The sequence below is a fragment of the Labrus mixtus genome, chromosome 4 (genome assembly GCF_963584025.1).
Source record: "Labrus mixtus chromosome 4, fLabMix1.1, whole genome shotgun sequence".
Taxonomy (NCBI): Eukaryota; Metazoa; Chordata; class Actinopteri; order Labriformes; family Labridae; genus Labrus; species Labrus mixtus.
Window position 1 is genome coordinate 9,152,104 of NC_083615.1, and position 121,896 is coordinate 9,273,999.

Here is a 121,896-nt window from a genome sequence, read left to right on the forward strand (position 1 = left end):
GTCAGACTGATTTGGGTCAAACAGATTGTTCTTAGTCAGGAATTCATAGACCTGATTTAAAGACCTCAAGCATTTTTGACAGGGAAGTTAGAAGTAAAAACGGTCTGAAGTTTTCAACCTGAGTTGGATTGTATGTAACATTTGGTTACATACTTGCCATAGCCAGTCGACAATCGACTAACATGTAATCACAACTGTCAGAGTAATATTTTAGCATCACATTATATAAATGCAAATCAGGCAGCATAAAAAAAAGATGACACAGGCTTTCTAGTGTGTCATGTGGTTAATATTTACAATAAACTGAACACTGATGGTGAGTAATGTTTGATGATGGACCAAGCTTGTCCAATTCCCAAAATGTGATATGCTTCAGTGGCTCTGGTCATTATACTCAGATGGAGCATGCTTTAGAAAACACTTTCAATGATAGTGGTTCTATTATAATCCACTATCAGTTGACATTTTATTACTGTCATGTGGAGTTGTGTTCTCACTGGAAATAGCATTCAGTCGTCAGGGTCACCACTGTAAATCTTTGATTTATACAATAAAGGCAAACTTCTTGTATTCAAGATATTAGTAATATATTAGCTACACCTCTTATTTCTGAGGAGAAAATGGGAAATTATATTATTGTTGTTTTAATGTGAGAAGCAGGAATCAGAGATACACCTTTGATCCAGAAATAATCACACCTCAAAATAACTTTTGACCCTGAAACACTTTTTAATGAAGATACTTGACTCCGTACTATTTCTGGATCCTCTCCTTCCTGTTAATATTGACAGCAGGCATCCACCTCACACATTGATCACAATATACAAAAATGTGTTTTTTCTGCTTTGCATCTCTCTTTTTTTTTTTTACCTTTAACACCTTGCCCCCCCCCCCCTTTTTATTTCACCACCTCCCCTTTGGCAATGAGTACTGGGATGGAAGAAAAGATGGATGATGTTTTTTTGAACTGTGACATATCTCCATGCAAGTTGTTTAATTATTATTCATAAATAATTGGCCGGGACGTCTGGGGGAGCTATTTAAAGAGCTGATTGCTGTTTTGCCAAGGCACACCAACTCTGAAAGCTTTATTTTTTTTTCCATTTTTTTCACTATATACCGCTGAGAACTGAACATGAGGTGTGTTTTTTCTTCACGCTTCTACTAAAGCACTTGACCTCTGATCGGTTTTGTTTGCACCCCCAACACTGAGTCTTTGCTAGTGTGGTAAATAAAGATACATGTGTAAGATAGTGATTCCAACTCTTTGATCTCACCTCTTCCAGTTGAAGTCTCTCCAACAGTTAAGAGCCAGAGTTTAAATAGATCTAATTCTCGCTAACTGGCAGCCAGAGATATTAACTCAATCTCTCTTCTGAGGATCTATCTCCCACTTAAGTTGAAAATCAATAGGGACCAGTGAGGCTGGTCCATTATACTGGATTAGACAGGAGTACTGATCCTGCTCACACAAATAGCTTGCAAACGCACGGAACACTGTTCATTTTTTCTGCACTGACCACAACATTACATACTCCATTAGCTATGTTTGTGCATGTGTGTCTGGAGGTACCTGTACTGCTTAGCACGGTCCGTTAAATCCTTGTGTCCTTGAAGGTTCAAAAAGTGTGGATGACAAAAAAGAGAGTGCAGGAAGTGCAAGGGGGGAGAGGGGAAAAAGAGGGAATAATCAGATTGGGAACAAAAGAGTGGATTATTTAGCCCTTGTGGTTCATCAGGATAAGCCCACAGCCTTCTGGTGAATATTGCATGAGAGTGTAAGATTGGAAGAGATGAAACGAAACCAGCAAAGTTGTTCATAAACATGAAGTTTTTAGTGCACTGTTTTGACTAGTGCAGTATTAATTGGAACAATATGGTTTAGGAAATAGAGGAAGGTGATTTGTAGTGTTTTGTAAAGCACATCCCATGTTAATGTACCTTGCACATGCATGTGGCATTAGGTAGGTGAAAGTGCAGCCAGCGTCCCTGTGCTTTCACAATCATCAGCCTCTGTCAGGTCATGCTTTCTGCTGATTCAGGATATTGGGGCGTGGTAGGATGAGCTTGTAGGTGGGGGAAAAGACAACGTGACGGGGGCGAGGCCCAAATCCATCTGCATGACAATACGGAAATCAATTTCCAACACAAGTCCCAGATTTACACGTGCTGCATTAGAGCACCGCTTCATAAAGCGCTCCATCTCCACTGCAGTATGACAGCAGGAGAACATGGCTGGAATGCGGGATGACGAGGCGGTGTGGTGGAAACAGTTGGCTGTCATTAGTATGCAGCACAGAGTCGTCTTGTCTAGCTGGACCTTTGCAGAAATTCCCTCCTCCTGAACAGCAGATAAATTGTCTGTGGTGAAACAAGCAGCTGAGGCAAATCTGTGCCCTTTTTTTCTGCACAAGGAGATTTCTCTCGTGTGTTGTTGGATTTGCTCCACGCACAGCAGACACAACTTTAAAGGAGATGAATGAAAATATAAAGGGTCAAAGTTGAACTCCCCTGTGATGTCACCATGTAAAAGAAACAAAAAGATGGAGAGAGGACCTTATTAAGACCTGTGCTCTTGCGGATTAGCTCTCAACTCCTGGGTGAGTTTTATCAGAGAGCGCTCTTCAAGCATGACCACAGTAATGAATCCATTAGCCATGAAATTGACTTTTCTGATAAATAAGGAACAGAGGAGAATTTAGGGGACCAATTTTACATTTCGAGCCTTTTGTTTGAAATTCGTAATTACATTTTAAGCATCAGCACTTTTTTCTCCTCACAAAGTTTCTACTTAGCTTCTTCTCATTTGTATGTTGCAGAAAATGAACTGGACACATTTTCTGGGCATAAAAAGCATCAACCACACACATTGTAAATAATGGGAGGCTCATATTCAGTGCTGTGTGACTCAATCAGACAATGCAGACTTCCCTTTGTCCTCAAATAACACTTTAATCAACCACCGTAAAACTTTTAGACCTCATGGTGCAAATGTCTTTAATTACTGCTTAAAGATGAATGTGATTTGTCTTCCTGCTGAGACACATGACTAACTCAGGCAGCCAACTTAAAAGTCAGACTAGAAACAACACTCGGCCTCCTGCCATTTGTTATTAAGTAGCACAGACAAATTACCACATCCTTGAATTTTCAGGTTACTTTTTTTTTCCATCAAATCACCTTTAAATCAGGTTTTCTGAGAGGTTCAACAATGACTCTTGCCTCAGGGTTTTTATGCAATCAAAGGGGAACAACATTTTGCTTTACCCAGTAGTGTAACATACTGTAACATGGTGCACAATGTTTTTCTGTTTGTTTGTCATGACCGGCTCAAAAGTCATGGAAAACAAAGAGATAGACACCAAGATTACACTTGATTTCATTAATTTATGAACAGAACGATAGATCAAATTGCAAAGAAAAGATAAGATGTGAAGTGGCGTGAGTGGGTGTGTGAAAAGTGTAGTGTGCTTGTGTTGGATGCAAAAGGAAGCTAAAGTAACCCGAACACAGCGAACGCTAAGAAGTCTCTTTGAGCAGACAATAAAGTGGCAGCTTTCCTTGTGATGGGAGCATTGGGCCCAGGTGCTCAGTCAGGCTGATTGGACAAGCCATGCCTACCAATTACATGAACCTGCAACACAAGAGGAAAGAAGGTGAGAACCAAACAGGCCAGAGGGCCGTCACATATCCCACTTTTCTCCGCCCATACTGTCACTGCAGTGAGCCTGGTTCTGCTTGACGTTTCTGTCAGTGAAAAGAAAGTTGTTCCTTTCCACTGTTACCAAGTGCTTGCTGATTGCTGGATTAATGTTCTGCCTCTGTCAATAATAATTCAAAGAATACCGTTAGGACCTATATAGTAATTGTCATGAATTCATTTTTGCTGTGGGATGGTGCCATATAGAGAAATGGTAGATGAATTCAAAGCACTGGTTCAGAAATTAGGATTTTTCTATATGCAGTACCTTTCTTTTTTTTTTGAGCTTAAGAAAAGTTTGCACGTTTCAGGATGCTAGTACAAAACCTATACTCGTCCATTCCAAGTGAAGAAACATCTTAGTATCACAAATGTGTTAATATGTTTGGTCTGCTCATGGTTTGACGTTACAAGATGCAATGCAAAATGCTGTTGCTAGCTTGCTGTTATGACATTGCTGATGTGTTGTAGCACATCAGTTTTTTTTTTTTTTACCCCTAACTTTGCACAGAATTGTCTTCCTATTTACTCTGTAATAGCGCAGTGCTGCTCTGATGTGATCATTGAAAGCTGACTCTATATTTTCGAGAAGAAATCAGGGAGGCATAAACCATGCTCATGATTTCATCGCACATAAGTATGTGTTTGCTCATCAAGATACTGAGTTCATTAAGATTAAATGAGCACCCAATGACTTTTTTCATTCCAATTGAAACACCAATACATAAGTGAGCATCAAAGAAGTTAAGTATGACATCAGGAAACCTTGCATTACACCTATTGACTGTATCCTATCTGTCAGCATGATCAGTACTGTTAGTTAAAAACTATAGGCACAAGAGACTGCTACACAGTGCCTCACATGTGGACAGTATTTTGATTGCCATCACTATTGAGAGTGTCAAGTCTTTCCTGAAACAGGTGGTTTCGGTATGTCATTAAGGAGTTGAATACCAATGAACACAAACCTGTGTGGAAAAGGCTCCAGACAATCTCCGTGTTTACAAAGTAGCCCACAACACTTTCCTATTTGCATGAATATTTTGTGACATCCAATAAACATATCCCATTGTGGTGGGTGTCAGACCCTGGGTGATTGATTGTAGTTCTGGTTTGCACCCCTCTGCTCAGAGCTCAGCTCTGCAATGACAGAAAGGACACACAGATGAATAATGCATGTCTCTATCAACCCATCTCACAGGCACAATGCTGGAAGACAAAGAGATGGATAGATAGAGAGCGGTACAGATGGACAGGGAAAGTGAGAGAGATCTTACAGAGATTATAAGAGATGGGCACTGTACGGAATATTTAACCTCATGATGACACAATCTTAAATGAGATGTCCGAGACACGTGCAATAAAGCCATACCAACCACTGACAGTCATTAAGTTAGCCTTACAATAAAATGAGGGCTCTTTTTAAAAATTCACCCTGGCACTTTGGAGTTAAAAAAGGCTTACACAGCAGAAGTCCCCACACTCAGTATTCTAATTAAAGGTTTCTTTTATTCTTCAGAAGTCTACTTATTGCTCTCCGAATGAACAGACTGTAGGCTTAAACCTTTACCTTCCATTTACTCATTCAGAAAGGAAACTAAATCACACGACACCTGCTACAATGAAGAATTAACACTTTGACAGAACTCATGGAAGGGGTTATACTCTACAAAGGGTATCACATAGATACCGCAGAATAACATCTTATTATATATTAACCTGGCGAAAAAGCCGCCGATAGCCAAAGGTCTTGAGTCAACGTAATGAATTCAGTAGCTCTTTTTTTAGGAAGGAGCTTAATCATACTGCAGCACACTGTCAAACTCACGTAAAGACTAGAAAAACAAGAATATGTTTCTGTCTGCTACACTCAATGAGACAACTTTGTTATTTATGACCATTCATTATTTTTAATTGAATTCACTCTGATGTTAAACATGAGCTTTTTTACATGAGCTGGATGAGAGGGGGAAAAGAATAATAAGAGTAGAGGTGAGACTATCCTGTGATCTGTCTTGTGTGAAGGTTCTTAATAATTGTCCAAAAAAAACAATGTTAGAATATGAATGTATATACACAAGTTAATTTGCGATAAATCTCTTGATTTATCCGTGTAATATTGGCTTATCACCGTTCAGGATGCTGTGGTGACAGTCTGTGCAGAGAGCAAAAGTAGGCGGAGAGGAATCCACCTCAATAACAACCCGGCTCCCATCTTAAGTTATCTGATGATGGTCTGTATATTTCTATAAACAGATATCTGCATTCAGGTACAGCTAACAATCAGTCTGAGATCCAAAGTTCCACGTGAGCTCACAATCTGCTTGATGCTGTGTCGTGATGAAAACCAATCGTGGTTTGATGTCCTGACTCCCCGAGATGCATCAGAAATGAAAAACTAACTTCCATTAAACACACATCATTTTAAAAGTTGTTTCCTTGTCCTCTTGAGAACATACTTTACTGAACTTTTTCATTTTGACATTGTAATAATTTACATCGTGATTCGGGGTAGGAAACTGCAGGCTTGCTAATGATATGATACATGACACATGGCCTACAATAAGGATAATATCACAATACAGCGATTAATCATGATACTGTGATTTTGGCTGAAGACATGTTAGTGTTAAGCAAATGGCAAAAAAATATATTTTTTTGGGTTCTCCTGTTGAAGTAATCCGTAGTGAGTATACCGAGACCTCGTAGAAACAGATGCATGGGCGCTACTCTTAGGGATGTTATAAACCAAGAAATGATTTAGCGATTTTATCTGAAAACACAATTCACTCTGAAGTTGTGAACTGGAAGGAAAGCAATCAGAAATGGAAGACTTGGCTGTCAGTTGTTTAGGCTCTGGCTAACTGCTGGCTACACAGGGATGCCCCAAAAGTTCACCACCACTCCCAGAAACTATTTTATTGTTGGATTATAGGCAATGGGTTCAGAGATTGAGAAGTTATTTACATTTGCACAGTTATGGGGTTCTGGTTTAGCTCAGTTGGTAGAGAAGGCATCCCATAAAGCCATTGGTTTGACTCCCAAAGTGCATATCAACCTCACCCTCTCCTTCCCACAGCACTCTTTAGCTGTCCTGTGATTCATGTGATTTGTCTTCCTGCTGAGACACATGACTAACTCAGGCAGCCAACTTGAAAGTCAGACTAGAAACAACACTCGGCCTCCTGCCATTTTGTTATTAAGTAGCACAGACAAATTACCACATCCTTGAATTTTCAGGTTACTTTTCTTTCCATCAAATCACCTTTAAATCAGGTTTTCTGAGAGGTTCAACAATGACTCTTGCCTCAGGGTTTTTATGCAATCAAAGGGGAACAACATTTTGCTTTACCCAGTAGTGTAACATACTGTAACATGGTGAATGAGTTTAATCAGATTGCTTAGTAAGAGTCTGAGGTTTTTTCTTGTTGTGCTAACAGTATGAAAATAAACCATTTATAGTGCCCAACTGCAAAGAGAATCAATCTCTTATTTAGCTGAAACAGATCGACCACAATGTGAAAAGCCCAGGCGTTAATTACTCTTACCAGCTATTATGGGCCAGTTGCAGAGGAAGATTTGAATATGACCCAGTTTTTGGAGATTACTTGCGTTCTTCTGACGTCACTGTCTAAAACGCTCGAGGCCTGACAGCTTCTGCAGACAGGGAAGACGTCTGTGAACATTTTGGGAGCGCGCTGCAGAATGCTGAGTGTTGGAACATGCAGTTTGAAGGCTAAATCTTTCCCAACCTCAACAGCATATTGCATTTAAAGTCACATATTTAAATGGCATGTTCCAGTGAAGAACCTGTTTCAGTAGGTGTGAAACAGTCACGCAAGAAAACATGTAGTCAGTCATGATTAACCAAACCCAAAAAAGAAAAAAGGTTTTAAAAAAGATCATACAGTTATCAACAGAACCCAATAACTGACTCAGCAGTGCAGTTACAAACCCTATTAGATGTTATTTTCTAATTAATACTCACCAAACGTTTACTTCATTACAATGACATGATTGTTTAAACTAGTTTAATGACCTTTTCCTGTAATAACTGTGGCCATCAATGTCTAAATTATCGCTGCTTTTCTAGATTGTTCATATGATTTATTGGACAAACTCTGCCTAATAGGACTCCTGGGAAATCAGAACCCTCCTTACTTCAGTTTTAAAAACAGGACTGAGTTCTGTTGACTTTGGCTCAAGGCAGGGTTATTAATATATTTTTATTTTAGCCACAGTTATGGCTCCTGCATCATTATTAAAACCAGATAAGAGATAAAAGATTATTGTGCTGCGTTATTACGTCCTGTTCCTTGTCCTTGTCCACTCAAATTAAATCGCCTACAGTTTCCTATTGTGTCAACAATCGACTATTATTGCCACAATAGAAAATGTGCCTTGGACTTCACAGTGCTATTATACAATAAAAAAAAAAAAACACACAAGTGTAAATTCATACATCAATGATAGAGTGATAAATCTCACTTGTCATTGTTATAAAAACAACAAAAGTCATAGAAATAGTCAAAGTTATTACTATGGTTGTTATTCATCAGTTTAATCAAGATACAATAACAATTCTTAGGACAGCAATACGATATTTACAGATATTAGAAAGTCTGCCACGATACGATTTCAGATTGATTCAATTCAGGGGCCTGCAATTGATTCTTGTTCCCGTTTAAATAAAGTTACATTTCGCTTGAAGAAAAAAAGCATTTTCGATGTTTCAACAGAGTTACTGCTGAATTTTCCTGAAATTAGGAAAAAATAAACTTTTTTATTTAATAGAAAAGAACACAGACCTGCATTTCACTTTAAAGCGCTTTGATTTTCATATTTAAATGCAGATGTTTTTCTTTGTCATTGATATGAGCCCCTTAGTACCTGTACATTATGAACATTATTATTACATTACAGTGCTGGGACGATATGCTTTTCTTTTTTAAGCACAAATTAAGTGGAATCATAAAAAAGTAAAGTACAATGGAGGATGGTGGTGGAGGTTTAGTGTTGTCACACCTCTATACCATACCATACACTTTATTGTCCCCTTGGGTAACTATGTCTTGGACTCCAGTGCTGTATACATTTATATGCCTCTACAGTAGAATAAATAAATAAAAACAATACAAACAAACAAAAAAAGAACACGTAATCAGTGAAACAAAACATCCAAACCAAAAACATTTTAACCCTAACCCTAACCCAACAGCAGTGATTGTGTTGAATTCACAACCATAAAATGATCCAACATTGAGATGTTTTTCTTTAGACTCGACTAAAACTTTAACTATGATTGAGGCGATTTTCATCTCTCAATTAAAGGTGATTACCTTCGTTCAAAAACACAGGTCAAATTTGCCTCCATGCTCTTCAGTCTGCCAGAAAAAGAAATCAAACATGTCAGCTACAGTAATGGAAATCTATTGTGTGAAATAGAAGTCCGCTTCCTGCCCTTGTAAATGTACGCTGCTGGTTGATGGATTTGAGAGTGTTGTCCTTGTACAGTGAATCCTCCCTTTTCTGAATTCTCCTGAGGCAGCAATTAGCCCTCACTCAGTCAGCAGCTAATGGCTTTCTAATTGAGTCTCCACAGGTAGTGTACCTGTTTGTAGAGGTTAGATTGGAACGAAATGGGCACGACACAGTACTTAGCCATACTGTTGCTTTTTTCCAATTTGTCATCTCGGAGTGAGCAGCAGGAACCAATGTCCTCCGTCAATAAGTGTCTCCCTTGGTCTGTATCTGGTTTTCACCCAGCTGCTTCACGTCCAGTACGCTGTTCTGTCATGCTGTTCTGCTTGGGCCTCCGTTTGACTGGAATTGGCTGCCAAGAGCGTGAAAATGTTATCATCTCCGCGCATACACACACCTACTTTTGTCTGCTTTTGATTCAAAGCGACACAATACAGTATGAAGGGCTTTTTGAGCACGTTTTTGGGCTTCAAGATTTTCCTCTAGAACCTGTTCACTTTGGTTTAAGTTTTCTAGGACACAGTCTAGAAATAATCTATCACAACCAGCCATGCTAAATTCACCCTAAAAGAGTCTTGTGTGGGTTACGTTTAGCATGGCCACACAAGACTCTTTTAGGGTGAAAAATGATGAACATTAACATAGAATTAACATAGAAAAAAAGGAAATACAACAGGATCAAGTGTAAATAGTTACATTCTATTTTGCACAGTGCATTTAAACTGTCTTTGTAATTTTGCACCAACACACTTCAAGCTTTAACTTTTCTCAATTTGTCTTATTTCTCCATTCAACACATTTCTCTGCACCCTGCTTTTTGCAGAGCCTCTTACCAGCTCCAATCTTCTTTCCAATATCCCACTCTAAGGTCCATTTTCCACTTTCCATTATCATTCCCTCACAGGACTCTCTTTTTAGAGCGTCCTCGTCATCTCCATCAATTCGTGGCCTTTTAAAAGCCTTTTTCTCTCTTCAGATCAGACTGAAGGACACCGGTAACATCACCTATATCACCTGTGAGATTTTCCCATTGATTGTTATATATTTGTTGTGGAATTATCCAGCCAAAACATTTATAGCCATCATATCTCATTTCCCTGCTTCGTCATGCACCTGTAGTCAAATCTGCAACTCTGTATTGATCAGAGTATGAGTGCATCAGTGTCTAAATATGGACTCTCAGTCTGGTACAGCAATAAAGCCTATTGATCTTGCTGCTCAGCTGACAGTTGACTAATTTAGATGTTTGCGTGTAGCCTACAGTTTCCTAGTATAGGTTGACATGCTTCAAAAATGTCATTGATGGCTGTTGCAAATGCACGAAATAGCTTTTTGTGCTATGATCTCACAGTCATTGAATTGATTAATGTTTATCCTGTAGCCATGCTCTGCTATAAGACTGTGACAGAAAGCTTAGATATGCTGAAGAGTCCCAGCCACAGTAATGTAGTAATGCTAGTGATTGTAGTGATTATGTCCTTTGACTTTTCTGAAAACAGGAGAATCATAATAATGGGACAGAAAGAGGTCCAAAAACAACCCTGATGTGTATTTGTTAAGCATGCAGCCATTTAAAATCATATCAGAGCTATTTTATGTGTAACAACAATGGGTCAAGATTTTTAAATATATTTAAAGTCATCAATTTATCAAAATCAAATAGTTCATGCAACCATTATTTCATCTTAAAAATGTGTTTGTTTTGTTTTTACTGGTGACTGGTTGTATTGCGTTACTATCACCACAGTGGCTGTAGCGGATATAAAAGCTGTTTGCTATCCCACTTTAATTAACAAAAGAAGAAGAAAGCATTAGGCATTTTTTCTTAAATGTAGAAACTTGAGAAGCTGTCTGAGTTCTGCGTGGAACTCCTTTGTAAACGTGCAAAAACGAAAATGAGGTAAAGTACAAACTTGACCTGGGTAAACTAGCAAACTTGAAGCAAGTCTACAACAACTATGCATTTATTTGAGAGCAAGGAACCAGCAGAAGGTCAATCCACAGAACGAAAGAAGGTGTGCTTTGCCACCATACAAAGCAAATTCATTCAAAGTTCACATATACCTAATACATATTTATATCCCTCTGTCTGTGTTTGTTTTCATACACGGGGTGGGTGTTAGGCGTATCTCTTAAAAATAGTTGAATTGTTCCCAGTGATCATCAAATAGTATTTTTGATGAAAAACAACCAACCGTTAGAAGCAATACTCTGGCTGAGTACAGACACAGGCTACAGAACAGAAGAGACAGCAGACGAGTTTCATTTTTGCCGTCAAATTAGTGGTGGAGTCAACTTCAATTAGCAGCAGCTGATATGATCTGCTGAGAGCAGCTCTTGTCATTTTAAACAATGAAAGCAACAGTAAGTGCTAACTTCTGTACACTTGAATAGAGTCCAAGCTCTGTCTTAGAGAATCCTTTTTGCTTTGCCAGCCTGGATAACAGAATTCAGAGTCCCCTGCAGCACCCTGCCCCCATCATTTTTCACATTAACACTTACACACACACCTGTGAGGAAACTGCTTATGGTGTCGACTGCTGTAGACGAGGGTGGTGCTGCAAACACAGAACAACATATTTAAGAAGCTTTTTTTATTATCTCTGTTTTGGCCGATTGTATCTTATAAAATAAGACTGGCTGTGCGTTGATGATTCTTTGGATTGACTCCAAACGTCTCATTGTTTATGGGGCACCCAACTCCTCATAGACTATTATTAGAATTGATCGTGTATACGTTTCCAGGGGCTAGGACAACTTATTTATCCTTTTCTTTTCTTCATTGTTGTACACACTGTCCTCATGGTGACATTTCATGTCTGGGTTAACGCAGCTAATTGCCCACTCTCTTGTCTGGCACAGGGCTATTTGTCTCCTTCTGTAACATCTATTAATAATGAATAAAATGCGATCTTGTAGTGTCACTGCTCATATTTCACCTCCTACTCACACCCCTCTGTCCGCTTGGCTGCTGCCTCCTTTTTCTTTATTTTTTCATTGCATTGTGTGAAACTTCTAAGCAGTACCTGCTCCCCTCTTTGCAGAACCTGCTTCCCTCTTTAAAGAAAACACTTTGAATATCTGTAACACAGTTTGAAAACACTGAATTTCTTTGCCCAGGTCTTTGGCCATTACATTTGATAATTCTGTATCTTCCTGAAGAGGTTTTTTGAAATGGAATTCACACATACAAACGCCTGCTTCTGTATCTCTTTCCCACTCATTTTGCTCTGAGCATTGAAGCATAAAATAGGAGAGCACTGTACTGTCCTGTGTGTGTGTGTGTGTGTGTGCGCGCGCGCGGGGGTGTATGTACTTGTGCATGCTCATGGTGGGTGTTGTTACAAAGAAATGTGAGATTATATGAATATAAATTATGCAGTGTTTTCAGTTCTGCTTCAGAGACATGGAGTTTATTTATTAGTAGTGGATGATCTAATTAAATTTATCACAAAATAAGAGTCCAAAATTTCCATTTTTGTGTTTCTTTGATGATGTTGCATGTGATGGAAAGGCGGGCGTGAAAGTGTGTGAACAGGCAGAAAGGTGCCTGAGTGTGTTTGTTTGGAGGGAGGTGAGAGTGAGAGTGAAGGAGGAAGGCTGTGAATCTATGATTAATGCAGCGTTGCCCTTGTATCTTTCAGAGAGGAGAGGACCGAGGTGAAGCTAAAAGCATTAGCATTCTGCCCGTGCTCCTGCAGGCATCTGCTTTGCCCCTTTACAGATGCTTCGCTGCTTTTCACAGGACTGAATAGACTCTTCACCGACTCTTCAGTCTGGATGCACACCAAACAGCTGTTTTTGGGTCGACTGCGTACCCGTCAATTCACTTTAATTCGTTAATATACTTTTCATGGTCTAAGACGTGTCGTTTGACAGCTCTCATTTCAATGCTGTCATAGAATAAATGGTCCGCTCTCTTTTTTTCATTCACATCTCTAATGTAGGAGTTTAGTTTCGTGGTACCTGGGAAGTAAAACAACCTTTCCTTCAAGAGAGGCAAGGTTGTTCAAGGGCCTGATTTTGAGCTGACTCCAAACTCATCATGTATTTAAATCCTTTACATCATGCTGCGCTGCCAAAAGCGTTTGGGGTGTTATTTGGAGTGGTGACAGAAGGCGCTGTAGGGTAACTAAAGCTGCTGCATGGTCTGACGGTGCAACTTCTGACATTTCTGGTTCTGTGCTGCATTACAGTTTAAAATATGAGCACAGCCACGCTTCAAAAACAAACTCCATAACAAACTTAACTTTTTTTTCTAGGACCAACTATATGTATATTCATGCTGCAAACTAAGATGCCCCAATTTTCTTTTCTTTTTTTCTGTCTTCAAAAGTGACCCAGATCTCATTGTGAGCAAGAGTCGCTTTTTTTTACCGTGTGAATCAGAATGTAAAGGTTGTTTTTATTCACCTTTAATACAGAGACATTTGATCTACTGAATCATAAACATTTTAATATATTAAAGAATAAAGTAACTACATTCATATAAATGTGTCTGACCTACTAGGAAACGTAATTAAAATCAGCTATACTGTGCTGTCTACGTTGTTTTTTCTTAGAGATTTACAGATTGAACTTCTTCCTTCCCTGTATTTCACACTACTTTAGTATCAACCCGATAAAGAGTACCTGTCCGTTACAAGGGAAAAAACCCTAATTAAACAAAAACAAAATGTTACATTAAAATGTAAAATAATAAGTTATCTTATACCTGTTTGTGTTTAGGATTATTAATTATGGTATCGGATAGAAGAATTTGCTGATGTACCTGATACCACATTTGAAGAGCTGAATGCAGAAACTGATCTCATTACTTCATCATTCAAGCAATTAGCAATCTAGTAGTATGCGGGATATTAAGTGCTTTTTCTTTTTTACATGTTTATTTCATTTTTTGGCCCAAAGAGATTTACTTCAAGTTTATTCTGAAATGTACAAACACAGTAACACTTTAAATAATGGTATTATATTTCTGCCTTTCAAGGGCCATGTTATGGTCCTTAAAAGGTAGAAGTCAGCAAAAGCATATTAAGATCATAAATCATGTTCAACAACTTCCTAACTTACTAACAAAAAGCAGTCATTGGGAGGCTTTTGGGGGCAAACTCTAAGTTAATGTCCTACTAGCTACAGATTATAGTCATGTGGGGCAGCTGTGGCTCAGTCAGTCGTCTCTCGACCGGAAGCTTTGGGGGTTCGATCCCCAGCTCCTGCAGCCACATGTCTGATGTGACATTGGGCAAGACACACTTAACCCCAAATTGCTCCTGCTGCTTCGGTGGCGGCTGCGTATGCATGTGCATGAATGTGATTAGTTAATACTGATGAACTCTGCCATCGGTGTGAGAATGGGCAGGTGTGTGACGTGGTTTAAAATTGTTTTGGGTAGTCAGAAGACTAGAAAAGCTCTATACAAGCTCAAGTCCATGTAGAGCAAGGTACTAATAAGTCCTAAATAATCACTAATAAGTAGGCAGTATGCTACTAATCAGCATGCTAATGGTGAATATTGTGATTTAATTTATTCATCCCAGAAAATGAACAATGCTACCTCATAACTGACTGATGAACTACGACTGAACACATAAATCGAGATGGTTAGAGGCTGATTATCAAATCTGAATATGATTTCCTGTTGATTAGCATCCTTTTCACAAATTATGTGTTGGACCAAAAAGACACAAAGGCAAATACAGACATTGTGACATTTTGAAGAAATAATTTAACAGATTCTTCAATTAATTTGGTACTAATTTAATAAATAACACTCAAAGCATATTCAGAGCACTGTTATTGATATGTTTGACAGACTTTCATTTACACTGACTAATAACAAAGAAAAGTGTAGCTATAAGTATGAAAATGGATTTTATGTCCCATGGTATTGTGTCTTCTAATGGCTCAGTGCCGTCTCACAGTGTGTGAATCTCCCAGAAGCAACATTTCTGTCAAAAGAAGTGATTGTTTCTCGTGCCGGCTGTTTCTGAGCTGTTTAAGCACGTCTTTTTGATCCATGGAGCTCGGTTGATCAGAGCGGCCATTGTAACAATCGATTGCTGCGTTTGTGTTCCTGTGCTCGTTGTGGTCCTCCTCCTGCTCTTCCTCCTTCACTGGGCTGAGGAAATGTTTGCGCGCACAGCTTGTTTGGGTAGTTATTTCTGCTCTGCCTCAGGTCACATATTGAACTGAACCTACAGTAATAACTTTTTCGACTGTGTCTCAGACAGGAGCTGCTGATTGTCTCTTACTTTCAGTCTCAGGTTGATGTTTTTTTGCACTTTAAAAAACCATCGCTAATAAATTAGAATGAATCAATATGAGAACTTTTTATATGACTTTATTATACGGCTCAAATAAACAAGTTACTGTACCTGAGATGACCTCACTGTGTAAATGGTAAAATGGTAAATAGGCTGTACTTTTATTTTTTAATTTTTGTCTTTAAGTCTACCAACCACTCAAAGATGTCTTTTACACTACATGTTACATCCACCCTTTAGCACACATATGTCTCCTGATTTGAAAATATAAAATAAATACAATGTAATTATAAGACTAATGTGTATGTGTGTGTGTGGTCACGTAAGTTTAAGCGTCACAGGAGGTCGATCCATCGGTTGTTATTGAACAGCAGGTGTAGCGTGTAGGTGTAGCCAGGTGACTGGTTTATGTGCTCACCGGATGAACCACTGGAACAAGGCTTGGGCAATTTTCATGCACACTTGAAGCCAGCTCTTCTACCACTGCATATGCACACGTAGCCTTGGAGGCCAGCTTATAGGCTTCACAATAGCATGTTGCGCTTGTTTCCAATGACACACCACACTGCAGGCAGGTCTTCCAGCTCCACTCTGTCATCTAGTTAAACTGTCCACCGACTAGGAACAGGGGACTGGCTGGCTGCAGCAACTAATGCTTTTGTCTCCATGGTGTGCGGATACACATTTCACAATCACCAAGCCTCGCCTCCATCGAGGCAAATAAGACTTGATTAATAACGTGTATGTATCACTATCGGTGAGGGAGGCAGAGGAATAAACACCTGACAGATGTGACAGGTGACAGCAGCAAAGACAGAGGCTCTCGTAACACTTAGAGCCACTTAGAAAACAGAGTAGCTTGTAATGACAGTCAGATAAGTGAGGAGGGAGAGAGAGTGCTTGTTCAGGTCTTCTGCATGTTTTATTTAGCAGCAGATCAATGAGCCACTGAAAAGTTTGTTTTTAGCAGTGGGGGGAAAAGTACTCAGACATTTTATTAAAGTCAAATCAAACTGTTGAAATACTCGAGCCAGAATGATCAAACTTAACGCTAAAATGACTAGTCTAAATATTCTTAGTTACTAAGAATACCTAAGGTAGCCCACTCATTGTGGAAAGAGGGATATTTCCTAATTATACTTGAAATATGACTGTAATCGTTGATGCTTAACTGTGTACATGACTTGTAAATTCTAAATGCTCAGCTGATTTTAACTAATTGACTGCTGGGGGCTGCAATCTAGAAATAAAAGCAATATCCTCAAAATCACACTGTTCCTTTAAATTCAGTACTAAACATAATCCCTCTCTACCTCTCTTTTAATGACCCTGTTTTTAAGTCTAAGTGGTGAGTGAAAAATATTTTTGGCCGGCAGATTGACCAGAAAGTTAGTTTAAAGGCAGGGTCTGTTGGTCATTTTTGAAAACTAGCATGATTTTTTTAAAGTAGAATTCCCTCAGTGCTCCGTCTACACCCATACCCTCCTCTCTGTGCTCCCTCCAAAGCCACGCCCCTCACTTACATGCGCAAGTGCCGTTGCTCCAGAAGTGGACCTCAGCTCATCGCTTGCATTGTGTAGAAACTACGTCGTCTCATCCAGCGGTAAGTAAATACTAAACTCCGTCATCGGTGACGGGTTTTGAGTGTTTGCACGCAAGGGGTAGAGAACGAGCAGGGAGAGAGGGAGGCCTGATTGGTTCATCAGATTGGTACCTCGTGGCAGACGTTGGTCGAAGTTTTTACAGGCTTACAACTGCTACAGATGACGTATGTTCTTCGTTCCTTTTTCAGAGCACATTAATTATTAAGTTCTGGACCTGAAGACGATTTCAACCAAAATCTTTAAAGGTGGATCTGGAGAAAAATGAACAACCCTGCCTTTAAGACCCTGATAATTATTAATGCAGGAATGTCGTGTAAATCCACATGTAAAGCAGTGTGTGCGCACACTTATCAACCCACACTCATTTGTTTACATCTTCTACCTCTGACACCTTCATCCATATTTATCTAGCAGGTTTTATATCTGCATAATTCCGGGGATGGTTGTGGCTCTATGTTGGGATTTATAAACATTGTTAGTCAAAACAATGTGACAGCCTGCTTTAAAAATAACCATATGTTAAGCTAGGTCATTTTTATGCGTTACCATATATTACCATATTTTCATTTGAAGCCTAGAAGCAGAGCTAGCTGAATTAATTTTTGACTATGTTGGGACATTTAAAAAAGAAACAAGAGACAATAGATGTCATCAATATGCACACATGCTTAAGGCTGACAACATTAAAACTTGAGAATCAACTTACTGAAAGGAATTGCGCAGTCATTAAAAAGTGCCGTTGTTGTGCATTTAGTTGAAAGTAAAATGACTTCACTGAAATGTATCTTCCAGTCTTTCATTGATAAGAAAAGTGTGATATTCAGTTTCTTCCTCTTTCTGTGTTGGACTGTCTGTCTGAGCAGAATCCGTGTTGGTCCCTTCTGCATGCAGGACAAGTTTTTTTCTATTGCCCTCTGCTTCGTTGCTCTGTGGATTTGGATGACAGTGTCTATATAAACAACACTGTGGAGTTATGCACCACAGACTCTAGTCTAGAAAAAATCTTTTTTTTTCCTTTGACCGGTGCTTAAAATATCCCTGAGCAGGAATTCAAATTCCAATTGCACAGATCAGATAGAAACAATGATGCATATATTTTCACTCACAAATAAAGTCTCAGTAAAGTATTTTTGAGTGGGCAGCAGATTATTTATTTTCTATCACCGTAACTAAAAAGGACTTTGAATAGACGCAAGTGTGTGTATTATTATTGTGGGTGAATAGCAGGCATCGGTTGTATGTTGAATAAAATAAGCAGGAGTATGTCATGGTAGTTTGAGTGAAGTGGCAGTAGAGGTAAATATAAAAGCAGACACACAGGTCGACCATTAGTGAATGAGATTCTCTGAGCTGCTATTGGTCCTTGCCATGACTCTCATGACGCTCAGCCTTTTTTCCAGCACCTGCACGCAAAAGGGGGGTTTGTGTTTGATGCAGAAATGTGACGCTTTCGTGTTTTCTGCAGCTTTGATTGTGTTACCTGCCATGTAGAAGTCAGGTCCTCCACCTGTCTTTGCTGCATGACATGTTGCTCTTAGATAATGATTCCATACGATTACTTCCCTGGAATGCTTGAGCGATGGTTTGTCTTTGTTTGTCCCTGTCACCTTCAAACACAGTACTAATGCATGCTTCACACACACATTTACTCCTTTATTAAGTTAGTGTTAATCCGATGTACTTATTGTAGATATTCTCTGTAGAGACATTAGACAGGGATGTTTGTTAAGTCTGTGCACAATGTGTAGATGATTTGATTCCTTTTTATGTCATTATTCTTATTGAGAGCTGGAGATGACCAAATGAAAGATGACTTTCCGGATGTGTTTTTTTGTGTAGACTGATTCCAGTCACTTTGTGCTGTTAAACCAAATTTACAATATCCTGTTTAGAAGAAGTAAAGCTGAGTCATCAGTTGCAAGTCCAGAAGCCAAACGTGATGTGAGTGTATGAAGTATTTCATTCTTAGCTCTTCTACTTTGTGTACAGCACAAGACCATTTCACTTCGAAGACAAATGTTAATGACCAGCTGCCTGGGATTTCCTTCTACCTATTCTATTTCACAATCCCCCCCAATCTTAAGGCATGTTCAGACCAAAGTCACTAATTGATAAGACTTTTATTGTTTAATAGTTTTATTTGTTTTTAAACAGTACAGTACAGTAGTTTACTGTAGGCAAAGGGTTAAAGTGGAGGTGATTCTGGTGATGCTTTGTTCAGCACAAGGCGCTGTCCGCTGCAGCACTGTTTGCCCAAGGTTCCTTGGTGGGATTTTTTTTTGTCTGTCACTGATTGTGATGAGGTTGTTGTTAAGAAGATAAAAAAATAAAAAAAAGAGGCCAGATATTATTGCTGGCCAGCTTTGGCCCGGGCCTGCTAGTTGCAGACCGCGCATACTGGGCTGAATCAAAGCAGGGTGAATTCCAGCGAGTGATATGGTACTTCCTGGTTACCTGATTTACCTTGGTCATTCATACATATGAAAGTTGTCTGAGCTCTAATAGTGCTATGGGGCTTCCTAATGATATCCATATTTCTTCAGGTTCAGTGCTATAAACTGCCGTCTACTCTAATGTAAATACATTACAGTCCCCAATCTTCCCAATGCGATTCCATTTCTCAAGGATGCACAGTATGTAAGTCCTGTAGGACCCAGATCTACTGGAAGGCAACATCCGCATGCCTTATTTTTCATGGAGCAAACAGTTTATTATGGTCCTGCTACTGTGCCCCAGGTCTGAGGCGGCTGTTGTCATTAATTCTGAGCCGAGCGTAGTGTCGCTGCAACCCATTACAAACACACACCTCCATCTTGGCCCTGTGGTGATGCACTACTCCACATGTCTCATTAATAACCCACTGCATATAGCTTGGTGGAGAAAGAGGCGGTGAAAGTGGGCCACAGCAGAGGATGAAGCCTACAAAGGCTGGTCCATATAGGCACAAAGAAACAAAAGCAATGAGCCTTTTAGACCGCTTGCATTGACAAATCACTGAGTTTATCCATCAGATGGGTAAAAAACCCATCCATTTTACAGTTGCACTTCCACTCATGCTGCAGAGAAATAGTTTTCTAGTAATTAATGGAGTGTAAAAAGGTTCAACAGTAAGCTGTTAGGAGAATCAGTGGTGCAAGACAGGTTGATAGTTGAAATAATAATAATAGTATAATAATAATAATGGTATAATCTGACTCTGATTAGCATGCGGGATAAGCACATTAAACATATTATACTAGCAAAACTGTTAATGTGAGCAAAGGAAAACTCCCATGCACTTTGAAATAAACAAACCTTAACCCGTTATGCACATTTAATATCAACAATGACATACAGTACCACACATGTCAACATTGTAACAGCAATGTACTTTTCAGAAAAATAAATGTACTTTATACCGATTTGATAAACTCAGTCCAATCTGTACCAATCGTTGGCGCACTCCTTTGGATCCTATTGTTATTGTTTGTTAACAATTTAACACTAAAACCCACAAAACCCCACACATGCTATTGTTAATTCATTAGTATGCAAGAACTGAATGCCTTAAAACTCCTCTCGGTATTGTGCATAGCACCACTCTGCCTAGTGTGCAACCCATTCTTGCAACGTGCAGCAAGTTCCAAGGCTTCACAAAGCCAACAGCGCTCTGAAACTATAAAGTTATATATATACGTCAGACTGATATGCATGTTTTAAAATTGCAAAGAGGCTGTTGTACCGTTCAACTTTATAATTGTTCTCTTTGCCTAACATCTGTGATGATTTCTCACGGACGCTCTACATGCACAGTGGCGAGGGGTGTGTGTCTAAAGATTATGTGGAGGTTCATCCCCCCCACTGTTCTCTCCATAACAAGGAAGGCTAAAAACACCCTCAATTTGTACAGGGACAACAGAGCTTGGTCCAATAAGACTTTCTGGAAGGCTAGCCTTCTTCTCATTTAGCGCGTCACATTTGGTGGAACACACCCTCTCTGTGGCATCAAGTTTTAAGTCTTCACCAGACTTATAACCAAAGACATCAGCCCTAGTGGTGAAACAAAATGTGTATTGATAGGGTACTACGCATGATTTCTGAGTGATGGACTCAGACAAGACTAAATAATAAATGGCTACTACAAGAATTTAAAACAGTCAGTTGTGCTTTTGAAAGAAAAATGTTGGATGATTTAAGCATATTACCCAAATCTTATTATTTGGAAAAACTGGATTCTGACTTTAGTTGTATTCACCAATACCTTGTCTTGAAATTTGGGGCAATTGCCTTTTTTCTTTGGCTGGCCTTTTATAAAGCTATAACACAGGGGCAGCTTTTTATGACCCCAATAGCTGCCAGTAGCTCTACATTTTGTTCATAAAGGCAGAGTTATGATGTGTGCATGAGTCATTCATTCCAGCAGATCAGAGGATTTAAACATCAGAGGTCACTCTATTATTTTCACAATGTTTTTATAAGTACCTACCTGCTGTTTCTCAGGAGTTCAGTCAAAATGTTTTGGGAGGGAGCACATTATGGAATAACTTACCATTCTCAGTCAGGGAACGTTCCAGCTTTCAAGGGTCATCTGACGCTGTGTCTCAGAACAAACCAGATCAGTAACCATGTCTTAAAATACATCTTTCAATTATGCCTACTTGCATACATTTACTGTATGTAGCTAACCCCAGTGCAATAGTATGTGCATACGCATTTCTGTATATTCAAACTTGGTGCAATAGGGCTATGTACAATAACACCCGCACTTTAAAGTTACTGGATCCAGGCAAATGTGCAATTTACACCAGTACCTCACAATCAAGCGCAATACTCCAGCACTTTTGCACTTTAATACTCCGGCACTTTACCTCCTGTAGCAGCACTTTTAGCACTTAAACTCTGAAGGCCACTCTATCCTGGTTTGTTTTGAACAACAACGCAAAGCCATTCTTATGCTTGTATAGATAGATGGATGGATGGATGGATGGTTTGACTTTATTCATCCCAAACTCAGAAATTGTATGGTTTATGTTGTTGTCAGGTCATTACTTGTTTTTGTCATTGTGGTTTTATTTAAATGTGTCTACATGTGAATCAACAACCTGCCAAGGGACTACAGATAGAAATTTGCCTATGGCTACAATCTGGCGTATTTACATATTTATGTTCATCAATGTGCACGGTCCCCATTTTAAATCGATAAAATAAACAGGGAGAATGGCGTCTGTTCCATTTCCACAGAGCGCCCCAGGCACCTGTTATTAGCACTATGTAACTTTGGAAGCAACATGAGTGAGTTTAACCTCAACTTCAAGACTTGACTATTTCCAAAGTACTGTTTCTCTTGACTCTGGTGTTTCTCAGCATTACAGGCTCAATCACATGGTCACATGGTTGTGTTGGCTGGCTGCTATTTTTAGGCTGCTGCACAGATCTTCAAAGCTTTCTTTGCATGTGCAGTTATTCACATTTGTATTGTGATTAATTCATGTAATGGCTGAGCTGTTTTTGCTTTTTGGTTGCTGGTGGCACAAACACAAAGCTGTTAATGCTACAAATATAATTATGAAATATACTCTTCATATCGTAATTAGATCTTAACAGCTGAGCTGGGTCATTTCCAAGATACAGAGCCAACACCAAATACCTAAAACTGAACCAACTCTGTAGTGTCATTATTCATGTCGCAATGCTCTACTCACACATAATATGTTCCCTGTCCTGTCATATCTGCTGCAGTCAGAAAGTAGGACAGTAATATGATTTCTGTTGGTTTGGCTGCACTCCAGCATATTGGATTTCCAACTACTGTTAATAAAGATGAAACCTTTTTATATTTCACCATTTGGCTCTTTTACATTATACACCCACCTCTCCCCCTTACTTAATTATTTTTCAAAATACAAAAATAAGATGTTTTTTTTTTCACATGACTTCTTGTGTTGGAATCTACCATATATATATATATATAAAGTTTATTTATTCTATAAAATGACTCACATAACAGTAGTGAATTCATATTGAAGAATTTATATGAACTTTTTGGTTGATAAAGGAAGTCTGTGATCACCGTTATCTATCATTTCTTCCCAGAGAAAAAGTACGAGGCTCTGTGTCCTGTCAGTTAAATATCAAAAGGTAACAGAACGACCTGAATGGTGAGTAAAGCTGCTTGTAGGAAAAATAAAAGCATTAACATTCCCTTCACATTGTATTTGTTTTGGCTGTCAACCTTTGCACAATACTTGGTTCCATTCTTTTTCCCATTACCTCTATCTCTGCCTGCATCATTTGGGAATGCTTACCTTTTTTTTTTTTTATTCTAAAAGTAGTTCTGTAAGTTGTTGACATGAGGCCGAGAGTTTTCTCTGTGCTAATCATGAGCATGTGTCACTTTCTGCCACAGTGACTGGGAACCTCCATAGCAAAGCAATTTGGCAAACCACGGCCCCCAGAATGAATAGTGTGTTGAGTGACAGCCAGGAGTCCTCAATGGCTTCATCACTCTGTCACTCGCTCTGATACACAGACACTTCCTCATTATTACAAATTATTGTGGCAGGGTCCTCTTGTGTCATCTTATTTTCATACTCAGAACATAATTGATATTCAGTAGATTAAGATTTTATTCAAAAACTGAAGGTGTTTTTCTTTTGTTGTTTTGTTTTTTTGTTTTACAATTGTTTGTTGTTTTTAGATAGCACCAAGACGGCAAGCTTCTCACTTTTAGCCAACTAGCTTGTGTAGTCACTGTCACTGTTTGGTTATAATCTACTGCTAGCAAACTAAAAAAGCTAATGTTAGCTCTATAAATTGCTAGCTTCACGCTACTAGCCAGCTAGCTTCAAGAGTTGTAAATGTCAGAGGTAATTAGCGACTGCTCATGAAAAAATATAACTAACATTAGCTAGATGATAAGGTTAATAATTATCCTGGTGAGGAACATGTAGCTACAGCTCCTGAAAACAGGGAATTTTTTTTTGCTTCGGAGATTTTAATTGTGTGGATTTAAACTTGTGACTTGCAGACATGGAAGTATATATTTGCCCTTCTCTTTACCTAACGTTTTCCACAAAAAACTCTGAGGAGTTTTCACCGGGAGTCTCTGTTGTTTGAGTTTAACTTCTGAAGCACTGACATCTGGGGAGACTTCCTCTGCAATTCTGGAGTGAGCTGCTGCCTCTGCCCAATCTGTGAAGTGCCACCACTTATAGCTGATAGCTAGATCATCACCTATTGTAAGTGTGAAAGTCCAGACATGTTGCTCCATCTGTTGGGAGGGAACGGTGGTTATTAGCTTGAGTAAAGGTTCTTTTGCTGCTTAAGCCAGCCAAATATCCATGTGCTGGAAGAAGAACCGCCAGACTGTAAGGGCTAATGTCCCTGCATGAAATAAGTTTTGTATTTGCCTTAAAAAAAAAAACAGACTATAATCACCATCCCCTCTGAAATAAAGCCACAACTGACCAATTTAAATCCAATTTCTTCGGCCAAACCCAGTTGGCCCTGTTTGCTTCATGTTGACGCATCATTGGAAAGAATCGGATTACAAGCGAAGGCGCCCACAGTCTTCTTGTTTGCCACTGATCCCTCTTACTATTTCTGTCTTTCTCATCCCCAGAGTGTAACTGTCATCTGTAGCCCAAGCTTAGTATCTTTACTGAGAAAGTCTTATTTTACCCAAGAGCAGGATGGGCAGGTGTTTCATCTTTCAAGCTCTGTCTGCACAGCTCTGAACTCCACAACCTTAAGTAGAATTGGTAGCAGGGGTGAGGTTGTCAGTTTCCACTTCTTTGTTAGTACGAATGTGTGTACTTTTCTCTATGGACAGCCTTAAGTAATAGTGGCAATTTTATTTCTCTCGTCCTCTTTTTATCATTGAGGCCTTGGAAAATACTAAAGGAGCAATGTTTTCGCTATTGAGAAAATAACAAATCAGTCCAAAAATGAAAACGGCTGGTGACCGGAATCAGATGCTTTTCAGGTAGTGGTATATGATTGCTCTCTCTCCCTCTCCCTCTCTCTCTCTTTGGTTGTCGATCACCCAGAATGATGCTCTTGGATGTTCCAAGATCCAGGCTTAAAACCAGAGGTGTTTTTTGTAGCAGCTCCCAATCTACGGGACAGCCTACTTTTTGAAATAGCAGAACTTCACAGAAACTTGAACGTGTTTTGCTTAAGACTCACCCCTTTGCAATGACTTTTGATTCAAGTTGAGCTTGACATCCAGATATTTTATTGTGTTTTAATTATTTGATTTCTTTGAATTATAATGTGTTTGAACCTGGCACAGCACTTTGGTAAACTGTGCTTTTAAATGTGCCATATAAAATAAACTGACTTGACTTTACTCATTCCTCTCTCTCTCTCTCTCTCTCTCTCAATTTTTTTAAGTCTTGCTGGGACACTTAAAGAGGTCATATTATGCCCGTTTTGGGGTTCGTATATTTAATCTATGTACCTACTAAAGTATGTTCACAATAGCTAAAGTTCGAAAAAAAAGTGTCTGTTTTCATGTACTGCCGCTCCATGCACCGGCTCGCTTCTGACTCTCTCTCTAAGGCTCTGAAGTGCCCACGTTCTAGAGTCCCCACGTGTGCCAAGTCTGATCTGATTGGTCAGCCTGTCAGCTCTGCCGTAATTGGTCAGTCGCTCAGCACGGTTCTCGGAAATGTCACGCCCCTTTTACCATATTTGGAATGCAGCCACTTTGGCCCCGAGGAGAGCAAAAACATTAGCACCTTAGCACTACTGTGCTACCGCAGGCTACGGCATATCGTGGCCGTGCTACAGAAGTTAATGGGCGTGCAACATGAGCTGCTGGGCTTGCCACAACGAGCCAATGGGCTTAGACCAGCGATCTCACACTGACAAGATGTCACACTGGCAAAAAAAAATTCGAGGGGGGCTAGAACCGAGCGTTACATGCAGCTAATGCTACAGCTAACAGGAGGACGTAGGAGAAGCTCCGTTTCTGCGGATTTTGAATTTTTGCACATAGATGTGCCTAAACATGCACAGGATACATGGAAAACACACTAAAAAGCATATAAAAGCAGAAAAAGCAGAATATGGGCCCTTTAAATGATCAGTGTGTGAAAACTTGACTTTGCAGAAATCTAATAGATCAATGCATAGGCCTATTGAAAATTAACAAACTCTTTGTTGTTGTGACGGACAACAGCCTCAAGAAATAGTCACCAATCGTAATTCTTTGATTGGTAATTCAGAAATCCTCAGTCAGGTGAGTCAGAGAGAATGCAGCTGAAAAGAGTGAAGCAGGTTTGACTTTACATGACAATGATCACGTAACCTTGTGATGTTTTTCCGATTTTTCATTAACAGTTTGCCTAATTAACAGTTGGTGTTTTATCATGCACATACAATTGTATTTCCACTAAACAAAAGTTGACAGAATGATAGTTCTGTCCGGCAGGAGTGAACTACAAAGGGCACCAGAGTGCAAAACAACTTGTAAAGTGTAGGTAAGGAACTGTATTGTGTTTTCTACACTGGAATGGCAGCTGATAGGCTTATGCTTCTCCATCAGAAGGGCATCTTATAGAACACTTTTCTCTAGAGGGTCAATCTGAAAACATTTCATCAAGTTTTCTTCTATACAAGGTCACCCTAGAGGACACTTTATTATGTTTTCTTCACTGTAAGAGCCCCATGGAGAGCCTTCTCTCAACTTTTTTTCCATTAGAAGGGCAGCCAAGAGGATACTCAAAGAAAGAGAATTGAAACTGGCCACAACTGGAATCTGCAGGTCAGACCTTGTTAATCGAAAAGTGGAATTGACCAAGAAATGACAATCAGTTCAGCTCTACATGTAAATATATCCCTGGAATCTAATCGATTATAAAAGCGTGTATCTTATCCATATTTAAAGCAGGAATTTACAAGTCAAAATCTTTACAAAAAGTTGACACATTACAAGAGATTCACAGATTGATCAAATCATACATGCCTTCTGGACAGCCATCAGTCTGTAAGCAAATAACTGCTGAAGCAAAGGCCTCCAAATTATCCATCAAATAGACACCTTTTAGAGCATTATCCCGTCACTTATTCAGCAGTTTCCCATGAATAAAACAATGGAGACCATCTTCTCTTGTGGAAAATAGGCCATGTTTTAAACCACAGATTCTGGCCTAACACTCTCCCACAACTTGTGACGCTCCAAATGTTGTTAGTATTGCTTTGTAACCAGAGTTATATAACGTGTGGCCTGCAGTATGTTACTGTCCAATCTACAGTCTGGAGTTTCCTGACCCTTGACCGAAGAAGTAACTCATTCATACCTACGTGTGCAAGGAAGTGTGGAAAATCTCTCTGAATGGAAAATGCAGCTTTCAGCAATCAGTCCAGTCATGCAAAACCAAACAACAAATAATAATTAAGTCATAGGTCTTTTTTTGGTAGATTTTTACCTCCCTGTGATGATTTTAAATGTGAAATATTTAATGCTCAGTGGAAAATAACGCATCTTGAAATGATAAAACAAGAGAAAAGTTATTTAATCCACAAGCCTGAGGGTGTGTGTGTGTATATATATATAGTAGTATATAGTAAACACCTTGTCAATGGGTGATGATTACATACATGTATGGATAGATAGTGCTACAGTTCAAACTTTGTATAAAATTAACAGGGAAGTTGTCTGTCCTGCTTAATTAGGGCTGTACAGGTCTGTAGGGGAAAGGTGAAATATCCTGTGTGTGGAACTCCATGACACAGAAAAGCCATGATGTTACAACCAGCAGCCTCTAAATGGTCTCTGACAAAATCCTGCAGGGACCACACATCAAGCTGCGTCTGTGACGGATCCAGCAGCACATCTCTTGGTATTTCCCTCACACTTTCACATTTTCACATACCGTTTTAAAAATAAGAAAAAAATAAAAAACTAGGCTAGTCTCCCCGGCACACGGTGCTCCAGAAATACCTGCAGGTGATAACTAGATGAGATTCTGGAGCAGGTGTCCTGTCACCCTCATCATTATGTATGCATCATACCTGTGGGTGGAGGTGGTAATTAACTGTTGCCTTGCCATTTTTAGATCGTTGCCATGACAGCTTACTCTAAGTCTCTTTCTTCTCACCTTTTTTTCCCCTGTCACCTACTTCCAGTACTCTTTTCCCTCCAGCTATGTGTGATGGCACTCTCTATTGTGTTTATTTATTCTATTTAGTGTCGTGTTTCCTCAACATGTAGTAGGAAAGCAGTTGACATATCATCCCTTCACCTCACAAACCTGCTGCACATGTGTGCGGGGATTTGTGTGTGTTTATGAGTTGGGGGCTGGTCCTTGCAGTCTGATAGGGCCATCCATCATAGTCAGATTAGGGCACACACTCGGCCCATTGGGCTGTGGCCTGCAGGTAAGAGCAGCTGCAGCACAGCATCTCAGCTGTCATCTATCTACAGAATGTCAGGGTGCCGTCCACTTCAGTCTGCTGCTGTTTGCACAACATTTGTGCAAATAAAAGGACAGGTCTGTTTGTGCAGCAAGACTGCAAGTAAATTCAATATTGTAGCTTTATTGACGCTAATTTCCACTTCTAGGGCGGATGATTTACAGCCCTGTCAGTCAGCATTTTTTCTCCAGTTTGTGCCACAATGTGTGTTCACCATTTTCTGTTACAGTTTACTGTGTACTTTAAAACCAGTAGTTGGGCCTTGAAATACTTTGCATAGTGAGGATCATCTCATGGTCCTGTCTCTCGTGTGTTCCAAATAGCAGAAATGATCAAAAAATATGAATCCCTCAGTTGATTAACAGAAAATAAAAAATCATAGAAATATAATATTAGTGCTGCAAATAACAATGATCTTTTATCATCAATCAATTGGCTGATTATGTCTTATGTATTACTGATTTACTTTTGTCCATGTTTTGTCCAATACTTGAACTATAAAACATACTTTATAGTTCAAACATAGAAAAAAAGGACATTTGATAGTTCTGTAAAATAACTTACTTTTATAGAATTATATTTAATAACTATCACTGACATAGGTTTGGTCATGACTGACAAAAGTGGAGCTTGAGAAAAAAACATGTAAAAATCTGTACATGTGCAGCTCCTACAAACATTACTCTTTTAAAACATCCATGAGTGACCAGCAGCTGCATTGTAAGAAATACATTCTGTATAGTCTTTCTTTTGTATCACTGATGAGAGAAAACAAAGGGGAGATTAATATGTAATACTCAAAACAGGAGGTAGAAAAGAGTTCACAGGAAATCAATCAGACAAAAACAGATGCTGACAGGTAATAAGAAGAGTAAAGTCAGAACCACAACTTAGGTTTAAAAAACAGAAATAACTCCTGAAACGTTTGTCATGAGAAGGAAAAGAGGACTGGCACTGAATCAGGGGAAGGTATAGATTATACAGTAGGACAGGCAGCAATTAGAAACACATGGAATCAATCATTGGAGTTGATGATCAAAACTGTCAGGGAAATCACAAAATGGCATGAAGGGAGAAAATATCTCTAATTTTTACCTCCTTGTCTTTTCTCTGCTCCAATCTCCTTCCTGTGACCCAGAAAGCTTAGATGTGTCGTGAGGAGAGAGGAGGCGTGCACGAGGGAGCTGTGAGTGAGGATGCACAGCTTATTTCTTTGCAAAAACCTTTTTCAGCAACTGTTTCATACAGAAGAGGACCGAAACACAGTTTGAATTTACAAACTCTTCATCTGTAAGAGATCGTAAAATGTTGTTAGTTTTACAGGCGATTTGGTGAATGCAGCTGCGCCACTCGTAGTACTGCAATGAGGTGGGTTTAAAATGTCTCCTCTCTTCCTTTGTCTCCACTTTGCCTCCTTTTTTTCTCATGTGATAGGTATTAAAGTATAGACAGTAATTCAACAATGGTCATATGAGGCTATGTCTAAAGTTTAGTGCCTTGCAAGACTCATTTCTCCCACAATGCACCAAATAAGGCCACAGGAAGTAATTCCTACCCGTGGGAATTCAACTCTTTAACTCCTCCCTGTGAGAGTCAGACAGGTGGACTTCTTTCACTGCTGTATAAACCGCTCTTATTATTTATTCTTTTTATTTTCAACGACTGTTGCACATATCCGTACATGATGAACGTACAAACTCATATTTGCAGATAAACACATAGTACCTTTATTCATTCATAGTTTTGGTACATATACATGTTCATTTTGTAAATACTTTCTAATAGTCTAATCTTCTAGTTCTAATTGCTTCTTTTTTTTTTACTATATTCCTGTTTATTTCTGAATTGTGTTACATTAACCACTCCACCAAATATAAATCTCAAAGATGGTAGGCCAACCACTCCAGAGACTCTTGTAAATCAGCCTACAATAAAAACATGTTAAGGCTGACTAACAGCATCGTCTCTGACTCTGACCACATTGTGAACAGTGAGTATGAACTATCACCACCAAACCTGAGACACAGGCTCCCACGTTTTAATAACATTAGACTGAGACACTCTTTTATACACAAGTCAATCTGTAAATTGAATATGGAGCTAAATCTCAGATCAAAGTCTATTGAAGGCCCCTGAATATTTGTTTGGTGGTTGAATGTTGTGTCAATTGTATCTTTTTATCTGGTCTTTAATTTTGATGTCGCAAATGGAGCCACTGTCTGACAATAAAGTTCATCAATCATTAACATGCATCTAATGCTACTATTCCATAAATAATGTTACCACAGTCTATTAAAAAAACAACACAATGGTTAAAAATACTTTTACTTAGAGTTTATTTCAGGGGTTTCATATTTGATTGTCTTATAAAATCAGGTATTATACCTAATCTAATTTCTTTCCTCTGTATGTACCAAGTACATTTTCTATCACATAAAAAGATGATTCCACTTCCACTGCCACCTTTCCCTGACAAATGGAGTAATAATATGAGACGTCAGCCCGTGGTGAAATATTTAATAACCAGGACAGGAAATATTAATGGTTGAAAGTGGAATTGTGTTATCATCAGAAGTTGAGCATTAGTTCAAGAGGGAGACGACGTGTGACTGATGATATCAGAGGTCTGCGAAAGCTCTTCTCTGGGTCCGTTACCGGGCTGGAAATGGAGAACAGAGCTGATATTGAGCAGAGATGCTATCAATCACGTGCTACTGTAAGTCAGTCATGATTCTCCTCTTCATGAGGCCCAGTCTGATGATGGCCTTATCAACATTTTCAACACCTTACAATCTCTCATGTTTTTTTTTTCTGTATTGAGTCTTAAAATACAGCTCAGACACGACTGATGATGACGTCGTATAGTTTTTGAATGCTGAATAAATCAACACAAGTCCAGCTCAGATGTCAGTGAATAATCTACTGGTAGACATGTTGTTGGCTGCACTGTAAATCAGCCTGTGGTGGGATAAATCTATAGGACCTTTGCACTATTAGAACTACAGACTTTATAAATGTCAAAGCGTTTGAGGGCATGAACGTCTCTAAAGTGATCGAATCGTTTGATTTCCTGTCCATAATACCTGTAGAACTACACAGCATGTCACTAACCTTACAACAGGACGCTCTCAAAGCCTGCTGCTTTGAAAATGTATTATGTTTAGAATTAAAAAAATACAATACTTGTAGACAAACTAATCTAAATGTATTTACAAGATGTAAACAAAAAATACTTCTACTATGGCAAATATGCCAAACTTTCCCTTCTGTTGCTCCTGCTTCTAAATCGTGAAGATATCCCTCTTTCATTATAATTATAATAATAAAAATAATAAAAGTCTGTGAGAATAAGACCATAAAATCATGTTTTGTCTTCTCCAATTTGGCCTCACAACCAGCAGTGCTCAGAGCAGCTGCCTACTAGGTTTTAATTGATGTCTCTAAAAACCAAACAGCAGGAAGCAGTGCTCACTTTACTTCTTCTGTGTCCTTGGTGAGGGCTAATTTTTTAACATACTCATAGTGTGAAGCACATATTGACTGCCAGGTTAAAGAACTCACCTGTCATTTGAAAATTATGTTTGATGTAGAGAAAGTCAATTCTGTGGAGTGATAGTAAATCAGTCATCAGAGTGACTATATTGGATATGTAACCCATCTGCTGTGCATGGCACTGAACTTTCTTTGGTTTAGACTAAAATATCTCAAAAACAAATTTTTTTTTTAAAGATGTATTTTGGGGCTTTTAATGGAGAGATAGGACAGTGGATAGGGTTGGAAATCAGGAAGAGAGAGTAGGGAATGACATGCGGGAAAGGAGCCACCGCTTGGAGGACTACAGCCTCCATACATGGGGCGCGCGCACTAACCACTGCGCCACCAGCGCCCCATGATTTCTTAGATTGCGATAATGTTTGGCGAGGATTTGCATGCTTCAAAGGAAACTTCCTACAACTTTGGTGATATCTTATTTTTCTTACTTATTCTACAAGTGCTACAAGATGGTCAAAGATTCAGTCTGATTCAGAAAAACCTCAGTGTCCAAATGATGGTTTGGGAGAGAAACTATCATACATGTGATTTTGGATGAATGGTCAAGACATTTCTCTTCCAAATCATTATAAAGTCCAAATTTAAATTTGGCCTTTACTTTGGTTTACAACCAAATACCTGTAGTTCTATCATCATCCCCATCAGCCCCAGCTGGTCGTGATGCTAACTGGCTAATTTTAGTTGCTAACATGTTAAACTAAGATAGACCACATAGTAAACATTGTACCTCCTAAATGTCAGCATGCAAATGTCTATGAGGTCAAGTTTAGACTAAAACCTCTTCAGGCATGGCTGCAGACTCCTAATGATATGTATGAAACTTTTTATTAATTAGTGATTTTAAAAAGTTAAAAAGCATACAGGTTGGCTGTCGCTCAGTGGTAGAGTAAGTCGTCTCCTGATCGGCAGGTTGAGGGATCAGATCACCTGCTTGTGCAGCCACATGTCCGATGTGTCATTGAGCAAGACACTTAACCCCAAATTGCTCCTGCTGCTTCGATGGCGGTGTATGAATGTGTTTGAATGGGATTAGCTAATACTGATGGACACTTTACATAGAAGCTTCTGCCATCAGTGTAAGTATGGGGTGTGAATGAGTAGATGTGACCTGCAGAGTAAAAGTCAGAAGACTAGAAGAGCGCTTCACAAGCTCAAGTCCATTTTTACAATTCCATTTACAGTCGTCCAGCATCTAACAAAAACATAAATACACTCACAGTCAGATCCACTGACATGTAGGGAGTGATTAAGCCTGGTTACTCAGACGGATGTTTGATTACACAGCTTCATCCTAAGTAATGCTTATATGTTTCTGGAGGAATATATAAGACACCAGAGGGAGTTAGTTTTCTCCATAGTTAGTGTCTGTCAAAGTTAATGTGCTGTAACTGTATACAGAAGCCTATCTTGACTAAAAATACATACCACTATACACTCATGTCCTTATTACAAGCTCTCTCCCTGCCTCTATGGAGATCTGCAGTACAGTCAGTCAGTAGCATGTCCATGAGCCTTTATCATCTCTGTACTGTGTAATGATTTTAAAAGCATGCCAAGCCCCAACCAGCTGTTCTGTCGCTTTGGACGTCCTGCTCAAACCGATGAGTCCCCTGTTTTGGTCAATTATTCTGCTGCATAATCTCCATTGTTGTTGTCGGTCTTCTTATGTCACCGCTGCTGACTGCAATAGTTTGGACTCTTCACATTCACAGGCTCCTCGGCAGACAGGAAGGCAATGACAATAGATAAAAGGAACAGTTGATAATAACAAGCTAATTATCTTTTGAATGTAATTCAAGTATGTCAACAATCAATGAATAATTTCCTGTTAAGATAGTACGCATTTTATGGAGCTTTATTGAACAAATATTTATTTATAAAGCTGCCATTCAGTCATCAGTAGATCTCTGGAGCATAACACGAGTGGAGTCAGGTGTCCTTCTCCGCCCCCTCTCTCTATCTCTCTCTCTCTCTCTCTCTCTCTCTCTCTCTCTCTCTCTCTCTTTCTGTCTCTCTCTCTGTCCTCTCTCTCTCTCCCTCTCTCTCTCTCTCTCTGTCTCTCTCTCTTTCTGTCTCTCTCTCTGTCCTCTCTCTCTTTCCCTCTCTCTCTCTCGCTCTGTCTCTCTCTGTCCTTCTCTCTCTCTCTCTCTCTCTCTCTCTCTCTCTGTGTCCTTCTCTCCGTCTCTCTCTCTTTCATGTCTTGATGTCTCTTTAGCGGTACACTCCTTGCTTATTGATTTCTGTGAGATGTTAATTATATATGTGGATCTGAGGCTGTTTACTGTTTGCAGTCGCACACTGACTCGGGCCTCGGTCTGAACCCTGACTTTAATCTAGGAAAATATGAACCGATCAATAAACCGGCTGCACTACAAAGTCATTACATCTCATTTCATGACCAGTTTGACAGAAGGGAAAGATTTTGCTTTGTGAACATCCTCTCTTTCTCAATACATTCAAAGATTTATTTATTTTTGACATTTACTATATTTTTTTACGATTATTAAGAACATAACTTTTAGTTGGAAGTTTGCACCAATACAACTTTTTCTTTTCCCAAACCAATTATCACAGACAAGCTCTGGGTATCCTGATACTGCAGTGTATGTCATTATGCCTAAAACATTATTTCAATTAAACTATGTAACCTCAAAGTATTCTACCTGTACATACAGAAACATAACGCTGTGATTTCACTCCCATCTTTGATTACAATCAGGCCTCCAACCATCTTTACTTTAGCATTATATTCAATACTATGAGAGTGTTTGCATTGTTACAATATCTTGCCCTTTATGAAGATTTCACATTTAACCTAAATAACCAAACCAAAGAATTTTGAAACAAGATACAAAGAAACTCTTTTTTTTTATCTTGATTAGCGACTCTTGGCTTATACCCATCTGTTAAAAAGAGTCAGTGCATAACTAACAGTTTTATGAGCCTGTATACAAACTGTTTTTATCTGACCACTAGTCCAAAACCAATCTTCAATTCAAAACATTAAAAACAGAGAGAAGAAAACAATCTGATTTTTAAAAAGTTTGAAACAATAGGTGTTTGGATTTTTCTGGGATTATTGATCAGAATCAAACTTTTGAATGGATTGTTTTAAAAGTAGACATTTATCATCCCCTGTGGATAAAACTTAATGACTTCAGTGATCCTCAAGATTGTCTTCTCCTGACTCCATTAGACAAATGTTTCCAGTCATTATGTGAAATAGCTCAACATCTCAGCCCATTTTCTACCCACATGAATTGTTATCTGATCATTCTCCTCATGAACTGTCTCAACAAATGTTTGCTGGATATTCAACAAAATGACCAATGTTCAACTGGACGCACTGGAATCCTCCGACTTTAAATCTGTTACTGTTACACATATAGAAACATATGTTCTGCTGACATGCTCACTGTGAGGAGATTTCTACTAGTAGATGTTTTTATTGTAAATAATACTCATACATGCACACTGCACAGGCCCTCCATTCATTGTACATTTTGTGTTTTCATATTTTTACATTCTATTATATATTTTTTCTTTTTTTCTTGACAGTACGAGCACTGCTCATAGTTTCTTACTATTTTTGCTTTAGTCCTTTGCTTTCCTTGTTTTACACAAAAACTCCACGTCAATCCCTTGTTTGTGTAAATGTTCTTGGCAGTATAAAAACAGTTCTGATTCTGATTTACTGTTTGTTTCAATACTTCTATGTTTGTTAATATTGTAACATTAAACTGAACTGAAGTAGTATTTTAGGATGTCATTGTTTATAGAAAATATAAACATATTGGTTATGAAAACGCTTGCCGATTATTTGATTTTTTTATTGATCAAATGATTGATCATATAACGGATCCTTTCAGAACCACACTAAACGATATTAAAAAAGTTACATCACATAGTTGCGACTCAGCTTCCTGTGTTGGAGATCAGTCACCTGGAAGTGACTCGGCCTGGGTTTATCTGCGTGTCTACATTAACAACTGTGTAATCCAGCTCAGCAGCTTCAGTCTGAGCACTCGTGTGGATTGGTTTAACCATGCAGTGGCTGTGTCACCGGCTACTCTCAAGCTTAGAGCTTTGACTGTCCTGTGGTATCTGTTGTTCAGCTGTCAGGCCAAAGAGAAAAGTCTATCAACGGGGACATTTATTCAACTCACTTCTCTATGGCCTGAAACCTGTGAAACAAGAAAATGTAATGATTTCCCCCCCTTTCACCGTGTTCACACACCATCCAATTAGTCCTCAAATCACAAGGGAGAGAGAAACAGAAAGGCAGAGATGTTGGTGGTACAAATGTACAAAGATGTTGTTAGTGTGAGAGGAAAAGAAAGAAGATGGAGGAGGAAACAGACACAAGCAAAGAGAAACATGGTGCCTTTGAATTATGGCGGCTACAGTTATTTTTAGTATTAATTTATCTGCCAGATTTATTCTGGACTAATCAAGTAAACATTTGGTTTTAAAAAAAGTTTGAAAATGATTTTGTTTGTTGTTGATGTTTTAAAATGTCATACAAAGTCCAACTCCCAGACAACATCTCATTTGATTTCTTTTTTTATTTCTGATGGGTAACCAGTGGGTTAGACTCTCATCTATCATCCTTAAAGGTCACATATTATTCTCCTTTTCAACCAGTTTAAATAAGTTTCAGAACTCCCCAAAACATGTCTGTGAAGTTTATTGTTATAGATCCACTCTGATCCTGTATTTTATCATGCCTATAAACCCCTCGATTTCAGCCCTGCTCAGAGCAGGCTGTTTCTGTGTCTGTACCTTTAAATGTAAATGAGCTGTCTCTGACCACGCCCCCTCTCTGGAAGGGATTGGGTGGCTCTGGCTTCCTTGCACTATTCCCAGTTGTTTACAGTGATAAGGTGGACTCAGAGGGCAGAACAAACACCTAGCTGTGGGAGTGTCAACCACATGAGGGAGGGGTTACTGCCCTTTGTGATGTCATAAAGGGAAAATCTCCTACCGGCTTGTTTGCGCACACATTTTCTGAAAAGAGGAGCAGCAAAAGATGGAGAGGATGGACTTTTCTCATAATTGGGGGTTTGTAAACAGACTAAGGACACATATTGATGTTAAAAAAATATGTAGGCTATTTATATATATATATAAATATATATATATATATATATATATATATATTAATATGTTAAGAAATGTAATATCGGTCAGGCCACAATGTAAACAGGTAGTTTATTTTATTGTCTGTTGGATTTCAGATCATCATGCTATAACTTAAACTGTAAATCAGCAGCAGATTTTCCAGTAAGTCCATTCATTCATCTGTATGCACAATGAGGTGATTAAAGTTCACTGTACATATGTTACATTTCAAGTCTTTGACATTACTAAAAATGACTTTTGGAAAGGAAATTTAAAAAAAAATGTATTCAGCTACAACAAATGGCAGTGTTGGAGAAAGTTGGTTTCTGCACCATTCTGTCACTTTGGGGATGCACTCTGCAGCCACAGCCCACTCCTGACTGAAGGTTACATTCAGTGAGCAGTGATTGTCTTTTCAGCATTGCCCCTTTTGCAGCTGTGAGGTGCAGACAACAACACTGCACTTCAGCACTCCTGGAGCATCTTCTAAATCCAAGATTGAATGTGTCTCTACCTTACTGAGGTGACAGAATAACACTCACAGCATGGCGCTGCTCTCCTGACGGGCTGAGCAAAAGTGAAAAATTGCCTAAAGTTTCTCAGGTTAAGTGTTGAGCTGTCCATCACACGCGACACAAATCTCTGTGTCCATCTGCAGGATTAGGTCTCAATTTTTTGAGTGAGGTTTAAAAAGAACAAATCCCTGACGCTAACATGCCACTAAAAGCAATGATGCACTTCATTGTCAAACAAAATGACTGACTTTGCATATGCAGGAGTTTTGAATTTCCCCCGGGATCAATAAAGTATCCAGCTATCTATCTTTCTATATTGCAAAAGACTAAAGGTCAAGGGAAGAGAGTAAGACAAGAATTGATCTTGGTTTATACTAAAATGGAAATTTGAACCCTTCTGTCACTCACTGCTTTGCCACATTATTACCCTCTGTGACTGTTGACAGTCCAGTGAACCTGAAGAACTCTTTAGCTCTTTTAAAATGTCACCGCAGCAGTGAGCTGCCCCTGATGGCAAAAGGAGACCTCCTCTAATCTCCACTCCTTTTCTTTGAGACAAGTGACAAATGACCATGAAGATATATACCAAAGTACTTAGCACTACAATTTATCAAAATGAATGATAATGTTATAAAGGTACTGTAAGTACCAAACCTCAAGCTCCCTTTTTTCTGAAAAAGATCATGCTGTTATGTTAACCAGTTTTAGAAATGTACCCATAGATAACCAACATTTAGAGCTGACAGCCAGACACAAACACAAACACATAGCTCTCTCAGACAGCGAGAGTCTGCTATCTCTCTGTGCATTATTGAAGCTAATTGCCCCTGATTAAAAAGCCTTGATTAAGGTGCAGCTTGTGATCTAAGAAGGAAGCCAGCAGATATGATCCCTGCCTCACTATTCCTCTGTTCTAATTGTTCATTTTAGTATTCATTTCATTCACTAATTGTTCCCGTCAAAAGACCTTATGCATAAATGCATTTGTGCAAAATACCTTACTCTGCACATTGTAGCCCAGTAACCTAAAATGAATTTGGTGATTGTTTTTTTTTTTTTTTGCTGCACAGAAGTTGACAATTTGTAATTCAATTAAAATTTACAAAACAAACTTGCCACAGTTAACATTAATCTGTCCTTTTGATATTCCTAATAAGCTCTTTTAAATTGTCATCCTCACTCAAACGTCAGTACATGAGTCAGTAGAATCAAACGTGAGTTGACAGAGTATGTGCATGTGTGTGTGTGTGTGTGTGTGTGTGTGTGTGTGTGTGTGTGTGTGTGTTTTTACAGCAGCACATGTTTCTGTATTGTCCACACAGTGAAGTTAATAAATGAACAACTCTGCTTCCACATTATAGAAGCTGCCCCTCGACAGTGACATATTGTTTTAATTTACAAAACTGTGACAAGATTTGAAAAATGCTTTTCATTTCTACCCGTAATATCACTGCTGTAGTTCTTTGGTTCTTCATCTGAACTTCAAATAGGACTCAGCCAGAAGCACATCGGAGGACACAACTTTCCATTTCCTCAAATACTCCATGAAGTATTAAACTCGGACCATCGTGGAGTGGCTCGTTGCAGATCGGCTATAATTAGATTCCCAATGTGTGAGAGGTTTGCAGGATGCTGATCATTTTTATTTCATGAGGAACGCACTGCTGGCCATTATGACTAACCGTTTTCTACTTTCAGAAAAGCGAGGCCCTGGAAATATTAATACTCATGAAATAGTAAGTACTCAGGGTTTGTGTTGGGGGGGGATGTTTTTTCAACAGATCTTCATCACTTACAGCTTAATTACCATCCGACTGCAGCACGTTGAAGGTTTGAATATTATCAATGATGTTGTCTTTGATAAAGACAGGATTTAGACGGATGTGTTTATCAATGAGGGAAAGTATGAGCTCTTCTGCTGACCAAAAATGGAGTGACAGCGCCCCCTGGCTCTAACCATAAAAATGTCACATTTCTTAATCCTCTAGTGTTTATAGTGACGTATGCTGCTGCCCTCATGGCCAGGTCACCCTTGTGAAAGAGAGCTTGATCATAATGGGTTTATTACTTTGTTAAATAAAGGTTTAAAATAATAATAATAATATTTCCTTGCGACAGTCTTTCTAAATGTTAGTACTGACAGTTATTTTGTGTCAAGTCTGTACAAGTGAGCAAGACAATTGGTTAATGTTTAATTAAGCAAATCTTGTACCTGAAACTACATCACTAGATGTTTTGTCTTCCTCTGACACATCGTCACCATTTAAAAAGCTTATGATAATGTGTTCCTTCATTTTCATTTATTTTCAGATCCTTGCTTCATCTCCGGGGGAAAGAGGCCAGGATCCCAGTGAGTAAAAGATTCAATTAAAAAACCTTCACCGTTCTCCTCATTCAGCCCAAGAGCGACTAATCCTACTTCAGAACAATTGCTCCTTGGGAGGCTTTGATAGCGTCTGTTCAAGGCGGTTTTTGATGCTGCGGACGGCAGAGAAACAGAAGCGTACTTTTAACTGTGTTGTTGTCTGGAGACTTCAGGCTTTACCAGTTGGACGTTTTAGATCAGTGGACATCCGAGAGCTCTTGAAAGCTTGAGAGTAAAATGTGCCTGGTTCAGCACGTCGTTCATGGACATGCACTCGTTCACAGGAGGAAGATGAGATGTGTTCAAAACAAAGGAGCTTAGTGTTCAAACACAAAGCCGAGCACCCCCACGGGTTGTAATTACAGTTTATGCAACAAAAAAAAAACAATTGGAAAAGAAGCAGGTTTAAAAAATTATTTATAATATGATACAAGGATATTTTGTGCAAGAGGTTGTTGGGGCTGTGAAACCTGTACATTATGAACAAAGCACTACAAATTCAGTGGCAACCTGAAAGCAGAACATGGCTACTGGGCCATGATTGTGTTCAACAGATAACTATCAAGCTACTAGCAGTATTATACAAATGGTTTCCACCAGTATACAATGGCTGTATAGGATTAGATTACATATTTATATAAAGTGCATAAGAAACAAACACTTACAGTGAAGGCCTGAAGTGATTTGTGACTGAGTGTAAACCCACCACCACATGCTTGAGCCCTATCATCATATGGCCTGGTGGTTGGTGGACATCGCTGTAAAGACTTGGCAGGATCTTAAACCTTTAGCCATAGTTCATCTGCAGAATATATACTGTATTAAAAATGTATGAAAAGGGTACCAATCTGTGCAATATATTGAATGTTACAAATAGACTATATATATAAGCTGATGTGATAAGGTTCTTAAATTCCCCTTTGTACAATTATAAATACACACTCGCTGTTAACTGCTCCATCTGCACTAGAGCATAGCACCACAGGCTCTCATTCTCCAGCCATGAATAGGAAATCACCTGAAATAACTGACAAGGTTCTTTCTTATTTCAGGGGAATAAGACATCTTTGACATAAAAGATATAAGAAAATATATGCATTGTTAGTGACTAGATTACATTGTTTGTTTATAGGTCATAAATCTGTTTGTTTTCCCTCTAATATCGTTTCAAGGTTACAAAAAAAAAAAAAACCGAGTGAATTCAGCATCACAGTCGAGTCTTGAAAATACAGAAGAGCAAAGAGGCATCAAGCGGTCCATCAGACTCTGTCCGGCACCTCACCATGCCAAAACACCAACAGCTGGGGATGTGGGGGATTATCTAGGTCTGCTGTGAACCCTGTTAAAAGACAACACAAGCTGTTGGGATACAAGTTTGAAACTAAAGACTGGGTGGACACACTGTGTGTTCCATATGTACGTATAATGGATGTGAGGTACGTACTGAGTTGGTTCTTTTACGTTTCCAGCAGTCCGGGTTGAGTCTCTTCTGCTCCTCAGCCAGAGCCTTGGCCTCCATGGTGTACATCCTCCTCTCCTCACTCTTCATCTTCTTCCACTTGTCACCAAGGATGACGCTGATGGCTCTGCAGTGTAAAGATACAGACAGAAGATCAAGGACCTGACCTGTTCAGCATTAATGTCTTTATTATGTCGGCCTAGCTGTTTGTTTCTACTACTTCCTTTCCTTGCCACAGAAAACGAAATGCTTATCTTTTAAATTATTGTTAATTAAATGTTGCCATAAAGGCAGGGCAGCAACCTTGGAGGAAAAGATGGGACCTGTGGCTTTAAATAAAGAATTAAGGTCAGTACTAATAAATTTAAGTGTAATGGTCCAAGATAATACAACTGCACTGACTGTTCTTTATACAGCAGAGCTTGATAAAACATCTACACTACATTTACTCACATGGTAAGCCAACTGAAAGGAAAATAGGACAATAAAAACCACTATCTTGTTTGTCTACTATCGATAAGTAGGTCAAAATCTGGCTTGAAGATCTATTACAATTCAACTTTTAACAATGGGTCTTAAAGGTGGAATCATCATTACTCATTTTATTGTGTTACCATGTGTTCACAGCTGATCCAGATATTAGAACTGGTATTATTTACCAGTATATAACCTATGTAAACATCATTCTTTTGACTGATTTAGTTTTGGATGACTTTTAGGGGCTCAGAGGTTCATGAGGCATTCTTTCTGTGTTGACTTAATAGGTTCAGGTATAATGTCATGTTTTTAATCTGTAGATTTATGTACCAACATGATATGAGTAAGAAAGATCACTGTGCTGTAGAGGTTCAGTAAAGAACACTTCCCACTCTCTCTTCTTTACTTCAAATAAAGCTAAGCTCATGGACTAAGTCAGGCCTATGTTTCTGGTTTATTGTGATCCTACCGGTCCAAAGTTGCCTTTGGTCAAACAAAAATGCAAAGAACTATGCTGAGTGTTTGGAATTACTCATCTAGAGTACAAACTGTAACATCCTTCTCACTGTATATGATCTCTGAGCTCACTATAACAACTACCCACACTCTTTCAGGGAGGAGTGTGGCGTCATTTGATTGAACAAAGTGGTTAAAAAATTAATTCCTAAAAAAGGAACTACAAACATGCTAGTTTGAATGAGAGAACCAGATCTCACAGACTTTTTCATACCTGTTGTCCTTCCCAGGATACATCTGTGTGTACTCCACTCTGTACTTCTTGGCAAAGAGCATAAAGGCATTCATTGGCCGCTTGCATTTTGTGGGTGTGGCAGCAATTGCTGTCCCTGAGGTGTTGCTCCTGTGTGATTTGTTTGTGGAGGATTGTGGAGAGCAGGAGCGCTCGAGTTTATCACAGTCCGGACTGACAGCCCCCCCACTAGAAAGGGACGTCCTGCGCTGACGAGCCATGCTGCTGAGAACATACACGGCTGAGGAATCTAGTGGGGTGAAGTCGTAACTACAGGAGAAACAAAGGACGAGACGACGTCAATGGTAAGATCAACTTTTCTGTTTCATGTTTACATGGTGTGTGTGCTATGGTTGGTATATTGGTCACACTCGCTTTTAAATCAAGAAATAGGTATTCTTATATACCAAATTTCACTGTGTTTCACAAGTCCAAAATTAACTCTCCTCAAAGCTTCTCTTTTCTCAGATTTGGCTGCTTCTCATCCTGAGGGAAATATCTGGTATTCTTTGCTAAGCAGGTAGTGTACAGAGGGTTTAGTGATTTGTTTGTTCATATCTAAGAATAGCTAGCTGCTGTAGCTGAAAAAACTCTATGAAAGTGGTGATAGTAAAACACATCAGATTAGTTTTGGGTCAGACGGTTAAACAGAGAGCTTGTATTTGAAAGCTGCAGATTCAGTTGATAATTCTATTCATGTTCATTAATACGACGATCCCTTACATATTGACACCTCATCAAGTTATCATTTGATCCGTTATTTCAAAAGTACTGGTCACCTTATTACCTAAAGCAATATCCAACAAATGTGTACCTTCTGAAGGTGTCAAAGACAACAGAGTCATCGCAGTTAATGGCATCGGGGTGGTTTGGTGGCAGACACACATCGCCCAATTGCATCTCATAGCATGGGATCCCATGATGCACCACAGTAAGGCTCGGATAAAAGGAAGACCACCCTGAGAAACACAGATGGTGAGTTACTGATTATTATGATCATAAACCTGTCTATTAAAATAAAATAAAAAAACATTGTTTAGCTTCTGTTGGCAAAGGCTAATGTCACATATTGCCTTTAAATCTGTTTTTTTTTTGCGTCTCTTAAAGAAAGCTGATATTCATCTTTTTGTGACAGAACAAAACATATGGTAAATATTACCTTTATTTTTTACAAAAAACGGGTGATCCAGTCGGCATTCGGCTGATAAAAGGCCTTCATCAGGTGAGCCTGGGTCAAAGGTCAGTTTAAGAACTACCTGGCCAAAAGATACAGTCTCCTCATGGTTCACCAACTTCAGCCCCTCTGAGCCGTATCTCTGTAAGGGAAGCAAGAGACAATTACAGGAGTAGTCAGGAAAATTCACTGCGAGCATGCGGGAGGGAGTGGTGACGTTCACACCAAAGACTGTATGAATGAGACTGGTGCAATCGCCATACACGTAACAAAAGTGCCTCATTATATTTATGTTGGCCAGTATGTTCTTCTCAGCTCTTTGGATGATATTGTGAATGTGTCGAAATAAAACATAGCGTTGAGAAAAAGTCAAAAAATCTGATGACAGCCTCAGACTTTCTTGCCTTCCATCTTGTTCTTTGTGGGTAATGTCTTGCCTCATGACACAACCCCCCCTCTCGCCCAACAGGGATATTCACCGGCTGTGAGGTGCATGTGTGAACAAGCAACTCAGAAAGATTGGAGGGGCAGTCTGCCTGAAATTGTTTAACTTTTCAGGAGTGCATATGTGGAAATGGCTATTGACAGGTTTCTGTACTCAACGGTGGGAAGAAAAATAGAAAAAAGAGAAATTGATGTAAAAACAACTTGGTCTCTCGTTGTCTGAACAATTGATATCTGCGATGCTAAATGAGACCACCTCTTCAAAGTTTAAAGGATGCAAGGTTTGCAAAATCCGGTCATGAACTTAGCAGCAACACTAAACACAAGTTGTATTCACCTGGTGAGCATTTCAAAGTATAACTATTAAAAAACATTCTAAGCTCAGTATATGTAGCATACCTTCAGAGAGGAGGAGGACGGCATCATGGTTTCATCATCTGAGTCTTCATCAGAGTCTCTGAGTTCATCTGCATCTTGCCACTCCACGTTAGGTCCTCTGTGGAAGCGCAGGCGGGTTCCTGAATATAAACACAACAGTGAGACACAATGGATGAATTAGCAGTTGGTATGAATTCAAAAATAAAATGGCTGCAGTTCAGCTGTTTGGACACATGAGGTCAGAATTTCTACAAATGTGAATTATGCTCATCCTGGCAAAGGGAGATTTTTTTTTGTCCTGATGAGACTGCTACACTGCTATGATCAATGACACATTCTCATATTGTGCAGAGGGAGGTGTTGCTCTTTTATGGAAGGGAGCTCAAAACTAGTTTGTTTGCATCTCTACATTGTCACAGGAGATCCTGGTATTAGACCTGGTACTAGTGAGGCTCTGAATGCTTGTCAACTCAGCTTAATTTGAGTGATATTATAAATATTTATTTACAGTTTATAAAGTAAAATAAATATTTCTAATTTTAACATAACTGGTTTGAATAACATATTTTTTTTTAAATGTTTTTTTAAAGGGGAGTTTAGATTGACACAAACTGCTTAACAGTAGATCTTGATTTTTCAAACTATGGGATGAAAATCTCAAGACCATTTTCTTATTTGAAGAAGTTCTAAGAAAAGCTCAGGGTTAGCTGTCGTGTGTGCGTTCACTGGTGGTTTTAAACATTATGTAGGCACCTTTGAGGAAGCCATGCCAGGCTGTGGATGGCCAAGAGTGAGACCAGGCCATATCTTCATCATCAGAAAAAGATGAGGACATCGAGAAAACTCCAGACTCGGATTCACTGCTGGCCTGCATTCATAATAAGAAAATAAATTAAAATCAGTATATTAAAATCACTTAACACACTGCTATTCATACAGAAATTACAAGTGAATAATGAAGGATTGTTAGGTTTTCAGAGACAGATACTGTAAGAGAAAGGGTTACCCTGACACGCCTGCGCTCCCTGAGGTAGCCCCGGGACGGGTTGGGTGCACTACTGGCTAATGGGGGCCGAGCATAGGAATGTAAACTGTTACTGTTGCCAAAGATGTGGACTGGAGAAGATCTGGGGAAAAAATTATATTCTAATGAACGTGTGTCACAATAACACATTCAATTATATTAGCCCATATGTTATCAGTGTGGTCAGAACGAGCAGGGTGTTAAGTAGACTAGACTAACCCCAACTGGTGAGCAGGGATTTCAGAATAAATGCACATGTTAGAGATGAGGACATAGTTTTATTTTGATGTGATGTTATTAAGTCATGGATCATTGTAGGGATGTATTTTTTTTACATGTGTCAAATGTATATGCATACTTAATACTAAGACGACTTTCATTCTGGCTTATTTTGGTACAAACCTTTTGTGTGGGGCGTTCTTCAGCAGAGGGCTCTGAGGACTGGTGGCAATGTTGGCCAGCTCAGTGAGCCAGTTGGTGCGGGGGGAGCAGCTGAGCTCCTGGTGAGACACCCCGGCTGCCACCTGAAATAACCCTGGAGACCTCTGGTCTTCTTCCACCTCCTGCAACTCTGGCAGGTCATCTTGGGAGAGGTAGAAAATTATTTTCATAAACATATATATGGTAAATCTTTATTTGCTTTCATGCAGAATGTGCTTTCTTTAAGATTTAGGATTTTACCATAATCCATGTTGCACCCAGGGGACGAAGGCAGGTCCTCATTACACTTAAGTGGATCAAAGGATTCATCCATTCTGACAATGTTCTGCTGTTTCTTCCTTTCTTTTTCTTTTTTGACTGACTGCAGGTCAACTCACTCAGATTCCATCTTCTTATCCTGCATCACCATCTGGTTTGTGCCAAAAAAAAATTCTATATAAAGAGATTTCACAAACAAAAAGGAATTGTTGCATAATTCTTTCTACAAATGATCTATCAGTTTAACACAGTAACTACTCATTCTTCATGGAAATTTACTCTTGTTTACTCTAAATTTAAGACTGGGTGGCTGAGGATGCAGTTTTGTTTCATTAAGACAATGAATGATCCATGCAGTTAAAGGCATTAACATAATACACAGTCTGACTTCAGATGACAGTAAATCAACACTTCCCCAAGAGGTAAGATGTCATTGACGTGACATTCCATGTTAAGCATAAATATAAAGGAAAAGGATGGCAGTCTGTCGGGAATCCTTTGTCTCTGAATCGACACAGTACACCCCAGAGACAAGTCATGTGACCAGCTGCGTGGAGGCCTTGTTTATAAACTTAAAAGGATTTGGCGCATGCGTACCAGTGCTCATTCATTCATAACTGCGTAGCAAAAGTGTCAAATAAAAGAAATTCGTGAAGAAAAGTGACGTATGACGGTTCGTACAATGAACTGGGAAAAAAAGGATGAAAGATGTGGACAGGGTGAAATGTGTTTGGCTCGTTTGAAAGTAACCTAGTGACACGCAAAGTAAAAAAAAAAAAAATGTAGAACCTGCATAACAATGCTCTAAAAACCGTATGAATTAAATACACAACAAAGAAGGAATAAAGGTAGGCTAAGTGTTCTGGCAGTGTTCCTCAAGTTCAACAACACGACCCCGCTGCTTTGACTCCGCAAACACGGAAATTAACAAACTGTTATAAAACGTTACAAAAGTAAAAAAAAAAAAAAAAAAAAGACAACTCAGACAGCAGGCCTGCTATTCTCCCACGACTCAAAAGCAGCAGCAGTGTCTTCAGTTCAACCCAGCGGCTGTCGGGTCTAACACTGTAAACAAAAGAATGTCAACAAGTTGAGGCATGACGCAACCTCTCTGCTCCGTTTAAAATGAATGACACGAAAACAACCAGAACACACTAGACGATATCTTTACGCTAAAAGGTGCAGATTTTACGACATGAATGACTAGTTTTGATACGAGGAAAAACTCAAGTTGGATGGATTGGATATCATCAAAACAACAAGCCTCGCAGTGGAAAAAAAACACTGTCGAGCAAAATGTCGTTTGACGTCGATTTAACGGATGACAACCCCTTTAAAACAACAGGTTTGACGCGCGAAGTCGCGGCACACAAAATGCTCAAATTTAAATCTAGTTGTAAGTAATTATTAATTCGAAAAAAAGTAGTTCACTTCCCACTTACCAAACCCTGTCGCCATCAAGAAACTCTCTGGCATTCACTCGAGGGGTGGGAATGAATCGTTCGCGAGAAAGCCTCCCATTGGCTGGAAATAACGTCAAAAACAAGAATCCTGGCATTGCATTGGTTCATACTGCTGAGAAAAACAACGAAGGCGGGACATGTTTTGTTGATTATCGTATCATTGGATGAAAGTACATGCCTGTTACTACCCAGTAACAGCTGATTGGCAATAACAGGAACAATACATGGGTATTTTTCATCCGCAATGTTGCAACTACAGCGAGAACAATTTACCCATATTACTTTCGAGATGATTTCCCTCCCCCTTGTTATTTAATCTTTGCTTTCACTTCAAATTAAAACGTAATTAGCAATTGCATGACAATACACAAGAAAAGAATGAATGAGTGACTAAATGTTGAATGGAAATCTCTTAAAGTTTGCCGACCCTGTGTTGTAAGTAATAATAATGTAACACGAAAATACAAAAAGGCTCTTTATTGACATGAAAAATGAAACATACAGTTCTTCCAGCCAGCTTTATGTGTTGCCTTCAAAAGTTACCGGTGATATTTGCAGGAAGGGGGGGGGGGGGTAAATTCAGAATATTAATTTTCAAACAACAGCTCTATCCAGCTTACAGAAATACAGAATACTTCATTATTAATTTTAAACAGAGAGAGAAGAAGGGAGCAGAGAAGGCCCACTTTTGACCACTGTTGCGAGGGAACAACAGAATACGTGTTTCCAAACAGTAAATGTTGTTGGCAGAGGTAGGCAGCAATAATGGATGTCATAATCATCATTTATGTTTCACTGACACAAAAACAGAATGACTGAAATTTTACATTCAAACACAGGGAAAGCAAATGTCTCAAGACATTGCCAATAAAGACAACAATCTATGGGGCAACTTATGAAATTATAAGTGGGCCTATATAATAACAGTTAATACTCATATTGTACAGCAATATGTTGTATAGTCTTACAAAACTATCAGCTATCTTTCTGAAGTCTGTTCTGAGTTTTTTCTTCTTTTTTTTTCTTTTTTTTTCTTTTTTGCAAAGGCATAGTATACGGCTAACAGCCACAAACACTGACCAACAATGATATACAGTGTATGAACATGTGTCCATCAGTTCAAATCTTATGACAGACAAAAAAGTATTCAGCAAAAGTGCTCGAGTACTGCCAAGTCTACATTCCGATGAGATCAAAATGTAAAAGATGCTTTTTTTCAAAAACAGAATCCAGAGGCCTTTCTTTGCAAATTGTCTACACTTTCTCACATTGGGGCTTTGTATCAATGTGCCAGTGCTTCTTTTTCTGCAGGAGTTGGTGATCATGCCAGAAACTGAGAAGAGAAGGTGACATCTTTGCTCACAACTATCCTGTAGGAAATTAGCTTTGGCATCTGATTTTGGCAGACAATGTTTAGAAATGTACAAATGATATAATACTGTAGGTATAACTATAACACAGCAGAGAAAAACGTGAGAGTAAAAAAGTGTTCAACTGACAAATATTATATATGACGATGAAGAGTGAATGTACAGTTACATTTTTAAGGTTTTAGTTGTGATAACTCTAATTTAAACAAGCTTTAAGCAACTCTTGGCTTCCTCACTCAGTGGCAAACTCTCCTATAATAAACCTTTGTCTCATAATGGTGGATCGGACTTATTTATCTGACACACAAATGTTGTGGTGAATATTCACATTTCTTGTAAGAAAATGATATTGATAAAATTTGTTTTCATCCATTCAATTCATGGTCCATTGGAGTCTTCTCATGCACTTTGTTGCTCGATCTCAGTGCTACTTCCAAACAAGGTGACCAGCTGCTCCTCATAGTTAGCTATGTTTCTCTTCATGATGTCCATGCAGGGGCCCAGCAACCTCTCGAAGGCTTTAACGTCCAAGACTGACATGAGAACAAAAAGAGTCAGACATACTAAAGAAGACTTTAAGAGAGTTATATGAAAATAATGTGTTTTTAGAGCAAATATATGAAAGATGAATCATTTCACAAAATGTACCGAGGCATTTGACGCTCCCCACAGCATAGGCAGATGCAGCTCTTGGTTTGTTCGTGACGAGCGCCAACTCCCCAAAATACTGGCCCCTAGAGCATGTGGCGATGTCCACCTCCTCCTCCTCCTCCTGGTCTTTTTTCGTCTGGTAAAAAAAAAAAAAAAACACTTTAAGACATACAAGATGCTAGAGTAACACATTATAAACAACAAGTTGGAAGTTGTTTTTTTTAACACATGACAATGAACATACCCTGCTTCTTCTCATGGTGATTCTAACCTGGCCGGACTCGACAATGTAGAAGCAATCTGCTAAATCACCCTGTAATATAAAGCAATCATTTAATGTGAGTGTTTGAAATGGCCTCACTGTTGTTGAAAATCAAAGAGACCAATTCAAAAAGAGGTCAAATAAAAAAAGATGAATCACCTGAGCAATGATTTGCTGTGCATCACAATACGCCTTGGTAGATAATACGTCTACTACCTTCATTCTCTCTGACAGCTGTGAATGAAAGGACATTTGTTTTACAATGTTTTATTGTAAATGCAGACTTTATAGGGCTGGAGGACAAATCTAATATTCACCTCTAATGACATAAGCAGTGGTAGTGTTTCAATGAACGCCTCATACAGCCTCCTCTTCTTGGCATTGTTCTTCACAATGATCCTCCTGAATGTCAGACGATCCTGTAACACAAAGTTAAAGAGTCTGTTTAGAGGCCTCTCCACAGTGGCTTACACTTCTTGCTCCGTCCACTAGTAAGTTTAGAACTGAAGAAGCCTTTCAGAGGAGAGGTGAAACATCTGCAAGATCTTCAACCAAGTCCAGTTGCCTTTGGATCAAGCTTCGAATGTACCATCACCTGGATGACTGAGAACCTACACAGACATAGAAGTCTATCTGTTCACTTATATTTTTGGGTTGATATGGGCCAATCAAAGATATGTCAGTATGCATGTTTGTGCTAGCACATTTTGCCAATGCAAACAGGTTTTTTTTTTCTTCAGAAAATGCAATACAGAAATCAGTGTTACAGTTGATTTAGAAATGTTGTCATCATTAAGTTTCTCCTGCAAAGTTTGCTCCGGTGTCTGCAGCACATTGCGGGCAGTGCTCATTCACATTTTACATACACAAAGTTCTTCTTGGGCCCACCATATAACACCGTATAACTAATCTAATGTAAAACCACATTTAGTAGCAGGGTTCAATGTAAACAGCATCTTAACTTAGCCGACAGGGTTCTTCAAAATGTAACATTTACAAATACTTCAGTACAAGCGGCAGCGCCCATGTGCTCATGTCATCCTGCTGCTTAAACCTTTAGAAGTCTCTTAGCTGTTTGTCATTCCAGCAGAATGATATACATTTAAGACTCGGATAATAACCCGCAACATATTAGATGACAACATGCAGTGGTATATGCGTAGTTACTGTAATGTAAACAGAAGCTGAAGGAACCGTCCAGCTGAGAAAAAACATGTTTTCCTACCAAAGAAGTAACAAGCAATGAATCAAAAAGCAAGCACATCTTTGGTCTTGTTATGAAGTAGTTAGTACAGCCCTTGTCCTAAACCTGCCTCCAATTAAAGCTCACACTACAGACTAGAGTTTGCCCAGAGGCCCTTAAACAGGAGTCTGTTGGTTAGACAAGACAGGCTGCTTGTTCACAAACTCAAACACACACTACAAGTTCCCAGGTCAACAGGGGATACAGCCGAAACCTGCCCGGTCTGCACACAGATGACATAACAAAGCTGTTACCTACAGTTAAGGACCTCTCTGGGTTATCAATAACTGCCTCACAGACAGAGGAGCAACTGGAGATTCACTACATCGTTTTTCAGCCATGATTTATGAATTTACTGGATTTTCAAAAAACAAAAAAAGCATTCACGTAAAATTTCAGGTATGCAATTGTTTTCACCTGGACTTCTATGTCAGTAGCAGTCGTCACATTTTGATTATTTATAACATCTATAGTACTCGGAGTCCTCAGATCATCAGAAGTACAAGCAAAAACTGTCTGTCTGAACTGATCTGACAGCTGAATGCTGAGTCAGCAACAAAAGATTTTTCAAACAGGCTTGTAAGTTGTCTGTGATATGATGAATGATATATGATTTTACAAAATCACATTGCACATTCTTGGATTTAATATGCAGTTTTTTTGTTGTTGCATTCAATCGGTTTGACAGAATGCTATCACTGTCAGAGGACATTATCTCACCTGTGCCACCAGGTATTAACACTTCTGCAGACACCCTGGATATATTTACAGTAAATCATGACCACTGGCAGCACAGTGTGTTTTAGAAACCTGAGCATGGAGCCAACTGTGCTCCAACACGCGGATTTAATGGTTTACTCACCATGCACCAAAGGGCTCCAGGCGAGGTGGCGATTATCGTGGCAGCCCTGGGGGTGTTGTACATCAGTGCCAGCTCTCCGAAGCTGCCTTTGTTGTCATAGCAACCTACCAGCTTTTCCATGCCATCAACCATTACGAAAATATTAAATGTCCCGCTGAAGGAAAAACCATAGAACATTTTAGTCAGCAGGAAACATTCATTGAAGGGATTCTTTTTTTTTTTATCTGTGTAATAATCTATAACCTGCACATTCACAAATTAGTTGGAATTCTTAGGAAAGTGACAGAAAAGATCACCTCTCTATAACATAAAAGTTGTCCCCATCGTCATCTTGATCAATGATGTGCTCCCCTTCAGTGCAGAACTTCTCAAACATGGCATCCAGCACCTGAGACATCTGTTCCTGTGGTGTTGTGAAATATTAGTCAAATATTTGAATTGTTAATGTGTGAACAACCATGCAGAAATCAGCATGAAGTTCCAAATACTTCAAAATAACTGTATGAAAAATCATGCAAAGTGCACTGAGCTATGGCAAACAGCTGCTGGCCTAAAACCAAGCTCCTTTGAGTGATTCAGAGATGGCCGAGCACAAAGAAGACTAGAAAAGAGCGCTTAAAGAATAATTCACTCACTGGATCCAAATTCTTGAACAGAAGAATGTCCCTACACGCTTCCTGTAGTCTCTGTCTCTGCTCATCGGTTTTTGGGTGGGTGATCTGCGAAATTGAATCACAGCTTTAATATACACAACAGCAGTGTTAATAATGTTGACCTTAGATTCATATTGAGAGCTACAATTCAAACAGTTTCAACATTCATATATCATCATTCGTGGTATAAAACACGGTTTACCCATGGCTCTTTTTCCTCCTCATCTTCATCTGGGTTGAACGCTTCAGCGCACACTGCATGATGGAGATCCGAAACTTAATGAACTGGACACTCACAATAGCAAATACATCCAAAACCATTTTGTAAAGACTGAGCCTTTCAAACCTTTTTTTTTTTTTAACGCAAAATAATAATGTTTCATTTTGAAGACAGAGTAGCACACACTCATCCACAACGAAAGCTAAATCCCAGGGACGGCCTGGCAACATTTCATCTAATAAATCTTTCAATAAACAATCTTTTTTGTCTGAAGTTTGGGGCTTTAGGGAGATGCAGCGATGGGCACAACACTTTGTCCTTCCTGTTTCTTCAAGACAAGATACATAGCCTTGTTATGTAACACTTTTATTAATTTTACTTTTATTTGGATTGGGTTTAGAATTTTACTTTAATTTTACAAAAACACAATGATTGAACTGACAAAAACCCTGTTGATGAAACATAAAGTGTACACCCTGATATAAATAAGTGATCTCATCTCGACTTAAAGAAAGCACACTTTTCTTTTATCTACTGCCACTGTCCTATTTAGCAGATGTAGGCCTACTTTTCCCATCAGAGGTGATAAAAGGTCTGAAATAGTGTCACTGAATATTTATCCACATTTTCCACTCGGACTGCCAGACATTCAGATATCAGTCCTAAAACAGCTGTTATTCATATGAAGCTACAGTCTGATTTATTAGCAGTACTTGTCTGATCTCTCCACCCACGTCTGTCACTGACATTATTAACCAGGCTCCAGACGAAGTGGTTTTACGCCAAAAAAAATCAACACCATTCAAATAAGCTGCAGACAGTGAAGAAAGAAAGATGGGAAAGAATCTGGCGTAGACTCACAACACTGTCAACACTGAGTGTTCACCTTTTGACATGACAGGATTTGAACTCACCTGATGCTCTTCTGATGAATCTGTTTATAACCGGGGCTGCAAAAGAACAAAATACTCGGTGTTAACATGTTAAATGTCTTCATCTAGGCTACATATTGAATGATAACAGCCTTCTCCATCCACAGAACATGTGTAGCAGCACCATGCCCCTGTGCTCATTAAGGATCCATATTCATTTAGCTGAAGCCTGAATAAGGACAGCTGCTTTGAAGTGAGTTAGCTCTCTTTGAATGAAATTTAAATGAGAGGGGGAAAAAAAGATAGTGCCAAAGTGCCAAGCTCCAACATAATAGCTGGCTATGAAATAAACATAAGATGGGAGGTCTCATCCATTTAAAAGGCTACCAGCTAGTGTTAGCAGACGACATCCATTGGAAAATACTACAATAGTAAGCGTATAGGCGAGCAGCTTTCTCCTCCTTTCGTAAGCATTGCAGACTGGCACTCATTGGGATGCTGTGTCAGAGCTCTGGGTTGCTGTGCCTTTTGATGCACATGGTGGCAATACTGCACCGGCCATTGTGTAAATCCTGACCACCGTTAAGAAAGCACAGTGCAGTAAATGGACTCTCCTCCTTCAACTGGTTTGTGATATTTTTCATGGATAATGAGGTTAGGCCCGTCAGGCCTGTAGCCTATACCTGAAACCGAAAATATTCAAATGACCTAGAGCTCCGGGGTCTTTATGAAAAAACACACAGACCCTTGTCCCTGCAGCTGCTGTTCTTTAACTCTATCCTCTCCACAGAATGAATGCGCACAGATGGAGGCTGTAGGACGCGTTCATGGACCATCATTCAGCCACGGTGACCATATTTGGAAAATGACAGATCCATGGTGGATGCAAGGTGGCGCGCCGGAGCATCACTGCGCCCAATGTGCTCCTTATTCCTATATAGTGCTCACACAGCGATACATGCTCATATATCAAAATACATTTAGAGATACAGTGAATCTATAAGCCTACCTATGAATTCCTCGTCGTCGTCGTCGTCCTCCTCTCCGTTTTCCGAATCGATCTGCATGGCTTCGTCAATGAAATTGACAGCTTTTCCCAGTCTCGGGGCCGAATTTTGGTCATTGCCAAACGAGGCCTCTTTGGTCTCTTTTTCCTTCAGCTGGGTGAAGTACTGCAACGCAAACTCGAGCAAATCCCTTGGCTGATTCCTCAACACTTCCACGGTAAAGCTCTGTAACAGCTCCGTCAGTCCTTCAGGAATTTCTATACTCATTCCTGTTATCAGTCTATGAATGTGGACTAAACCGGTTAGCGACGAGTTTAAAGATGAGACTGAAAAGAAAGAAATTCTAGCCGAAATGAACAGACCGGTGTGTGAAACTGGACACGCAGTCAGTGAGCGGGTCCTCTCTCTTTTTTCTTCAATGAAAATGGCTCTGGGTTTTTGGTCCGAGCATCTTCTGCTGCTTCTGGCTACAGGAAACCCACGCATGTGACCCAGGAAACCATGGCAACCACCTATCCAGGGATTGCGTATGAGCAGCAGCAACGCAGAATCTGCAGTCACAAAATAAGCGATGGGAAAGAGAAACCCTCCGGTGGTTCAGTCAGACATCGTTGAGAGACATGAGATGAACTATCTGATGTTCATGTTATGTCTGTTGTTCAATAGTAGGCCGAAATGTTAACAATCTTATTCTAGTGTCAGATACAGTCTATTTTTATAGACGGTTATTTTTTTATTTTTTTAAAGCCCACAAAATTACTTGGAAAAACGTGCATATGCCATTGGATATAATAATAATAATACTAATAATAATGATAATGATAATGATAATAATAATAATAATAATAATAATAATATTAATATTAATATTAATAATGATAATAATGTATTAAAATTTTAAGTCAAATGATCTAAGTAGATACTGATAAGGATAAACAATATAGGCTGCTTCATTAAAAGGTTAAATGTGATGTCAAATGTAAAGCTCCAAGTTCAAGGAGAAACATAAAAAACAGTCTTGATTAATTCCAATTATTAATTAGGCTACATCACAATGACATTAATAGCTTTAGAACATAGGCTCAATACAGAATGACTGTCCCTTTGATAGCATCAGCAGTACAGATCTTTCTTTCTTTTTCAGCGGGGCAAAATATTAAATAAAGTAAACTAATAGAATACATCTTAAGTATATTTTAGTGACATGGGACCTTCCAGAACATTTCACTTGATGAGATACAATATGCTGCCAAACTTTATGAAGAATGAAACAATAAGGACCTGGTAAAAGTAAAAGAAAAAGTAATTTCTGGGTAGCACACGTGCACTTTAACCGTCCAAAATACAAGCTTTCACTTTCACTTTGCAGCTTTCAAATAAAGACTGATTAAAAACACTCCTTGATTACAAAACAGCAACAGCCTGAGCATAAGTCCTGGGGCTGATTCAGTGAGCCAATACGGCAAAATGTGCAATACCTCTCCTCTTTGTTAGAATTTGCAGAGCAAAAACAAGAGGAGAATGATAGAATAATACTACGCTGAGAAGCATAAGGTTAATAAAAAATGTCTACCTCAAGAGCACAGCCATTATCTGCTTTGTTTGTTCCTAGACCCCTCCCCCTGCTGTGGCCCACATCTGTCAGTGTTTGTTAAGAGGGAACAACTTTTTTTTTTTCTCACTCATATGAACACAGGCCAACACTGCCTCACTCTTCAAGTCTCAAGGCAGCGAGCTGACCACAGAGGGGGGTTTCATTTGGATGTGTGCTATACACTCCACATCATGGTGTCTTACTGAAAGAGAAACAACAGACAGTGGTTAGTAGAGATCAAGATTCAGATTTGCTCTCTGAACCGTAGATCCTGAACATTGTTCCTGCTGAATGCTTCTTAACAGACTATAGGAGCTCACAGCTTTATGAGACTACAAGGTTCTTAAACTCCTCAAGGTTGTTATACGTCTTTGGATCCTCGTTACCAAATCCAATAAGGAACAAATGAATGTTTGTGGTTTAAGCTAATTGCAAGCAGGAATTGGCAGAGGTTGAAATTGGGAACGAGGCTACACAGTGCTTAAAAAATATTTGAAGAGTCAATGACGGGTGGGGTGAAGGATAGTTTGTGGTGCTGCTGAATAACGATAACAAACCATACCTCACCATACTATACCATACATCACCATACCAAATTCATTATACCTCACCATACCATTACATACCTCAACAGACCATATACCAAACCTAAATGTTTTTGCCATTAAGCACAATTGTAATGGACTCCAGTGCTGCACACATTTAGCTGCCTCTACTGTAGTATTAATGAAAAGAAAAACAATCACAATCCAAAAAAAAAAAATCACATGTAAACAAAAAAAGTTGTAGACAAATACAAGAAAACTAATTCAAAAAAGGATACCGAGGGTTGTTTCAGGCAGCCTGCCTTCACACTTCTGACTGTTCAAGACATGTACCATTCATATTTTAGGGTGTGGATGACTTTGCCATCTAGTGGCCATGGCATTTATTGCATTGCTGAAACAAAAAAAACATCCCATCATGATACTTCCTTTTTACCAGTGGAATATGAATTCATGTAAATCATTCATGTGACTCATAAAATGTTCAATTAAACAATGGATACTCCTTCCTTATCAACTTCCTGCTAACTAATAGCAGTGTATTGGGTGGAACATGTATGAGTTTAACAGAGTATGGCTTTGAACAGTTATACAAGTGGTCAACACTGTAACTCTTCAAGAGACGCTTAGAAAGGTTAACGTGAATATTGATTGATTGAAGTCTTTATTTCGAACATGTTAATCAAGCCCCCCCCCCCCCCCCCACCCCCCACACACACACACACACACACACAAAAGAACAGTGGTTTACTGTATGAGATAATACATGCTGAATGTACTATTAGGAGTACTTTCAGATGTGTCACTTTGACTGTGATTAATAGGATAATTCTGAGTATATTTAGCAAGTTGAAGTTATCTGATTGTCTTCTATAATTAAGATTCTTTACAAATCATGAACAACATGGGCCCTGCTTACAGGTTTAGGATGATTAAATCCATTCAAGTTTCCACAACAGACAGAGAGAGAGATCAGCCCTTTAAAACCTTATCAGATGTCACAGTTGCCACCAAGTGAGACAGAAAAGATAAGAATACATTTTTAAGGCTTCCTGCGTGAAATTCACATTTGTGTATTTAAATAATCTTTTCCTATATCTAAAACTGTTATTGATTTAATAAATACCTCCAAGTCGAAGTAATAACTTTCTGTTTATGCAGCAATGACATGGCCGTTGTGTTTGTAATATAGATGCAGATTTCCTGTTCAGTTTCTGTTCCTCCTGTAAGAGAGAGCTGCTTACAGATGTCTGAGTTCTTTATAAAGACCACCGTGCTGCCCTAAAAGAAAATAACATGTTGACTGACTCTCCTGTATTCCACTTGTGCTTGTACTTCTTTTCTTTTCTGTGTCGGACAAATAACAGCAATGACAATAAATCACAACATCGAAAAATTCTGCCAATAGTGGAGTGACTCAACAGGATGAACTGCCTCTCTTTTGAGCACAGTATTGATTTTCTTCTCTTCTTACAAATAAAATAAGGAGTACTGTTGAAGTGCAACAAGCTAGGTAACACAGTTATGAAGACATCCTCTCTACTTTTAATGTCATATCTCCATTTGGAGGTGCTGTAAAAAAATTAAAATAAAAAAAGTAAAGTACACACTCAATCCCTCAGAATTTCTATTTGCAAGTGTCTCTGTGTGTGATTCCTGAATGTAATGCAGTATACAATCAACTGACATCAAGGCAACTATGCTTTACAATTAGATTAAAATCTTATATCAACAAACAAACAGCACAAGTTGTTTCCTCTCATCTAAGGTTGGCATCAGGTGCGGATCGATTTTGACAGTTCACGCTGTTCACACGCTGAGGAAGAGCCTTGGCAATGCCGTTCTCTAGGAACAAACAAAGCAGATAATGGCTGTGCTCTTGAGGTAGACATTTTTTATTAACCTTATGCTTCTCAGCGTAGTATTATTCTATTATTCTCCTCTTGTCTTTGCTCTGCAAATTCCAATATGATTAACCCAGCAATATGGCAACGAAGAGGAGAGGTATCGCACATTTTGCAGTATTGGCTCACTGAATCAGCCCCCAGGACTTCTTCTCAATGCCATTCATGTAGCAATTAAAATATAAAATGCTGTCCTTATCGTTTTTCTTGTTCAAATATTTTTTTGGGATTCAGCACCCAGTCGTTTTTGTTGTAAGTGAGTTGAGTGTGTCTATAATTAACAGATTGAATACACACTGAATGGGTCTACCTTTGGAGTTATACACAGTAAATGTGTATGAGTGATAAGAGAGCTTTAAATATTGCTTTATCGTAGTTTGAGGAAGTAATGTTTGACTTTGGTAGTCTAGAAATTTGAAGGCAGTGATTAAAAGTTTTAACCTCGATGAAGCGTGAAACATCTGTTTGTACTGTGCAGGATATTGAATAAGCTAAAACCACTTCACCTTGAGACTAAACTTTAGGGGAAGGCTAAAATGCTCAAACCGCCCCTTTCTTTTCATAGTCATCTGCACTATTTTACCTCTTTGACATCTTGATTAAGCCTGTAAACTTTTTTTGCACATTTTCTGTCCATCAGCATCTCTCCCTCACGCAACAGTGCCAGATGTTCTCATCCAACACATTTTTATGCTCCCCCGCTTCCCCTTGTTCCTACTTCCGACTCAAAGCAACTTCCTCTTGGTAGGTTGTGTATTTTCATACCCAAACAGACACCATATATCCTTTCTCCAGGAAACATTTATTCGATCAAGAGACAGGATCGCATCTTTCCATGAACAGGTCAGTTAAATATTAACAAATTTACAGTCATGAGGAATGTGATAAAAAAAACAAAAACAAAAAACAAACAATGCGCGCCTTAAAAAACCCCACCCAGGGACCCCACCCAGGATAACGTCTACCACGGTGGAGCTGGAATGAGACTCGAATCCACTTCCAGCTCCGTTGTTACACGCTCTTCATTCAGTGCTTCACAGTTCGTCTTTGTCTGTTTTCGTCTGTGAGGGGAAAATAAAAAAAGTTATTAAAATAAAAAAAGAGTTCCAGCATGTGAATGTTTTACTCTGTGATTATTCACATCATTAACATATCAAAGAGTATTCACCGATTCGTCATCGTCATCCTCATCCATAACTTCCTCTTTATCTTCAGCATCATCATCCTCCTCCTCTGCTGGCTCCTCCGGCTCCTCCTCCGGCTCTTCTTCAATCTGTTAAACAATCACATCGTTTTTAAAATAACACCCTTAAAAGTCTTTGAAGGCTGTAGAGTTGCTTTAAATGTTTACAAAAAACATTGCAACAACAACAAAAATGTAACTATTTCCAATGCATTAAACTGTATAAATCTGTGAAACTAAAAAAAAAAAAAAACTCCCTGAAAATGTTTCCTAAGTAATAGGAGTGTGTGTGGCAGCTGACATCGACTTGCCTGTTCTTCCAGATCTACGTTCAAGCTGAGTCGGAGCATGCGCTCTATCCTGTCTCCATAAGCCTTGGTGTCAACGAGCTGGTATCCTGAACGCAGCGTGGCCGTCTCAAACAGAACCACAGCCAAATCGGACGCAGTCTGGTCCTCAGCGTCTCCCTGAAAGACGAGAAGGAAAAGAAACTGAAGCTGTTTTCTGCACCAACTGGTTTATTTTATTGTAAAAGTGCTGCACTGAAAACAATCAACTGGATAAATCATCATACATATCATCAATTGCATAACCGAGTTTTAATTGTTAGATATACTGCCATGTTGGACATTGAAAACATACAGTAAAAATATATAGGAGTGGGTGTGGTCAGACTTACATTGACTCTGTTCAGCATCTGCTTGATGAGAGGATGTTTGGGGTTGATTTCTAATGTTTTCTTCTGACTTGCATAATAACTAAAGAGGGGGAGAGATTGAAATTAACATATGTGCACAATGTTAACAAACAGGATACTGGTTCTGCATTTGCATTTTAGAACTGTGATAATGAGGTGGAATATAGCTTTAAGGACACAATCAAGACTCACTTAGTGGAAATGTCTTTTCCTGTCTGGTAGGCCTGGGCCTTCATGATCCTCTCCATGTTTCCTGACCAGCCGTACTGACTGGCAACCAAAGCGCAGGGGGAGTTTGTGAGCCTCTGAGAGAGGATGGCCTTCTCAATCTATGGGAGAGACAGAAGCACGTCCAAAAACATGACTTTGTAGATCAGACGTAACCTAGCAGCTGCAGGCGAACTGTACCTCTGTCTAGCTCTAGTTTACCTTAAAGTGTATATTTAAAAATAATAATCAGCCCCCTACCTTGTCCTTCAGTGCCTTATCCTTCAGCCAAGTGGTGAGAGGTTCATACTCCTTCTCCAGAGCCTCCCTCTTCTCCTTTGCCTTGTCAGTCTCGTCAAATTTGATGCCCTCCTTGGCCACGTTCTGGAAGCGTTTTCCATCAAACTCGGGGAGGGCCTGGATGCAGTACTCGTCCACAGGCTCTGTCAGGTAGATCACCTCATAGCCCTTCTTCAGCAGCTTCTCAACGAAGGGGGAAGACTCAGCCTGCAGGGGGCAACAGGACAGATGATCAACACCAGGCTTTAAATGACATACTAGTCCAAAATCTCTGATTGTTTGGGGTCAATTCCTGCACACCTTTTGGGTTTTTTTTTTTTGGAAAAGAAAACTTCCACTCACCTCCTTCCTGCTGGTTCCAGCCATGAAGTAGATCTTGTCCTGCTTCTCCTTCATGCGCTCCACATACTCCTCCAGGCTGGCCAGGACGGTTTCGCTGTTGGAGGTCTGGAAGCGGAGCAGCTTGGCCAGACGGGTCCTGTTGGAGTGATCCTCGATGACGCCCAGCTTGATGTTGGTTCCGAATTCCTTCCAGAACTTGTCGTTGTACTGTTCCTCTGCGATCTTCTTGATCATGTCCAAAGTCTTACGCACCAGCTTCTTGCGGATAACCTGAACAGAGAGAGAAGAATCACATATAGTCACTCTGTCTTTTTACATCAAGCTAAAGACTCCTTATTCCTAGCCCCCCCTTCCTTTATTATATAGCTTTTAATTTGTTCTCTCCTTTACTTTCAGAGCACCCTTTCCTGTTTTTCCTGAAAAAAAACTAATACTGAAATAATGAATTAACAGATTATATGTCAAATCAATGGTATTAAGATGGTGGTTTATACATTTTAGATGTGAAGCTCACCTTGAGCAGTTTGTGCTGCTGCAGAGTCTCTCTGGACACATTCAGGGGAAGATCATCAGAGTCAACCTGGCAAAATAAAGTGCAGGAGGCATGTGAGCAAAAGATCCAACGGTTTAAAACATCAGGACTGCGTCTGCTTTGTAGTTGGAAGAAGTACGCACCACTCCCTTGACGAAGTTCAGGTACTTGGGCATCATGTCGTTGAAGTCATCCGTGATGAAAACTCTCCTCACAAACAGCTGGGACGAAAACAAACATTATTTTAGAAACTGGGTTGATGGAGTAGCTGAAGTTCATTCTTTACAGACAAAAAAAAATCCCTTGATATGGATACTGAGTACTGCTTGAGGAGCACACCTTGATGTAGTCATTCTTCTTGGAGCCGTACTCGTCGAACAGGCCGCGTGGAGCTGAGGTGGGCACAAACAGGATGGACTTGAAGGTAACCTCTCCCTCAGCCATGAAGTGGATGTGGGCCAGAGGGTCGTCGGTGTCCTTTTAGAGAAGGCAACAATAGTTAGAATTGATGAGATTAAACTTGTGGAGTGAGGAAGGCACATAATATAAAAAGGCTGTAGTGTTTTTGGTGCTCACCTTGGAGAAGGTCTTGTAGAAAGCCGTGTACTCGTCCTCCTCTACCTCCTTAGCCGGTCTCTGCCAGATTGGCTTGATGTCGTTCATCAGCTCCCAGTCCCACACAGTCTTTTCAACCTACAACAAACAACATACAAATCTTGTTAGATATATTCATTTTCAACAAGACTAAATGACCAAGTATGAAAATAATCGGGTCCTACCTTTTTGGTCTTTGGCTTGTCTTTGTCCTCTTCCTCTTCCTCCACTTCCACATCATCAGAAGCCTCCTTCTCTGGCTCCTCTGTTGCTTCAGCATCCTCCTCAATGGGCTCTTCAACTGTCTCAGTCTGGAATGTCGGGGGGGATCATGCAACAGCCATGTATTAGTTTCAGTGCTGGTCAGTTTCATAATACCCCTACACTGTGTTCAAGTGTGGACAGAAGTATTGGAAGTACTCACCTTGCTGGCCCAGAGGTATATGGGGAAGTTGATGAACTGAGAGTACTTCCTGATGAGGTTCTTGATGGTCTCGAGCTCCAGGTAGTCTGAGGCCTCCTCTTTCAGGACCAGTCTGAGGAGCGATATGGAGGATTGATTTTCAAAGCCAATACTTTTCTGGCAGTAGTTCATCATGTTTAAAAAGTAACTAAAACAGCTATTTTTAACTTTAAGGTAATAAACTAAATAAGAATGTAAAAATAGACCCACGTGATGGTGGTTCCTCTTCCCAGTGTGTCCCCGCGGGGGTCCTCGATGACTGAGAACTGGTTAGAGTCAGACTCCCAGATGTGCTGGGTGTCATTGTTGTGTTTAGACGTGACGATGACTTTGTCAGCAACGAGGAAAGCCGAGTAGAAACCCACACCAAACTGGCCAATCAGCTCCGAGGTGGACTGGTCCTCAGCCTGCATCTCTGTCATCTGGTTGAGGAACTCGCTGGTGCCAGACTTGGCGATGGTGCCCAAGTTCTTCACCAGATCCTCTTTGGTCATTCCAAGACCAGTGTCAGTGATGTGCAGCATGTTCTTCTCCTTATCAGACTGGGGAGGGGGAATAATGGAGTTATTGCAGAGTAAGAATTGTTATCATTACCAGTAAAGACTGCAACATGCAGTAAATGAACATACTTTTATTTTGATAGTTAGCTCTTCATTTGATGCCATTGCCTCCTCATTGGTCAAGGACAACAAGCGGATCTTATCCAGAGCATCGGAGGCGTTAGAGATCAGCTCCCTGAGGAAGATCTGAAACAAAAATAAAAATCACGAGATTGTTAGATGAGCCAGTCATAAAGAAGTCTGTAAGACAAACGAGCCAATTGAGGTTCACCATAATACATGAAAACTTAAACAAATGAATGATGCAGACACTGTCTTGTTCCCAACATTCATATTTAAACTGCAGACCAGCTCATTCTTTTCCTCCCCAAGGTCTCAAAGAACACCAAGTGTTGTAGTAGTTGGGTGGTTTGTTTGTTTAGTGACAGCAGATAAATGTTAAATAGTATTTAAATACACAAAGGCTGAAATATCTATTCAAAATGATTTGAGTTCAAATATGGCAAAGGCAAATTTGACCTTTTGTGTATTTTAAGCTTTTTTTTGTTGGTGACAGTTTCAATAAATACTAATTAATGTAATATTTTTCTTAATGTTGAATTTGAAGCATCTATTGTAATGTGTTGCATTACCTATAAATGTGCACAAAAAAAGTTTACAACGTGTCTGATTTAATGATTACAGTAATTGTTCCTATGGAAGTCATTTCATTGCAATAATTTTACAAAAAAAAAAAAAAAAGACTTAACACTTAGGGATTTCAGGATTCAGCCCCAAATCTGCACTGACCACAGCTGTCTCTCATACAAGTGATAAAAATAATTTTTAGACTTCCTCACCTCCTTGTTTTTGTAGAGGGAGTTAATGATCAGCTTCATCATTCTGTTGACTTCAGCCTGAAAGACATGTTTCTCGGACTTTTCTCGGATTTCCTTAATCTGAGCTGCATTCAATCCATCCAGCTGGATAGCCTCCTCCTCTCTAAGGGAAGACACAGAAGCACAAACAGGTGGGGTCAGGGAAATGCACAACAAATCAAATCACAGGTGTCAACAACCCAACATGCAAATTTTTTCTCCTCCCTAGAGATCAGCGTCCAGGATACGAAAGACTCCCCCGCTCATAATAAAAGGGAGGTAGAGCAAACCTTGAAAAGCTCAGCACATTGAAGGGTTGTCATGAACGTTTGTGTGCATAGGCTTGGTCGTGTTGACCTTGATCAGTTCGCTCAAGGTTTAGTCGACCTCTTAAAATAGAGACAAACAAAGATCACTCAACAGGCACATTAGTAAAAGTGACACCCACCTCTGCACCACCTCGTCATCTGTTCTTGAGCCATCTCTGCTTTTTCCAAGATCCTCCTCCACTGTCCCATCGACGTCAACTTCATCCTCTGCCTTTACAGCAGCTGCCAAGGGACAAAAGTTGTTGGAATTAAAAATGGTACACAACATTGACCTCAAGTGTACTTCGACAAATCTTAGGCAATTAACACGATTGAATGAATTAAATATCAGAATAAAACTGAGCAAAGACGTAATTAAATGAACAAGCAAACACGATATAACCTTAAGTAGTAGGCTAGCTTTATCTGGGACAAAAAAAAAAGGCTTGACATGTATGCAAAAGAGAGGGTTTTTTTCCACGGCTGTGTTAGCTAGCATCGGGCAGCTTAAACACGCATTGTGAAAATAGAGGAAACTTCTAGAAAGGCGTGCAGGAATAACGAATTACCTCCCAAGAAATGTGATGAAGCACAATTAACAACGCCGTTTCAAAGTACGAAAACGTCCAAAATGAAGCTAGAAATGAAATATGTGTGACGGGTCTGGTGAATAATGAGCAGAGAAGAAGCACTAAGTTAACGCTAGCTGACTTGCTAATGTTAGCTGGAATATTGAGAAATAAAAAGGGAAAGAGACAGCAGATCTTTTCAATACTCACCAAAGGCTAAGAGTGCAAAGAGAACTCCTACGACCCAAACTCGTTTCATTTTTGAGACGACGTGTGTCTTTTGCTCCTGAGACAAAAGCCGGGATATCAGTGCACGCAGCACTGCCTTTTTACAAGAGAGACTGACAAGGTACCGCTGCCACCGAAAGAGCCCACTCTCTTAAACCCGTGACAACCGACCAATGGCTGAGCACCACGCACAACCTTTGACCAATCGAAGCAGAGTCTACGCTGCGTGTTGTCCAATCAGATTCTTCAACATAAATTAATACCCGAAAATCGTGGCCCGACATCATTGGACAAGAATGCACATCATTTCCTAACATTTACCTCTCATTGTAGAAGAAAAAAAAAAATCACTGGAGTTAAAGTTTGATTTTCTTACGCAATATTACAGCCGAGTAACATACAGGTGTTGGAAAACGAGCACGTTATTGGTTAGGAGTATAGTTTTAGTGACTGTAGCATGATAGTCTATATCAGTCTGTTAATGTTATAATAATAATAATAATAATAATAATATATTGTTTTTTATAGCGCTTTTCTAGGAACCCAAAGACGCTTTGACAAAATATAAAACCATAAAAACAAAACAAAAAAAAACGACGAGGACAGTACAATGAAGAAGTAATGTAGGTTAGTCTGAATTATTTCATGTTTACCTTCAATGTGTGGTATATCGATTTGACCAACCTAAACTGACCTTTCTGTAAAGGTTTCATTCATCGTAAGGGGATGTGTTGCTGCATGCTGAATGAATGATAACAAAAAGTATCCGCATTTCGGATCTTTGTCCACAGGGGGGCGCTGGTCAATTACTGAGTTTAAAATGCAAATGATGGCAAACCTCTTTTTTTCCCCCAAACGAACAGCACCATTGATCCGTGAAATAACTGAGGATGAGTCATTATGAAATCACTTCTAGATTGTTAAAAACTGCCTAACTCTGCTATTAAGTACCAATGTGATCATTTTAGTGCTGCTCTCAATGCAGGTCTGATGGGTGTGCACCCACTCATCAGGGTTTATGATAGTGTTACAGGTGTCTAATAGCACTTACAATTACAGGCGTGGATGTAAGGAGGTGGGGTTTCAGAGATATGGCAACGCTTACTGACACGTACTGACATGAAAGTCGGTGTTTGGGGCGGCAGTAGGGACTTGGGTTGGGAACTGGAGGGTCGCGGGTTCAAGTCCCGGTGCGGACCAAATATGGAAGTTGGTCTGGTAGCTGGAGAGATGCCAGATCATCTCCTGAGCCCTGAACCAAACCCCCTCCCCACCACCTGCTCAGGAGCGTCCGCTGTGGGCAGCTCCGTCACTCTGACATCCCTCCATTAGTGCATGCCCATAGGATCCTGTTTGTGCACGTGTGTGTTGCATGACTTACAGAGTGTAAAAAAAAATCTAAGATAATAAAGTTAATCTTAATATAATGAATATTTATCGGTTATGCTTTTGGGCTTGCATCAATGTCTGCAGGGGTTTGAACACACAACTTCAACTCATTTAAAAAAAAAATTGTATCCACTAAGTAACAATGTATAACAATAACCTAACTGGCAGTCGATTTCTTAGCGAAGGCAATTTCTAACAAAACAATAAAACAATTGGAGGAATAAATTACAGTAAAAAAATATGTATATAGGAGTTTGTAGGACATTTGTGTGACTTGCCTTAGGTGTAAAACTTATTATCTTATTTCATGTCATTATTAGACTAATTATCTCATAATTTCGATTTGGCCACGAGATACTAAGGCCTGGTTAGACTCTCTTAGTCGAATTAATGAGATTAAGTCAAAAGAGAGAACAACACATGTAATGTCCATGTATAGGCCTACATGTATGTGATACCGTCTATGGCACTAAAGCTGAATAAGAAGACACATTATCAAAATATACAATCTCTGTAGGAAAATATAACCCCGAGATATTTAGTCTATTGGAACTCTTTTTCTCAAGTCTTGTTTTACATTTTTATGAGTACTTAATTGTTGACGATGAACATTTTTTATCGATTTTACAATGTTTGAATGCGAGAGGGAGACACTCCTGCTCGCCTGTAAAGTCATTCTATTTAATAATCTTCAGTTATAATAACTTGATCTTAGTTATTTGTATCAGCCTGATTTTATTTGTCTGCTCTGTTGTTGTCTTTACCTCGGCACAGTTGTAAACGAGCGTTCTCCCTCAATGTGGATTTAAAGGATTTAAACAAACAAATAAAATAAATAAATGAAAATGAACTCTCTTCCCGGATCATACATATTTAACGCATGTATCGGGTAACCCATCTCATTCAAGCATTTAAGTGGAAAGTAGGAAGCAACTTAACTCCAGACGCATTTGCCTCTGATTGGCTATTGGTGTGGGACCCTCCCAAACGCGGATGTGACGTAGTATTTACAGAGCAGCCTGTCAACCTCATGCTATCGTTTGAGAGCTCACCGCGACCTACAAACGGGCTGCCATCCAAACACCGGAGTCATGGCGCCCTTGTCTCTGCCCCTGTCGTCTCTGTTGAGGCACAGGGACTGTCTGCAGAAGGTGAATGTGTTCAGTAATGCAGTACGGGGTCTACGTCACCGGGCGGTCACATCTCGCTTATGGAAGCGCAGTTTCGGCGCAGTAACACATGAAGTCGGTCAACTACTGTCAAGCCGGAGCAGAACCCAAAACTACGCAGCATCTGTTTGTAGGAGCTCCTCGGGCGGTCCGGACATGAAAGAGAGGCTGTGGTCTCTTTACAATGAGACCAAGAGACAGACTGAAGGTATGGACACACTTCAAACACAATAAGGTTCAGCACTGCGGTAGTAGGCTGCAAAAACTGTCGTTGTCTAACGATCCTATTATGACTGTTTCCAGCAGGTTATACTGCAACAACCAATTTACAGAGCCTCCAACAAACGGGCTTCAAATTATAACTGACAGCATATAGGTGGAAGTGATTTGTTGTTATAAGCTATGATACTTTGATGTACACTTGCATGGATGGAAAACACAACATGAACAACTCATATCCAATGCCTACCTTTTTGAATCGTGTAGCACTCAAACTTTAAGGCTTTGAAAAGATTGAAAATATGGACAATTGTGCAAGTTTCACTTCTGTTGAGGTTTTTATTATTCAAGTTCATATATAAAATGATGCCCAAATCCTCAATACTAATTCAAAACCAGATTATGCACGAGACTTCGGGAGTTTAGTTCCATCCAGATTTTTTAAAGAGTGGTGCAAATCAGGTGAAAACAATCCAAATACCTGAAAAAAAAAAGAAAAAGAAAGAATGCAAAAACAATCAAAAGACAATGCTTGGCGAAGAGTTGAATGTATGATGTCCTAACGGTGATTCTATTATTTCCACTCCTGAACAGGTTAAATAAATGCCAGTGCCATATCAGCACCCTCCATTAAATGTAACAACTTCTTATGAGAAGTTTGTCTTATGCACTTAAGTTGTTATACTTAACAAATAATGTACTTAGATATCTGCTTTTGTCTTTAAAGACGACCCTCTTAGACCAAGGTTTTCTTAGAGAGTTTTTTTTTTTTTTTAAAGATTTATTTTTGGGCTTTTTGTGCCTTTAATGTAGAGATAGGACAGCGGATAGAGATTGAAATTAGAGAGAGAGAGAGAGAGAGGGGAATGACATGCAGGAAAGGAGCCACAAGCTGGATTCTAACCTGGGCCACCCGTTCGGAAGACTACAGCCTCCATACATGGGGCGCGCGCACTAACCACTGCGCCACCAGCGCCCCTTCTTAAGAGAGTTTTTAAGAATTTCTTGTGTTTCTGTCATCAAACGTATCCGAGTGGAAGAAAACTGCTTGATAACCTGAGATGTTTCTCTCTTCTCAGAGTTGATCCCAGTCTTACACACCAACTCAGTGGACTCTGATACCATTTTTGCCAACAATGAGATGAGTCTGCGAGACATAGAGATCTATGGCTTTGACTATGACTACACACTGGCCTTCTACTCCCGACACCTCCACACCCTCATCTTCAACATAGCGCGGGACATCCTCATCAATAATCACAGGGTGGGTGCATTGTACGACTCCTTCTGGCATTTGAAACTTGTTTTCAGTACAGACAAAATCATTCTACTTGGCTGAATACCATATAATATACACATGTATATATACTTTATTGTTCTCTTGGAGAAATGTGTTTTTGCCTCCAAGTGCTGCAAACATTTAGCTGCCTCCACAATATTAAGAGAATAAGAAACAGTTAAATGAAACAACAATCCACATGTACACAGAGAGGCAAATATCAATGAAAAACACAACATACAGCATATTGCATAATACTTAAAAAGCACAAGATCTGCATAAACACAACGTAATCAATACCGTGTGTCGCTGTAGGAGAGCGGAGGATTAAATGTGGCTGAGGTGTCGCCAAACAGCAGTTTGTTTTGGTTTCGTGCTTGTGCTCAATGGCGACATCTACTGGATCAAAAAGTCACACATTCTTCATTTAAAACCACCAAAATTATTTCCAGTCAAGAAATTCAAATTTTGGTTTTCACTAAAATTCTTGGTGCACTTTGGTGCTGACTGAACAGAATCATATTCATTCAGTTGAAAACTGGGCTTGTACGATAGAGCAAAGTTTTTACCCGCAAAGTTAGTTCATGTTTTAGCCTTTGGGTTGCCCTATTAGTTTCAATCAATTGTTTGAAAGATGATTTGATTTTACTGTCATTGACAATCTCAACCACAATTTTTTAATTGTCTTTACATTAGTATCCTGAGGGTCTGCGAAAGTATGAGTACATCCCTAATTTTGCTGTAAGAGGACTTCACTATGACGTCCAAAAGGTGAGAAGATTCTTTTTTATCTATCTCATTAAGATAACTGCTGTTCTTTGTGCTCAGTTAAAGAGGATGTCTGTGTTAATATTGAATGATTTGTGACAGGCACTGCTGATGAAGATAGATGCTTTCCACTACATCCAGTTGGGAACGGTATACAGGTATCAGTTTAATGTGTCCTTTGTGCAACCACTGAACATTTAAGGCTAAATATGGAACAGCTTTTCTGTCAGCTCTCATCTCCTGTTTGAACATGCTGAAGGACATTGTATGAACTGTCTGATGATTTGTTTATTTTGTATTTTCCTTCAGGGGTCTTCATCCAGTTCCTGATGAGGAGGTCATCGCCATGTACGAAGGCTGTCACGTACCTCTAGAAATCATGAGCGACTTCTACGGGAAGGTGATTTTCATGTCCTCCTTTTCGTTTTCTTTTTTTTTTATGGCTCTTAAATGGACAAACAGAATTCAAATCAACAGAATATAATTACTGTAATCTCTGTCCTGCAGAGTTCTCATGGCCACACAATGAAACAGTTTATGGATATTTTCTCACTGCCTGAGATGACCCTCCTGTCCTGCGTGAATGACTTCTTCATGAGGCACAACATTGACTATGAGCCCGTCCATCTCTACAAAGACGTAAAGGTGAGCTGTCTTGAATATTTAACCATCTATGATCAGTGTTTTGGGAAAGTGAGCTGACATGATTAGACAGATATGGACTCTACTTTATCCAGTTTATTGTCCCTCTGAGGTATGTATCAGCACATAAATGTTTAGAACATGTTTGTTTGTAGGGGTGCTGGGATACTTAAGCCATCCTGTGCTGTCTTAATTTTAGCTCTGAAAAACCAGAGTCTAAATTTAGTCAACAAGCACGCATGCAGCCATCTGTGTGTGTTCTCTGGTGGCTCTGCTACTTCAGAGAGGGAGAGGGGCGGGAAATGAGCGCTGTCATCTCTCTTTGGAGGGTAGCTGTCATGCTGCTCCTGTCTATTCTACGTGACGCTGCAGCCTTTTTGACAGATTGCTGTCATTAAAAGCCCTCACACACGCTCACTGTTCCTCGAGTGCCTCTCATAACTATTCAAGGACAAACTGCTTGTGCTTTTTGTTCTCCCAAAGGCCTGATTCATTTTGCAGCTCAACTTTCCTTTTACTTTTAATACAACAAATAATCGTTGTATAAGACAAATCTCCTTTGAATTTGTCCCTTAAAAGAGCTGCTTGGCAAAGACGAGTCTATTGACACGTGTATCTACTCAAAAGCACAAGTCACCCTGTTGGAAACTCGCTATACACATGTTCTCCCTGTGTCAAAGTGCCAAACTCCAGGGCTTTGCTTTCTTCATGTGGGATTTGTATTTCAGACATGTGCTTTTCTTTGTGCTTCCAAGTCAGCCGTGTATGCACAGTGCAAAGTGTTGCTGCTGGAGATGAATGCTTAACATTGTGTCACTGATGTGATGACTTCTTTGCTGAGGGCTGTTTACCTTTTTTTTTCCTCTTCTCAGGAAGCCATTAGAGACGTTCACGTCAAGGGTATAATGTACCGCGCTGTGGAGGCAGACATCGGTAATGTTCTCTAATTTATACAACTTTTTTTTCAAAGATAATTTAAAATATTGTATATCTGAGCTGCTGCCGAGACATAAAAAAATGTATTAAGTACTAACGAGGCTGCGATTTACAAATAAAAAGCAGTTTTGTTTGTTTGAATGATATCAGTATCACCCCTCCTCCTCCTCCTCCTCATCCTCTTTTTTCCTCTCTCTCTGTTTTCTCATTCTGCAGATAAATATATTTGCTACGGTGAGCAGAGCCACGCTGTGCTGAAGAAGCTGTCAGAGCACGGAAAAAAGATGTTCCTCATTACCAACAGTCCATTTGACTTTGTGTAAGTGCGAGCCTGCCGCTGTTTGCATGATTCATTAAAAATGTCATGCGTTAGCGAGCTCGTGTTTTATTGGTGCTGTACAATGCCTCCACATTTAGATAAGGGTAGCCATCATATTAAAAAAAGGCGTGTTTATAATTCATAGAATAATCATGGACAGGCACAAAATGATGAGCTCCAAACAACATGAATCATAAGCCAGTGAGTCAGTTTATTTCAAGAGAAGACTTGAAAAGCAAATATTGATCAAAGAGCTTTACAGAGACAACAACAGCAGCAATCCAATATCACATGACATAAATAAGAGCGATTAAGAAGCGCAATCTTGATGAACAGAATTGTACAAACAAATAAAGAACAGACAAATAAAAGCCAGCTGTGATCAGCATGTCTTCATTATGACACTCTGAGAATCTCAAGAGACAGGTCTTTAGAGAAAAGGAAACTGAGATGCTGCACTCTGATGTTTGAGATATCTAAAGTTTTCTAATGCAACATTTCATCCTCTAAATCTTGTAGAATCTGTTTTCTTCTCACCTAATGATTCACTAACTAATCTATTTGCTGGTATTGTAATTTTCGGTATTGTAATTTCTGCACTGTCTCGTATATTATCATCACAAATTCTGTTGATTTGTCTGGTAATAATGTCCCCTTCATGTTCAGCTGCCTGAGTTTAAAAAAAAAAAAAAATTAGTTGAACCCTATGAAATATAATTTTAATTGCATGTGGTTTCTTTTTATTTGCATGTTGTGCATCAACACAGAGGGTGTTTGTTCGGGTAAATTTGAACCTTTAGTGTTATAAATGCAGCTTCTCTGTTTCCACTCTGTTGCTGTTCTATGCACCATCACACAACTGGGATAAGATGAACACACCCTTTATTAAAACGTTTATATAGAAGGTTGTAACTAACTTGGCAGTTTCATTGAGTTAAATGTAAAGTCACACACACACACAGAGAGTGTCAGACTTTGTGTACATGTTTTTGCTGATGTAGTGATTTGCCCTCATGATGAGTTTTGAGATGTTGCTGACTAGTCGATATTTTGAAAACGCTGTCCTTCACAGAGATCGGGGGATGAGCTACATTGTGGGGAAAGACTGGAGGGACCTGTTTGATGTTGTGATCGTTCAGGCAGACAAACCTGGCTTCTTCAATGACAGGAGAAAGTAAGTGTGTCTGTCGGTGCCTCTTGAATCCACCCAGAGGCCTCACTGGGCTGCACATGTAGGACTTCTAAATAGAGCTGTTACACTGTTTGTGATGTGTGTAACTGTTTAAAGAGCTGACAATAATATAAGTAGGTAAGATATGTCTTTCTTTATTTTCCCTCAGACCTTTCAGGAGAGTGACAGACAAAGGGGCTCTGCTGTGGGACCGGATCCACAGGTTGGATAAAGGGCAGATCTACAAACAGGTGTTGTACGAGGACATGACGTGCCAGCTTAAAATGATTTCTGCTCAATAAAAACATCACTAGAAAACATATGATTGACTTTTTTTGTGTTTGTATTTTTCATAGGGAAATCTTTATGAGTTCCTGAGACTGACTGGCTGGAGAGGATCCAAAGTGCTGTACTTTGGTGATCACATCTATAGTGACTTGGCGGTAAGTAGCATCCAGCCGTCTTTACAGCTAAGGACATAAATGTTCTGACGTATGAAAGATAGTTATTTATAATGAACCAAAATAGTATAACACTGCTCAATTTAAAGGCAGGCTTGGTCATTTTTGAAAAACTAGCATGGTTTTGAAAGTAGCATTCCCTCAGTGAGATTCTTAACTGGAACAAAGATCCTAAAACAAGAGGGTGTATGATGTTATTCTTATTCTGTGAAACTATAGTAACCGTAGCTCTGCATCAGGATTGGCTGTTGGGCATTTTAATGAGTGTCAGTGTCTCCTGGTATATCACACCTGCAGCAGTAGGTGTCACTTCTTATCATACTTGTATCCTATAAAGTTGCACAGAGCTCCCCCTCATCTGCTCTAAACAACACAAGCATTAGTGTGTTTTTTTTTTTTTGATTGTGTCACAATGAGTTATAACATCTTGGATATTTAAATGTAATTGATTGGCTGTAAATGGTGTTAATGAAAGACAGAGTTTACATGTCTGGCATAATGCCTTGCTGTTAGCACCCGGCTGTCAAACACGTCGCCTTGCTTATTAAATAGAAGATGGAAGATGGCGTTTGCAGGTTGGAGCGACCACTCTTATAGACGGTATCTCAGGCTGCGGGGATGAGATCATTACTGCCAGGAGGACACAGAGCTGGAACATCTCTGAGCTGATAAGGAGGGAGGGTTTCAGTGACATTTTACTCATGCTTAATGTGGTTATATTACAAAACCTAAGTAAAGTTGCAGGATGCACTCAATCAATCATTAATCAATAAGCACTTTTCACGGAAGGAAATGTGACTCAAATACACAAAAAAACAGGAACTGTAGAAACGCTATCCTCTAAGTCAAGTGAAGAAACACCAGCTAATGAATTAGACAAATAGAAACTCTCACTTTGTATGTTTTTTTTTGTAGAATTAACACAGAATATAATCCGTACTGTATTTATGTAGTCAGATTAATTCAAACTTAATTAAAGGTCACCCTAAATAGGGAAAATAAAACAGAAAAATGCAAAAAAAAATCTCAATTTAAAATTGAAGATAGTTGTTATCTATAATCTCAAGTCATTTGAACTTCTTACATAACTCAATCATGCTGTCTACTGTGGTAAGAGTTCCAAGACTGCTTTTCTTGACCTGCGCCTTTGCTTTGCAGGATCTGACGCTGAAACATGGCTGGAGGACGGGCGCCATCATCCCTGAGCTGAGGAAGGAGATCAAGATCATGAACACAGAGCAGTACATGCACATGATGGCCTGGTTACAGGCACTGACTGGACTCATCGAACAGATGCAGGTCAGGAGAATTCAAACAAAAATGTATGTCCGTTTGTTTTTGAAGCTTCATGTTGATTTTGTGCTTAATATTCTATGCACTGCTCCTGACTAGGTACACAGGGATCCAGTCTCTCAGGCTGTGGTTGAGGAGTGGATCAGTGAAAGAGAAGCCATGAGGTAAAGGAAAAAATATGTTTGGTGATCAAAAGCAGTTTTCATCATGTGAGAATCTTGTAGAAGTGATCCATATCTGTATTGACGGTATGCACTATGCATTATGTTTTCTTAATTGGCAGGCCACAAACTAAGGACATCTTCAACAGTCAGTTCGGGAGTCTTTTCCGGACGTACCACAACCCCACCTACTTCTCCCGCCGACTCTCCCGCTTCGCTGACATCTACATGGCCTCCATCAGCTGCCTGCTCAACTACGACTTCCAGCACACTTTCTTCCCTCGCCGCACTCCCCTGCAGCACGAGTCCCCCTTCTGGCCTGAGCACAGTCCTGCGGGTATCAGCAGCGTCTCCTCGCAGCTCCACAGCTCCAAAGCAGAGTCCGATTAGAGAGACAGAACGGAGAGATCAGAGGTCAAATGTTCAGGCGTAGGTTTTATTTTCACGTTTTAAGACATGGCTCTGTAAAGGGTGCATGTCACATTTTAAGATATGTGTAAATCATGCAACTGTTATTTATTAAGCTTTAGTTACTCTTTAAAGGCAATTTTTTGATCCAGCAGATGTCGCCCTTGAGCACCAGCAAGAAACCAAAACAACTCGCGGTTTTAGCATGCTAATGCTAGCGATCTTTATTGTGCTCGTATCGTCACACAGCATGTAAATTTACCCGAAATGACCGTGATTTAGAAATGCTTACGTGACATTCAATTAAGCAGTGAGTACAGTATGTTATTCTTCTTTTCTCTAGTCCGTCGATTAAACAACTTTTATACGTGAGGGGAGGAGTCAGCCGTTGTCCCGACGATGTAAACAAACTGAAGATAGGACTCGGAAAACATCACAGACAGTGGGACTCGGGTGTTACATTCATTGTAGTCAGTCATGACTCACAGAGTTATTTTCATTGATTTTTGTTACATTTAAGTGTGAAAAATATATAAATATAAAGCCTTTAAGAGGAGCAGTGGATATACCTTCTTTTTTTGGCCAAATGACTCATTATCTAATGAGCATTTTAGGCATTTTCCACTGTTTGTTTTAGGTTTGCATATGTGTGTGTATAAACCGATAATGCAGTACCACAGTTTAAACAATAGGGGGCAGCCACACATTAAGTCTATCTTTGATCTGTGATATAAGGACCATGCTGGAAGAGTCTTTTGCTTTTTATCCTTTGCATCTGTAAAATCACAGGATTGTAGTTGAAATGGGGATACTCAGATGTCAAATTTACAAGTCAAACTTTGTTGCCTTAACCTCACAACACTCTGATGTACATTTGTCTTTCACCAGCCTGATGTAATGAGTCATCTTTTTTAATTCTTTGCCATGCAGCAGCAGCTTAGTTCATCTTGAACAGCACATTGTAATACATCGCACATTTCTGTTCAGAAATCTTGTTCTCTGACTGTTTGAACCAGTTACACACTGCTCAGCCTGTACGTCTCATTTGAGCAGGGAGATATGTTTAATATTTGTCTGGGAAAAAAATAGAGCATCGTTGCTATATTTAGCTGTTATTCTTTTTGATCATGTGAAGGCAGCATGTGGGTTTGACACTTTTTACTGAAAGTGTGTGAAACATTTTCACACATGCTGGAAAATAATATATTTGTTATGAGCTAGAAATGTTGAGTTTTTAAATGTATGGAAAAATGTTATTCTTAAATATAAATGGCCATAGCCAGGACCTCATGGTTTGATTTTCTGTTTAGTTTAAAATATGTCTTGTTGTGTCTTTCTTTTTCACTATTTATTAAAATAGATATGACTTAATGGTGCTTTCTACGTGTTGATTAGGTGGATTTAAATCTACTTCATGTGGTTAAATAAATGCTCTGTCAATCTTTCACACAAAAAAGTTTGTGAACTACAATCGGGGAAAAATATTAAACAATTTGAAAGTAACGTTTTTGGGACTACTTATCCTCCCTAATATCTCTCCAGTTTCTAGTAGCCATTATATTAATAGGCCCTGGTTTCTTAGAATTAATCCCTCCAAATCGTGTTAGGGACTCATATCCCATATTGCATTCGAGGCTTTCTCTATCAGGCAGGTGCATCATCAGAGATCTTGGAAAATGAACAAAGCCGAGTGGTTTAACGGGGATCAGAAGCGATAAGATCGATGTCGCTGTGTTTTGAGCTGAGCAGAGTGTCTGTGGGTTCAGTATCAGGCCCCCTCACACTTGGTGCAGGACCTCGACTTCATTTAGGCACCATGGACAGAAACAGCACGCCGTGGAGCTCCGGCTCTCACCCTCCATCCCTCCACCTCGCCGCGATGGTGGGGACGGTGGCGCCCACCATCTTCCCCCGGTTGGGCTACAGCGTCCTGTCCTTCCTCATGTTCATGAACACAGTGCTGACGGTGTTCAACAACAGCCTGGTCATAGCGGTGATGATGAGGAACCCGTCTCTCCTGCAGCCCATGAACGTGTTCATCCTCAGCCTCGCGGTGTCTGACCTCATGATCGGCCTGTGCGGATCCCTGGTGGTCACCATCACCAACTACCAAGGCTCCTTCTTCATCGGCCACGCGGCCTGCGTCTTTCAAGGCTTTGCTGTCAATTATTTTGGTGAGTTCAGAGAGCAGTTTCTGTTCTTTAAACTTTTGAGATCATTTTCCTCTCTGGCATTATTGTTTCACACGAGTAAATCTTAAAATGTATTCCAGTTTGAGATTTCATTTATAACAACCTTTATTTTAGACTTATCCTGCTTAGTCAAGGGGTCAAGACGAAAGCAGGGAAACAGCATAGATAGAGTTACACAGGCAGAGCAATACATACACTGACAAGGTGAAATATTAATCATAAAACAAGTGCAAAAATGCCACTAGCATGTGATGTTGAAAAACAACTAATGCAGGAATAAACCCTCAAAGATTCTTCTTCCATATTTAGTCAAGGTACAGTAAAATTCCAGATAAAAATCAAGCCAGGCAGTTTCTTGTGCTAAAGTTCAAGACTTTGTTTTTCTTTTATTCAGTCTTTCAATAATTTCTGTATGAAATGCCTCAAATGTCGTGTTTCTTTCTTGAAAAATGTTACATTTAAAAGTTCATTATTGAATTTGAAAACTGAAAGCTGAAATTCAAGGACGGCTGTAGTGTTAAGTTCAGTCTCCTTGGTGGTTGAAGTTTTCTTAGAAACAAAAATAGAGGTATGTGAGATGCTCTCGTTGACAACTCTTGTTATTGATGTGGTTGGAGTCTGAACAAACAGTTTATAAGTCAACCTCAAGCTCAGATTTTTTTGTCACTCATAGGTCTGGTGTCGCTCTGGACTCTGACTCTGCTTGCCTACGAGCGCTACAACGTGGTGTGTAAGCCGAGAGCCGGCCTGAAGTTGAGCATGCGGAGAAGCATCATTGGTCTGCTGTTCGTCTGGATCTTCTGCTTGTTCTGGGCTGTGGCTCCGTTATTCGGCTGGAGCTCCTATGGACCTGAGGGAGTGCAGACCTCCTGCTCTCTGGCCTGGGAGGAGAGATCGTGGAGCAACTACAGTTATCTCATCCTCTACACACTCCTGTGCTTCATCCTGCCTGTCATGGTCATCATCTACTGCTACTCCAAAGTGCTCAAATCCATGAACAGGGTGCGTTCATGATGACTTCTGCACATTTATAACTCCCTTTTTAGATTTCATATCCACATCTCCATCCTCATCTGTTTGTAGCCTAATACACGTTATTAGCTTTTAAAGGGTGCAAAATGTGCTTTCTGTTCTAGCTGAACAGGAGTGTGGAGCTCCAGGGGGGGCGATCGAGCCAGAAAGAGAACGAACATGCCATCAGTATGGTCCTGGCCATGGTGATCGCTTTCTTTGTCTGCTGGCTGCCCTACACAGCGTTGTCTGTGGTGGTAGTCATGGATCCAGAGTTCTACATCCCCCCTATTGTCGCCACCATGCCTATGTACTTTGCCAAGACCAGCCCTGTGTATAACCCCATCATCTACTTTCTGTCAAACAAGCAGGTAAGACGCTGCTAATTAGAGTGTGCATTAAATAAGCTCAATCAATCTATGGATCACGTTATGTGTCAAAACATTTTACAGGAAATTCAGGCCGTATATACTGTTCTTTTTCTATTAGTTAAAGTGAACTGAAATGTGTCCACCACGAGCTAACATTAGGCATCACTGGCAAGAAAGAAAACCTCCTTTTGACGGGCAGTAACGTGAAACCTCGAGCTGAATCAGACCGATGGTTGGACAGCCATCTGCTGGGACCAGATGGACCGAGAAAGTGGGATAGGGGGGGAGCAGCAGAAAACAGCAGTGGAAAGAGACAGACAGACAGACAGACAGACAAGGAGATGTACTAACAGAAAATAAGAATAGATAATAGAAGCTGATGGTAAAAATGCAAATAATAATATTGATTAACTGCTATTATTAATAGGATTGATATTGCAGTTGCAACTATATCTAAGATTATATAAGCATGACTGATTATTATAATTCAAGCATTTGAAGTTAAGCAGGTCCACAGCAGATGGTCTGGATGAGCCATCCACAGAAACCTGCGAGAAAAGAGATGAGAAAAAAACTCCCAGGAAGACGGAAAGTTATAGTCACATACATTGATGGGAAACTTATGAATCCAGATAGAGATGGAGGAGACTGGATCTCAGTGTATTAAGCCTCCCTGCAGACTAAGCCTATAACAGCTCAACTAGGGGCTTTTTTTTTTTTAGGCAAGCCCTTACTATAAGCCTTTCTAAAAAGGAAAGCTTCAAGCCTACTGGTAACTGGTAGATGCCTCCACAGAAGAGGGGCCTGATAATTGGTGGCTCTACCTCGCATATTACTCTTGAAAATGTTAGGTACCACAAGCAGGCCTGCATTCAGGGAGCACTATGACCTAGAGGTGAGTAGGTCACTATGAGCGCCTAAAATACTTGTGCTTGAATATTACCTGTAAGAGCTTTGTGATTGAGAGTTAAGATTTGAAATTCTAGTTTCTATTTTTTTAAAAGGAGCCAGTGCAGAGAACCTAATAAAAAAACATTTTAATTACTTTTTTTTACTGTTTATCTGTCCAACAGTTCCGTGATGCCGCCCTAGAGGTGCTTTCCTGTGGTCGTTACATTCCCCACGCCCCCACCGCCACTATCAGTATCAACATGCGGCCCCTGAACAGGAGAAGCCGGCTGACTTCCTTAAGCAGGGGCGTCAACACTCACAGCAAGGTGTTGCCCCTGTGACAAAAAAAAAAAACCCAAACAGAAACAAGAAGCTGCCATGCACCATTGTCAGTGTTTATCAGTGCCTCGTCAAGGACTCAGACCTGCACATCTCCAGATCAGAGCGTAGCCCAGTGAGAACACAATCGGCTCAGAAAGCTGAATGCTGATATCCTGAGAGTGGACAGCATAAGTGGAAAACCTTTTGACCCATTATAATGCGACCCGATCTAAAACCAGTGAAAAAACTGATCATGTTGTTGTTAAGATTACGTAAGAGAGAAATTTTGTTTTTCAGCTCGTCAGCTTGTTTGGCTTTTATTGGATTGTCCATGTAGTTATCCTTTGTCCATTTTTTTTTTTGGAACAATAACATCACTCATTTTCATTTTTATTCATGTGCTTTGTGTTGCTCAATAAACTGTAACCTTTTTCACACCGACGTTTGCAGGTTGTGTGCTGTAAGTATGTGGGGAAACTAGCCAAAGAAGCCGAGCAGAAAGGAGATTTTGAAAGAAAGATACAAACTGAAATGAATGATTTGTAAAAATGTAGTTTCCATTTGTACTTTTTGTAGTGTTCCACTTAAATTATTTTTAGTCAAATGTAGCCATTTTTTTTTAAATTTTGAATTTGAAACAGCCTGGCTGCAAAGATACACAGCGAGCAAGCGACCACTGACCTCTGTTTGGGTCTGTTTTCTTATATGTAAGGGGGAAAAAAGTCATCCTTGTGAAAGTTACTAGCAAGTTCAACATTTTCATGTTGTTTCCTGTATTTTAGATCATGCAACCCTTTTTATATTACAAGATCTTTTCCTGGGAAAAAAGTATCTTGATTTTGTATCTAAATGACACGCATACCGCACCACTCTTTCTTATCCTGTAAATAAATAAAGTCTATGTCAACAGTAGCCTGCTCCATCATGTCATCAACACTCCCACTGAGGCCAAGTAACATAGAGTAATAGTTTGTGGGTTACATATCAGTCCTGCTTTTTGCCTCCCAGACACCTCCCAGACTAACACATAATATAAAAATTCTACATGGTATAAGGACATGATTTTACTTGTAAGCACCTGTGTGAATGCAGATTTATTCAGTGAAATTATTATCGATTGCTGGGAAAATTGACAACAAAAGACAACATAATCTGCTGTCCCTCAGGTTGTTGCAAAACCCACAAAATTAGAAACCAGGAGAAATGTGGGTGCACATGTAGAGGCTTTCATTTGTTTTGGCTGGCCTGCCTTGTATTATCTTGCTTTTTTTTTTTTTTTTTTTTTGCTTTTTATCTCTGTAGACAGTTCAGAGGGGGATTAGACAGTTCAGAGAATGATGACATAATGAAAATGTCACTTAAGCCTGATTCAAACCCTGACACATGCCCAAGGCCATGCTGAGTCACCACAAATCAAGATGAATGTGCATGACTGAATTAAAGATGAAGTAAAAGGACACAGAACAGAGGCTTTTTCTTGATGTTTTTGAGTTGCAGCTAGCAACTACAATTACTAAGAGTTGCTGGAGGGTACTCATCGCTCCTCAACTGGTGGTTTGATCAAAGAGAAAAATGTATTGATTTCCTAACTTTGCTCCTTTTTTTGGTATCATTTTTTCACAAAATAATGATTCAAAAGAATGAAACTTTGCAATATGTTCTGTAAATAGAGTTATTCTGATCCTTCATTAAAATGTCAAGAGGCAAACATTTTCAGAGTTCTCTTTGTGCATTGTATTCCTCTTTCTCTTTCTCGCTTATGCACTAACTCTCCAGGTATGATCAGCTGATCCCTCCTCCTTGTGAACAGATTGACAGTCATGTAATGTTTATTATGAGGTGTCCTGCTGCCCCCTGGCCAGGTCACCTTTGTGAGAGATCTTGATCTCAATGGGTTAATTACCTGATTAAATAAAGGTAAAGAATCATCAGCATTAACACATGGTGCAGGGACTGTTTGCATCAGAAAAACATTTAATTCTCCCTTTAGATTGTTTTCGTGCTGTTTTGTGTACAGTCTTAAAAAGGGATCTCTCTCACTGTGGTGGAAGAGTCGTTTTTTAAATGTGCTTTGCCTTGTTTCGATTGGTTTGAAAGTTAATTGTTGCTGAATTAGTCCATTAACTTCCTTATTCCTTATTTTGGCATGCTTAATGTACATTTTGTGAATGGGAATGTTTTTTTAAGCGTTTTTTTCATTTGTAATTTGCCTCTTTTTTTTTTTGTAAATTCTATTCTCAGCAATAAGCCTGTTGTGCTGTATCACTTTATGGCGTCATAAAACTAACTAACTAACTTTAAGCAGCAAGACATTTGATTTACGTAATGTTTTGGGGGGGTTTTGCCACAGTTTATTTTCCAGAACTCTGTTTTTATTGTGACAGAGTTTTGATCAGTGTAAAATGTAGAATGGTCAGGGGGGGAATGCTTTGTTATGATCTAATCCCAGATTTGGTGTAGTCTGTAAGCTTGCACATTTGAGGCAAAGAGCATTTCACACTTTATCTCCAAACAGGATTACACAGTGTCATGCTTTAATCCAGCAGCATGGCTCTCTTTATTTCCTCAGCCAATTCAGAAACTCCAGAGTCATCCATCTGGCCCTCTTAATGCAAAGCTTTTAACCTTTGTGAGGTCCTGTATTAAATGAAATGCACAGCTGTTCACTTCATACACATACATGGCCTGAGCATCTACCATCATCACCATTACATTTGGCTTTTTAAAGATTCACATCAGGAGAATAGTGACATAACCAGTTTTCAATTAACAAATCATCCTTTTTGCTCCCTTGGTGTTTGTGCTAAGAATACACAGCACAGTGTTTAATGAATGTGAACAGTGAGGGCTCCCAGGTGACCTGCTGCTGGCTGCTGTGGAGTGGTAATGAAAAGGGCGGATACTCTGGTGGAACTTGTCAGAGCTTCAGGTTCACCCATTCAGTGGAGAATCATGAGTGGAGAAGCTTGTTATGTGTTTTCAAGGATAAAAAAAAAGATTCAAACATGTTGACTCTTTGAACCTGGAGATGAGAGGCGAGCCCACGTCTGCATGGGACTCTGGGAACAACACCATCTTGGAGGAGTACACAGACATCGCCTTTGTCGCTGCAAACTGCCTGATCCTGTTGATCACATCTGTTGTCGGGGTCGCAGCAAATATTTTTGTCATTCTTGCAGTTTATCACAAAAAATCCCTGCAAACGTGGAACAACGCGCTGGTGGTTAATCTGGCAGTGATAGACATTCTGAGATGCGCAATAGACTGCCCGCTTCTTCTAACCATTGTCATCACGGTGCATCAGAGAGGCCGCGTGAACGAGCTGATCTGTGATGCTCAGGTGGCCTCTTTCGCCTTCAGCTGCTGCATCCAGCTGCTGACGCTGGCCTGTATCAGCGCAGAGAGATACCAGGCCATTGCACAGCCCTTCAAAATGAGCCAAAGAAGAAAGAGAATTATGGTTCTAATACCTCTCACATGGACTTTGGCTATTCTGGTGGCTGGTTACTGTCTAACATTGGTGAAGGACTCAGCTGTGCATCTGAGATGCAAAGGATTACCCAGAGGAACCTCCTCCTCCTATGACACCTTTGGACTTTACATGTTGTTCCCACTTTGGGCAACTTGCTTTGCCGTTATCATTGGATTCTATGCACACATTTTTTTCCTTCTCAGATCACATAACCGCAAAATTTTTGATAGTGGGACTTTTCGTGATGACCAAAAAAAACAAACAGAGAAGAAGCGGATTGAAGGAGAGACCACAACTGTTGGAATTGTTGTGCATGGAAATCCTGTGCTAAGCCAGAACCTTGGCAAAAGTGTCGCTGAGATTGAACTTGTGTCACAAGCTGAACCAAACCCATCAAGTAAAGAGTCAAGTGCTGCTTTGCTGGCCTCAACAAGAGCTTCTCAGAGCATCCCTGTCAGCCGAGAGAATAAGGAAGAATTAAAAAACACTCTTGAGATAACTGACTTGGATACAGAACAACCTCGACCCTCTGACATGCAGGTAACAGCGCAGACTGAGGAGAAACCTTTTAACATAGAGCGGCCAAACCCAATGGACACAAAAGCTGAAGCAAAACCTTCAAGAAGTGATGCTGTTACCGATGTTAAGAGCTCAATGACAAAACCTCAGAAAGTCTCAAACTATTTGGAAACAGAAAAGCAGTCCAAAGAGCAAATGAAAATTGACAAAGCGGCCCCTGAAATGAAAGAAACCTTGACAAACCTTTCTTCTCCTGCACAGGTAGAAAATCCTAAATCCTCTTCCATTGTACCGATTGAACAAAAACAACACAAAAAAAGCAACGGAGGAGAAACTCAGTCTGTGGTTACAGTAGATCAAGTGTCCTCATTGCCTCCAGTCTCCATTAACGTCCCTGAAACAGACGCTGCGAAACAAAACCTGGAGATGGAAGGTGCTGTTTGCATGATGCCGTCAAAAGCGAGAAAAGAGACAGTAAACAAAAAGAAGGAGAGTAAAATGGCGAAGCGTGCCGGTTACATAATCATAAGCTTCCTTTTATTCTGGCTGCCATTGATCACAACCATCCTGGTGAATCTCATTCACAAGCACAAGGACACACCGGTAAGTATTTGAGAAGGGAAGAATTCAACTTTTATTCTTTGCATTTTTCGGTTGAAAAATGATGGAAAATCAAGTTTAGTTTGAAATAGGTGAATAACTGTGCTCTTATGCTGCATCAACAGGGCTTAAGACGAGCTTGCAGCTTACAAAAACATTTTAAAGTCTCAGAAATATCATGATTTTAGGATTTTTATAAAATGTTACCACCTTGAAGTTAGTTTGAGAGTCAAATGCTAATTACCTGTATTTTTGCAATACATAAATAGGTATAACAAATATACATAAAAAATGTATTTCTATTAACATCACAAAAATGTTTATGGTTTTTGATAGTGAGTGTGTTGGTGCACAGCCATTTTATTTGTCTTTCTGATTTTATACGTACTTTATGGTAGTTTGTATTGTTTATTTATTTATCCTCTGTAAAGCAGATTTGCATTAGTATGAAATGTGCTGTACACATAAAATTCAACTGAACGACCTGCATATCAGGTGACCACGCGAGAGGCCCCAAACCCCATGTTGAGAACCTTAATTCCATATATTTGAACCCCAATACAAAGTCTACCTTCTGTTTAAACAACAAAAACGTGAATTTTCCCTTTATTTTTCCAGATTATAATCATCCAGCATGTGGAGATTCTGTCCGTGTCTGTTTCCTGCATCACATCGCTGAGTGACCCGATAATCTACGCTGCAGTAAACCCTCAGTTCCGCACAGAGTTCTACAGGATTAAAAACAGGGTTAAATCCATATTCAATAAGAAATGATCATATCTTCACTGCTGTCTACCTCTGAGCTGCACCAGACCAAATGACCAGATTCAATATTCACTGCATTCAATATTCATTAGATGGTTCACATTTGTCCAGTCTTGTTCAAATATTAACTCAATTGAACCCCAGACGTCGACATGTGAATTTTTATTTGGATAAAGGAGGCCCATTATTTTATATGCCACTGTGATATCTTCGATTTAATGCTGGCTGACTTCTCAGCAGTTTCTAAATACTGCAGAGCAGAGGCGCTGCATGCTGAGAGAAGCAGCCGGAGACAAGGCAAAGAGCTCAGCAGGAGGATGGTCTTCATCAACAATCATGTGTGTGTCTCCAGAGACCCTGCACTCAGGCCCCACCGCTGGGCTGGTCAGGTCCTCACATGTCCTCCTGTAGCACCTCATTATTATCCCATCCTCCTATCAGTGATCTGAAAAAAAACAACATAATGAAATCCCCCTAACTGTGTTCTAGTAAAAAAAGAAAAGACATGGCTCGTTTTAAGGATGTTTGAGTAGAGCTACAGTATTTATTCTATCCACTGCACCAAATGCACAATGTGTGTGATTATTTCTCCCTCTTCCTCACCCCTTATATATGTTCTCCATGACAATGTTTGTATTTCATTAAAAGCAAAGTGTTTACATCATAACATACCAGCCTCCGGTGTCCTACCATAAATCTTTTTTTTTTTTTTTTTTTTTTACTGACAAACCTCCAATGAGAAGAAGAGACATACTTTTTAATAAAACAGAAGTCTGCAATGACAGCATGCAAATCCTTAATTCAATCAGGTAACAGACAGAAATAGTATGCCAACAACTTTCAACTAAATCTAGAAAGAAGAGGAGCCAACTTCCAATGCTGCTGATAAAGTTGTAACTGAGATATTTACAGTATGAAAAATGTACAAAATGGCCTTTTAACACAGTGAAATCTACCAAGTCTCGCTTAGGGGTATTAGAATTCAAGAGGAACGCAATGGATTTAATGGTTTACACTCTTTCGTGTAGAGTTCAAGGTCCACACTTATGAGTCCACAAAAGGGTTAATATTAGTTGACATTCACTCATATTTCTACCTTGTGACCTAACTAATATGTACCCTGTATAGTTCTCAATATCAATTGTTAATTAAAGACAGTAGCTGTCACATAGATCCATATCAGAATGTCAAGTATGTAAGCTAACACAGATTTTGTCAGTTTAGTCATTTTCACTTGCACGTTTCACAAACATGTCGGGATGCGGAGTATATTTTACTCATCGAGCAATGACATCAACCAGTTAATGAGTCAAGTTAATGAATATTCACAACAGTTTTCCATTCCAGCGGGTGTTTGTTCTTTGAATTTACAACAGTGAGGGGACTATCTGAAACCAGTCGATCGAGGGGTTTCAAAATAATCTATTGTGATTGTGGAGTGAAGGTTTCAAATGTACTTTGACTGATTTTCATATTCACAGGGATGGCCCTCTGTTACGGAAATGTGTGCTTTGTCATCAGAGGCCATCAGGAATGACTTTTGCAACATCTGCCTTTGCTCCATGGAATCAGAAGACAACAAATACGACTACATTACATATTCAAAAATAAAGGGTTTTTTTTCTCAGTTATTTTTAGGCAACAACGATAACCATCGCAATCCCAAACGCTTCCTCGCTCTGCTGTGCTTTAAAGGAGCAGGATCTGCTGGTTCGCTCTTCATTTCCAAGGCAGCCGTCCACATCGCTCTAATACCATGCAGAGTTTGACATCAGATGAGATCACTTCTTCAAAAACCCCCCGACTTCTGCTAATCTTATAATCCCTCTAGATTATGGCAGGTTGATGCTCGGTGGTCCCTCTCCTCAGCATCTGGTGCTTTCTTCAGACCAGTTAGCTGATCGGGTAGGCGTGACAACTACAAGGCAGATACTCGGACAATGTTGCTCTGAGAGTATGCGGTGGTGGTGGTGGTGGTGTTGGAGCCGTGCCCGTCTGATGAGGTGACCACGGGGGCAGAAAGGCTGACCATGGATGGAGTGATGTAAGATTCATCATATTTCAAGGGTACCGTCTCGTTGAGTTTGGCATTCAGACTGGAGCGACTGTAGAAGAAAGCATCAAATGAAAGAGGGTGAAACGTTTGACCTTGTACATGTTTCACACAAAGGCAGTCATTTCTAATACTCTTACACCGCATGAGGTCGGTTATGTAATACAGTTAATTTTTTATAAAAAAAAGGAGCTGTGGCTGCTCATTAAGTTGCTGTTCTACTTTTCAGTTGGGCAGCTTTTGTCTATAGAGCCTATAGAGACCTATGGATATAAGACGAAAGACTTCAACCGACTGTACTGTACATCTTAGACACATTTAATCCCTCATTTACACTTTGGGTACAGTATGGAATGACTTGCTGCATTAGAAATTTCACACAAGAAACGTATACTATCACAAGTATATAAAGCTATGAAAAAGAATTTGCAACTCTCAACTCTGCAGGAAAATTTCACACTTAGATTATCGGGACTCTGTTCTCACCAATTTACAAATAACACATTTCCCCCCACTTACCCCAGCAGCGCCTCTTCACAGATACAGCTTCCTAGTTTCTCTACATAATCCACAGAACAAGCTGTTCAACTAATGTGACTGTGAAGGGAACATTTATTTTATAAAAGCGGTTCTGCTTAAACCCGTCGTTGGTCGATTTGCCAGAGTAGCAGGGATGCTAGAGAGACTTGTTGCCGTTTCTGGGCTTTTTTGGGGCCGTTTCAGTTTTTTCTCTTTTTGGATAGGACAGCTAAGGAGAGACAGGAAATGTTGGAAGAAGACACGTTGGATTCCAACCCACGGCCGCTGGGCAGGGACTATAGCCTCTGTAAATTAAGCGCTCTATATACTCGCTTGGCAATCTGGCACCCACTCATGCACCCACTTTTTTTTATAATGTTAATTTTAAGCACCATCAATTTAAGGTCATCCACTTTCAATGTAATGAGTTGGAAGCAACAATCTCTGCAACATATCTATAGACTAGTGCAAATATATCCATCACTTGAAGTAAACAGAGGTAGTAGTTAATTAAACATGTTTTTCACTGAAGTAGATGAACTGGCCCTTTAACACTTTAAAAAAGGCTTACAAAAATCTGACATGTCCAAAAATTTCACAATCTATGAACTCCTGTTTTGTCATTGTCACTATTTTAATATCGCCATAATGAAAACTTTGTATTTAGTAAGAAAAACAGCCGCATCATTGGATTGGATTGGATGCAAGTGATTAGAATAGATCTTCATCTGCCTTTGCTTTCAGTTTATCTTTAAACCCAAAAACCATACTTGCATTTACATCATCTTCATACACCAGGCTAAAGAAATAATAAATTTCCCAGCATATAATTAATATAGCCTGTTCAACTCAACCATAAGTCGGCCAACAAAAGACTAAAGTAACAAGAAAGCACACAAAGTAACTGCCTGAGAGGTCACAAGGCAGCCTCAGCATTATGAATGCCAACACTTTGGTTTTTAACAGTGAGGCCAGGTGCACCTCGTTAAGCAATCAGAGCAGCCGGAACACACCCACAATTTATATAAAGTGGATTTAATTTGTAATAAAATCATACCACTAAATAAACTGATAAAAGGCTGATATTGTGCACAAAAGTTTATTCTGAAACATTCCAACCTTATTTATTCATTGAAAGAAAGTGCATGTGAAAATAATTGTATTGTATTACAAAAATCTGAGGGAATGTAAATGATAAAACACTTCTATTTGCACAGTTCCACTCCCTTAATCCAGAAGATACAGAACAAACAGCTCACTGAGAGATTATGTGGATTTATCCATTTGCAAAAAGTCTAAACCACCTCAGAGTTATACCAGTGCCCAGCACTACGCAATTAAAGCCAAATATGTGCAATAAGCTTACACAGAACTAACGAGGGGGACTACCACTGACTTATCTTGTATGTAAAATATATAAATAAAAGGGCCAACTCAAGGCTGCCACAGAGTGAGTGCCCAACCCTTCTCCTCAACCTGCTCCTCTAAATCTTAACATGCATTCAAAATAACAGGGTGTAAATGTGCAGGCCTACCAGAAAACAGAGACACACAACACTTTTTAACATCCTCACACTTAAACTGGGTAGAATGTTGATCAAATCCCCCAATTTCTTAATCGTCCTTGAACAACAGCAGTGGTTATAACAACAATGTCCTCAACTTCAGACTCCAACTTGGGTTTAATCTCGTCTTTCTTTAAAATGTTTGGGATGAGTGATACCAAAACTGGTCGGCAATAACAAACAAATGCTCTTTTAAACATCTGTGGAATTTTTCAAAAGCTGAGCAACAATGTTGGAAATATCAAAACATCATTATGAAGAGCAAATATTCACAAAAAAAGACCGCATAAAAGAACTCCTGAGGCAGGAGGATTGAGGATGGGAGTGCACCTACAATGCAAAAAGCGCACAAAAAAAAGAAGTTGCATATATTTTAATAAGGGCATAGTAACACTCACAGTGTCAAGCTGTACGCCGATAAACAAAGTGGGAAAACTTTCTTCTGCACAGTTTGTCAACACAAGTAAGCGCGGAGAAACAACAAACATGTTCATTTACAACCCCAAGGCAGAAAAAACAAGAAGCCATCACTTCTGTACAACACACAGCGTTTTAAAGAAAGCCTACAAAAACAACGCTCGTGTGAAAAACACATTTGTTAATCCTGGATGAGACCCCAAATATAGAACAGTCTCCTTAATCAAAATAATTAAACTAGGGCTCAAACCATGGAGATCGAAAAACTTATATAAATTCCCCCCAATTTACCAAAAGATAAAGAATGATAAAGAAAAAACAAAAGGGACTGGAGACCTCGCGCAAAAAGAACAAAAGAATGAAACGTGGCTGTCATCCTCAGCATCAGCCTCAGCAAATAAACCAACCTTAGAGAAAACAAAAGACCAAAAACAGGACTACTGGTGATCTGTAACCCAAACTGAAGTAACAAATACCCAGCAATCTAAACATGCATGGGAAATAAATAAATATCTGGTTGAGGGAAAAAAATAACAATGTAAGACTGAGAATTAGAAAGCTCATTACCGCGAGCTGCCCAGAGGGTGTGTTTGCACAATCTTATCTGTCTATACAGAATGTAGGTATTTGAGTGTGAGGTGGACAGAGATGGACTACCTGTTGGCTACCGGCCTCTCTCTGATCTGTATGGTGCTCAGCTCCTGGTTGTTTGTGCTGGGCAGGCTGAAACTGCTCTTCTTCCTGTGGCGCCGAGAGCAGCACGAGCTGAGGCCGTGCGGAGACGAGGACAGCGAGGACGCATGCGAGCCCGACTTGTTCATCACGGAGATCTCCATGCAGTTGGACTGGAACGTCTGCTCGTCCACAAACTCGTGATTCTGCCGAGGAAGGTGGCGGGGATTCAGATTTTGATGCCGCTCATGAATCACTCTTATTACATCAATGATTGGCTCTGCTGAATAATGACTAAAGATGTTTCACAGTAAAGACTAAACAGACTGAACAGAATTCACAGCAAAATTGTTTAATAATTGGTAAAATGAATCATCACAGAAATAGAAATATATTGGCCCAGATGTCCATATTAAGTGCCATCTGTGAAAACATTCACAACCGTTATCCCTGTGACGAATGAGCAGGACTTGAAGGTCAGATCAAAGTGTGTTTCAGGCTCTGCCAGCAGGTGGCAGCGTCAACACAGCATCTGACACTGAGCTTTAAATGGTGTCTCTTTTCTTACATCTTCCCCCCATCACTCTGCCTATCTATAATGCACGGTATGAGAAGCCTAATGTAAACATGTTCACTGCCATCTGAATGGCATGAAGCCTGAATGGAGCTTTTCCAAAACGGCATGCGAGCCTTTTACTTGGTGGGGGGGGGGATGATCTAAGAAGACGAACACTGATTTACTGCTCGTCTGTGTCTCTGTACAGAGCTGCAAGTGTAAAACTCATGTCACAGCAAACCATTAAAGAGGCTCTTACACATCTGAATTATAGATAGTGTAAAATGAAATATGCTGGTTTGTTTGGAAGGAGTAATGTTGCTGGCTGGCAGAGTCATGTTATCTTTAGCATGTTCTGAAGATGGGAGTTAACATTTCCCAGCCCCATTTATTTTTACCTCATGCTGCATATAAAATGATGTTACAGTTTGTGCATGGATGGAAGAACTCAATTTGTTTCTATTTCTAACTCACTGTACCAGACTGGTATTACTGATGATACAGCACTGATGCAATTCAACATAAAAGGAAGTGGGGTTTTTTTTGCAGTGAGTTATTTTAATCCGTTACAAAGAAAGTAAGAATGAAAGACATCAGAGTGATTGTGTGCTTTCCAGTGGACACAGCTTTGAAGTTGTAGGGGGGAGGAAATAAAAAGGATTTTACCGTGGTCTTCTCCAGGCAGTGCAGCAGGTGATTATGTTGGCTCTCAAAAGGAGGACTGGGGGCCTTCCCCACCAGGGCTTGTCCTGCCTTCTTGGAGGCCTTGGAACACACAAAGTGAAAGAAATCCACAGTGTAGATAAGCAGGTTCAAACTCAAAGAAGCAGTCTCAGGCAAACAGCTAGTGATGTAGGCAAAGCATTGACGGTTGAAATGCTGATCTGTAGCACGGCAGCCAATCTACTGAGAACCTATTGAGATAGGGATGTTTTAGAGATGCATAGAGACAGTAGCTGATTACGACATGTTTCTCTGATAGAATTGGTTTTGCCATTTCTTTCGCTGATTTAGTGAGAAGGACCAGAAAAGTCAAATTAGAAAATGAGCTCATTTCAGCGCAACAGCAGTGGCACACCTAGACACAGATCGAACAGATTGCACCAAACACAGCACAGATTCTAAACCACAAGAACACTACACACTTTGATGAGGCTCTGCACGGCTCTGGGATGGAAGGTATGTCGTGTTAGTCTGCACTACAACCTGGATGCTCTAGAAGTAACACACACTGAACACACACAGCAGATCAAAAACAGAGTTCAGAGGAGATGCAGGCTGTGCAGACAGTCTCCACAGGTGACCTACTGTCCAGTAAGCCTTTGGTTCCCCCTCTTCCCCTCCAAACCCTGTTGGACAGACATGCAGAGCTTGGTCATGAGTCAGTATGACTGTAGTGGCCGTGCTCCACCAGAAGGCGACTGTGCCTGCCTGGCCCCCTCCTGCTGTATGGACGGAGAGAGAGTGTCGACGAAGCATGTCAATGCCCGAGCTGAGAGGTGTGATGTAAGAGAGAGGACGATCACACTGAAGCACTGGAATGACAGCAGCCCTGTGTTACAGGATGAGAATCCCCCTCCCGTCCTCCCTCCCCTCCCACGCCCTCCCCTGTGTGTGAGGTGGCATGGCCCCCGAGCAGAGCAGCATGCAAGCGTCAACGAGGCCCCAGTCAGTCAGCCCCCGAGCCGCCGCTTGGTCACAGTTACCTCCTCCAGCGAGTCGATCAGGAGCCCGTTTTGTTTGTAGCGCATATAGGAATTAGTGCCTCGAATCTTCGCAGCACGGATTTTAGCAACTCGAGATTTCTGTTTGAACAAACAGACCTCGGTTTTAGCCTCTGACGCTTTGTCTGTCACACTAATTGGCTGTGTCTCCCTCTGGCAGCCACAGTATTTAGCAGGCAGAGGCTATGCTTATAAAAGTACCATTACAGAAAAATCTGCCTAGCAAACAATTTTCAGGTAGAAATTAACATGTTGCTATTGAAAAGCTGCTGACGCTATACTCTGAAGATCATTTGTTCAGTCATTGTCATTACCTCTCTTATTTCCTTCTCCTTCTGAAATATACTCAAGAGGGTTAAGCCCCCCCCCCAAAACCCAGCATACACAGAAACACAATAAAAGATTAACATTCAGTAAGATAGTGTTTGCCCTGTCATTCTGTTACGTGTGGATAATAAGAGGACAGAGGGAAGAGGCTGATAGAAGCCAAAAAAAAAAAAAAAAAAAAGCAGAGACAGAGAGAAAGGAAGTGACAAAGCGCAAGCAAAGGGAGCGGGTGAGTCAGTACCCTCTGGGCTCGTCGTTTCTCTGCCCGCTGGCTTTGGTGGTATATGCGGCTGAAGTTTGACACTATGACAGGGACAGGCAAGGCAATGACCAGCACCCCACTCAGAGAACATATGGACCCAAACACCTTCCCCACGATTGTTTTTGGCACCATGTCCCCGTACCTGGAACACAGAAAAACAGACGACAGTGAGCAAACTGTGCAGAAAAACAAGAAGAAGAAAAAAAACACCCACATTCTTTTATAAGAATCCTTCTAGAGGCTTGTTTTTATCATGATTAGTCTTTGTGTGATTAATGTTATTTTTACACGTCTTGAAATAGTTACAGTGACCTTGGATTATTTCACAACTTCAAATAACAAGTCACATATTTGAAGTGGGTGAGGAATAAATAGGACTTTTGTGAAGTCTCTCCTTGCTGGCCTACTTTCTACGTGCCATCACGATGTTCCTCTTTTAAAACGCTGTTTCATATATAATTACACACCTGCTGGCACCGGCTAATGCTTTCACGTCGTGACCAAACGCGCTACATATCCCCTGTGACCTCTGTTAGCCAAACAGCTTGTGAAAGATACAGCGAGCGGTATCACATCGAGTAAAAAGCAAAAGGGGAAGGGAACAGCGTGACGCCAATCCCTGGAGCAATGCTTTAAGTCTGTGGGACACGTTTGTGTTTTGTTCTCCTTTTCACATCAAAATAGTCCTTTAATATTGAATGCAGATATAAAGGCAGTGAAGCCTCATGAAAAAAAAAAGCCCATGCATGTTTGGAAATCATGCGCCACATAGATCTGGTCTGTCTATCCAAGCACATTTTTCAACATTTCTTAAATGTTGTACAGGCTGCATTCAGTATAAATAGATTAATGGTTGTGCATGTGTCAGACGGGGGCTAAATCATCCCCATTAAAGAGATTAATGCGCTGTCTTCTTTCAGGCAGTCAGACCTGTCTGTGCGTAAGGTAAAGCTAAACTGTCGTCATGATCTAACTTTCTTTACATTGGCAGTCTCATCCAGTGCCAATAACTAGAGCTGTGCAATGTTCTTTTCAGAACAGTAACTCACAAACTGCAACATGAAGGTACAAATCTAAGTAAGCAAGTCATCACTGAAAGTAACAGGACTCAGCACTAAGGCAGTAAGGTCCTGGTTGTGTTCAGCCCAGAACAGGGCTGTCTCAGCAGCCAACAATATATATAAAAAAAAAAAAGGTAATTTGAGGATCGATGGCTGCCCTCTGCACAGCTGGCTACTCATCTGGGGTGCAGTTAGAGCAGGAACAGACAGCTTTTCAAGATCAGATCAATCCAGCACACACCAAGATTTTTCAGATAGGCTTTAAAGTTGAATGCATATACAACATTTGAGCGGGAAAAAAAACAGAGCTCATATCATGAATGCTTTGTGCTCTTAAGATGTTTTCAATGAGGAAATAACAGAATAGCACACTGATTTGCCAAGAGTGCTTTCAATAATCAGCGAAAGATAATACAATCTAATGAATCTTTCAGTGACAATGGGGAATCAGAAAAGTCTGTTTAGCCTGAAGAATGTGTAAGTAAGACTTGTTCACACATTCTCTGAAGAAGGGATTCCCAAATGTATGACTGCTGGTCAGATTGGCTGCACAGCAAATGGCCCTCAAGAGGTAATGTACAATACATTCCTAAGAAGTTTGCATTTTTAAATTGATTATTTACTATTTGAACTTTTGTGTATCTGGATGGATTATTTAATTGCACTGCATTGCCACAGGCCCACCTGTAGATAGATTTTTTCCTGTTATTGTGAAATATAAATGTCATCTTGGTTTCCTGTTTGTGTTGTGCATTTTGTTTTATGGTGTGCCCATGAATATTTTCAGATTTTAAATTGGTCTCTGGCCCTTTTAAATGTATTATACGTTTGGCTTTTGAACACTTCTACCTCCAGCCTGCTGGTACGACAGAAAATTCCACATGTAACATTTAACACATAGCTGCTATGTAGCCACACAGAGAGGTGAATATCATTCACGTCAATAAATAATTAGGAGGCAAACTAAGATCCCTCCTAGGCAATTATTGGTGCCCAGCACAAACCTGCAAATTACACTAACAAATCATTTGAACATAACCTGCAGGGTTATGAAACGCCCTCTGCTGACACTTGAGGCAACAGGCAGCTGCGGGGTGAAGAAAAGGAGCGAAAATGAATGAGTCAGATCATTTTGCTTTTCCTTCGTCTTCTAAACAACCCTCTATGTGCTGATGAAGACCAGCTATCCACGGGGTTGCAGGTGGGTGAGATGAATGATCGAGAGCCTAATGCGCAAATGACCTGAGAAGACCATTAGCTCCTGAGAGGAAGATGAATGCAGGTAGGAGAGGACATCAGCATTGCTCAGTGGCTGTGACAGCCGCGCGTCTCTCAACTGAGGCGGGCTAATGTGAATGTATCGCTACACGGGAGGTTGACTATTTCATAAATGAAGTTGTCTAATGCCCACGGCCGTCTGCTTGAGTCATTAGCCTCGGGTTTCCAACACGTTGGGCCCAACAGCCGGGGCTTCAACAGAGTCTGGGCAGAAAGATGTTAAAGTGGACATTTTAATATCACGCTTGATGGGACTTCATGTACAACAGTTTGCTTTCAAGTTGAGTAATCTCACACAGATGTCATTAGTTTTACAGTTCATTACAGGTCAAGTCATTTTCCTGTGTAATCACAGACCAAGCCTGACAGCAGGTGTCAATTATAGATCCCGGATGTGCTGTTGAAAGCCCATTAAGAGATCTGCATGAAAAATGCACGGCAGCATTCTCTCACATAAGTGCAACTGCTCACATGTTTTATGCTTACAGGTGGAGAGTCAAGTTGCCACTGGTGAGAAAATGAGACTCAACAGCCAACTGTGGAATAAAATATATAGCAGCTCTTTCAGGGAGAATCGTCTTTTGAAAGCAAAGCATAGTGGTGAGCAGGTACAAAAAAAAAAAAAAAAAAAAGAGGAGGGAGCGGGTGCACTCTGGAGAGAGGCACTAACAGTGATGGATTGTTCATAAGGGGGAGGCTGGGATACACAAAGCTCTGCCTCCTGGATGACGGCAGAGACAGGAATTAGCAGAAGCGAGAGATTAAAGTAATGTTCCTGCTTTGTTCTTGTTGTCTCTCACTAACAGGTAGCCAGGTTTGTTACCAGGAGCTGACACGGTTGAGACACAAAGATGGATGGCCAGATCTTTATCCACCCCGCAGAGGAGGAAGAGGAGTGTCGGAATGACTGAGTATCAATTCCCCAGTTCCACCCACCTGAAACCGTGCAGCGCCCTTAAAAACAGCGCATTGTGTAGAATTGTCCCACAGTGAGATGACAGCATTGCAGATGAAGCTCGGCATGCTCAGAAAGAGAGAGAGAGAGAGAGAGAGAGAGAGAGAGAGAGAGAGAGAGAGAGAGAGAGAGAGAGAGAGACTGGAGGTTTGCCTCAGACAGTGTAGGAGAAATGTCAAGCTAAAAGGAATATTTGAATTCCAGAAGTGAGGATGAATGTCCCCGCCCGGTTTGGATAATAGACCAATCAAACATTTATGAGTCCCTGTATCAACCTGCGTGGCAAAGTTTGTGCGCTTGACCTTAAAAGTGATGCGCTATTCCATCAGGGGTGCTGGCAGACAGATTTCTGTACATGACCTCACCACCTCACAGTGAGCGCTGAAATCTGAAGACATGGACACGCCTGGACACACAGGAATATACAGGAACACACACACACACACACACACACTTACAAGCAGTCAAGAAAACATGCCCTTTTTCTGTTTGAAAGGCATTTAATTTGATATCTAGTTAAACCAATCCTCCTCCCTAAAAAAGCAATCTTGTTCCTTGATTGTCTTCCAGAAACCCTGCGTCTGAAATCTGACTGCCATCTGGTTAGTGGAAAGCGATAGAAAAACAAACAAGATATCTGGATGACTTTACAGACACATCATTTATTTATTACTCATCTCAGAGAAAGTGCAGGTTTTTTTTTTCTCTTAAATAAATCAATCAAAACAAAATGACATTTTTTCAGGTGCAATGAAAATCTGACCTTTTCCGGTCGTTTCTGCGGCTGTGTCTGATCCACACAGACAAAAAGACCTATCTTAGTGTTCTGAGGATAGCGGGAAAAGGGGAAAAGCTTTCTATAAAAATCTCTCAAGTGAGAAGAGACTCAAGTTTCTGATGTAATCACAGAGGTCTAAAGGAAGTCCTGCTGTCCTAAAGATTGGCAAGACAGTTGAGATCACCACCAACAGCCCTGCTGACAATTAGGATCCAAGGAAGGATTGTGGGAGAAATTTAGGAGCAGAGGGCTTTGTCAACAGTGTTAAAAATCCAATTTTCCATTGGCACCTCTGTCATGCTACTTCCAGCTTCCACTTCCTGTTCTTTTACTGTGAATAAACTAACAGAAGTGTAGTGAAATGCAACAATATAAGCAAAAGTACTCAACAGGTGAATAGCACCTAAACAGCCTTTCAAAGGTTTGATTCCCCCGACGTGAGCGCTCAATGTCAAAGGTGTTACAATGACAAGGGGAATAAAAGATCTTCTAGTTTAAGACACCAGAGCTTCTGGCCGTGTTGAGCCATTTCTATTAAATCCGTCATGGTAACGACAAATCTCATCAAACTGCACTTTGATCTTCTCCACTTTGATATTTCAATAAGCACTGGAATGAAACTAATTTGATTAATATATTAAGCATTTTGATTCATCATCTGATTAGAATCAAGATGAATTAAGCACACTGTCCTATCTCCTGCACCATCTATGCGCGTTGTTTCATGCCAATAATTACTGAGGGGTCTGCAATCTGATCATCCGAATATGAAATTCAATTCAATCTGACCTCCCATGATATTGGTTTAACTTCAACAATCTGCTCAGGGGCTCGTGTGATACTATTGTCGAAATACTGGTGCCGATTATCGATGTTTTTGTTATAACAGATGCTGGATCATGGCTCTCATGGCATGACTGAAGGTTACGTAAATGGACTTTAATAGGCCAATAAATAAGTCGACAGAAGGGTAAAAGAAGAACACGGATGGACAATATCATACAGTGGTGAAAAAGAGTTCAAGGATGAAGCTTTTTAAAGTTAAACTGAAACCAAACTGCAGTGAATAATTACATTAATCCTGGACTTTACATTTTAGGGACTTTTTATATTCTTACATTTATCAGATATGATGTAATATTATATAATTTTTTTTGCTATATATCAGTTACTGCAGAATCTCTGTATTGTGATATTATTCTTATCGTGGGCCACATATCTTCAGTTGCTGCGGTTCCCATCTCTAGATGTGTGCTGAGCTCGTAGATCCCCATCATGACTTCATAATAAACATCCCACCTGTTGGGGCGCCGGTAACCCAGTGGTTAGTGTGGGGCCCATGAACAGAGGCTAAACTTGAGAGCGGGCGGCGAGGGTTCGAATCCAATGTCATTCCCAATTAGCTCCACCTCCCCTGGTGTCTGCCTCTATTCACTGTCCTATCTCTAAAGTAAAGGCATAAAAAGCCCAGACATAGATCCAAAAAAAAAATCCCACCTGTAAAGACAAATTCAACATGTTTACAGGCTGGGAAAAGAACCAGTTTAGGTCTGTAGGCTGATTTCTCTATTCATGACAACTCTACAGGATACAATTTTTAACACACTTGTTTAAATTATATAAGTCTTAAAGTTATGCATGGGTCTTGGCAACTTTGAGAAAAAAAGGAGGTGCTGCCAGCTGTCTGCAAGGTGTCACCTAAACTGAATCAGTCCCTGAAAATTGAACCTTTGTCATTGTACTTTAGTGTTGGTGCCTTTTAGCGATTTTTCATGCTCATATATCGGACAAATATTATGGCTTGCTGTGTTGTTGACTGTACTGACAGGCTGTCCATGTATTACGTGGCTTGTGATCTTGTTCAGTGTTTGTCATACATTCATTTATTTGTGGCAGCCAATGCATAGAAGTCATGATAGCTGTTGGCTTTTCCTTATAAGGAGACTTTAGGTAGTTTTGATTAACAGACCTGCATTTTTAAGTTACATGTCGTTCACCTGTCGCTGAACAGGATGGTTTATTAGTTGGATGAATAAGCCACAGGCAGTGACGTTTTTATAACTCCAGAGAACTAACACGGTGCATAACTTACAACTTTAAAGGCAGCCAGAAATGTAACCCTAACCCTCAGAATTGGTACTGTCAAGTTGACTTCATCCATCATTTATACAGTCAGTGGTGGAGTCACGGAGAACTTTCTTTGAAATGCCCTGAGTGGCTAAAACAAGACATATATTTGACCGTAAAAAGCCCCAAATTGAGGGGAAACTGTCAAGGTCAGCCACTTGTAGTCTGACACAGCATTAGCATTTTTCTATCTTTTCAAAAAGACGAGATTGGTGAATTCCAAACATGCTCTCTGCATCCTCAGCATGTCTTTGATAATTCCTTGAATGCATGATTTCCTGTTTGACCTTCACCAACCATCCCATCGCGCACCAGGCTCCCTATCAGTGCTTCCAGGGGTAATTTCACATGCTCAGTTTCACAGTTCAATGGTTTGTACAGCGCAGACAAGCCCTCAAAAGCTGCAAGACCAAAACCTTTCAATTAACCTGAAACCAGATACTGTCACCTACTGTACCCATCAAAAAGTTTTAAATGACAGCCAGACGCATTAAAACTGAGGAGGGACAATGGGACAGCGGCAATGTCGGGAAGTTTCACATACTCTTAAACTGGTGACATCGCCTCCAGTCCTGACAGGAAATTTGAAGCTGCGGAAGAGGATCAAAGAGTGTCAGAGTGGACACAATATTAAAATCTTATCCGAGGATTTGACACAGAAGTGATGAAGCTTTACACTGACCAACCGAGAAGGGCTCAATTTTTTACAAGCAGTGACAAGGAGCAAATGGAGCAATGCTCCACGATAATACTGCTCTCTGTACCTTCTCTGCAAGGCTGAAAGAGCACAATATTCATCCTTGCTGACAGTTAAATAATAGATGTACCAAAAAAAATGTAATTTTCCCTCCTGAACTCCATCATGCTCATACAACTATGAATTGGGAATCTCAAGAAAATGGATTATACTGCCTGCATGTCATAGAGGCGTACTAACATGAGTGACAAGAAGAGATTCATTTTCTTGTGTGTATTCGGGAGGACTGTGAAATTTATGGAGTGCTGCAGTAGAGGTCTTGAGGGTGGTTATGTCTGAGGCCTCATAAAAAATTTAGTTCGTAAAAACAAGAAAGGAAAGGCTATAGGATCGTTCTTTTCTGTGCCAACGGGCAACTTGAATCTGACCGATGAGTGAGAGAAGAGAAATGCAGCAAACAGAAATTGCTGCATTCACAGATAAACAAGTGCAAGTGAGCTAGTTTACAAAAGGAAAACTCTTTGTTGTTTGATATTTTTATATTATTGATGAACCAAATTTAAATCTCTTTTGTGTTTCGGTCAGTGTGTTCAAATATTAAGCACATTCTGTATTTCTCTCCAACGTGAACAGACTGTTGAATACAATCCCTGTTATGCTGGGAAGACTGGCAGCGTCGCTGGTGGCAAACAGCCTGCAAGAATCTTTCAATGCAGTGGCACAGCTTCAGCACGTACCACTGCAATGCAATCCTTCGGGAGATACAGAACAAAGGTTTTAAGAGTCAGAAGCACAATAAATGATGATGATCTCCCAACATGATCCCTAAACACCACACATCGTTCCCCATGTTCGGCGCTGCGTCTCTCGCTTCAGCCTGGGAGCCCAACATCCAAAATTTCTGCCTCTCCAGGGTTTGGACACCAAAGACTGATGGGATTAGGAGTGTGTGGGCTGATAGGACTCTGCTCTGATGCTATCCTCTCAGATATACATCATTACAGAGAGGGGGGGGGGGGGGAATCCCACAGGCGCTGGGATTAGCCCGATTTTCACTGCAGGTGATAAGGGAGAGAAGGGGAGGCTGGCAGAGCTAACATAATGGGGAGATAGGGAAGCAGAGATAGGAGGGAGCCGGAGGACCGCACTGCCTGCTGTAATGCGTGTGGTAGGAGAAACAGAGCACTCGAGTATGAGTAACTGTGAACAATAGCCACAGGGAAGGACAACTTTTGAGATAGGTGAACATCTCCGACTCAGCGGGCAAACATACACTGACTACACGGCTCTGAAAAGGATGTTCGAAAGGCAGTAAAAGGAATTGTTGAAGAGATGTAGGAGATTGTTTTGTATGTTTTCCGCAATCCGGCCGAGATTCAGTCTCGGCAGAATTGCGTGCAGAGCTGAAGGTTAGCACGCGAAGTTCAAGGAAACAGCCATGGCCCTCATGGCTACATGCCAGCCGATGTTAATGCATTGTAAATGAAGACTATGCGATGAGGAAGCGTCAATGTGGCTCTGATCTTCCAGCTGAACGTTCACCCTGGAGTTTCAGGAGCTACACAGACCCAGTTAAGGCCAGTGCAATTCCTCTCTTTCAGAAAGAAAGATACAGATAAACCATACAGAGTAATCCCTTACGTATAGCTCTGGCAAAGGCACCTCGACTCTCTCTCGCTCACATATCAAACATGTATTCCCTCAGCCCTCCAAATCCCAGCTTAACCCTCACCCCACGAAACCGGGCGGCTAGTTATCACCGCCGCTCTGACATTAGCATGCACGCCCTCTCTCATTTGGGAGATCTTCTTAAGAGTCAGGGATGATAAAAAGCTTTCCTCTCTACCGCTCTTCCATTCCTGACTTTGACTCACCCTTCCTCAGCCTGGACCTGCCTGCCTCTAACTAGGAGTCGAAGATGAAACGCTTCATTCTCTTTCTTCCCCCCCCCCCCTCCTCCTTTTCTATTATCATGCAGTGCTAGCACAGCCCTGCTTGACATTTTTCCTTTTCTCCGGCTTTTCTCCAGTCTCTCAGTCTACACCTGCTGACACTTGAGAAACAACTGCTGTCCTATGCAAAAAAGCAGCCCTATTTCACTGCTATTATGTGCCAAGTCACCTCCGTACTCCAGCTCCTCATCGTCATGATAACGACTGTCCTTGTGGCCATTTCTTTTAATTACAAGATGATTGGCTGTTCTGTATTTATAGAAGTTTTACACGGGTTAAGCACCTGTGTGGATCCATAAAAGTATGCTATCCTGCTGACAAGTACGTGCAGGAATAATATTTTTTCAAATGTTAAGGAGAGCTCTGGATGATGCAAGTATTCGATCATCTGGAACATGATGAAACCAACATAAACAGACTCAAACTTTCTGATTCTAACATGTCATGCCTTGTTAAGATTCCTGCCCATCTTTCTATATGTTTCTCAAGAAAGCCAGGGGGCTAAAAATACATTCCTCCATGTCAGTATAACGCTCTGATAATGCAATTACACTCCTTCGTGGCTGAATGGGGAGGGCAAAGGAACATGAAAGATGGGCTGGGAGCTCGACGGGGTGCCGCAGCTATGGATTATAAGAGAAACGTGATAATGAAATGAAATCATCAGACACTCAAGCGATTATGCTAATGAGCTCATTCCGTATTCATCACGGGTTAATCGGCATGTGGGCGAGAGCGTGGCATTTTTTAACACAGAAACCTTTGATCGAGCTGCTAGAGAGTTCCATCACCTCTGGTGTATGATGACCTTAAGCAAGTTAAAGATGGGAAATGATGAAATGACCTTTGAGGGGCAATGAACGAGAAATAAAAGTAGTAGCATTAGCATTGTTTGTGTTAGCTGTATTGTTGTTTTAATGTATTCTGCATCATGAAGAATACATGCTCACGAGGACAACACAGACCAAAACTGGCTGATCTTATTGGCCGATACTGTACATGAAGACCTCTGAAAATAGACATAATGTACCACCAGATGAGATTTCAAATTGACCTCTGTGACCTTTGTTGTGCTGTCAGGTGATCGAGAAGAGGGAAAAACGTGAAAGGTCTCGTGGATTAGTGCCTGTGTGTTGGGAAAGGGGAACTGGTCCAGGAGCCTCATCACACTGACAGCAGATTAGTGCTCGGCGGCGCCAGAGCAGACGGTGAAAGATTAACTTTGATGTGCGATTCCACACAGAGCAGCCGCTGGATATCAGCTCCCTTCACCAAATGGCCCCTTAACTCTGAATGTGCAACCACAAGCTGCAGGATCTGAAAATCTGCTTTTCTAAGAGGAAGACCACAGTGGTACAGATTCTGGGTTCATTGTATTTGTGTACTTAGTGATACTACACCCACAATAAATCTACATTTTCATTTTTGTATATAAATGTTGGAGCTTTAGCTAGGGGCCATTTACAACTGTATTTACTGATTGCTTTTAGTATTGATTTTTTTGTTGTTCAAGGGTCACTGAACAAATTCTACACAGTTTTTCTCAGCCTGAGGAGCACTATTAAGCTTACAAAAACAGATATATATATTGTCTTCATGTCTCTGGAGGAACTTTAAGTCTGAGAAACAACCCCTGATCAAGTCAAGTCGTGACACAAAGCCTGAGTTTACAAACTGGACGTGAAATGTTTGAAAGAAATCAGCATCCACCAGTCAGGGAGGGTTTAATGAGAGATGCTTTTTGAAGTTGCATTTTTTAATTTTTAAACTCAGTGCAGGATTAAAACTCAGGGTATCTCTTCTCTTTAAATTCAGTGGAACTTCATGGAAATGCGTAAATAAATCCCAGGAGTATTATTTTAAACTATTAAATATAAATGTCACAGAATAATTGAAAAAGGCCATTACCATCTGTCGGGCCTAATGTCTAATGTGTTAACCAACAGGTCAAAACCAAAAGGTTATACAATTTCCAATTAGAGAAGACAAAGATGTGTAGCAGTTTCTTCCACTTCAGAAGCTTGAAAATATTTTTGAAATAAAAGCAATGGGGCTGATTTGTCAAGTATGACACAAAGCCGACTCCATCTAGTGATGTAGACCATGTGGATTGGAATCTCCAGTAACTAGTATTTGGACCCTATAGCGGGCTTGTTATTGCAAAATCCATTTTTCCACGGTAAAGAAGAACCCTTATGATTAAGCGACTAATTGTTAAAGCCTTATTATGCCGTTTTTATAATTGTGCTACTGTCAGAGCAAAAGCTAAGACTTAATGCCTATTAAGCCAGATATAGCTCAAGAATTGGAGGAAAGAAGAAAGTCTCTAGATAAAACATATTGAGTGGGGAAGATTGATTTTTCTCTTGCTCAACCCCGCAAAAACTTCTAGATTCTGTTTGAGTCCCGACTTCAAAACATCTATATCAGCTTTCTACTCCAAACAGCTGCAGCCCCTCATCTTCAAATCTTCTTCCTGTACAAACAAATCTGCAGTCACGTCATGGCAGTTGATGTTTCCTATGGGACACTGTAAGTAGACAAAGATCTAAAATCCTACAGATGATTAGTCATACCAGATAAAGATGTGAATTAAATTCCACAGTGACTGTCTTTGAAACAAACATCAAGGTACGAATTCCAGCCGTTTAGAAAAAACAGCTGCGAGTTCAAAGGCGCACTTCAGAAATCTCACAGTGAAACTAAGGGGAATAGCGGAGGTTTGGGATGAGACAGAAAGAGTGGTGAAGCGTAAAAATGCACTGAGCGCTCTCTCAGAGAGTGTGGACAGCCGCCAGACTGGCGACAGCAGTGCGCTCCGATAACAGCGAGTACCAGGAACCAGTGAGAACCTTTGGGGAAGCATTGGGGAAGAGCTGCATCTCTTCTAACAGCTGCTGACTGGCCCCCCGGCGCAGAGTATAGAGCTGCTACTAGCTGTAGCTGTAGCCATATCCACCATCTCCCCACCTGCAGCCACGCCGCTTCATGTGCACGAGAACATCATTACTTTTTCCATTTCACTTCACGACACCTCTCCTGTCAAATCAAAAAAAGACACGAAAAATAATAACTCGGGGCCATGGGCGGAACAACAACACCACCACTGAAAGGTCATTTTAACCATGAAAATTGGTCTTGCGTCCACACAATCTATCAGTCATCAACAGGTTTATTGCTATGTCTGCTTTCACAGCAGGATCGGCTGAAGCCTGAATTAAACTGACCTCGGGCCAGTAGGAGAAATTATGTGTACTTAATGACACTACGCCCATTATTTAGAACTCGAACATCTTTGTCAATGCGGAGGACGGGCCTGCTGATGAATAATGATGTTAACACTGTGAGGACAGGCGGCGTTTTGGCTCCAGCGCAGAGCCCACCGTTAACAATCGTGACTGAATGAAGGTTATTCATTTTAATCACACTACAGCACGCCCCCCCCCCCCCCCCCCCCCCCCACACTCCCACCATCCCAGGGGGTTTGCTATATTTAAGCACTTTTTCAATCCTTCTCCCTGTTTTTTGGTCTTGGCTGATGGCAAGGCAATTGCTTTGTGGGACGTCTGCCCTTGAAAAATCAGACAACAGAAGGAGATATTTATACATACTGTAGATGTGGAGTGAGAGCAAGCTGTATCAAATTCAGCTCTTTCCTCTCTGCCTGTGTAGTGTTAAGAAATCAAATCACAGGCGCTTTTTTTCCCAACGTCTGTCTTCCAGCTTTTATTTCTCTCTCTCTCGCTCTCTCTCTCGCTCTCTCTTTTTTTTTTAATGTTTCTCCTCCAAAACCGAAGTGATGTTGGTTTTGTACCTGTACTCTAAGATTAGCTGCTTTGTCCTGGGGGAAAGGGGAAAGAGTTGGAACGTTCCTCTCCCATTGCACCCATTTGTTCGCCTGTTTTCTAATTGGACTTCTCCATCTGTTGAGGTCTACAAAGTGTCTTGTGGGGACGCTACAGCTAAAACATCCTATCAAACACTCAAATGCATCAGGGACAGTCTTCTTGGAGCGCTGCCATATCAGGCACTGAAAGAGTAGTCTGTATGTGTGTGTGTGTGTGTGTGTGTGTGTGTGTGTGTGTGTGTGCCTGTGTGATGTATAATCAGAGGTCCAGCAGCTTTCAGCCTGGAGATAAGTAGATATATAGTATACACTGAACTCTGATTTCAAGCTGGCAGGATTGGCCACTTGGAAAATTAATCCATCTACCACATGGCAGATCTGTCAGCACGAGTGACATACTTTAATAAGAATTATTTCACAAGACGACAACATTGATGGCTGCCTAAAACACAGTGTCAGTAGTATTGACTGTATGTCATATGCCGTTCTGATGAATGTTTCTCCTCTGCAGTCCCCACAGTTGTTGGGTAAACAGACAAGAATTTTTATGTTCTTAAAAATGGCATTTTTGGATTCTCTTCCATTTCTCGCTTAAGAGTTCTTAATGACATGGGAAATTGTGTTCCTGGAGCTTGTCACTCTTTACATCCCATTGACTGGGAGTTGAACACTCAGGAGCGAGCAGTGGGACGTGTGACAGTGTATTTGTGGTGATGATTACAGCCCATTAACTTTGATGGATGCCGTTTTGTGGAAAAGACGATGGGGAGTTTGAACGAACGGCGACGCAACTAGTTTTTCTGTCACCGACATGTGTACACAAATTGTGCAAAGGAGCCTGAAGAAGTAAACTGCGCCAACGTCCATGCAAAATTGATTTTTGAACCCGAATGAGACCACTTCACCTTTGGAGGTAATTGAATGTCACATTAGAGAGGCTGATGCTGGATCTGTCTACCCTGTGACCTCCAGAGGACAGTCAGGAACCAGAGGATTCAACGTATGCCACCAGCAGGTACACCAGGAATGTAAATGACATGGTGTGTGTGTGTGTGTGTGTGTGTTAGCATACATGTCTGTGTGTGCAAGAAAATGAGAGTAAGCTGGCCCTGGAATTGATTGCAGTGTCCGGCTTTGTTAACACTAACTGTCTGTGTGGCTTTCTTCTCTGCTCAACTCGCTCGTCTTTGCCTTTCGGCCCAAATATGTGGCTTAGTCAAAATGAGACACACTCCATTTGTGTGTGCCCGTTATGCAAAGATAAGGCCATGCATGCCAGAAATCTAACTCTTAAGCTCCTCCGCAGGGATTACGGACAATTGGCTAAGGGGAGAAATACAAATAATAATCAACTGTTTACGGTTTTTCTACTAATACCTTGAAAAAGAAGCTAAAATCCCCAAATGGAAATTCAATCCGTAAGCAGTTGAGATGCTCCTATGTGCGACTTGTGCAGAGATACACACAGGCGAGGAATTCTCCAGGTGGGAGCTTTACCCACTCTTCAAATAATACTCAGACAAACATATCAATTCACAGACGCTCTCACCTTTCCCGTTCTAAAGACGGGATGTAATTGTTGCCTTTTTTTTTTACGTCAATGAAATCTAACCAGGAGCCATGGACAGAAAGGGATTAGGATTTGTTTTTGTTTTTATTTCAACCTCAGTATGATTACCGGGTGTGGCCTGGTCCGCCATTAGCCTAACTTACCCCTTTGAATGTGGATTCACAGTAGGGTTTAAAAATATCTTTAAAAAATGATTCATGAAGGCAGTCTTTTGTCACTTTTATATTTTCATTTTCTGAAGCCTGAAAGGATCTGAATACTCAAATCCTCTTCTTGAGTAGAAGTAGAAACATTCTAATAGAACCAAGGTTGTCAACATTTTTGATACTTTTTGATACCTTGTGTTTTAAATTGATACAATCTCTGTCATTTCAATAATCCACTTTATTGAAAAGTAACTCAGTTTTTAAAAAAAAAAAAAAAAAAAAAATGTTCAGTCATATTTTTAACCACCTCGCATCATAGGTTCGCATACGGCGCCGAGGGGCGAGGGTGAGAAACATTGCCATGGTAACAGCAAGCTCAACCAATCAGAAACACTCGATGATCGTGGGAAGTGTAGTTCTTTACCCCGATTTCGCGATTAAATCTTGTTTTTCTTAAAACAAGGTTGATATCATATAAACTCGTGTCTCCTATAGGAGCATACAGCATCGTTTTACACTCGAGTAGCCCGTGGTAAATCTACCTCGGATGGTTATGACATGATGGCTAATGAAATCCGCTATGGAGAAAATGAATGGGATTTTTAACTTCCGGAACCACACTGTTGAGCCCTATTTGAGACGGAATACTTTAACATGGGTCTATATCCTATATCTGAAGACAATGTGCTAGCTTAATCTCAAAACTAAATGACCAAATGATTTGTGGAGAATAAGTATGTCCCGTTTAAAACAAGAGAGGTTCAAGGACAGAGCAGCATCAAATTATAAAACTCATTAATCCAAATAAAGTACAACCTAGCTTCTGCTTGCACTCTTGCTGCGTGGCTTAAAGGTACAACAAGCTCAACACTTCACTGAAGCAACCACACTTTTTCAGAAGACTGTCCTGACCTCTAAGTCACTTAGAGAAGTCAGTGATGTTAAAAGAAGAGATAGCAGGTAGTAGTCAAAGAGTTCTCTCAATAATCCGTTGTGATATCTGAATACAGAGCTGCAGTCTGCATGAGTGTGGACATAATGTTCCTCTTGTTTACCATCATAGTGTTAGCATGATCATATTTCTATTTAGCACTAAACAACGAACACAGATTGTCAGCAGTTTTTAAGGTGGTAGAACAAAGAATTGGACAAATTAATTATTTCACCTGATGCTGGTGTTAGATCAAATGTTAAAGTAATTAGAAGTCCTCGTGAGATGGCACGCGAATGTGTTCACCAAATGTCATGCTATTAATCCAACAGTGGTTAAGAAATTTAAATTAAAAAGGGCTGATCTTAATCTAACGGTGGCAGTGAAGGAAATGTCAGCGGATCACCAAAGTGAGTGGAGCTTTCTCTCGGGGGGGGGGGGGGGGGGGGGGGGGGGGGGGGGGGGGGACGACATAATTATCAGCTCCAATTTTAGTACATTTTAATGTTGTTGAGATGTTATAGTCTTGAAAAAAGTGTATGGCATACGAAACCTTAAAGGGACAGAAATGGTCATTCATGAAGCCAGGCCAGAAACCAGGGGAAATACTATGTTTTACCTCTGTGGGGGTAGTAAATCACACTGAAATACAGACAAAAGACAGATCCTGATATGTGCTGCCCTTAACCTGTCATGTGACTGTCCTGGATTTACTGTAGTTGGGCACGATAAAAGCATCATCACCATTTCCCTTTGAGGAGATTTAATGCTCAGTGCTTGTTGAGGCTGTGGCAGTGAAATGTGGATTTAACACCGTGGTAACTCTTTAAGACTTTAGTTTGTGGTAATTCAATTGTAGTAAATTGTTATATGATTGACATTTTGACTGCCTATCAAGAGCCAACAACTTTCCAACACACAGAAAAATAATCAGCAACTACAACTCAATGCAATATATATCCAGCTGGTAATTAATGCAGGAGTATTGCATTGAAATCCTCTTAATTATAACACTGTTATATTATCCACCATGAATATAGCCAGCAAGTCTTTAACATGAGCTGTAATAACAACTGATGTGTATCTCTCGACACAGCTAGCATACAAATATCTTTATAATGGCTTTAAAAACACACATTGCCAACACATTACATCAGCTGAAGTGATCAGATAAAGGAGTTTTAAGGTCTGAGAGTTTCATTAAATAATGGCTATGTGTGATCACCACTACTATGTCATCGATCCACCTGAGACAGCATGGAGACACACAGGAGAGGATGATATTAAGAGTAAAGGTGGTATTGATAACACCTGTACATGAGAAATCAGTTAAATTGAAAGAGAAAAATATCGGCCCACATGCGGCACATGCCCTGTTTAGTTTCTGTTTGACCAAATGGCCTACATTAGGTGATATATTTGGCTATTTATAGAAGCTGGGCCAGGCAGGAAACAGCTGCCATGCGTCAGGGTGACAGGCTGACATCCCTCATCTCAGCAGGACCTCCCTGCCAGGCAGACGGGAGGAAGCTCTTTATACCTAAACTCAAATGGGACACCGCCTCTTATCATTCACTCTGCATACAGAAACTAATAATCTATGGGGCCCATGGCAAAGACTCGACAATGAAACTGGGTTAACAGAGAAGAGTATGGGCAGCTCAACACGAGTCACAATACAGAGATCTGTATTCCTCCTTTACAGTGCACACTGTGAATCTCATTCAAGTGGGATCAGTATTGATCATGAAGAGCTTTTATTGTGGTATCCTGGCGCTGTAAACTGGCACATGATTCCCCCAGCTCAGACCAAAAAATGAGACGGTTCATGAGCGGTGAAGCCGAGCTTTAAGCCGACAAATGGGCTGAATCAATATTCATGACTTTGCCATGAAGCTGCTCACGTCAGGATATAATGAACGGGCTGCAAACCAAGTTTCAATTAATGTGTGTGTGCGTCAAAATGTCTCTGTTGCTCTCTGATTCTGATGACAAGCGAGGTCTTTTGTTTGTCTCCACTAGATGAGAGTCTGTATGGATTTCAATGCTCACGAAGGATACGTGACAGTGACTGTTGTTAACACTACACGTTACTAAACAATGAAACATGAAATTCATGAAATAAATGTATGCTGCACAGCATTTAAATTGCAGGCACTTCAGATCTAGGGTAACTGTCAGGTTAATGGATTTCTCTCATTTCAGCCCAGTTCATGTTTTGCTGAGAGGCTTTAAAAACAGCATAACTTTCTTTTTAAAGCCGCATCTGCAGCGATATCCCATCAGTCTTCAGACGAGGTGTCAGACCAGCAGAAGTTACACCGCTCTTTGAATTCTTTTCTGTTTTGTTCGCAGAGCAGACTGATGATTGCTGTTAGCTATAATCTCTGAATCTCTGCTGATCACAGATGTTGGCTTGTTGGCTGAGGGGCATTTTTGATAGAGAGACAAATGTCAGGGGGAGGGATGCTCACACTCTGGCATTATAAAAGCTGGCACCGTTTCAAGATATTGTGTTTGCTATGCCGTCCCATGTGCTTGAGAGGAATAAACGGCGCAAAGAGCAATATTACCCTCCCTAGACTCCTCACAGCGAGGAATGGGACTATCATCACCACTTCTTATTCCTAAATATGTGCTGTATTACCTGATTTTGAGGGCAAACAGAGGGCAAAGACTAGTTTGGGTCTGCAGTATAATGAATGCTAATAATCCCATTCTTACGATAGTGACAGCCAGGGCATCTAAAAAAAAAACAACAACTGCTTCTCTCTCACCCTGCCATCATTACATACCAATGCGGGGTGCCGTGTAATGTTTGGGCCGGGGTAGTTGAGATTAAAAATGTTGCAGCTCTTCAGGACAACAGTTGACTGCTGATTAACCTAAGTGTCACACTAAAGTTACAAGTGCAAGGCCAGTGACTTGCATATGTTTTGTCCGCAACTCATTACAGGGAATTTTCCCACAATGCTAATCTGACCATGTGGGAATTACTGGTATCACTTCTTTCCTCTGTTGTCGCAACACTACGTGGAGTTATTAATTAGTTCTCTGACCTTGCAGCAAAAAACCTCAATATGAAAATTCAAACAAGTGGGGGGGGGGGGGGGAAGGAACATTTAAGCAGCTGTTCTTGAATATTTTTATGTCTGCTGTGTGTAAAAATGTTGTAATGAATTTGATGTCTGTCTGAAATTCAACATTATCAAACCACTGAAACCATGTTAAGATCTTCTGAGGATAAGGGTAAGGTACAGTGGCTGAGAGAGCCAATGCACTCAAGCTTAAAAAAAAATTGTTCAATACTTTTAGACAATACATTTCTTTACTTTCTTGCCAAGGGATAGCACAACAAGTCCATCAGATTTATAGACAATCACAACAATGTTGGCGGTGATCAAGGCTGTCATTAGGCTATTAATCCACATTTTGGGGGGAAATGATGTGACAGCCATTCAGCTTAGCGCAGCATTAATACTGTAAGAGGAGCAGCTAGTTTGGCTATGTCCAAAGAAAACTAAATGTGCCTTCCAGCCACTCAGTGCTCTAATCACTGGAACACGTTTATATCTTGTTTTTTAATCTGTACAAAAAAGTGGAGTAAAAATAACCAAATGCTGTTTTAAAGGGCTTCAAGGCTAAACGCAGGGATAAAGGGAATGCAGGTGGTAAAAGACAAGAAAATAAAGTCCTTCACCACATTGATATTAGATCACACACAAAAACATTTCAGGTATAATTTTCTAATCATAACTGTTAAAAAAGTCTAGTGCTTTTCTTTCTTTCTCTTTTTTGGTGATGAGAATATATTAAAATGACAACTAGAAAAGATAATTAACTTCATCTCCTTCATCGTGGCAGCTGGTTCTTCTGCACATGATATTTCGTTATGTTTTGACCATGAAGACTTAAAGGTGTGTGATGATTCTGACCCTGGTACTTTTTGTATTTCATTTTGGTATTTCATTTTTTTGGTGTTAAGCATCTTCAGTACATCTCTTGGTCGATAGAAGAGGTTCTTTAATAAACTTAAACAAGCTGTCAACAAAGCTATAATAATAAATGTATAACGAGGATGTATAATAGTATTAGTTAAAGTGGGGCTTAGAGTTTAACGTAATGATTTGTGCATGAGGCCTGATGATCCTAAAATCAACTTTTTTTGGGTAGAAAATGTTAAAGTAATGATCACATGATAACTACATGGATTTAATCCTGATCACAGTGTAAATTAGAAGTCTAAAGTGAAGAGAACGGTTGTACATCTCAACAAAGTGATGAGGGTGCATTATGTGTGTCTGCATACCAATCTCCATGACCAGACAAGCACTTTCCATCTGTATGTTAATGCTGAGTATGTAAATAAGCCATGCAGTGCTATATAGGAGGAGATAGCTGCTGGGCTTGGCTTCTTCATTTTCACACTATTTGATCTCATCGCACACTCCACATCTGATATCTTTTACAACATATCAACTTTCAGGATAAGACATTGTCACAAAGTATGTGACATTTTCTCCTTCTATTCATTCGCTGGGCTGGCTGGCTGGCTGGCTCGGGGTTTCTAGGCTGTTAGATTGGATGGAAGCGGAGTCAGGCAGACCAAGTGCTTTCTAACAACAATGAAATTGAGGTGATGTGTTTTCTCACATATCTCCTCATTTCCTAATGCAGTGATGCCGCATTCATTCAGACTAACTTTAATCTTGTTCTGGGAAAATTCCATTAATCTTGGTTGTTGCTTGCAATACAAAATAGAAGATAAAAAATGCTGAGCAGTGGAGAAAAACACTGAGGCCTATACTTTATGTCCTCACACTACGTTACCCAGGCCCAAGTGCAGAACATGCTAGTCTATTTCCCTGCTTAATGCAGCACATTCAAAGTGAATTACCCCTTGCATGGAATGAGTGTTATTGGCGCTGCCTCGAAGACTGGGGTTGTCAAAGAAATCGAATAAAAAAGAGGGACAGCCATTTTGTCCTTGCCATATAGATTATTTATCAATCTGACCATCCGCAGTGACGCATGCCTGCTTTAAGAGTCAGTTCACACACACACACACACACACACACACACACACACACACACACACACACAGTATCCTCACATCAACCTGGCAGCTGGACGTAATCTGTTTTCCTCTCCGGGGTTCACTGACCACAAATACATATCCTTTTCCACATTGTATTACTCGATAAAAAAATATATCTACAGTCATTAAAATGTAATTTAGGTGCAAATGAAAGCTGTTGAATATTCTGAAGTACATAAATATGATGTCATAAATCTGTAGTATTTGAAAGCCTGTAAAATGTTAATCATTCAACTCACACCTCCACATCACCCTTTTAAATCCCTGGCTGCCAGTGTGAAACTGTTTCAGTGTGATGAAAACAAAGAGAATAAAGAAAATGTTCGGGCTTTCTTATAGCAGGAGTAAAAAAAAAAAAAAAAAAACGATTTTGTCTTTCACAATGATCCTAATCTCCCCTGATTCCACCCCTCGCTCTCACTCCTCCATTTCACAGTCATTTGCATGGGCAGACAGGAACTCGCACTGAACACATTTCAGTGCCAGGTCCCCCTCATTAAGTCACCTGTCACTTCAGGACCATTATACCAGCCTCGTATTAGCATCACCTCTCCTCACCAATAAAGCACCTGGAGGGGCGCTGCGAGCCTGCAGGCTAATGGCAGCCTACACATCTCGCAGCAGCCACTTCTGCTTCACACAGTAATACATCACATCTCTCATAATGGATTGCTGATTTTCATAATGTGCATAACATACACAATGCCAAGTGGTGTAATGTATTCTACTGAACACAGAAATTACACCCATTGCGGTACATAATCAAACACACCAAATGTTCTCGCTGACTATCATGCTCAGTCGAGAAAAAAAAAAAAAGAGTGAAAATCCTCTGCAATGCCTGCCAGGGGCACGCTAACTTATTCCATCACACGAGTATATCATCAATAATGCGTTTGTTATCTCCTAGGTACAGATACTGCACAGGCCCTCCAGATTGTTCCTGCATATTTCAATTACATGTGACACGCAGTGATGGGTTTGGACTTCAAAAAGCTTTAATCTGCTCCAGCGAGATCCATGAAGCCGATACTTTGCATTGTATGCTTTGATTGCCATTGGGCGGAGGTGTCAAAAGTCACAAGCATGATAATGGTTATACTTGTGCTGGTTTATGGACCCTACAGTGACCCTCATGTCTGTTAACCTTGCCCCCTCTGGCTTATAAATCCTCACCAGAGAGGTTTAGAGGGCTCACTTGTCAAGCCTTTCCAGCCGTATTTGGTGGGTGGAGCTGAAGCGCCGACAAACGACATTGGTGATAAATTCTGCATCTGTTGACTGAGTACAGTGTACAGCTGTGTATTCTGCACTGAGGCCAATGCACTAACTAGACGTCACGACAAATCACCAATTAGAATGATCATTCCTGTATGCATGACCTGAAGGCAACTGCAGAAAGGAGGAGGAACGGAAGACAAAGTGTGTGCTAGTGTCGGAGGCCTCTTACGTCTAGCGAAGGTAATGTGTGTTAGTGTCCAGCGGAACGCTTGTGTCTCTGCGCCAGACTAAAGCATGTCCTCCCCACTCTTCTTCCCCTGTGGGTTGCGCTTGACTTCCACCGTTTTCACAGCTGCTCTCGGCAGTGCACTCCATTACACCTTAAATCACTTAAAAGATCTGAAGCACCAAAAACTCCCTCAGCAGCTAATTCACCCTGACTGTGAGGATCATCTAGAGAAAACAAGAGCAAGAAAACACTGCAGCATCTGATTCCAGCCTAATAAAGTGCACCGCTATCTTTAAATTGGAATCTATCGCTGCCTTAAATGCACAGTATCAAATCAAGTCACTAAATGATACACCCAGATGTTCGTGCAGCTATTAAAGATACTGCAAAACACAAAAACAGCGACAAAAAATTCACATATTTTCCACCCAGTCACTCAATTGTTGAACCTCTTGGCAGCAGCATTCCGACAGAGGCGGATCCTTCTTTGTTGGTATCCGAAAGCTGCCACAGAGATTAGCCTCAATAAGTAAGGAGGGATAAGTGGGTCTTGTCCTGTGTTTGGTGGCACAGAGCAGTAGACACACAGAGGTGTGACACGCAGCTGCACAGAGCTATTGATTCTCCGCTGGTCTCCAGGCACCCTTCCTTTTCATTCAGGCTGCCTGCCAAGTGCCTCTGAACGGGAGCCCCTGCTCCCCCAATGTCTGCACGTCTGCTTAAGCACAATCAATGGGCCATCAGCAGGGGAGGGAACGCAAGCCTCTGTCTTTACTTCCACAGGGTGTGAGGCAGGGAAATTGAAAATATATGTAGTGGAAACGCATCATGATACCATGCAGGAAAAAGCATCATTGACTATCAGACTGAAATCAAACCGCTTCAAACGCTTCAAATGGCGGTTACAGCCAGTAGCGCAAAGCTGGTCTCTAAAGAGCTGATTTGCAAGCCAAGAAAAGACTTGCCCATTTTAAATGTCACTCAAATAACTATTTATCAGATGGGGATAGATTTATCTACACGCTAAGATCGGAAGCTCATTTCACCTGATCAGTTAAAAATGTGAAGGTTGCAGAGCGAGAGCTCAGTGTTTTCAGCACACAATGACAGCCACAATTCAGCTCTACTGCTTGTGGGAGATGTGTTTTTTAAGAGCACACCTGAAGACAATGATGGATCATGAGAAGGAGATGACTCTGTCTCACAGTGAAAGGTATTCAGCCTCTCCTCCGGTGGTCCACTCTGCAGCATTCTGCACCACTGCAAGGCTTCAGTTTAGGTTGCAAATCTGTCAGCCCGGCTGTCATGGTTCACAATAGAGTGACAGAAACGTCCCCATTACCAAGGACGTTTCAGTTTTGTTCTCGCGCAGCAGAACATCTTTTTCAAATCCATCTTAAGCGACACAAAAAGGGGATCCCGAGCTCAATGCAGTGATATCTTTGTTGTTCCAAAAAGATAAATAATGTACCCTCTTACACAACTCGTCTTTTATCTGTGCTTTAAATCCAAATGGAAAGTCTGGCCAATGCAGCATTAGGTAAAGGGTGGAAATCACCAGATCGTGCTTATCACTAATTATGCTCTCATTGGTCATTTTGTGGGTAAGTGGTGGTTCGACTGGTATTGAATGAGTTCTGGGAGAAGCTTTCTGCCATTAAGATGACAGGGAATCCACTAACTAACTAACTATCATTTGCAGCATGATGCCAGATAGAGTGGTGTGTGCCTCTAAAGAAATATATAGAATCAGAGAAAAAAAATGATCAAACAAATGTTGCCTGCTGAGCTAACAGGTGCAGAGAGGCTGCATCAATGCAGATATGAGGGCAGACAAAAAAAGGAGAGTATCAAACACATGAAAAGTCAAGCATATGACTCAATATATTCGAATGAAGCGTGAGTACTTCTGCTCAACCACATTAAACGGCAGAAAAGGGTCAATTTAAAGCCTACATTCACAGAATGTTCTCACATCTCAGATCACACATCCCGTATATATTCACACACAATAAAAAACACACAAATGCGAACACACAGAGGAGCTCACACAGGTACCACACACGGCCAGGGGCAATTTGTGTTACAATGTTTGATGCTTTTACATTGAAATTAAAAGACACAATTATTTCAACAGGACCTCGTTTGTGTGTCATGAGTGAAGGGGAGGGCATGAGGATTAACATTAGCCGTTTAATCTCGTTTGTGTAGCAATGAATACCGGCACAAGCCATCACATTCTGACAATAATGTGAAAAAGTATGGATTTTTCACATTGTTCAACATTAAAAAAAACATGCTTTGTGTAGCCAACCCCCACATTCACATTTACAGTCTGACATATGTAAAAACAAATAGCAGCCAGGAGGCTCACTGACTCTGCTGACACAACTTTTCAGCACCTTGGATAGCGCTGGAGCCCAGACTATCTGAGCTGGAATGAAAAGCGGTAATAATAACAATACTAATAATAACCCACGTCAAGCAGCTGAGTGGCTGAGTGCCCTCATCAATACAGATTAATTTGATGTAATCATCTTAACCACGTTTAATTATTTTATGCTACATCAGCACAAAGTACAGCTGAGGTTGTTCATGAGCATGAAATTAGCATTCAAATATTTACAGTAGCTCGTTAAGGAAGGAGGGGAAAGAGAGAATGGATGAGAGGCAGAGGGGGGAGGGGGGGAGGTGTGGGTGTGGGTGTCTATGTGTGTACTTTGTAAGGCAGCCTACTCATTTTATAATTACTCGTTTGCTTCAATTTAATTTTGAAACTCTGCGCTTTTTAGATGTTGATCCCTAAATGTCTCCTGTAAGGTACATTTCTTTATTTTATCTAAAAGACCTCTCATCCGGCAGCTGATTGGCCAGTGTGTGTCTGTCCATGGCAGTAACCTTTCCAAATAAGCGCATCAAAAAGAGACCCTCGGAAACAGGCAGGGAGGAGGCCCAACCTCAAAGGCTGCTTGTGTGGTGCAGGCTCATTGATAGGCAGTGAACATGGCAGTGAATGGCGCCCACACGCCTCTACAGAGCAGAATCTTCCTTCCCTTTATTGGCTTAGCAGCGCTCGGGGCCATTAATATGACAAGTAAATGTAAATGCACACCTGTGGCACGTGCAAAAATGTGTTGGCCGAAACATCGTTCTATGCCTCCCAGTGGTTCGCTAAGCTTATTTTACTACTCATCAAGAACTAAAACTATTAAAGATATCTAACTAATGCATAGTACTACAATCAGTTGAAGCATTGGCGTTGTGTATTGTTTATATAATGTGATTGTTCCAAAAAAAAAAAGCAATAAGTCAAATAAGTTATGGTGTAAAAGCTGAGCTTTACTGGTTTACTCGTCTTATATGCAGCCACCTACCCCAGTGTTGTCATGGTGACAATGGTGTACCAAAACGCGGCAGGGATACTGGTGAACTTGCTGGCTGTGGAGCCTTTTTCTGCATAAAACATGACCGTCGCAAAGATAATGATGGCCATGGTGAGGGAGAAGAGGAGGAAGCCCAGCTCGGAGGCGCAGCTCTTCAAGGTGTAACCCAGGATGCGCAGCCCCGCGGAGTGCCGGGAGAACTTGAAAATCCGAAAGACTCGGAAGACTCTAAGCGTGACGAAAGCACCGCTCACCTGGTCGTTGTCTGTCATGACCAAGCCAATGTAGTAAGGCATGATGGCGACCACGTCAATGACGCTCATCACACTTTTCATGAACTTGTAGCGACTTGGAGCTGCGACTAAACGCATGAGATACTCGACAGTGAATATCATGACGCACGCCGTGTCCAAACAAAAGAAAGCCAGCGCGTAACGGTCTCCACAAGACATCTCCTTCGACCTGTTGGGCATAGTCCCACAGGGCACCGTCTCCACCACGTTTGCCATCACTGATATGGCAATGAAGAAGCCTGTGACGTAGTAGAAGACCAGAGCTAAGGTGCTGGTGTGAGGGTTTTCAAAAGCCCGCCACAGGAACTCACGGTACGTCAGGTTTACCGGCGTGACGTCATTGCTCATGTCCATCTCCTCGTCATCTTGAAGCCTCTCTGCATTTTCGCGCCTCCGGTCCTTGTACTCCTCGTAACAGCAGTCCCCAATGATCTCAGGGATTATACCGAAGAACGCCAGCTCCTCGTCGTAAGCAGATATGCATTCTTGGCGCGGGTAGTGCAGTTTCCCCGTGCGGTAAAAATTGAGGACATGTCGAAAGATGTCAGGGTCACGATCAAAAAAGTACTCGTTTGTCTCCTCGTGGAAGAAGAAGTCTCTCTCCGTGCTCCCAAGCAAAGTGTCCGGGTATCTCTCCAAAGTGGTCCTCCACGTCTGAAACTTAGTCCCACTCACGTTGAGGATGATGAGTCCCTCCTGGACTTTTTTCTTGTCTTGGGGAGGGATGGGCATGGGAGTGCTCGCCACGGGCATCCACCCTATGGCCGCCGCTCGGGCGAACGGGAGCCATGCCGCTACACCTGCTGCCATGCTGACCTGTAGTGTTTAATATAACCCTGGTCCGGTTTTCACAGTGCTATGGCTCAGAGATGAATAGCATCTGCAGAGGGAACAGCACACAGAGACACCAATGGTTAAGGTTTCCAAGCACCTCTGGCTTAACAGCATAAGACAGAAAACACACAGACCCGTTTACTTCTGCGGACACTGCGCATAGCACTGTTGAGTATCAATCTCAAGCCTTTTCCTCAGTTAGGCTATGAAAGCCCACTTTGCGGCAGAACATTAAATTGGATTTCTAAACAACACCGCCTGTCAATACGCGGATAGATTTCTTTCAATAAAAATCGAAGTAATGGAAAAGCACCCACCTTAGTGAAGGTTGTTCTTTAAACTGCATCCACTGTGAGTTGAATCAAATCTTCTAGAGAGAATACTTGCGATTCCGCCTCCCATCTATCTGTCACTGCAGCCACACAATAAAGCGAAAACGACAGAAATAGCCGACGTCGCATCAACAAGTTAAACAATTCAGGAGGCAGTTAGTCGGCACAGAGTGGTCATTCGTCCGAGCGCGATCTTTCCTCCCCTCTCTCTCTCTGTCTCTCTCTCTCTCTCTCTCTCTCTCTCTCTCTCTCCTCTCCATCCGCAAGGCAGCGGCGCTCAGTTGCCTGCGTTTTTCTCTCTCGTTGCAGCTACTCCTCAATAAACTCCTGTTTCTCTCGTCGACTGCAAGACCACCCTCCCCCTCCTCACCACCAGCGAGCCCCGACTGTCGAGAGAGAGAGAGAGAAAAAAAATATATGCAGAGAGAGGAGTGGTCCTATCTGCACCCAGAAATTCCGCTGCTGCTTCGCTGTGGGGGGGCTAAACAATGCGTAACGGTGTCCTAAGTAGGCGGCGATCTCCAAGAGCTCAAGTTTACGCTTATGTTTGTGTGTGCTCCTGCTGAACACCGTGAACCCTCACATTAACCCCAGATGTGTATTTCGTCACATCGGGGGGAAAAAAAAAGGTTTCTTATCGATATTTCACCAACGACATTTATACAGAAAGTCCTTTGAAGTTTTCCATCCTCTTCGGAAAGAAAATGTTAATGCGGGGGATTTAAAATCACAAGTCTCATACCTCTCAGTCTGGAGAGTTTAGAGCGATTTTATCGTTTGTATTACGTTTTCTAAAACTCTTACAGGATATCCACGAGCGTG

At 40.4% G+C, this 121,896-nt stretch overlaps 6 protein-coding genes across 7 annotated transcripts; 3 read left to right on the plus strand and 3 right to left on the minus strand.

Annotated features, from left to right (window-relative positions):
* Nucleotides 1-40,401: 40,401 nt before the first annotated feature.
* On the minus strand, nucleotides 40,402-47,971 carry hbp1 (HMG-box transcription factor 1). The gene is made up of 11 exons (XM_061035700.1): nucleotides 47,847-47,971; nucleotides 46,387-46,555; nucleotides 46,108-46,288; nucleotides 45,688-45,808; nucleotides 45,435-45,549; nucleotides 44,703-44,821; nucleotides 43,845-44,001; nucleotides 43,500-43,644; nucleotides 42,668-42,955; nucleotides 41,446-41,587; nucleotides 40,402-41,340 (listed from the first exon to the last, which is right to left on the minus strand). The coding sequence occupies exons 2-11, from the start codon at nucleotides 46,457-46,459 to the stop codon at nucleotides 41,323-41,325; spliced, it is 1,359 nt and encodes a 452-aa protein (XP_060891683.1). The 5' UTR covers nucleotides 46,460-46,555; nucleotides 47,847-47,971; the 3' UTR covers nucleotides 40,402-41,322.
* Nucleotides 47,972-48,329: 358 nt separating this feature from the next.
* hsp90b1 (heat shock protein 90, beta (grp94), member 1) lies at nucleotides 48,330-66,030 on the minus strand. The gene is made up of 28 exons (XM_061035701.1): nucleotides 65,873-66,030; nucleotides 65,234-65,336; nucleotides 64,768-64,909; nucleotides 63,998-64,114; nucleotides 63,579-63,910; nucleotides 63,330-63,441; nucleotides 63,091-63,216; nucleotides 62,888-63,004; nucleotides 62,651-62,788; nucleotides 62,455-62,532; nucleotides 62,294-62,359; nucleotides 61,780-62,049; nucleotides 61,399-61,644; nucleotides 61,123-61,259; nucleotides 60,913-60,991; nucleotides 60,541-60,700; nucleotides 60,223-60,283; nucleotides 55,010-55,317; nucleotides 54,043-54,078; nucleotides 53,111-53,163; nucleotides 52,891-52,974; nucleotides 52,552-52,658; nucleotides 52,256-52,409; nucleotides 50,468-50,569; nucleotides 50,310-50,384; nucleotides 50,133-50,201; nucleotides 49,886-50,024; nucleotides 48,330-49,770 (listed from the first exon to the last, which is right to left on the minus strand). Exons 1-28 carry the CDS (start codon nucleotides 65,919-65,921, stop codon nucleotides 49,637-49,639), a joined length of 3,594 nt encoding a protein of 1,197 aa, XP_060891684.1. The 5' UTR covers nucleotides 65,922-66,030; the 3' UTR covers nucleotides 48,330-49,636.
* A 2,259-nt stretch (nucleotides 66,031-68,289) lies between these two features.
* On the plus strand, nucleotides 68,290-77,476 carry nt5dc3 (5'-nucleotidase domain containing 3). Its single transcript, XM_061035739.1, has 14 exons — nucleotides 68,290-68,656; nucleotides 69,747-69,931; nucleotides 70,643-70,717; nucleotides 70,817-70,872; nucleotides 71,024-71,114; nucleotides 71,222-71,359; nucleotides 72,229-72,289; nucleotides 72,509-72,611; nucleotides 73,684-73,785; nucleotides 73,952-74,033; nucleotides 74,139-74,225; nucleotides 75,402-75,542; nucleotides 75,636-75,700; nucleotides 75,820-77,476. Exons 1-14 carry the CDS (start codon nucleotides 68,371-68,373, stop codon nucleotides 76,085-76,087), a joined length of 1,740 nt encoding a protein of 579 aa, XP_060891722.1. The 5' UTR covers nucleotides 68,290-68,370; the 3' UTR covers nucleotides 76,088-77,476.
* A 125-nt stretch (nucleotides 77,477-77,601) lies between these two features.
* Nucleotides 77,602-82,156, plus strand: parietopsin. The gene is made up of 4 exons (XM_061035741.1): nucleotides 77,602-78,279; nucleotides 78,971-79,299; nucleotides 79,434-79,679; nucleotides 80,753-82,156. Exons 1-4 carry the CDS (start codon nucleotides 77,829-77,831, stop codon nucleotides 80,909-80,911), a joined length of 1,185 nt encoding a protein of 394 aa, XP_060891724.1. The 5' UTR covers nucleotides 77,602-77,828; the 3' UTR covers nucleotides 80,912-82,156.
* A 958-nt stretch (nucleotides 82,157-83,114) lies between these two features.
* On the plus strand, nucleotides 83,115-86,966 carry LOC132972712 (uncharacterized). Its single transcript, XM_061035747.1, has one exon. The coding sequence runs from the start codon at nucleotides 83,920-83,922 to the stop codon at nucleotides 85,495-85,497; it is 1,578 nt and encodes a 525-aa protein (XP_060891730.1). The 5' UTR covers nucleotides 83,115-83,919; the 3' UTR covers nucleotides 85,498-86,966.
* Nucleotides 86,967-86,987: 21 nt separating this feature from the next.
* On the minus strand, nucleotides 86,988-121,534 carry LOC132972710 (potassium voltage-gated channel subfamily D member 2-like). Of its 2 annotated transcripts, XM_061035744.1 has the most exons (7): nucleotides 121,060-121,534; nucleotides 119,607-120,788; nucleotides 94,322-94,484; nucleotides 93,736-93,834; nucleotides 92,696-92,794; nucleotides 91,459-91,679; nucleotides 86,988-88,352 (listed from the first exon to the last, which is right to left on the minus strand). In XM_061035744.1, exons 2-7 carry the CDS (start codon nucleotides 120,716-120,718, stop codon nucleotides 88,166-88,168), a joined length of 1,881 nt encoding a protein of 626 aa, XP_060891727.1. In that variant the 5' UTR covers nucleotides 120,719-120,788; nucleotides 121,060-121,534; the 3' UTR covers nucleotides 86,988-88,165. The 2 variants fall into 2 exon arrangements, with proteins under 2 accessions (XP_060891727.1, XP_060891728.1); XM_061035745.1 differs by lacking the exon at nucleotides 93,736-93,834 and having other exon boundaries at nucleotides 121,060-121,531.
* Nucleotides 121,535-121,896: the final 362 nt, after the last annotated feature.

Bases quoted from the DNA above. Each gene is read 5' to 3' on its own strand.
- parietopsin (XM_061035741.1), top strand. From the start codon at position 77,829: ATGTCGCTGTGTTTTGAGCTGAGCAGAGTGTCTGTGGGTTCAGTATCA. The intron at 79,300-79,433 runs GTGCGTTCATGA...TTTCTGTTCTAG, and splicing joins TGCTCAAATCCATGAACAGG to CTGAACAGGAGTGTGGAGCT. The intron at 79,680-80,752 runs GTAAGACGCTGC...TCTGTCCAACAG, and splicing joins ACTTTCTGTCAAACAAGCAG to TTCCGTGATGCCGCCCTAGA.
- hsp90b1 (XM_061035701.1), bottom strand. From the start codon at position 65,921: ATGAAACGAGTTTGGGTCGTAGGAGTTCTCTTTGCACTCTTAGCCTTT. The intron at 62,050-62,293 runs GTGAGCTTCACA...CTCTCTGTTCAG, and splicing joins AGCAGCACAAACTGCTCAAG to GTTATCCGCAAGAAGCTGGT. The intron at 54,079-55,009 runs GTAGGCTTATAG...GTTCTTTTGCAG, and splicing joins CGACGACGAGGAATTCATAG to CCCCGGTTATAAACAGATTC.
- hbp1 (XM_061035700.1), bottom strand. From the start codon at position 46,459: ATGGATGAATCCTTTGATCCACTTAAGTGTAATGAGGACCTGCCTTCG. The intron at 46,289-46,386 runs GTAAAATCCTAA...ACCTCTCCCAAG, and splicing joins TGGGTGCAACATGGATTATG to ATGACCTGCCAGAGTTGCAG. The intron at 44,822-45,434 runs GTGCCTACATAA...GTTTATATTCAG, and splicing joins CTGGCATGGCTTCCTCAAAG to GAACCCGCCTGCGCTTCCAC.
- LOC132972712 (XM_061035747.1), top strand. From the start codon at position 83,920: ATGAGAGGCGAGCCCACGTCTGCATGGGACTCTGGGAACAACACCATC.
- nt5dc3 (XM_061035739.1), top strand. From the start codon at position 68,371: ATGGCGCCCTTGTCTCTGCCCCTGTCGTCTCTGTTGAGGCACAGGGAC. The intron at 70,873-71,023 runs GTATCAGTTTAA...ATTTTCCTTCAG, and splicing joins CAGTTGGGAACGGTATACAG to GGGTCTTCATCCAGTTCCTG. The intron at 73,786-73,951 runs GTAAGTGTGTCT...ATTTTCCCTCAG, and splicing joins TTCTTCAATGACAGGAGAAA to ACCTTTCAGGAGAGTGACAG.
- LOC132972710 (XM_061035744.1), bottom strand. From the start codon at position 120,718: ATGGCAGCAGGTGTAGCGGCATGGCTCCCGTTCGCCCGAGCGGCGGCC. The intron at 93,835-94,321 runs GTACTGACTCAC...TTGTTCAAACAG, and splicing joins AGAAACGACGAGCCCAGAGG to AAATCTCGAGTTGCTAAAAT. The intron at 91,680-92,695 runs GTAAAATCCTTT...CTTCCTCGGCAG, and splicing joins ACTGCCTGGAGAAGACCACG to AATCACGAGTTTGTGGACGA.